This window comes from Phacochoerus africanus, chromosome X, assembly GCF_016906955.1.
Source record: "Phacochoerus africanus isolate WHEZ1 chromosome X, ROS_Pafr_v1, whole genome shotgun sequence".
Taxonomy (NCBI): domain Eukaryota; kingdom Metazoa; phylum Chordata; class Mammalia; order Artiodactyla; family Suidae; genus Phacochoerus; species Phacochoerus africanus.
Genome location: NC_062560.1, coordinates 87,015,004 through 87,159,182, shown reverse-complemented (window position 1 = coordinate 87,159,182; position 144,179 = coordinate 87,015,004). Strand labels below are relative to the sequence as shown.

The 144,179-nt window shown below is 40.5% G+C and overlaps 5 protein-coding genes across 6 annotated transcripts; 3 read left to right on the top strand and 2 right to left on the bottom strand.

Annotated features, from left to right (window-relative positions):
• Positions 1-54,194: 54,194 nt before the first annotated feature.
• Positions 54,195-60,247, bottom strand: HNRNPH2 (heterogeneous nuclear ribonucleoprotein H2). 2 transcript variants are annotated; one of them, XM_047764700.1, is made up of 2 exons: positions 60,117-60,247; positions 54,195-56,411 (listed from the first exon to the last, which is right to left on the bottom strand). In XM_047764700.1, exon 2 carries the CDS (start codon positions 56,356-56,358, stop codon positions 55,009-55,011), a length of 1,350 nt encoding a protein of 449 aa, XP_047620656.1. In that variant the 5' UTR covers positions 56,359-56,411; positions 60,117-60,247; the 3' UTR covers positions 54,195-55,008. The 2 variants fall into 2 exon arrangements, with proteins under 2 accessions (XP_047620656.1, XP_047620658.1); XM_047764702.1 differs by having other exon boundaries at positions 60,129-60,216.
• An 18-nt stretch (positions 60,248-60,265) lies between these two features.
• Positions 60,266-68,954, top strand: GLA (galactosidase alpha). The gene is made up of 7 exons (XM_047764703.1): positions 60,266-60,763; positions 63,082-63,256; positions 64,547-64,724; positions 65,568-65,659; positions 67,055-67,216; positions 67,425-67,622; positions 67,975-68,954. The coding sequence occupies exons 1-7, from the start codon at positions 60,558-60,560 to the stop codon at positions 68,263-68,265; spliced, it is 1,302 nt and encodes a 433-aa protein (XP_047620659.1). The 5' UTR covers positions 60,266-60,557; the 3' UTR covers positions 68,266-68,954.
• Positions 68,955-70,615: 1,661 nt separating this feature from the next.
• On the bottom strand, positions 70,616-73,732 carry RPL36A (ribosomal protein L36a). The gene is made up of 5 exons (XM_047765494.1): positions 73,607-73,732; positions 73,093-73,198; positions 72,703-72,770; positions 70,963-71,085; positions 70,616-70,682 (listed from the first exon to the last, which is right to left on the bottom strand). Exons 1-5 carry the CDS (start codon positions 73,715-73,717, stop codon positions 70,662-70,664), a joined length of 429 nt encoding a protein of 142 aa, XP_047621450.1. The 5' UTR covers positions 73,718-73,732; the 3' UTR covers positions 70,616-70,661.
• A 3,762-nt stretch (positions 73,733-77,494) lies between these two features.
• On the top strand, positions 77,495-110,398 carry BTK (Bruton tyrosine kinase). Its single transcript, XM_047764641.1, has 19 exons — positions 77,495-77,646; positions 87,059-87,228; positions 87,780-87,878; positions 90,285-90,353; positions 92,085-92,166; positions 99,025-99,153; positions 99,468-99,535; positions 100,616-100,803; positions 101,208-101,270; positions 101,873-101,927; positions 102,212-102,291; positions 102,472-102,599; positions 103,376-103,450; positions 104,179-104,350; positions 104,849-105,065; positions 106,082-106,146; positions 106,981-107,099; positions 107,618-107,775; positions 109,898-110,398. Exons 2-19 carry the CDS (start codon positions 87,088-87,090, stop codon positions 109,967-109,969), a joined length of 1,980 nt encoding a protein of 659 aa, XP_047620597.1. The 5' UTR covers positions 77,495-77,646; positions 87,059-87,087; the 3' UTR covers positions 109,970-110,398.
• Positions 110,399-111,090: 692 nt separating this feature from the next.
• On the top strand, positions 111,091-113,805 carry TIMM8A (translocase of inner mitochondrial membrane 8A). The gene is made up of 2 exons (XM_047764642.1): positions 111,091-111,334; positions 112,739-113,805. Exons 1-2 carry the CDS (start codon positions 111,203-111,205, stop codon positions 112,898-112,900), a joined length of 294 nt encoding a protein of 97 aa, XP_047620598.1. The 5' UTR covers positions 111,091-111,202; the 3' UTR covers positions 112,901-113,805.
• Positions 113,806-144,179: the final 30,374 nt, after the last annotated feature.

Below are 144,179 nucleotides of genomic sequence, written 5' to 3'. Positions count from 1 at the left end.
TTCGCAGCTTTCAAAACCGACTAGTAAGTATTAACATTTTAAATACAAAATTTCACTAAACAGAAACAGCAGGTTTTCAATAAATTAATTTGGGGGAAGACATTCAGTTATCCAATTTGGCGATTTTACACAAGCAATTTACAACCTTTTGAAGTTCTGGCAGAATTTATGGACGATCTTGTGTGTCAGGTGTCTGAGAACTTAAGAGATGACTCCTGATGAAGCCAGTGTCTGAAAACTAGTGACTTCCCAGATTAACCTGTTTTCCATTCAAGGAGTTTTATAGGGATTTTACAGAAGCGCATGATCAAATCATTCTCACCATACTCAGGAAAGGACCAACAGCTTCCCACTGACGGAGATGAGGCTTAGCGGGTGGAGATTTCATTCGATCATGACACTGGTGAGATAGCTTCTCCATCTGCCCTTCATGCAGTGTATGTCCCCTGAGCACCCAGGACATACAGTGTTCAGCACTTTCCAGTAGAGATAGTGGTGCGGGTGTGTGGGTGACTGAGGGTCTGTGGGCCGTACCACTGAGATCCATGTTATTTTTCTCTCACAACAAGCACAATCCATAGGATCTCAAGCAGCCGCCAGGAGAAAGAGGCCTTTTCATTCCCTGCCTTCTGTTATAATTCTGCTGCACCACCCAATCCAAGCCCCTCAGAGTAATCCCAGAACTCAGGGACAAAGTATGCAGAAGTTAGTCCCCAGACATCCAGCTGTCTCCGCTGGGGAGTCATACTCTAAATATAAACCCTTCAGGCAGCCTCTTTCTTAGAAACGTTGAAATATGACACCCCAGCAGGAAGCTCCCTGGGCGAGGGGTCCCTGTGTGGGGGAGGCCCCTGGAAGAGGGGAATCAAAAAACCCAGACCCCTACTAATGGCTTTCCAGAATCAATGGAGGTGACCAATTTATGTTCTCCACCAAAGATAAATATTTTAAAATTTATTACAAAGGCATTTAAAACTTGAGTAAAATTTAAAACAAAACTAAAAAACCAAAAAAACCTCAGGAGCATAGGAGGTCAAACAGCTAATTTGTAGTAATCTAAAAACTCTTACAAATCATTAATAAAATGATAACCTGACAAAATGTGCCAAAGACATGAATGGATTTGTTTACAAAAAAAATACCCACCATGAGTAAACATATGAGGGAAAAAAAGCTCACCTTCAAAGAAATGCAAATTGAGACAACTATGTGTTACCACGTTTCAGCTAGGAGTGTCAAAATTTAGAAATTTGGTAATGTTGACTGGTTTATGGGAAAGTGGGCACTCCCACACTGTGTGGGAGGTGGATAGTGTGATGCAAATTTTTACAGAGAGCTATTTGGCAAAATCTATTATATGATAAATATAATATCCCACAAATTCTTTGACCAAGCAGTTCTATTCCTAGGAGTTTTGCCAGCCTGATACCTACGCAATTTTTCATAAAGATACATATACTAGTATATCTATTGCAGTGCTTGCAAAGGTTAAAAAAAACTGAAGCAACATAAAAAGGTCCATCAAAAGGGGAAACATTAAATAAATTAAGTTAAATTTGTACTATATGGCTGATAAAAAGATTTAGGTCTATGTATCCTGATGGAAAGATACTTTAGGGTATTTTACTATTTGCTGTTTATTTTCTATAATGGCACACAAATTCCACAGGAATATGTTCTAGTATAAGATTCAAACGCAGAAAAGGCACTACTAATACCTCCTTAACACCACTGTCTTCATCAGAATTACCTCCCCTTTTATAAATTTTCTGTGTTAAATGCTTCTCTATACATTACATGTATACATCTTATTAAAATATATTAATGGGATCACATTTAATATCTTGTTTTGCAATTTGTTTTTCTTTCACTTAAAATTACATCTCAGAGAGCTTTACATGCCAGTACATATAAAGTTGCTTTTTATTTTTAACTGCTGCATACTATTCCACAACTTGCTTACACTATTGTTTATTTAATTCCATCCCACCCACACCCCATGTTTTGATGAGTATGAAATTATACCAACTCTGGAGCTAATAAAAAAGACTACAATAAATAACGTGGTATATACAGCTTTGCTCAAATGTGGAAGAATTGCTTTAGGACATTCTACTATAAAAAGAATTGTTCGGCTAAGGGTATGAGCTTTGATATGTCAAAAGAAAGATGTGAGATTTTTATATATTTAGTGGATATACCACCAAACTGCCCTCCAGAAAGGCTAGACAATTTACACTCCCATCAAGCACAGGACAGGACCACTTTCCCCATGTTTTCATGCACACTGTAAATTAGTAATCACTGCTAATGTGAGAGGCAAAAAAGTAAGAGATTGTCCTTTACACTCAAATTTTCCCAAGTATAAGTTTGAGCATCATTTCATATGTTTATTGTTCATTGGCTTTCTTCTTGGGGAATTAGTTGCTAATATCCTTTGAGTATTTTCGTATTCATCCAATTTTTTCTCACTGATTTGTAGTTCCTTATGCATATCCACATATTGGTTATTTTCTCTTATATAGGTTGCACATGTATTCTCCCAATCTGTTGCTGACATCTTAATTTATGGTATTTTTGGATACTCAGAATTTTGACATTTTTATGAAGTTAAATGTATTAACTTTCTCCTGTATGGCTTCTAGGTTGTGTAAAATACATATTATATTCATGTATATATTTGCTTGTATATGAATATATATTTATATATATGTATATATATTCAAACATATAGCCAAATCCCAGTATTGTTCATGTAACAGTCCATTACTCCCCAACAAATTTAAAAAACTGACTTATTGTATTTTAAATTATCATTTATATTCAGATATATGTCATGGATTGACTTTTCTGTTCCACTGATACATGTATATAGTACTGTCTCATTAGCACACTTTTAACTGGTATAATTTTGTAGCAAATTTGTTGTCTGAGAGGACAAATCCTTCATTGCTCTGCTTTTTCAAACCGTTTTGGATGTGCTTGTGCATTTCAAGTAAAGTTCCAAATTTTATTTTTTAAAAATCCTGCTGGACTTTTATTAGGATTGCATTGACTTTATAGATTAACTTGAATAATTAGAATCATAGTAATAAATAATTATTTTCATTCAGGATCATGTAGTATTTTAAAAATTTATTCATATCTTCTATTGTGCTCTTAGTAAAGTTGTATAATTTTCTTCATGTAGATTTTACATATTTCTTATTAGCTCAGATATTTCATAGTTTTTGTTAACATTGTGGATGGTGGCTTTTTGCATATGGTATTCTTTCCTCATTTTTTAGGAAAATTTCTCCATTTTTATAAAAATCATATATGCTCATTATAACAAAGAAATGCAACACAGTAAAGTACAATGAAGAAAGATAAAATATCATTCAGATTCCAACACTGTGAAATGATCATCAAACTTTCAAATAACAATCAAACTTCCTGAGATAATATGAGAAAAAGAATGTGTATATATATAGATATATAGGGCCAATTTGTTGTAGAGCAGAAATTGACACAACACTGTAAATCAACTATAATTTTTAAAAAGTAATAAATAAATAAGTAAGTAAAACTTCCTTCCTGGAACATTATATTCTTTAGATCTGGGCACTTCATTTTTTCTTAAGAATATATACATTCTTATTGAGATAATCTGACTATCTCAAGCCCTTCCTCTGTCCATAATTCAACTTTTAGCCACAATTTTCTATTTCAGTTTCTTATAATTTATTCCTTCTATGATAATGTTCTCTGGGCTTAATTAGTTCCTTAGTTTGCAGTCTTTTTTTTTTTTTCAGGCTACAGTCAAATCGGAGTACAGCTGCTGGCTTACACCACAGCCACAGCAACGCAGGATCTGAGCCACATCTGCGACCTACACCGCAGCTCATGGCAACACTGGATCCTTCACCCAGTGAGCAAGGTCAGGGATTGAACTGTGTCCTCATGGATCCTAGTCAGATTCGTTAACCACTGAGCCACTTTGGGAACTCCTGCAGTCTTCTTTTTATTTAAGTCTGCTATTTATGATTTCATCTTCGAGGTCTCGTTTTATTCAGCTATATTAAGTTGTTCTATAGGCTAAAGACTTGTTGAAAAATTTCTTCTGTGCTTTGGGTAAGTTTTCTTTTTGTTTAGGTTCTTTGTCTTTGGCATGCTATATCTTATATTGATGGCACTGCACCACTATGCTCAGATCTGGAATCTCCTGTCTCGTTTACTTGCCTGTGACTTTTTAAAGTTTATGCAATCAGGATGTGCCCCATTCCTTGTTTGGTTGCTACTGGTTACTGCCCCTCTGCCCTCGCTGATTTTTTACACTTTTTTTTTTTTCATTTTGTTAAGTGTTAGAAGAGATTCTGTGAGGTAATATCTTTTCCTTTATTCTAACAAGGAAACTTTTTCTAATCCGTTTTCTAATTTTTCCCTGCTGGTGCAAGATAAGGCTACAATTCTTAAACATTTCTCTTATATCAGGTCAACCCAATGAATCAGTGAATTTAGAATGGTTAATTCTAAAACTTAGTTGATTCTCTCTGATTTTCTAGAGAGCCAATTACATTGTCTGTAAATGATAGTTTAGTATTTTTCCTTTGTGATGTTTTACACTGCTCATTTCTTCTTTTTAGCTTATGGACAGAATAAGAACTTCAAAATAATGTTAAATAGTAAAGGTAATAATAGACATCCTTATAGTTAGACTATAATGGGAACACTTTGTATTTCATCAAGTACAATGTCTCTGCGCATCTCTGCCACAAACCCGTTGCCAAAATAAAGGAAACTTACTCTGGTCCTAGAATGCTAAGAGTTGTTATCAGAATGGATGTTTCATTTCAACAAATGATTTCATGGTACCTATTAAGATGATCATATTTTTAATATAATTTTAATATGGTATATTACAATAAAATTGTTCAAATATAGAACCACACTTGAATTCTTGGGATAAACTTCACGTGGTGATAACAATTTTTTTACACTCTTATATATTCATATTACAGGTAATGACAATTTTTTATTTTTTTAATTGTTATTTCAATTTTTAAATCCACTACTGGATTTCAATTTACCAATATTTGATTTCCCAATTTTGCCCATGTTCATTGATGAGATCAGTTTATAGTTTTCTTTTTTTGTGTGCCATCCTTTCCCAATTTTTGGTGTTGGGATTATACTTGTCTTTTAAAATGAATTGTGAAGTTTTCTAGATTCTAGAAGTAGTTTATACAACAAGAGAATTTTCTGTTCCTTGGAGGTTGGAGGAACTTTGCTAGAAAACAGTCTGAGAATTGTAATTTCCTCCCCTCCCCCTTTTGCTTGTTTTTTAGCAATGGATCTTTATCTTTTGACACTCTCCTTTGGTTATTGATCTATTCAGGTTTTCTACCTCTTTTTAAGCTAATTTTGATAATATATAATCCGTTTCACCTGAAATTTCAAACTTAGTGGTAAAAAATTTAGGATTTGCATTTTTCTATATTTTTTCCAAGTGCCTTCTATATTTGTAATTATGATTCCTAAGGGTTTGGGGGTTTTTTGTGTGTTTTTTTGTTTCATTTTGTTTTTACTTTTCTGGTTGCACCTGCAGCATTTGGAAGTTTCCAGCCAGGGATGTAATCCAAGCCACAGCTGCAGCCTTTGCCACAGCTGTGGCAAGGCTGGATTCTTAACCCACTGTGCCACAGCAAGAACTCCTTATTTTCTTTTTATTTTTCTGATCAGATTTTCAATCTTTTTTCTCAAAGAATAAGTTCAGGTTCTATCAATAAGTTGCATTGTGATTTTTGGTCTCATCTTGTTTTCAGTTATTCAAAATTTTTATCTTTATTTTTTCCTTCCATTTTCTTTAGTTTCAGTTTATTATTCCTTTTCTACATTATTGAGTTCACTTATTGTAAATCTGCCTTGTTTCCTTGTAAGTATTTGAGTCTATAAATTATCCTCTTGAAATTATGCTAACTACATCCCACAGGTGTTTCATTTCGTGTTCTCATTTTCACTCTTATCTACATAATTCGAAGTAGTTTTTTTTTTTTTTTCCGTTAACCAATAGTCATTAGAAAAGTCAGTTTTCATTTTGGATTGGGTAGGAGTTCTTTGTATTAATGTCTAATTTTATTTCACCATATCATGTCACCACCTCTTCAAAGCCTTCCTTAATTATACAATTTAAAATATCCCTGCAGCATCTGCAACATCATCCAGTTTAATTTTCATTAAAGGATTTATCTCATGTTTGTTTATGAATTATTGAACTCCTTTCTCTAGGATATATGTTCTGCCTTGTTTTAGGGACATTGTCTCTTGTTCACCAACACATTTTTAGTACCTAAAACAGGCTTGGAATTCAGTAGACAATAAATATTTGCTGAATAAATAAATTGTGGTTAATAAATGTGAACCCTGTGATTACTATTTCTATTTGTTTTAGAAATTAGTGGGATTTAACTGTTGAATGAGCATGTTCTAATAATACATAGACAAATTTTGTAAATCAAGTGCATCTGAAAAGAATGTTGTTTTCTGTTGTGTGCAAAGTGTTTCATGTTCAAGAGATTAAAGTTTGTTGATTGTGTAATCCAAATCCTCTATATACTTGCTAATCTGTAGATTAGTGAAAGAGGTATGGTAAGCCTTCCACTCTGATTGTGGATGTAGCAATTTTTCCTTATATTTATATCTTACTTTGCATTGCATGTTTTCAAGCAAAATCATTAACCATACAAAAGATTTTAAGTGCTATGTTTTCTAAGTAATATAACCATTCTTAATAATAGCCCTCTCTGTCCCTTTTAGTCCTTTCTATCTGAAAATTTATTCTGCCTTATATTGACAGTACTACATTTGCTTTCTTTTTGTTGGTTTTGGCCTGGCTTAACTTTGTATTTAACACAATACAGAGGTGAGTTTTTATTTTTGTGTTTAACACAATCTGAGAATCTCTATCTCTATTTAAGTAAGTTTAACTAATTCACGTTGTGATTATGATATATTTGGATTTATTCCTGTCACTTGTTTTTACATTTTCTACTTACAATGTGTTTTTGTAATTTTTTCCACCATGCTTTATGTTGGATCAATTTATTTTACCTATAGTAATATAGAGACTATTACATTTTATTTTTATTCCACCACCTTTGTCATCCCGACAACTCTTCCTTTTGTTAGATACTCACCAGGAAGTCTTGATTTCCACTATTTGTTCTGTCTAAAATGTCATCATTTTTAAAAATGTCATCATTTTTAGCGACTAAATTTGTAATTTCAGACACAAGGAATCATATAAGTTATCAAAATTGGCTCAAGAAGAAGTAGAAAACCTGAACAGACAAATAACCAATGAAGGTGATAGCCTGTTCCACATCACCTTCTTTAGAAGGACAATTGTATCCTTCCGTGTTTCTAGCTAAAAGTAAAAGTTTTACTTTTTAAATTTTTCCACTAAATATAAAAGCCAGTCACAAGATTTCTAGCATAAAAAATAGAAGAAATTCTTCATTACCTTGGAATAGGCAAAGATGTCTTGCACTAGATGCAAAAAGCATTAGTAATAAAAGAGAAAGAGTTTATCAAAATATAAATTCTGGGAGTTCCCGTCGTGGCGCAGTGGTTAACGAATCCGACTAGGAACCATGAGGTTGTGGGTTCGATCCCTGCCCTTGCTCAGTGGGTTAACGATTTGGCGTTGCCACGAGCTGTGGTGTAGGTTGCAGACGCGGCTCGGATCCCGTGTTGCTGTGGCTCTGGAGTAGGCCTGTGGCTACAGCTCCGATTCAACCCCTAGCCTGGGAACCTCCATATGCCGCGGGAGTGGCCCAAGAAATAGCAACAACAACAACAACAACAAAGACAAAAGACAAAAAATATATATATAAATTCTCTCTTCATCCACAGACATTATTAAGAAAATGAATAGGCAAGACGCAGACCTGGAAAAAATACATGTGCAGTTCATATATCTGACAAGGGATTTTTATCTGGCACATGTAAAGACATACAAATCAACAATTGAAAGAAGAACCCACTGTAAAACTGGGCACGAACTTGACGCTTCACAAAAGAAGATATATAATCCTCAACATCTTTAGTAATCTGGGAAGTGCAAATTGGAACCACAATGAGATATCACCACACACCCACTAGAATAGCTTAAAACCAAAAACTAACAACACCAAATGGTAAGAATGGAGAAACCACAACTCTAATATATTGCCATTATGGGTATAAAATTGTACAAGTCCTTTGAAGAACTTTTCTGTAGTTTCTTAGAAAATTTAATGTTCATTTACCATATGAACTAGCAGTTTCACTTCGGGGTATTTAATCAAGAAAAATGAAAACATATGTCCACGCAAAGACTTGCACATGAGGAGTTCCCATTGTGGCTTAGCAGTTAACAAATCTGAATAGCATCCATGAGGATGCAGGTTCGATCCCTGGCCTTGCTCAGCGGGTTAAGGATCCGGCGTTGCCATGAGTTGTGTAAATCGCAGACATGGCTCGGATCCCGCATTGCTGTGGCTGTAGTGTAGGCTGGCAGCTACAGCTCCGATTCAACCCCTAGCCTGGGAACCTCCATATGCCGTGGGTGTAGCCCTAAGAAGCAAAAAAAAAAAAAAAAAAAAAAAAAGACTTGGACATGAATGTTTATACCACCTTAACTCATAAAAGCCTAAAACAGTAAATGACAGGATTAGGGTAAACAAATTGTTGTATTTATAATACCACTCAGTAATAAAAAGTAATGAAATATTGATACATGCAAATACATGGCTACATCTCAAAAGCAGTACGCTGAATAAAGAGGCCAGGACACAAAGGGCTACTGCAGGTTTCCATTTATATGAAACCCAAGAACAAATAAAACTAATCTGTGATGACAAAAATAAGGAAGCGGTTGTCTGAAATAGAGGGGAAATAACTGGAAAGACGTACAAGGGATCTTTTTGGCATGAAGGAAATATTCTCTACCTTGTTTTTTGTAAAAGTTACATGGTTATACATAATTGTTAAAACTCTTAAAACTGAACATTTAAGATATATGTGATATATTGCATATAAATTATACCTCAATACACACCAATTCCCTCCCCAGAGAGAGTTGTTTTATTAGTTTGGATATAGCACACCAGACCTTTTTGTATGATACACATATATGTACCTACAAAAATAATGTTAGGGGGCATCATATTGTACCTATGTTTCACAACTTGATGGTTTTTACTCATCAATGTGTCTTGGAGCCCTTTTTATCTCAGTAAATGTGGATCTTTTTAACTGTTGTATTGTATTCCATAGTACAGCTATACTTTGGCTTGTTTAGCTATTCCTCTACTAATGGATACTTAGGTTTTCTTTAATTTTGAGTAATATCAAACAATACTACAAAAATTATCTTTGAAAATTTTGCCAATCAGAAAACTAAGTGGCACAGCAATGTTGTAGATTATACTTTGCTATTAAGTAGTGAGATTGTGGATATGTTCACATGTTTATTGGTCATTATAGCTGTGTGAATTGCCTTGCTCATATCTTTTTTCTATTATCCTGTTGTACTCTCTTTATCTTATTATCTTTGCAAAAGAGCTGTATTGTATGGGTAGGACTTCTTTCTCTCCTTTTCATGTTACAATTTTTTTCTCTCTGTCTGTAGTTTGTCTTGATATTGTTTATGCTGTCTTTCCATGTACTAAAGTTATTTGATGTTGATGTGATCAAATGCATCAGTCTTTTCATTTATAGATTTTTTTTTCTTGCTTTTTAGGGCTGCACCTGCGTCATATGGAAGTTCCCAGGCTAGGGGTCGAATACAGAGCTACAGCTGTCAGCCACCGCCACAGCCACAGCCACAGCAATGCAGGATCTGAGCTGCATCTGTGACCTACACCGTGGCTCATGGCAACACCAGATCCCCGACCCACTGAGCAAGACCAGGGATCGAACCCACATCCTCATGGATACTAGTCGGATACATTTCCGCTGTGCCACAATGGGAACTCCCTATAGGTTTTTTCAATTTGAAAAATTAAAAAATTATGTAGTTACTGACTACATTATGCACACTGTACATTTCATACTCATACCTCACTTATTTCAGAATGGGAAGGCTGTGGAGTTCCCGTCGTGGCGCAGTGGTTACCGAATCCAACTAGGAACCATGAGGTTGCGGGTTCGGTCCCTGCCCTTGCTCAGTGGGTTAAGGATCCGGCGTTGCCGTGAGCTGTGGTGTGGGTCGCAGATGCGGCTCGGATCCCGCGTTGCTGTGGCTCTGGCGTAGGCCGGCAGCTACAGCTCCGATTCGACCCCTAGCCTGGGAACCTCCATATGCCATGGGAGCGGCTCAAGAAAAGGCAAAAAAAAAAAAAAGAATGGGAAGGCTGTACCTCTCAGTCTCCCTGACCTATTTCTTTCCTCCCTCCACCCCTCCTTTCCTCTACAGCAATTTTGTTTTTCAGATTCTACGTGTAAGTGAAATCATACAACATTTGTCTTTCCCTCTCTGACTTAATTTCACTTAGCGTAATACCCTCTAGGTCCATTCATGTTGTCACAAATGGCAAGATTTTACTCTTTTTGTGGCTAATATTTCATGGTGTGTATGTGTGGGTGGGTGGGTGTGTGCCACATATTCTTTATCCATTCATCTATTGATGGTCGTTTATGTTGCTTTAACATCTTGGCCATTGTAAATAATGCTGCAATGAACATAAGGGTGCACATATCTTTTTGAATTAGTGTTTTTGTTTTCTTTGAATGTTCCAGATGGAACTTCTGGATCATACGGTAGTTCTATCTTTAATTTTTTAAGGAACCTCCACACTGTTTTCATAGTGACTATACCGATTTACATTTCCACCAACAGTGTAGGCAGTTTCCCTTTTTTCCACATCCTCATCAACACTTGTTATTTCTTATCTTTTTTGATAATAGCCATCCTAATGGGTGTGAGATGATCTCATTATAGTTTTGATTTACATTTTCCTAATGATTAGTGATGGTTAGCATCATTTCATGTGTTTGTTGACCATCTATATGTCTTCTTTGGGGGAAAAAAGTATATTCAGATCCTCTGACCCCCCATTTTTGTCTTTTTTTTAGGGCCCCACCCATGGCATATGGAAGTTCCCAGGCAGGCTAAGTGTTGAATGGGAGCTGTAGCTGCCAGCCTACACTGCAGACACAGCAACTCATGATCAGAGCCTCCTCTGTGACCAACACCGCAACACCAGATCCCCGACCCACTGAGCAATGCCAGAGATTCAACCTGTGTCCTATGGATACTAGTCAATTTCGTTACCACTCAGCTGTGAGGGGAACTCCCTCTGCCCATTTTTTAATCGGGTTGTGTTTTTTTTAATGTTGCGTTGTATGAGTTCTTTGTATATTTTGGATATTAGCCCCTTGTCAGACATATCAAGTATCTTCTCCCATTCAGTAGATGGCCTTTTCTTATTGTTGACAGTTTCCTTCACTCTGCAAAACCTTTTAGTTTGATTTGGTTCCTTTTTTTTATTTATTCCGTTGTTTCCCTTGCCTGAGGAGACATATCCATAAAACTATTACCAGTACCAATGTCAAAGAGCTTACTGTCTATGTTTTCTTCCACAAGTTTTATGGTCTCATATCTTACATTTAAATCTTTAATGCATTTCAATTTATTTATGTGTGTGGTGTGAATCATTTATGGATTTTTTCCTCCCCATATAAGTTTATGAAAGATATTTTCCTGTATTGTTATAATACTATTATAAGTTTTAAAAATACATTTGGAACTTAAGTTTCATAATTCTCTGATGTTATTTTTTCCAAATGGATATCCAAATTCCCAAAATCATGTATTGAAGAGTCCATCCTTTCTCCCACTGTTTTCAAGCAGAACCTTTATACATATTTTATACCTTCATATACTTGGATTTATATGAGAATACATAGGTTAAACACAGAAATCATATTGCACAAACTATTCTGTACTAGGTTTTACCGCAAATTAGTTTATAAATTTAGCACCATCAGAGTTCCCTGGTAGCCTAGCAGTTAAGGACCTGGCATTGTCACTGCTATGGAGCAAGTTCAGTCCCTGGCCCGAGAACTTTTGCATGCTGAGGGTGTGGCCAAATAAATAAATAAATTTAGCAATATCTAGTCAAGCCAATTCTTTTTAAAATAACACCTGAAGCAACAGTTTGAACTTGAATTTCTTAAATTCTCTAAAACTGTTGGACTGAGCAAAACTAAGACTGAGCATAATCAAGGCAGAATACTTTTGGGAGAAATCAGTTCCACTAAAGGAAAATAATTGCCTACTTTTCCAGAAGGAACTATATTTCAAGTAACAAAATAGCCCTGTTAATGAAGAGAAAATACTTTCTTTCAGATTTGAAGACTGTTAACTAATAAGCATATAAGAATGATAGGATTCAAAAATTGCCATTTTGTGATCCCCAATGAAATAATTGATTTAAGCAAAGGTTATCAATAGCTTCTTAAATCATCAGATGCTTATCATCAGGAGGCAAAGATAACTTTAAAAAGAGGAATTATATCATCAACAGCTTAACTCAGTTTAATTTAATTGGGTTTTTTTCCCCTAGCTTCTTAGATAGATGCTTTGATGGTTTATTTCCAGTCTCTCTTAATTTCACAGGTCTGTTTGTTCATTTGGTCAGGTTCATCAAAGTAAAATTTGCACACAGTAAAATTCACTTTTTCTAGATGTAAAGTTTTATGAGTTTTGACAAATGTGTGCAGTCATGTAACTACCACCACAGTCAAGATATAGAATATTTTCTTCACCTTAAAACGTTCTTTTGTGCCTTTTATAGTCAATCCTCTCTCCCTAACACCAGCCTATGGAAACCACTGATCTGATTTCTGCCCCTCTATTTCTTGCTTTTTTTTCAGAATGCAGTATAAATGAAATAAGCATTTTATACCTGAGTTTCTAAGGTAGTGCTTTTGAGCTTTATCTATGTTATTATTTGTATGAATAGCTCAGTCCTTTCTATTGCTTAGCATTGCACTGTATAGATATATAGCACAATATGTTTTCCATTCATCTGTTGATGAACATTTGGGTTGCTTTCAAGTTGAGTCCATACCAATGAAGCTGCTATAACTATTTTCTTGCTAGTCTTTGTTTACTCCTCCTTGGGTAAATACTTAGGAGTGAGATTGTTGGATTGTCTGTTAAAAAATTATTTTCCCAAAGTGCCTGTATTAGTTTACGTTCCCACCAGAATTATGTCAAAGTTCCAGTTGCTCCAATCCTCACCTGAATCTCACAAACATAATATTGAGTGAAAGAAAGCAGACACAAAATAGCACATAGTGGAAAGTTTTATTTAGATAAAATTCAAAAACAGGCAAAACTATGTGTTTAAGAAGTCTGAATAATGGTTACACTTAGCAGGGAGGGTGGGTTTAGTGACTAAAGGCGGATAACAGTGGGGCTTCTGGAATGCTGGTAATCTGATCTAGCATCTTGCCACACATTTAAGGTTTGTGCACTTTTCTATTATATCTCCAAAGGCTTACTTTATTTAAAAAAATAGTCAACCTCACCGGTGACCAAGATTCTGCAAATTTGAAGTTTCCAAGCGGCTCAGGGGTTAAGGATCTGACATCGTCAGTGCTGTGGATTGGGTCACTTCTGTGGTGTGGTTCAACCCCTGGCCCAATAGTTTCCATATGCCATGGGCACAGCCAAAAAACAAGGACAATAAAAAGATTCCACAAATTCAAACAAAAATGAATTATTTTATTTTCTCACAGGAATTATAATTCTCAGTATGAGTGTAGAGGTAGACAAATGCATGATATTTTGCATCATTGTCAGGAGTATAAACTTGTATAATTTTTTGAATGGCAGTATGAAAATGTGCATTAGAAAGTTTTAAAGTATCTATGCCTTTGAACTCAAGAATTTGATTTCTGGAAAACCATCCCAGGGAAATGATAAATGCACAAACATGTGTTCATGAAGATGTTCATTGCAGTGTTATTATGATGCTAAACAACTTGAATATCCAATAGATCCTAGGTTAAAGAACTCATGATACCTTCATATAACAGAGTACAGTGTAAACTTTAAAAGCTGTAACAGAACCAATTTTTTACATGGAACTATATTTATGACATACACCATTTTAGGCAAAAATAGGAAACAAGAACGTAAGTATATTATGCTTTATTTTATTCAAATACATATGTATATACACGTATATACAGATATACAGGAAAAACTCTGGATAGATACATGTATCTAAATACGTAATACAGGAGTTCCCGTTGTGGCGCAGTGGTTAACGTAGGCCGGCGGCTACAGCTCCGATTAGACCCCTAGCTTGGGAACCTCCATATGCCGCCGGAGCGGCCCAAAGAAATAGCAAAAAGACAAATAAAAAATAATAATAATAAAAAATAAATACGTAATAAAATGTTAACAATGGTGAAAGTTTCCTTTTTGTCTTTACTGATGCTCCTTGCTTTGAAATCTACAATATTTGATGTTGCCATAGCTACATCAGATTTCTTTTGTTAATATTTTCGTGGTATATCTTTTCCCAAACCTTTACTTTCTGTGGCACTATATAGAAGGCTAATCTTTACTAAACAGCAAATAGTTATTTTTTAAACCAACTCAATCTGACAAGGTTTGTCTTTTGATTGGAATATTTAGGCTGCTTAGCTATAAATTATTGGTATATTTGGGCTTAACTCTACCATCTTACTATTTGATTTCTATTCATCCTGCCTATGCTTTATTGCTTTTTCTATTTTCTCTTGCCCCCTTTTGGATTGCTTAATAATTTTTTTAGAATTCTATTTTCCTTACTACCTTGTTAATTATACTTAAAAACTATTATTGTAGTTGTCACCCTAGAGATTACAAAATACATTCTAGACATTAAGTCTAATATAAATAATTTTACAACACTGTTCGACATAAAGTGCTCCTAAATAAATATTAGATCCCTTGCCTGCATTTCCCACTCCCATCTGTGATTCCAAAGTCTGTGCTCTTCTGTCTATACATCACTACCTTGGAAATCTAGTGATGTCATTCCTACACCTCAGCTCTTTAACACAAGGAAGGGGTTTTTAATATCCTTTTCCTCATCTCATCAAGAGAAATTGATAAACTGGTACCAATATGTATGTGTCATTTCATAGCATATGTACATGGAACTGTACACTGTCAGATCTTGATCCCTAGAATTCCATCATCTAAAAGGGGAAACACTGTGGTAAAATTGGGAAGTTAGAGTCCCCACGTGGCTCAGCAGGTTAGGAACCCGACACAGTGTCCTTGAGGATGTGGATTTGATCGCTGGCCTCACTCAGTGGGTTAAGGAACACACATTGCTGCAAGCTGTGGGCATAGGGCACAGGTGCAGTTTGGATCCCATGTTGCTGTGGCTGCAGTGTAGGCTAGCAGCTGCAGCTTTGATTAGACCCTTAGCTTAGGAATTCCCACATGCCACAGGTGCAGCCCTAAAACGGAAAAAAAATGGGAAGTTATGCTTGTTAAACCAGGATAAGAACCCAGGCTGTATTCTGGAAACCTGGAAATGTTTTTACCCCATCCTGATCCATATTCATTTATAGGTCGCTTGGTATTCTTGGCTCTACCATTAGAGGTCAGCAAATCCTAGAAAGGGATGAGCTGTTCAGGGTGTGGGTCTGGGGGTGTTTATTCCAATTCTCTTTCAGTTTTAATAAATTTTCTGAATGCTCTCCAAAAAAAAAAAAGTATACTTAAACTCTAGGAAAAATCAAAGTAATATTACCCGTACCAGGCACTTAATAGTGGTAAGCACCATATCCATTCCTCTTTGTTAGCAAAATAATACAGTTCATATTCACTACCAATCTATCAGTGAGTATCTTACTTCTGTAAAGCCAGTATCTTTTCAAAAGACAAGGGTGGTTCTCACTCACTTGAGATTCAGTTTCTATTTATTTATTTATTTATTATTACTTTTTATAGTCAATTTATTATTTTAGTTTAATTTTTATATTTTTTTACAGAATAAAATACATGTATTTAAACACAATTACATTCACACAGATTATTATATCATGGATCTTAAGATACAGATTAAGTGACTCCCTCTGGGGAAGTGGAATGGAAAATATGCTGAGACAAATAGGAAATTTATTCTATACTTTATCCCATTTTGTATGGCTTTCATCTTTACTATTTAGTATTATCTGTTACATTTCAATTTTTCTTTAAATATTAGCATTATATTAAAATTGTATATATTATGCAACTAAAATTTATAAAGAAAGCCTTATGTACCATTAAATATTTTATATAGCATAATAAAAAGAATAACTTAACTGGTAAGAATAACAAAAATAATACACCCTCTGAAAATAAGTAAAATATAAAATGCATAAATTGGTTAAAAAACAGTGTAACTATATAAATATGTCCTCACAATTTGTTACATCTTATTGATTCTTCAATATAGGCAGTACACCATTCTAGGTGATGTGATAAACCAGACATTATAGACCTTACATCGTACCATGGAGAGAAATGGTTATTAATAATACAATTGTAGAACTGTATTATTTAATTTTACAGTTGCCTTATTTAATTGTAATTATCATAAATTCTTTGATGGAGAGGAAATCAGAATCAGATCTAAGAAGATTTCAGCATTCCAAGAATGATGTCAAATGACCCCCTTCATGGTGGATTATGCACTTATTTACTATGAGATATGTTTCTTCTCCAGAGATTCCTTGTTTGTGTATCAATTGTAGACTTTTGGTTGGCAGTTATTCTGAAGTTTTGATGTAAGAGTCTATATGTATATGAGATTGTTTTAAGTTGTTCTCTTAATTGCAAGTGCATCTCCAGTGTCCTGCATTTGTACCCTCCTCTTCTCATGATTTCTGATTTTGGTGGCATAATTGTGCATGGATGATTTCATATCTTTACTGTACAGATACCTTTACTGGTGAGCCTTGTCATTTGTGGAAGTTTTGTTTCCTGTTGCTGTGTTTTCTTTTCTGCCTAGAGAAGTTCCTTTAGTATTTGGTGTGAGGCTGGTTTAGTGTTGCTGAATTCACTCAACTTTTGCTTATCTGTGAAGCTTTTGATTTCTCCTTCAAATCTGAATGAGAGCCTTGCTGGGTAAAGTCATCTTGGTTGGAGGTTTCTCCTTTCATCATGTGAAGTATATCATGCCACTCCCTTCTGGCCTGCAGAGTTTCTGCTGAGAAATCTGCCGATAACCTTATTGGGGTTCCCTTGTATGTTACTTGTTTCTTTTCCCTAGCTGCTTTCAAGATGTTCTCTTTGTCTTTAATTTTGGTCAGTTGGATTAACATGTGTCTCGGGGTGTTCCTCCTTGGGTTTATTTTATATGGTACTTGTTGTGCTTCCTGGATTTGAGTGAGGGGTTCCTTTCCCATGTTAGGGAAGTTTTTGGCTATTATCTCTTGGAATATGTTTTCTGTCCCCTTCTCTCTCTCTTCTCCTTCTGACACCCCTATAATACCAATGTTGGTGCACTTAATGTTGTCCCAGAGTTCTCTGAGACGCTCTTCATTTCTTTTCAATCTTTTTTCTCTTTTCTGTTCTGCATCCATAATTTCCACTAATCTGTCCTCCACCTCGCTTATTCGTTCTTCTGCCTCCTGTATTCTGCTGTTAGCTGCCTCTAGTGAATTTTTTATTTCAGTTATTGTATTTTGCATCTCTTCTTGTTTAAGTTTTATATCTTGTATCTCTTTGGTCAGTGTTTCCTGTAAGTTATCCATCTTTGCCTCCAGTTTATGTCCAATGTCTTGCATCATCTTCAGCATCAACAATCTAAAGTCTTTTTCCTGGAGGCTAAGAATCTCCTCATCGCTTAGCTGATTTTCTGGGGTTTTTCCTTTCTCCCTCATCTGAGTTATAGTTCTCTGTCTTTTCATTTTGATAGGTTTTTGGTGTGGCAACCTTTTTGCAGATAATAGAGTTGTAGCCTCTCTTACTTCTGGTGTCTGCCCCTCTTGTGGCTGAAGTTGGTATGGGGGCTTGCTGTAGGCTTCCTAATGGGAGGGGCTGATGCCTGCCCACTGGTAGGTGGAGCTGATTCTAGTCCCTCTGGTGGGTGGAGCTCAATCTCTGGATGGGATTAGAGGCAACTGTGTGCCTGAGGGTCTTTAGGTAGCCTGTTTACTGAGGGGCAGGGCTGTGATCCCACCTGGATTGTTGTTTGCCCTGGGGCTTCTCAGTGCTGACTGAAGGGTGGGGCCAGATTTTGCCAAAGTGGCCCCCTCCAGAGAAAGGCAGCTGCTGAATAATCCTGAGAGCTTTGCTTCCAATGTCCTTCCCTCACAACAAGCCACATTCACCCCTGTTTTCCCAGGATGTCCTCTAAGAACTACAGTCAGGTTTGACCCAGATTCCCATGGAGACTTTGTTTTGCCCTGGGACCCAGTGCACGTGAAAATCCGTGTGCGCCTTTTAAGAACGGGGTCTCCATTTCCCCCAGTCCTGTGGAGCTCCTGCACACAAGCCCCACTGGCCTTCAATGCCAGATGCTCCAGGGGCTCTTTCTCCCAGTGCCAGATCCACGCACGTGAGGGTTTGATGTGGGGCTCAGACCTCTCACTCCTGTAGGTGAGTCTCTGTGAACCAGTTAGTTTTCAGTCTGTGGGGCTTCCCACCCGGGAGGCATGGGGTTGTTTATATCGTGAAATCGCCCCTCCTACCTCTTGATGCGGCCTCCTCTTTTTCTTCTGGAGTAGGGTATCTTTTTTAAGGTTTCCGATCCATTTGGGTGGAGATTGCTCAGCCTTTAGTTGTGAATTTTGTTGTTTTTAGGAGAGAAGTTGAGCTCCAGTCCTTCTATTCCACCATCTTAATCCTCTCTCTTAATTAATTATTTTTAAGGGCTGCTTCTGTCGCATATGGAAGTTCCCAGGCTAGGGGTCCAATCAGAGCTGCAGCTGCCAGCCAGCCACAGCTTTGGTGGGATCCAAGTCTCATCTGCAACCTACGCTGGGTCTGAGCTGCATCTGGAATCTACACCACAGCCCCTGGCAACAATGGATCTTTAATCCACTGAGTGAAGCCAGGGATTGAACCCACATCCTCATGGATACTAGTCGGGTTCATTACTGCTGAGTTACAATGGGAACTCCTCAGTTTCCATGTCTTTAAAAGGAGGATAACAATTCTCCCTCCAAGGGTTGGTCTAAGTAGGTAATGCCACCATGTAGGTGCAAGAGCCATAATGCCACCGTGTATGTGCAAGAGCCAAGTTCTGTGCAAATTGATCCCAACCCAGTTAAAGAGGTATGGTATGCAGTGAACACAGGAAACCTTTAGGGAGTAGACCACAGTGCAGATTGCCCAGAACACAGCACTTGGGAGACAAACTGGAAACATAGTCTGGATCCATGGGATGGAGAATGCAAGCTGGGGAAAGGAGTTTGACCTTCTCTTGGTAGATAGTGGATTGCTTCTGAGGATGTTTGTGTAATGATATCAGGGTCAGGTTGCAGGAAACTGCTATGGGCATTTGTACGTAAAGTGGCCTAGAGAGAGGCAGATGGAAGATTTGGGAAGCCATTACAGTGGTTATGACACTTGGGGACTGCTACAGGCTGGACAGGTCAGCAAACCTTGATGAAAACAGGGGTGAGGGGAAAGGAGGAAGGGGAGGGACAAGAGAGAGGTTAATAAATTGATAAATAATGCATATATGAAACTAAATATATCTCCTTTCAGTCTTTTATATTAAAAAATTAGTTCAAGCACAATTTTAAACACATAAACAATCAGTATATGTACTGCTTAATAATCGACTTTTAAAGTAACATTTTGTTTCTTCTTTAAAAAATGCTTTTTCATTGATAAAGAGAAAAATATGAAGACAAATGCCATCTAGCAAACAGAATCAGAGTTGCAATTCTGAAGGTCTCTGTACAGGGGTTTTGCAAAAGGCCAAGAGAAAGGAGGAGGGGCTTGGACTTGGCCTCAGCCAGAATTCTCCAGAATTTACCACCCACTGGCAGCAATCTTTCTGAATATAAGACCTTCAATGTTTTCAAAGCCCTAAAACTAGACAACAAACTCCTGCCTGAGTTGAAGAGAAAGCTGCCGTGTGTGTGTGTGTGTGTGTGTGTGTGTGTGTGTGTGAAATTATCTGAAGTTTGAGACATGAAAACAAATGCATACTCACAGTCAAACCAGTTGCTTTAATCTATTCTTTTTTCAACAAACTAATATATTGTAAACACATTTCAAAAACATAACATATATGTACATAATTTTTGTCAGTTGGGTTGCATATTTTTGCTCTTTAGCAATTTTTACCTTAGTAAGTTTTCATGATTACAAAATTTTTTTTTTTTCTTTTTAGGGCTGTACCCGTGGTTCCCAGGCTAGGGGTCAAATCAGTGCTACAGCTGCTGCCACAGCCACAGCCACAGCAATGCCAGATCTGAGCCACGTCTGCGACCTACACCACAGCTCACAGCAACACCATATCCTTAACCCACTGTTTGAGGCCAGGGATCGAATCCACAACCTCATAGTTCCTAGTTGGATTCGTTTCCACTGCACCACAATGGGAATGCCACAAAATTTCAAACGACAAAAATGTGTATGTGTAAACTGAAATTATCCTGCAATCTCAGCTACCTGACCCTCACTCCTTCACCCAAAGACATTCACCAAAAATGGGTGCCTATCCTTCAGGTATGTTTCTCTGTATGTAATGTATTAATGTGTAGTTACATATCATCATAAAATATACTAAAATACACATATTCCTCAAGATTATAATCATGTTATAACATGCTTCTGCAACTTGCCTGTTTCACTAATATGAAAAATTATATATTTTCCCCCTATTTAGGGCCAAACCTGCAGCATACGGAGGTTCCCAGGCTAGGAGTCAAATCAGAGCTGAAGCTGCCGGCCTATGCCACAGACACAACAGTGCAGGATCCAAGCCATGTCTGCAACCTACACCACAGCTCATATCAATGCTGGATCCTTAACCCACTGAGCAGGGCCAGGGATTGAACCCACATCCTCATAGATACTAGTTGGGTTCATTACCCCTGAACCACAACAGGAAGTCCTGATTTCTACATTTTTACTAGGATTTCATTAACTAACGTTTATTGGGCACAAATATTGGTCCTATTGACATCTTTGACCCACCTGTCTGTTGGTTAGTAAATCTGCCTAACATATCAGATATATGAACCTCACAGAGTTTGCAAATTTTTTCTCTCTACTTTTAACATAACTTTCACTTTTTTCCTGCCATAGAGTGTTTTAATTTTTTAAATGTTATTAATTAAAATTATACAGTTTTGGAGTTCCCATTGTGGTTCAGCAATAAAGAACCTGACTAGTATCCAGGAGGACACAGGTTCAATCCCTGGCCCTGCTTAGTGGGTTAAGGATCCAGCATTGCTGTGATCTCTGGTGTAGTTTGGAGACATGTCTCGGATCCTGCATTGGGCTGTGATGTAGGCTGGCAGCTGCATCTCCAATTTGACTCCTAGCCTGGGAACCTCCAAATGCCACAAGTACGGCCCTAAAAAGCAAAAACAAACAAACAAAAAAAAAGTTTTGTAAATTTAAAATTATTCAAAACAAAGTTTCTTTTAAAAATAATTAATAAATCAAACCATTAGGGTGGCTATTATTTTTTTAAAGAAGAAAATAACAAGCATTGGTGAGAATGTGGAGAAATTGGAAATTTATGTATCACTGGTGGGAATGTAAAGTGGTGTAGCTGCTGTTAAAAACAGTATGGAGGTTCCTCTAAAAATTAAATGTAGAATTACTGTATGATCTAGCAACCCTGTTGTAGGTATATATACAAAAGAGATGAAAGCATGGACTGGAAGAAATACTTGTGCACCAATGTTCATAACAGTATTATTCACACTGGCAAGACTTTCTCCTTCACCCAATTTTAGTCAGGTTCCTCTGAACATTTTCTCAACTAGGTTTCAACCCTTGGACTCATGTTCATCCTTGCATAGCCCAATTTTAGAATGATGCCAAATCAACTTAGCAAGAATTCCCACCTTTAATATCTGATCTCTGTGGCCTACCTTCAGCAAGAACCCTGGTCAGATCAATTTAACCAGAATCACACCCCCCCATCCCACCCTTGATGTTTCTGCTTCTATTTTCTATCCAATGACCCCCCCTTCCTCCTTCCCCTTGGCTATGAATTTGCATTTGCCCATATCAGAGCTAAGCTCAGTTATAATCTCAGTTCTCTTTATTCATATTACAATAGTTCCTGAATAAAAATCTGTTTTTAACACTTTAACTGCTATAAGCTCTGGTTTTCTTTAACAACAGTAACCAAAAGATGGAAGTGACCCAAATGTCCACAAATGGATGACTACCATACATTGGAATATGACTCAGCCTTAAAAAGTAATTAAATTCTGACACATGCCAAATGAAAGAAGCCAGACACACAAAACAAATACTGTATGATTCTACTTATATGAGGCTCCTGGAGTTGTCAAATTCACAGAGACAGAAAGTAAAATAGTGGTTTCCAGGGGCTGATGGAAACAGGAAATGATTGTTTAATGAGCATGGAATAAGATGAAGAGATTTCTTGGAGTTCCCGCTGTAGTTCAGTGGGTTAAGAACCCGACTGCTGTGGCCCAGATCACTGCAAAAGTGAGGGTTTGATCCCATGGGTGCAGTGGATTAAAGGATCTGGCCTTGTCCTAGGTCATGGCTGTTGCTTGGATTTCAATCCCTGGCCCAGGAACTTCCATATGTCTTGGGTGTGGCCATTAAAAAAAAAAAAAGGTAAAAAGAGTTCTGGAAGAGTTCCCGTTGTGGAGCAGCGGAAACGAATCTGACTAGGAACCATGAGGTTGCAGGTTCGATCCCTGGCCTCGCTCAGTGTGTTAGGGATCCAGTGTTGCCATGAGCTGTGGTGTAGGTTGCAGGCGTGGCTCAGATCTGGCATTGCTGTGGCTCTGGCGTAGGCCGGCAGCAACAGCTCCGATTCGACCCTTAGCCTGGGAACCTCCATATGCCATGGGTGCAGCCCTAAAAAGACAGAAAGACAAAAAAAAAAAAAAAAAAAACTCTGGAGATGGATGGTGGTGATGTTGTGCAACAATATGAATGCACTGAATATCACTGAACATACACTTTAAAAAAATTATAATGGTAAATTTTTGTGCATATTAACAAATAATACAGTCCATTGTAATAGAAATTGAGCAACATCCTGGGGAGCATCAAGTGCTAGCCCCTAGGGAGATTAGAGCACTCAGAACTTTCCTGAGGGCAGAAAATACTCCCACCATTTTCCTTTATTCCAGGTGCTTACTTGGCCCTATTAGTCTAGTTTAGCTCAAGTTCGACATTGGAGAGGAATCATTTCTGCGTGATGAGTGTGGCTAGAGGTTCAGCCTGAGCCTCAGCCCTAATGCAAACATTACCGTCTTACCTAGAACACTGAATACCTAGAATACCAGTCACTCAGTACATGGGAATAAATGAATGAATGATAGTAACTCCTGGGCTCAGTCCCTAGATGATCACCAATCTCCTCATGCAGTGGGCTGCAATTATGACCTCTGGTAAACGGAAGGAAGCAGGTTCCAAGGACCTCTGTGTGTCAGGCTTTGTTCCAGGTGTTTGAGGTACATTAGTGACCAAAACAAATGCTTGACATGGATGCAACTTATATTCTAAAGTCTTAGAATATACCTCTAAGAAGGTATATTCTAAGGCAAAGAGACAATAGATAATGAAGTACTGTATACACTGTAATGTGAAGTAATGGTAAGTGCTATGAATGTGCATGTGAACATGGGGCTTATAAAATAGAATTATTCCACCCACAGCTTGGAGAAATGGCTAATACCAATTCTGAGGTATTTAACATACAAGATAAGTCTAGAATATCTTGTCGTATCATTTAGCAAAGAAGCCGTCAAGGATTACTGGGGAGAAAAATAAAGGAATATTGAGGTCACGTCAAAAGGACACAGGAGGTAACCTGAAGAGTCTTCCACTGGCCTAAGATATAACTTGAGCTTTAAAAAATGACTATAACAGGAGTTCCCATTGTGGCTCAGCAGAAATGAATCTGACTAGTATCCATGAGGACACAGGTTTGAACCCTGGCCTTGCTAAGTGGGTTAAGGATGCAGAGTTGTTGTGAGCTGTGGTGTAGGTCTCAGATGTGGCTCAGATCCCAAGTTGCTGTGGCTCTGGCATAGGCCAGCAGCTACAGCTCTGATTAGACCCCTAGCCTGGGAACCTCCATATGCTGCAGGTGCATCCCTAAAAAGACCCCCAAAAAATGACTAGAACAGATTGAAACATGTTGAATATGTTTTTTAAACTATCAAACCAGTTCTCAGAAAAAGACATACAAATGACTCTTAAATATATCAAAAAGTATTCAACCTTACTCATAATAAGAGAAACATAAACAAATTAAAATGAGATACAATATCTCACTTAGATTGGCAAAAATTCACAGGTTTCACCACAGAGTCTTTGATGAGTGTGTGAACTGGCAATCTAATGCTTTTATGGTGGGAATAAAATGGTACCACCCCAATGGAGAGTAAATTGTCAAATCTTGCAAAATTATATAAAGCACTTTCCCTTTGCCCCAGTAATTCCACTTCTAGGAATGTATCCCAAGGATACACTGGCAAAAATACAATAAGACATATGCACTAGGTTATTCACTGTAGTTCTATATGTAATAGCAGAAGGTTAAAAAAAAAACAAATATCCATCAATAAACGATTGGTTGAATCAACTGTAATACATCCATGTAATGGAGTATTATGCTGATATAAAAAGAATGAGAAATGTATGCTCTATATGTTAATTTGGGAGTTCTCTTACAGCTCAGCAGGTTAAGGATCTGTTGTTTTCACTGCAGCAGTTTGTGTTGCTGCTGTGGTGTGGGTTGGATACCTGGTCCAGGAACTTCTACATGCCACAGGCATGGCCAAAAAAATAAAAAATACAAATATGTACTACTTTGGGGTGATCTCCTAGTATACTGTTAAGGTGAAAAAAATAAGGTGGAGAAAATTATATATACTATGCTTCTGTTTATCTAAAAAGGGAGAGAGAGGAATAAGTACATAAATGATAGAGATAGAGGATGAAAGATGGATGGATAGATAGATAGATAGATAGATAGATAGATAGATAGATAGATAGACAGACAGACAGATAGATTCCTTATATTAAATCAAAATAATGGGCAGAACCCCCGACCCATTTCTATCAGGTTTTCCCATTGCTCCCATCTTGGGCCCCAGGAGTTCAGGCTATGGGATTGGCAGCAGCAAATAACCAAGGTTTGTGAAGACCCATAGGGACCTAGGCACCCATCTTCCTCACTGATGCCATTATCAAGATTTCTAAGAAGGTCAATGCAGCTGAAGAAGCAGTAAGGAAAGAGTCCAAGAGAAGATACACAAGTTTTAGCTAAACCTGCTCCTTCAATATTTGAAAGTAAGCTAAAATGAAAAGGCAACAAGAAAGGATAAACTTGCAGGGGAAAAAGTCCAAACAAGAGGGGAAGGAGGAGCAAAAGGGAAAACCACTGGAACGGGGTGGCTACCCAAGACACTAAAGTCTTCAGGAAAGAAGAAACAAAAAAAGAGAGCATGACTTCAAATGCAGCAGGACAGTCAAGTCTGACTAGTGTACTTACACTGCCTTCTTTTTTTTTTTTTCTTTTTTACAGCCACATCTATGACATATGTAAGTTTCCAGGCTAGGGGTCGTATTGAGGTGACAGTTGCTGGCCTACACCACAGCCACAGCAACCCAGGATCCAAGCCATGTCTGTGACCTACACCACAGCTCGCAGCAACACCAGATCCCCGACCCACTGAGCGAGGCCAGGGATCAAACCCGCATTTTCATGGATACTAGTCAGATTCATTTCTGTTGCACCACAAAGTGAACTCCAAAAACAAAAGAAAAAAAATCAATGTTGTAAAAGATCAAGGTTCCAGATCTACCAGGAAGCATATGTTAACACTTCAAAAATGTGATGAGCAAAATCTAGAATGTGAGAAACTTTACAGGATAAACAAATTTTATTCAAAAAATAAACTGAAACAATAATTTAAAAATAAAAACAGACAGAGAACCAACAAACTGAGAGACTTGACATAAACAAAAATAAAGTATGGACCTTATTTGAGTCCTGTTTCAAACAAATTGTAAAAGAAAAATTAGGCATTCAGGAAAATTAGAACACTAAATGGAAATGTTATAATATTAAGGAATATTTTAAATTGTTTTATGAATAATAATGATATTGAAGTTATTTTCCTTTAAAGCCCATACTCTCTAGAGGAATTAAATACGATTGGCAGTAAATTGATAAATATTGAAGTTGGTTGATGAGAGTACAGTAATCTATTACTGTATTCTTATATATACACATGTTTGAAAAAGTACACAATAAAAAAGTAAGAAGCATATACCTATAGTGTCCCTACTATAAATTTGTGTCCCTACTAAGAGTTGAATTCATCAAGAACATAAATGCACCGTTGGTCTATTGGTAAATATGGCTCAAAAAGTGCAATAATGATGTCAGAAAAAGAAGTATAATAAAATGAACTATGAAGGTCAAGGATAGTAAGTAAAAAAAAAAAATAAGCTAAACCCTTCATCCATCCATAGCCACTCAAGATATTAAGAAGATAAAAGGGATTTCCCGTCGTGGTGCAGCGGAGAGGAATCTGACTAGGAACCATGAAGTTGCGGGTTCAATCCATTAGTTTGCAAGTTTGATCCCTGGCCTCACTCAGTGGGTTAAGGATCTGGTGTTGCCATGGAATATTCACCAATACCTCTGATTCGACCCTAGCCTAGGAACTTCCAAATGCTGCAGGTGTGGTTATAAAAAGAAAAAAAGAAAAAGAAGATAAAAGTAATACTGGAGCTTTTCAGATATTCTTGGCATTTTCAAGGTTGGAGTCTTAGCAACTACATCTGATAAGAGAATGATGACATTGAGTTAGCCCTTCTAAAAAAGCAAACTTTGATTATCTCCAGTCTCTATCTTCACCCCCAGGCTCCTACTCTGCCTTTCTTCTCTCAGTAAAAGCTGCTATCATCTCATCCAACCAGTTGTTCAAGCCAAAAACCTAGGAATCATTGACCCAATCCTGCTTCTTCATTCTCCATATCCGGTTCTTTATCAAGAGCTATTAATTTCCAAATAATTCTAAAATACTTCTACTTCCCTCCATCTCTACCACTATTATCCTAGCAAATGTCATCACAATTTCTCATCCCTACTACGGCAATATCCTCTCAACTCTGCAGACTTTACTCTTGGCCCCTCCAATCAATTCTTAGCATTGCAGCTAGCATGTTTTCAAAATATAAATCCTGTCTGAGCTCTTTTCCTTGCCTATATCCCTTCTATGTCTTCCCATGGGTCTTGCAATAAATACCAGAATCCTGAGCATAGTATGTAAGGCCATGCATAATCTGGTCCCTGCCACCTCTCTAGGCTGGTCTCCCACCTTTCACTCTCTGAAGTCCAGTCGCCCTGACCTTATGATCTTTAACTGCATCACACTCCCTCTGTGTCAAGGTCTTCATCGATATGGTTACATGTAACTGGAACTCTTCCTTACACCCTACTTCTTGACCTCATTCTTCTGGATAACTCATTTATCTTTCATATGCCAATTTAATATCTCTTTCTAGAAGTTCTCTGACTCTAACTCTTCTATTCCCAGATAAGATGTAGTGTCCTTCCTATGCATTGACAGAGTACTTCTCCCATCATAGATCTTATCACACTGCATTATAGTTATTTGTTTGATATACTTTTCTCCCATTAGACTCTAAGCTCTATAAGAGAAATAACCAGGTATAGCTCGTTCGCTATTTTATTTCCAGCATTTAGAGCATTGCATGGCACAATTTAAGTATTCAAAAAATAGTTGTTAAAATGAAACACAAGTCTCTGTTGTTTCGAGGGGCCCCTTGTTCTGAAGGTGATATAACTATTTTATTAATGAAGAGACTGGGGGTACACATTTTAAAAACATCAGAAGAGTCTAAATGCTACAATATTTTCATGTCCTGATGTTCCATCTATCCACAGACTGTGAGACATTCTATCAATAATGTCTGTGCCAAAAAGTGAGTTTATACATTATGAGTGCCTGCTGTTTAAGGTCATTTCTCCACCTGTATTCTGCATCCATTTTGATCCAGTATCTTCAGAGACTTCACTTACATCCTTAATCTCTCCCTCTGTACTAGATAGATCATTCTAATAGATCGTGGTAGCACCTAAGCCTGCTCTAGTATTGTTCATCTTTGAAAATCTCTCCCTTGATCCATATTCCTCTCCACCTACCCCTACCACTCAATTTCTCAACAGCTCTTGAGATTAAATTTTTTCTGAGGAATTATCTATTCTCATTGACTCCTCTTCCTAATCTCCCATTCATTCTTCAGTGCACTCTGAAATGGCTTCCATCTCCATCACACCACTGAAACTATGCTTGTCAAGGGCACTGAGGACCTCCATGTTGCCAAATCCAGTGGACACATCTCTGTTGTCTTCTTTCGTGATGTCCTAACAGTTGATAATTCCTTCTTTGAAAGAGTTGCCTCTCTTGGGCCCTGGGATACCATTGTCTATTAATTTTCCTCTTACCCTACTAACCATTCCTCAGTCTCCTTTGCTGGATTCTTCCATAAATTGGGGTTCCTCAGGGATCTTTTCTTGACCCTCTTCTCTTTTCTCACTCTATACCCTTTTCCTAAGAGGAATTTTCATGGTTAAAATTACAGGCTATATACTTATGACTCACAAACATATAAATCCAGCCACATTTTCTCTGCTGAGCTTCAAATTTATAAGCTTGACTGCCTATTGGACATCTCCACTTGATGTTTTTGAAGTACTTCGAATTCAAATATGTCTGATACATATTATTTCCAAATGTTCTCCACTTCAAATGTTACCAAATCATAGGCACTACCATCAAATAAGTTGCAGAAGTTAGAAAAGTGGGGTAATTCTTGATTTATTCCTCTCTCTTATCCCTAATCAGCCAGGAAATTCTATTTCTACAGCATTAATATCTTTTGACTCTCTCCAAATATCTTTTCCCCATCTCCAGAACTAGAAGCTCTAAGAATTAAAAAGATTGAGGTACTCTCATTTCTATTATAATTCAATATTTCTAAACTTATATGCATGTTAAAATTAAAATAGCTTCTGATAAAGACACCCTCCTTGACCAAACTTTAATTAGGTTTCTCTGAGACCTCTTCTTGACTAAGATTCAACCTTAGCCTACCTGTTAAGATAGTTTGGCAATAATATCCCTAACCTTGAGGTCTCCTCTTAGTAATGTTCTATCCACTGACACTCTCACTCTGCTCATAAGCTGTGTAAACATTCAACTGTCATTGCTATATTTGAAGTTGAGTTCAGTCGCTCTCCCCTATTGCAATAGGCTCTCCTCTGTTACAATAATCTTGAAAAAAGTCTCCCTTACCACTTTAACAAGAGTTATAATAATTTTTCTTTGACATTTCTTCCAAATTTACTGATTACAAACTTATTAATAATTTCTTCAGAGATAATTTTTTTTCTTTTCCTTTCCTTGGTTCTTCTACTCTACTGGTGCCCTAAGTATGTGCTTAGTCTGCCTACTTGGTAAATTTAACGTTATTCATTCCTACATTTCAATTCAGACTGTCAACACTTATTGCTCTATTTTGTACATGATGTGATAACTTCAATGCTTATTGCCAGAGCTACATGTTTCCTATGACCTGACCATTTGTATTTGCTGTTTCTTCTCCCTACCCCAATGGTGTACTAGAATTAACTTGCTTTGACTTTCAAGAGCCTATGATGCACAACTCCATGTTCAATGATATCAAGTAGTAGCTTGAGACTGCCCAGGATCAAACTATTTATGCCATGACAATCAGAAGACACTAACAAATCAGGGCTTTTAATTTTTTTACAGACTGATTGTTAAACATTAACCAGAAAACCACTGCCCTGCCTCCTTCCCACCCATCTCAAATTTGGGTTAGATAGCTTTGCTATGGGCTCTGATAATACCCTAACACACATCACTATGTACTGTAGGTTACTTGTTTGTGTCTCCCTCCAGGCTGAAATTTTCTTGAGGGTAGAGATAGTATCTCTAGAACATTATTCATTATTTGGCTCAGAAGTTTCTATATTAATAACTTTGACACATTAGTATTTGTATCTTTGACACATTATTTATCTGAATAAATGACTAGAATGCATGCTTGCTAAATATTTGCCAACCCTGGGAGAAACATTAGCAGAGACAATAGTTCCTGGTTGCCATCTTCAATGATAACTTGTTTGCCTGAAAAGCATGGAATCAAAGCAAGGGTCTGAGTTGGATGCATTCCATGGCCTGTGTCACCAAGCTGTGAATTGATGCAGACATTTCATCTCCACACAGGTATATGTCTGCCCTACAGAATGGACTATGTTAGCCATGGTCAACGGCTCCCTCTCTCTCCTCCCTATCAAGCAGCAGAAAAGGCTGTAGTGTTTGCCTTTCTGATTTGCCCTCTTATTGGCTGCCATTATTCATCAACCACCTCTTAAGGTTAACATCAAGGGACTCCAATAGTATGCAGATCCAGTAATATCTGACATAGCAGATTTCCAAATCCACTCATATACAGGACATAGAAATGGTACCATAAACAGAGGTCTGGTGTAGAGGAGAAACTATCTAAAATAGCTATGACCAGAAGTTTAAGAATTCTAACTTAGTAAACCATTCTTGATCTATGACTACAAATTCCTGGATAGCTAGAAGTACCCCTGGGGATTCCAAAAATATTTATGGAGGAATACTCCATATTCTTGCTACTCAAAGTATGATCCGAGATCAAGCAGCATCATTACCACCTGAGAGCATGTTAGAAATGCAGAATCTTAGGGCCCACCCAGACCGTACTGGATTAGAGTCTGCATTTTATTTATTTATTTATTTATTTATTTATTTATTTATTTATTTATTTATTGTCTTTTTGCTATTTCTTGGGCCGCTCCCACGGCATATGGAGGTTCCCAGGCTAGGGGTCTAATCGGAGCTTTAGCTGCCAGCCTATGCCAGAGCCACAGCAACGCAGGATCCGAGCCGAGTCTGCAACCTACACCACAGCTCACGGCAACGCCGGATCGTTAACCCACTGAGCAAGGGCAGGGACCGAACCCGCAACCTCATAGTTCCTAGTCGGATTCGTTAACCACTGCACCACGACGGGAACTCCAGAGTCTGCATTTTAAACACAATCACCAGGTGATCTGTATACATATTTAAGTTTGAGAAGCAATGATCTATAAAATGATGAATTTTCTGTAACCAATCAGTTAAGTCCTTAGAGCCATGGAGTTTAAGGTGTTAATGCTAATAGTACTTCATAATAATAAATATTATTTATGCACCATGAAAATATTTATATTCATTCTGTCACTAAAACAAAAAATAACTTTATTACTTTACCAATTAAAACCAACCTGATGCTGAAGCTTGGAGGCTCACCACCTGAAAAAGAAACACCCTAATATACACCATGGGCTTGGGAGTTAAACAAAGCCTGGATTTGGGTCCTGCTTATTTAATTCACTGGTAGAATGATCTTGAAAGAACTACTTAACTTTTCTAAACATCTATTTCTTCATCTGTAAAATGGCGATAATAACAGTACTTTCTTTTCAGAGTGGTGGTGAGAATTAAGTGAGAAAACCTATATAAAGTGTCCAGCATATGGTAGTTACTTATCAAATGTAAGTTCCCTCCCTCCCTTCTGAAAAAAAAAATCAATTCAGAATAAAAGTCCAGTCATGCCGTAGAGAGCCTTTGGAAATTTAACAGCAAAAAGGAAAATAACAGACATAGTGGGTTAAGGATCCAGAATTGTATCTGTGGAAGCACGGGTTCAATCCCCAGCCTGGTGCAGTGGGTTAGGATCCAGTATTGACACAGCTGTGGCATAGGTCACTGCTGCAGCTTGGACCCAATCGCAAGCCTGGGAACTTCCATATGTTGCAGTTAGGGCCTAAAAAGAGAAAAAGAAAAGAAAAATAAGCTCTATTTTGTACACGATATCATAAGATCATTTCTACCTGATGCAAAGAATCGATCTGAGAGACCTAAGATTAAAAGAAAAACCATCACAGTTTTTCAAATGAATTAGTGGGATTTCCTTTCAGTTTTTGGATTTTCTAGGTTATTATCAAAGATGTGTATTGTATTCATACATTTTCTCTGGGAAGCATATTTTGGCCAGTGTCTTTACCTGTTAAAAAACAAACACAAGCACAGACAGACAGGAGGAAGTAAAACTAAGTACTGGGTGGGCAGTCCAGGTTCTACCCAGCCTTTCCCAATCCAGGGCCACCATTAAAACTTTTCTTCACATTTGTTTCATCATCTGATTTCTTTCTGATATACCTGTTCACATCTCCCAACCTACTCTGTAAATACCAGGAGCAAGTTTTTCAGGATTCTGTTGTTGTTGATTCTGCTGTAAGGAAACAACACAATGATGATAGCAGCAGCTTCCACTCCCCTTAAGTGTGGGCTGGACTCACTTCCAGCTGAAAGAATATGATGTAAGTGGCAGTGTGTATCTAGGTTACAAAAGGTCTCAGAGCTTTCTGCTTGATCTCCCTCAGGTCACTCATTCTGGAAGAAGTCAATAACCATGGCATAAGGACACTCAACCAACCCCGTGAAGACATCCACATAGTTAACAACTGAGACATCTTGCAAACCCCATGAACCATCCTGTAAGTGGATCCTTTAACACCATCCACACCTTCAAATGGGAGCAATCCTGCCAACATCTTAACTGCAACCTCATGAGAGACCCAGATCCAACTTAGCCACTCCCAGAGCCCTGACCCTCAGAAATTCATGAGATAATAAACGTTTGTTGTTTTAAGCTGCTACATTTGGGGATAAATTACGCCACCACAGATAACTAATAAGAGACTAATAACCAATAATTCATTCCCCTTGAAAGGCAGACCTATATACTACTGGAAGCAATGTAAGAAGTTGCCATCCTCTATCCCATGGTTTTGTTTAACAACTCTCCCCACTGGAGACATCACATATCTGCTCTTCTTCACATATTACTCAATCAGATTTTTTTTTAACTTTCACTATTATTATTTTGTGTTTATTTATATTTACTTGTTTTTTTTTTTTAATTTTCCCATACTTTTTTTTTGTCTTTTTTGTTGCTGTTGTTGCTATTTCTTGGGCCGCTCCCACGGCATATGGAGGTTCCCAGGCCAGGGGTTGAATCGGAGCTGTAGCCACCGGCCTACGCCAGAGCCACAGCAACGCGGGATCCGAGCCACGTCTGCAACCTACACCACAGCTCACGGCAACGCCGGATCGTTAACCCAGTGAGCAAGGGCAGGGACCGAACCCGCAACCTCATGGTTCCTAGTCGGATTCGTTCACCACTGCGCCACGACGGGAACTCCATAATTTTCCCATACTTTTTAAAAATTAAAGTATAGTTGATTTACAGTCTTGTGCTAATTTCTGCTGTATGGCATAGTGACCCAGTCAAACATATATACATCTGGAGTTCCTGGAGTTCCTGTATATATATATATATATATATATATATATATATATATATATACATTCTTTTCCTCATATTATTTTCTATCAGCTTTTATGAAAGCCATGGCATTTGTTTAGAGGTAAAACTGAATAAACTAGTTGAATACACCTGAAACTATAAGAGACAAATCAAGAGTGACTTAAAATCTACTCAAAAAGAACAAAGAGACAAGAAATCAAGGTGGCTGGAGAAGTAAAAAGTGGTTTCAAAGAGAAGGTGAACAACTTTCAGTATATTCTGCAAATGGAAGAGCTACCATTATTTGTAGCAAATTTTCCTATCCAGCTCCCATACACTTCCATAAATTTGAAGATAATGTGTAACAGTTTGTGAATTGTTTGTCCTTGATCTAGTCAGCAGTGAGAGCTAGAACAGAAGGAAAGTGTGTCATCACAATTCATAAGCAATAAATCCAACTTTCAAATCGAAATAAATGTGTGTATGAGCACCTACTGTGTGCCAGGCAAGGGACTCTACATGGGGAAAGGTGGCCTTCGTCACCCCTGCTTGGTAGCCGCAGCCCTAGTACAGATTCTTTTCCTCAGGGTTGCCACCCTTCCTCTTCTCCCTCCTTGACACCCTTCCTTCACAAAATAGATAAGAGTAGGGGCAAGAAATCTGGAGATAGAGCTGGAAGGGGAAGGGCAAATTCGTGTCATTGCCACTAATGGGACTTCATAATAAACACCACTTATGTCACATGAGTATAAACTAAAGATATATTCATTTTGTCATTTAATCTAAAAACAACTCATTTCCCCCACTCTTCTCTAATTCCCAACAATCTACTTCTTTACCAAAGATAAGTCGGGTTCTCCCCCCTCCTTGAGACTTGGTTCCTTCTTCTATGAAATGAGAATAGCAATGCCCCTTCGTGGGGTTGATCTAAGGATGGAATGACCTCATGGGTATGTGAGGAGCAAACCTTGTGGAAATTTAACTTTAGCATGTTAAGGGGTGTGGAAATTGCAGGTCTCTCCTGAAACAGCAGACAATGGTGCAGTTTGCCAACAGCACATAGGGCTTGGAAGAGAGGACTGGAAATGTAGTTTAGATACATAGGGTGGGGAGTTTTGAATTCCAGCTCAGGACTTTACAAATAATATTAGAAAATCCAGCCTGAATAATGTGCTGTTGGTTGGGGCAAGGGTGAGGATACTTGGCATAAGAATATTAGGAATAAACATATTTCAAGTGACAATGACATACAGCCAACTAATCTATGACAAAGGAGGCAAGAATATACAACGGAGAAAGGACAGCTTGTTCAATAAGTGGTGCTGGGAAAACTGGACAGCCACTTGGAAAAGAATGAAATTAGAACACTCCCTAACACCATACACAAAAATAAACTCAAAATGGATTCAAGACCTAGATATAAGACCAGACACTATAAAACTCTTAGGGGAAATCATAGGCCAAGCACTCTCTGGCATAAACAACAGCAACATCTTCTCAGATCCACCTCTTAGAGTCATAACAGTAAAAACAAAAATAAACACATGGGACCTAATTAAACTTAAACATTTCTACACAGAAAAGGAAACCCAAAACAAAACGAAAAGACAACCCACAAAAGGGAAGAAAATATTTGGAAATGAAGCATCTGACAAGGGATTAATCTCCACAGTTTATAAACACCTTCTGCAGCTCCATACCAAAAAAACAAATGACCCCATCAACAAATGGGCAGAAGATCTAAACAGACAGTTCTCCAAAGAAGACATACAGATGGCCAAAAAACACATGAAAAGATGTTCAACATCACTCATGCTTAGAGAAAATGCAAATCAAAACCACAATGAGGTAGCACCTTACACCAGCCAGAATGGCCATCCTCCAAAAGTCTACAAACAATAAGTGCTGGAGAGGGTGTGGAGAAAAAGGAACCCTAGTACACTGTTGGTGGGATTGTAAATTGGTGCAACCACTGTGGAAAACAGTATGGAGATGCCTCAGAAAACTAAAAATAGAACTACCATTTGATCCAGCAATCCCACTCCTGGGCATCTATCCAGAGAAAACCATGACTCAGAAAGACACGTGTACTCCGATGTTCATTGCAGCACTATTTTCCATAGCCAAGACATGGAGACAACCTCAATGTCCATCGACAGAGGAGTGGATCAAGAAAATGTGGTACATATACACAATGGAATATGACTCAGCCTTTAAAAGGAACAAAATACCGGCATTTTTAGCAACATGGATGGACCTAGAAACTATCATGCAAAGTGAAGTCAGCCATACAATGAGACACCAACATCAAATGCTTTCACTGACATGTGGAATCTGAAAAAAGGGCAGAATGAACTTCTTTGCAGAACAGATACTGACTCACAGACTTTATGTTTTCCAAAGGAGACAGTTTGGGGGGTGGGGGGATGTGCTTGGGTTATGGGATGGAAATCCTATAAAATTGGATTGTGAAGATCATTGCACAACTATTAATAAATTCATTGAGTAATCAAAAAAGTGACAATGACATATATTATCCTTTGTCTCCTTTCACTTACTTCAAGATCTTATTTATTATGGTTAATGTGCATCATGTCTTATTTTCTAGAATCTTAATGCCTAAATTTCATCTCAAAAGAAGTTGTATACATAAACAACATTAGCATTTTACTCACAACTTTCTGACAACAATGTTATTCCAAGACCTTGGGAGATGGAGGGAGGTGGTAGCCAGGGTAAGCAGTATATCTTTCTGTTGATAGGCACTGGGACGTCTCTGAGAGTGTCTGGGTGATTAGATCACAACCAGCGTCAGGAATCCTCTTAGAAGTTAATGAGCTTCCCAGAACCCCACGAAACTGATATAATATATGCTCAGGGAGTTCCCATTGTGGTTCAGCAGTAATGAACCTGACTAACATCCATGAGGATGCGGGTTGGATCTCTGCCCTTGCTCAGTGTGTTAACACTCTGGCATTGCTGTGAGCTGTGATCTAGGTTGCAGAAGCAGCTCACATCCAGTGTTGCTGTGGCTGTGGTATAGGCTGGCAGCTACGGCCTTGATGCATCCCCTAGCCTGGGAGCTTCCATATGCTGCAGGTGCGACCCTGAAACAAACAAACAAACAGACAAACAAAAACCACACACACACAAAAAAAAACCACATGCTCAGTAAATAATGACATCTCTTCCTTCTGATACTCTATCACCACTTCTTACCCTAAACCCAAAGCTGTTCGTTCCTAACACAGATCCCTATAGCAGTCACACTTCATTTGTGGAAAATAAATGGCTAAATTTGAGGGTTAATAGTCATCCCTCACATGAGGCTTAGTGCTTGATCAGTGCTAAATAGATATTCCTTTGAATGAATGAACAATAGGTGGATAGGTAGGTGATATTTGGCCACACTACTCTTCTGCTGCCTGTTGCCTCATAGCCATACTGGCATTCTTTTAGTCCCTTTTACTCCCTAAGCTATCTCTGAACACAAAGCCTTCAGCCTTCTCTCCAATCCTCAGCTCCAAACTTATTAGTCTCTACACTTCCGTTTCCTCCCAGCTCAACAATCATGTTCTCAGAGCAACATTCCTGATTTGACTCATCAAGTCTCCCTATTTATAGGTCCTCATAGCATCACGGACCCCATATTTCCGGTACTTGTCCATACTGCAAGTGCACACTTGTAGAGATATTTGCATGCTATTTGGCTCCCCTACTAGATTATGTATTCCATGAAGACAGAGACCTTGTAGATTATTTTTTGCTCACATCTGTTTCTTTAGCACCCAGCACGGCGCCTGGCAATAAGCAGGCCTTCAAAAAGTATTTTGTGAATGAATGAGTATGCATTTTTAGTGGTCTTTTTTTTTTAAGTTGTCCTCCCAAAAGGCCAGAGTGATACATACTACCAGAAGCACTGTTTGAAAATGCCTTCTGTCAAAGAGAAATGGAGCCAGACACCAGATAAAAGCAGTAAAGACAGATTTTATTCAGTACTTCGTAATAGAGGAAAAGAGACTTCAGTATAGAACTGGGCTCAATTCTGAATATAACAGGAACAAGGAACAGAGTTAAAGAGTCAGTAAATGGAAAAATGACTAAGAGCAGACATCAAGGGGAGGGAGATTCTTGCAAAACTGACAATGGAATTCTTGCTAAAGGCAGGTCAAGGTAATCAGGTAACTAGGGTAGGGGGATGACTTCACAGGATTCTTGCTAAAACTAGGCTAGGGATGCTGAGGATGTAACCACAGGACAGGGTCCTAGGATGAGGCCTAGTTTTTGAAGGGGTCTTAAAAGAGCCAGTCTAAAATTTGGTCAGGGAGAAAATCTTTATCGATTCCTCAGGCCGTTGTATTTTTATCATTATGACCTACCTTTCCCATTAGTTTTCCCACAAAATATGTCATATTTTCACTATTTTTTACTTATTACTCCACAGGAAATTGAAATATTTATTTGAGGTAAAATTTATACTCATAAAGTTCATCCATTTTAAGTCTACAATTCAATAGTTTTTAGTCAGTTTACAGAATTGTGCAAACCATCACCATAATCTAAGCTTAGGACATTTATCTCTAAAAGAACTTTCATGCCCATTTGCAGTCATTTCCCCATTCCCACTCTATGGGCACCTTTGAAGACTCTCATATTTGCCTAAGGATAAAATGTAGAGCCCCATTAGCAAGCAAAACTCAATACTAGCACATGTGAAATAATTTCAGAACCACCAAGTAAGAACTGCACAGTCTGATTATTTGCTCAAAAAGATTTAGGAGAGGACAAATAAGTGTGAATTGAGGAATAAGATAAAGTTTCAAGGAAGAGGGAGAATATTTTAAGTGTTTGCTGAAGAGGAAAAAAATACCAAAAAAAGGAAAATAATATGAGTTGAGAAATACTCAAACAACAGAACTAAGATGTTTTCAGAACTTTTTTAAGTTCCACTATGGTGTTGTGACAGTTGGCGAGTCAACAATGGGAGCTTCTAGAAGAGAATGAAAAGGATTAATCACAAGCCATAAAAGTTGAATAACATGAAACTTAAAATAAACATATATTTAGTACCTACTGTGTCCCAGGCAAGGGGCTCTGCATAGGGAAAAACTGCTTCCCACAGCACACCAGAGGCTTTCTCCTACCAGCTCACTGGGCTGCCATGGGGTGAGGGAGCTCTGGGCACAGGAAGAACAACTCACCAGGGAACCAACCCAAGATGACCCACTGAAGGGGTGTTCAGGGAGGCTCCAAGACCTTTCCTTCCATGCCGCATAACCTAGTCTGACCTCAGGCTTCCTGCTCCTAGTGTCCAGCTGGACCAAAGGGCATGAGAGAGGCTTGGGAGAGCAAGTGCAACTCCAAGGTGATGAAATAAAAGTTCACATTTTAAGGCAAGACAAGAAAAATTTAAACATAAAAGTTTTTCTCTGCCCTTTGGTCTCCTACCACCCCTCTACTGTGCCGTCTGCTTAATACATTAACTAGACCTCCCCAATGCCAGAAATACCTGATCTGTCATAATGATAAATTTTTCTTCTTCTGATACCAGCTCTATAATTCCTTAGAAGATAACATCCCTTTCTCAATCCTGTAGGGGATCACAGTGACCCACCACTCACCCTGCACATGTAGACATTTTTGTGGAACTTTGTGTTTAATGCCACTATATCGTTTCCCTTAAAGACAGTGCAGAATGGACAGGTCATATGACCTGGGGAGATACTGGGCCATATCTAATGGAAATTCTTAAATACTTATGACCTTATTGATGTTACTAGCTATATTGCTTGTATTCTGCTTATTTCATGTAACAACTGTTTCTTGCATTACCAAATGTGTGACTGAGACTCAGATAAAATTAATGATGATTAGACCACTTGATACAATCAACCAAATATTGTTCTATATGATCAATGATTGTACTAGTGTAACTGTAGATATGTGAAGAAGCAACAAGAGGGAATCATTTCCTGGACTATAACAATCTAGTAAGACAGGTGGTCCAGAGATTTTGGCTACTGTTAACAGGGCCTAGTCCAGTAGTCCAGTAATAGCATGTTGAGTGGCCTATCAATGAAATCCTGGCCTGACTTAAGAATGAGCATTCTTAGAATGTGGGACAAAATGTTCATGAAATACTTCCCAAATTATGGTCAAAATTAAAACCAAAAGGGAGGGAATAATAATATTTTAAATGTTGTCCACTATCCAGTTCCACAAGAATTAAGTCATTAGCCACCAAAGTTGATGACCAACAGTGCTCCCTTAAAGGAATTCAGGACAGGAGGAGTTCCCGTCATGGTGCAGCAGAAACAAATCCAACTAGGAACCATGAGGTTGTGGGTTCAATCCCTGGCCTCGCTCAGGGGGTCAAGGATCCGGCGTTGCTTTGAGCTGTGGTGTAGGTCGCAGACATGGCTCCGATCTGGCATTGCTGTGGCCCTGGCATAGGCTAGGGGCTACAGCTCCAATTCGACCCCTAGCCTGGGAACCTCCATATTCTACAGGTGCGGCCCTAAGAAGACAAAATACCAAGAAAAGAAAAGAAAAGAAAAGAAAAAGAAAGAAAGAAATTCAGGACAAAGATCAGGATTAGCTGCTTTGTGCTCTAGGAAAACTGACAGAACTAGCTCTCAGTTAGATATTTCCAAGAGAAAATGTTGTGAACCCAGTTCCTTGTATCTTCCCATATGCACACATGTGCTTCCTATATATGCTTTTTAGAAAAGTACAAAAACCATTAACTAAGATGTCTGTTCCTCAAAATAGCAGAAACATTGTACCAAGATGTGCAATTGATTGCACATACCCTTTGCCAACTGAAGAATGTCAGTATCCATCTGGCCCTACAAGGACTGAGTCATTAGCCACTGCAGTCAATGACCTTTAACACACCCCAAAAGGAGTTCAGGGTAGAGATCAGAAATGAGGCACTTTGGGCTCTGGGAAAACTGACAGAACCAGTCATCACATAGTTGATATTTTCAGGAGAAAATTTTTATGAACCTCGATTCTTGCATCTTCCCCTACTTAGGAATGCACAATAACCATTTACTAAGATATCTGTTCCTCTTGACTAGCAGCAACCATTCTACCAAGATGTGTGTTTTTGGTTACATGTACCCCTTTTCCCAAAATCTCACATGTGCTAACTTCCCCTCTTACCTCTTCGAAGCAGTTGAAGGGAATATCTGAGAGGCTGTCTTCCAGGATATAGTCCATAGTAAGTCCCCAAATAAAATTAAAAATCACAGCTTTCATGTCATGCCTTGAGACCAAGAGCAGACTTCTCTCCTTAACCTGAACTCTACAAGGATCTGGAACCTTGGTACCACCAGGACCCCTTGTGCCCATCCACTTTCTCAGTGAGTCCAGATGAATTTAGGTAAGCCTCTCCTGGTTCTTGGATCTCCTGATTGTTGATTGATGACCCTGAGTTTAATTTGGCAGTATATTACAGGTACATGGGCCCCTGTTGAAAGATAGTGGGGAAACCCTGTTGAAAGGCAGTTGGTAAAAAAATTACCCCAAGTTAAAAGCTACTGAGGGAGCCTAGTTGAAAGACACTGGGATTTGCTCAGTTGAAAGACTGAGTGGTCTGGACTGGGTGATTAGGGGAAGTCTGGACTAACATCTTTCCTAAACAAGGTGCATCAGAAAGCCTCCAGGATTTCCTACTGTGGCGGCAGTGGGTTAAGAATCCAAACTTAAGCTGCAGCAACCCAGGTCTCTCCAGAAGCTCAGGTTCAATCCCTGACCCAGCACAGTGGGTTAAAGGATCCATCGGTTGCAGCTGTGTCCATAAAAAAAAGAAAAAAACAGCCAGCCCCCAACTAACATCCCAACCAGGTTAATGTACATACAAAACTTACACTTACAAGCCCTTGCTTACTTGGTAATTAAAGGAAATCTCACCCTGAAAATGGCCAAAACGGGACTCTTTTACTGAATATGCAGTTAAGTTAGAGAAAGATAGTTTGGTAAACCATCTTTTCAGAATTCTGATTATGAGGAAACAAGTCTTCCAGGAAAACTTGCTTTACTCTCTCTGTGCTTGAAATACAAATGTTCTACCAGGGCTCTCAGGAACACTTATCTAGACCATCTCTAACTCCTGAGACTGAGGGGAAAAAAGGAGAAAAGAGAACTTTTAAAATTCAAGTGAGTAAAATAACTTATTCTGTTATTCATAAACTAGTGAGTTTTTATGTATCATAATACTCAATTCATAACTAAGTTTTAAAAATAAAACTATGAAATATCTAGGTATATGTATGTCTATGTGTGTACATTATTAATATGATTTGTCTTACTTGGGGACAATATTACAGAATTTAATTTGTGAGTTCTTTTTAATTGCCTTAAAACAAATTAAAAACATATAAATTCACAGAAATACAAAAAAATTAACTCGAATGAATTTGAGGTTCATGTTATCTGGGAAATATTCAGTATTAAATTAATATCTGGTATAAAATTAGTTTAAATTGCTTTAATAATAAAGACATATCTTTAGATTTATCAAGTGTAATACTTTTATTGGGAGTTCCTGTCATGGCACAGAGAAAACGAATCCAGCTAGGAACCATGAGGTTGCAGGTTCAATCCCTGGCCTCGCTCAGTGGGTTAGGGATTTGGCATCACCCTGGGCTATGGTGTGTGTCACAGACTCGACTCAGATCCTGTGTTGCTGTGGTGTAGCAGCTGTGGTTCCAATTAGACCCCTAGCCTGGAAACCTCCATATGCTGCTGGTGTGGCCCTAAAAAGTAAAAAAAAAAAAAAAAGAAAGAAAGAAAAAGAAAATTTTTATAAATAAATTAAATGTAAATGAGATAGCTTTTAGGTAAACTCTTTAGGAATAATTTTATTTTATGAATATGAAATTAAAAATAGTCTCTCAAGATTTGCTTAACTTGCTAAATTAAGTTCACTGATGGAAGTTTATTAACTATATATGTCATTTCCAAATAAAATAAGATATTGGGACATTAATTAACATAGGCTTCCTTTTACAGAGAAACTAAAGATATTTAGGATTATTAATAAATATGTTTGGACTTCTCGTTGTGACCCAGTGGTAACGAACCCGACTAGTATCCATGAGGAACCGGGTTCCATCCCTGGCCCCACCCAGTAGGTTAAGGATCTGGTGTTGCTGTGAGCTGTGGTGTAGGTCGCAGACGCAGCTCGGATCTGGCCTTGCTGTGGCTGTGGCATAGGCCGGCAGCTACACCTCCGATTTGATCCCTGGCCTGGGAACCACTATATGCCATGGATGTGGCCCTAACAAGACCCAAAAAAATACGTTTGGTGCCACACTGAGACATTTTCTACAAGAAGACACATGTTTTTAGAAACCATAAATAATGTTTGTAGTTTGCCAACTTACAAAATGCTAATGTACTTTTTTTTTTTTGTCTTTTTTGGTATTTCTTGGGCCGCTCCTGCGGCATATGGAGATTCCCAGGCTAGGGGTCTAATCGGAGCTGCAGCCACCGGCCTACGCCAGAGCCACAGCAACGCGGGATCCCAGCCGCGTCTGCAACCTACACCACAGCTCACGGCAATGGGCAACGCCGGATCCTTAACCCACTGAGCAAGGGCAGGGACGGAACCCGCAACCTCATGGTTCCTAGTCGGATTCGTTAACCACTGCGCCACGACGGGAACTCCGAAATGCTAATGTAAAAGAGAGTTCATAATTACTTACTTCTTAGTTTTCACCAGAAAGTAAGGTTTTTGAGAGTTGGGAATTCTAATTAATGTATGTAACTAAACTACTAAACGTTAATAAGGAAAATGTTTTCATATGCAAGAAAAAAGAAGGTACAAGAAATAGAAATGCATTTTGTTAACAGAAAAAGTAAATAATTTTGTCCTAAAACTGGTTATTTCTAAATGGGAAAGAAAATAAGGTTCAAATTAATAAGGAAATAGAAAGTTGTAAAAGGTTTGTTTAAAATCTTTAGAAAGTATGTCAGTGTGGTCAGGACTAAGATTAGAATAAATTTAATTGAGTAACTATTTTTTTTTCTTTATAAGGCCAAACCTGTGGCATATGGCAGTTCCCAGGCCAGGGGTCAAATCAGAGATGCAGCTGCTGGCCTACACCAGGGCCACAGAAATGTAGGATCCAAGCTACATCTGTGGCCTATGCTGCAGCTTGTAGCAATGGTGGATGCTTAACCCACAGAGCGAGGCCAGGAATTGAACCCACAACCTCACAGACACTATGTTGTGCTGAGCCACAATGGGAAGTCCCTAATCGAGTAAATGAATTTTAATTTTGAATGTAAGAAGATGCAGAACCTTAATTTGCTTTCTCTCTCTGTTAAGAGAACAAAGTTTTCTTGAAATAACTGCTTTTCATAACAGATTGTAAATTTCCTTTGAAATAATCTGTTGTACTTTCTATATTTGTTTTTGAAATCTTTTATTGTCCCTTGGTTAGGTGAATAAATATTATTTCACAATGACCTATGATCGTATTTCACCAAATGTTTTAAAGCCTTTTTGATATTTTTGACAAAATTCCAAAAGATCAAATCCTGATTGAAGTTCTTTTGATCTCTAGCTAGGTTTGGGATGCGTCAGAGGGCCCTTGAGGCATCTCAGAAAGAGCTATTAAAATCATTAGGCTGGAGTTCCCGTCGTGGCGCAGTGGTTAACGAATCCGACTAGGAACCATGAGGTTTCGGGTTCGGTCCCTGCCCTTGCTCACTGGGTTAACGATCCGGCGTTGCCGTGAGCTGTGGTGTAGGTTGCAGACGCGGCTGGGATCCCGCGTTGCTGTGGCTCTGGCGTAGGCCGGTGGCTGCAGCTCCGATTAGACCCCTAGCCTGGGAATCTCCATATGCCGCGGGAGCAGCCCAAGAAATAGCAACAACAACAACAACAACAACAACAAAAAAGACAAAAGACAAAAAAAAATCATTAGGCTTATTTGGCATGTTAAATTACTTAAGAAGCATTATCAAATGAGTGAGAAACCTTAGGTTATATTGTATGGGTAAAAGTTATTAATATAGATATTCTATAAATTATGGAATTCCTAAAAATCTGGTATGTTTTGGTAAAATAGTATGTCATAACTCTAGTTTTCCTAAAATGTTTTATGTCACAGCAGTAAATAAGTTTCTTTGTCAGGTTCATTGTAATCAGGTTTTTTTTTTTTTCTTTTTTACTGAAGCATAGTTATTTTACAATGTGTTCGTTTCTGGTATACAGCAAAAATGATTCAAATATATATTCTTTTTAAGATTCTTTTCCTTAATAGGCCATTTCAAGGTATTTGCTATTTTTAAAAGGATATTAAATATATAGTTCCCTGTGCTGTACAGAAGGACCTCATTTATTTGTTTTCTATATAGTAGTGTGTATCTGTTAATCCCAAGCTCCTAATTTATCCCTCCCTTTCTTTTCCCCTTCAGTAACTGTAAGTTTGTTTTCTACATCTATGAGTCTATTTCTGTTTTGTAAATAAGAGCATTTATATCCTTTTTTTAGATTCCGCATATAAATTATATCATATTATATTTGCCTTTCTCTGTCTGACTTACTTAGTATGATCTTTTCTAGGTCCATCCATGTTGCTGCCAAATGGCATTATTTCATTCTTTTTGTAGCTGAGTAATGTTCATATATTACACACACATCACATCTTCTTTATCCATTCGTCTGCTGATGAACATTTAAGTTGCTTCCATGTCTTGACTATCATAAATAGTGCTGATATGAACATTGGGGTGCATATATTTTTTTGAATTAGAATTTTCATCTTTTCCAGATATACACCCAAGAGTGGGATTGCTGGACCATATGGCAACTCTATTTTTAGTTTCTTCAGGAACCTCCATACTGTTATCCATAGTGGCAGCACCAATTATCATTCCCACCAACAGTGTAGGAATGTTCCCTTTTCTCCACAACCTCTCCAGAATTTATTATTTGTAGATTTTTTTATGATGGCATTCTAGCTGGTGTGAGGTGAACTGTAGTTTCGATTTACATATCTCTAATAATTAGTGATGTTGAGCATATTTTCATGTGCCTCTTGGCCATCCGGATGTCTCCTTTGGAGAAATGTCCATTTAATAGGTCTTCTGTCCATTTTTTGATTGGGTTGTTTGCTTTTTGGATACTGAGCTGTATGGGCTGTTTGTGTATTTTAGAAATTAAGCCTTTGTTGGTATCATCATTTGCAAATATTTTCTCCCATTCTGTAAGTTGTCATTTTGATTTGTTTATGATTTCCTTTGCTGTGGAAAAGCGTATAAGTTTGATAAGGTCCCATTTGTTTATTTCTGCTTTTATCTTTTGCCTCGGGAGCCTGACCTAAGAAAACATTGCTACAATTTACGTCAGAGAATGTTTTGCTTATGTTCTCTTCTGGGAGTTTTATGGTATCTTGGCTTATATTTAAGTCTTTAAGCCAATTTGAGTTTATTTTTTGTATATAGTATGAGGAAGTGTTCTAACTTCATTGATTACAAGTGGCTGTCCAGTTTTCCCAACACTACTTGTGGGTGGACGAGATTGTCTTTTATCCATTGTATATTCTTGCCTCCTTTGTAGAAGATAATCAGGTCTTTGCGGCTTTTTAAGTCTTTGTCATTTACAGACAGTTACTGTTTTACTCTGATGCCTTTGCAAAAATGCTTCATCTTTAAGAAGATTCATAGAAAAGACTTTTTGATAAGTATGTGTTTCTGATAAATGTCAGATTATACCACTGAACTGGGTAAGAAATTAAATAATTCTAATGAAACACTGATGGCTTTCATAAAACCGTTACCAAATGATCAAGAATTAGTTACATAAGGCTGAGTGAACTCATTAATATGGTTATTATTTTTATGGGTTTTTTATGAAATATTACTGGCTTTTTTAAACTTTATTTTTCTTTCTTTATCATGGTGCACAGTGGGTTGATGTGGGATTCCAGACCATGAACCAAACCCAGGCCACAGCAGTGAAAGTGTAGAGTCCCAACCACTAGACCACCAAGGAACTCCTATTACTGGCTTTTAATCTGTGGTTTCCAGATAAAAAGAAATCTTTCTCCTTAAGCTAATTATGACTTAAAGCAATTTGGTAAATTACAATTTCGTAAGCAAAGTTGAAACATTTATCTTTTCTCTCTACCTGATCCCTCCAGAAATTGAAATTCCTTAGGTTCCCAACAGCATTACCAGGTGAATAAGCAAGGTCACCTTCTGACAGGTCAGGAATCTCAAGAGATCTTGCCAGACCTCGAGAAGAGAGAAATTCACTCAAATCTAGATACAACAGCTGGAATCTGATGGCAGACATGTGGTATGGCCTTCCTGGCCTTGAAAGACCTTTTGAAAATTGAATCGGAGATTCCTTATGGAAAGTTCCACCAAAGCCAATGTTTTTTAAAGCCTGTATGATCAATTACACATATGTAAATAATCAGGCCAAGTTTATCAAAACCAAACTTATTTTGCAAACAAATTAGTCTTAATTTAGGTATATTTGGTAGGAATAAGGTTAATTTTAGAGAGAAAAAAGTATGTTTCAATAATATACCTTGTGGATATTAAGTTCTAGTGCCAGGTTTGGCATTCACTACCTAACACTCACTTCCTAGATGGCTCCTTGTTGCAATATTATGCTGTTATAAAGTTTAGTTGAACTATAAAAAGGGCATTATAATTTTGTTTCTGAATCATGGACATGGAGAATAGACTTGTGGTTGCCAAGGGGGAGAGGGAGGGAGTGGGATGGGTAGGAAATTTGGGGTTAATAGATGCAAACGATTGCCTTTGGAATGGATAAGCAATGAGATCCTGCTGTATAGCACTGGGAACTATATCTAGGTACTTATGATCAAGCATGATAATGTGAGAAAAAAGTATGTATACATGTATGTATAACTGGGTCACCTTGCTGTACAGTAGAAAATTGACAGAACACTGAAGACCAGCTATAATGGAAAAAATAAAAATCATTATAAAAAATTAGTTTGTTTCTGAAACTTATCACAGTAATCTATCTTTGAATGAAGATCAGATGTTCCATGACCTGCAACTAGGATATTATGCACACTGGAAAAGACACAATTTAAAAGATTTTCTCCAACCTAGATGGAAGGACCCTTATCATGTAATCTTAGCTAGCTCATGCACTGTGAAACTGAAGGGGATTGACTCTTGGATTCATATTTTCCACTTATAAAGTGTCCCTGCATTGGACGGTCTATAGAGAGTACTGCTGACCTCAAAATCATCTTAAAATTATGCTCAAACAGAGGAGAAACTACACCCGCAATAGAACAAGAAGAGGATGATATCAGAAGTAGAGAGCTACAGCAACAACAACAACAACTACAACAACAAAAAAGACAAAAAGACAAAAAAAAAAAAAGGAGTTCCCGTTGTGGCGCAGTGGTTAACGAATCCGACTAGGAACCATGAGGTTGCGGGTTCGGTCCCTGCCCTTGCTCAGTGGGTTAAGGATCCGGCGTTGCCCATTGCCGTGAGCTGTGGTGTAGGTTGCAGACGCGGCTTGGATCCCGCGTTGCTGTGGCTCTGGCGTAGGCCGGCGGCTACAGCTCCGATTAGACCCCTAGCCTGGGAACCTCCATATGCCGCCGGAGCGGCCCAAGAAATAGCAACAACAACTACAACAACAAAAAAGACAAAAAGACAAAAAAAAAAGAGGTAGAAAGCTATCCCAAGGTGCTGGACCTGACTCATATAATTATTTATAGTGCTTTCTTAATTTATTGGACTCTTGCATAAATCAGTGTTTTTCTTTTATGGGCACAAATCCTATGCAGAGTTTAAAAATTTATCTTATAATTTTGTATAAAAGGTGTCATATGTACTTTTCTCTTAGTTTCTTTCACTCAGTATAATTATTTTGTGATTCTTCCATGGTTTTAAGTATCAATAGTTCATTCCTCTGGCCTGCACATTAGTATTCCATTATATAGATATAAAATAATTTGCATATCTGTTCACCCACTGATGAATATTTTGGTTTGATCTGGTTTGGGGCTGTTATAAATAAAGCTGCTAAGAGCAAAAAAAAAAAATTAATCCCAATGTTGGGTTTATGGTTAATTATCTACATCCATTATTTCTAGGTCACCTTAGAATTGGTGGATTTCTCCTCTCCAAGGCTCTAATTGGATGGCCCTTAGGAAATTTATTCTAGAGTACAGAATTTATAGGTCTCTTTGGGCCACTACTAATGTTAGCTAGATGGGACCCCCTCACTTGGCCAAACAATCATACTTGGTCTGACCATGACATAAATATGACTTTATTTTTAAAGTTACTCAAGCTCAATCAGAGCTAAATTTCAGTAAAAGAGTACAACCTTCTTTAGTTAGGGGATGGATTTATATGGCTAACACCAGGATATGGTCATCTACATTTAAAGCTCCCTAACAGTGAGAACAATTGAATCATATTAAGGATAATCAGATCAGGAGTAAGGCACTTTGTGCTCTGAGAAAACTAGCAGAAGAGAACTTCACATAGTTAGATACTTTCAGGAGAAAATTTTTATGAACCTGAATTCTTGCATGTCTCCTCCTTAGAAAAGCACGATAACAATTAACCAAGATATCCACTCCTTGTGACTAGCAGCAACCGCCTACTGAGATGTGTGCCTGGTTATACTGGCCCACCTTTGCTAAAATCACATATCTGCTGACCTCTCCCCTTACCTCTTAGGAGCACTTCCTCAGAGCTAACTGAGAAGCTGTCTCCAGAGCTACAGACCTCAAGCAAATCCCCAAATAAAACAAACTCACAGCTCTCACTTTTCATTTCTCTAAAATCTCCCCCTCAGAGTTCCTGTTGTGGCTCAGCAGGTTAAGAACGTGACATAGTGTCCATGAGCGTGCAGGTTCAATCCCTGGCCTCTCTCAGTGGGTTAAGGATCTGGCATTTCTGTGAGCTGTGGCTGTAGGTTGCAGACCCAGCTCAGATCCCGCGTTGCTGTGGCTGTGGTGTAGGCTGGCAGCTAAAGCTCCTATTTAACCCCTAGCCTGGTAACTTCCATATGCAGTAGGTACAGGAAAAAAAAAAAAAAAAAATCTCCCCCCTGCCTCTTTGGAACAGTGTTCAGAATTCTCGGAGAGACGGCCTCCCCAAGTTATAATCCTCAGGTTGGCTCAAATAAAATTTTCCATGTCTTTTTTAAATTGACCATTGATTTTTTTTTTTCCGTCTCCAAGGACTAGCCCTAACATGCCTGGAGTGGTTACCAAAGTGGTTGTCTCCCCTCTCAGAGCTGGGCTGGGAGCCCGTACTTCCTTTCCTCCCCAAGCCATCAGCTGTCAGTCACCGTGCTGACCACGCCCCCCTCCCCGAAGCTGGCGCCAGTCTCCCCCGGGCCCTGGCCAGGCCTCTTCCCCATCCGCTTGGGGAAGGAAATATACTGAATGGGGTCAGGGGGCGGTGGTCAAGGGTCTCTGGAAAGCGCCGTGGGGGAGGGCGCGGGAAGGAGATGAAAAGAACCAATTGTTATCAAATTCTCTCTCCTTCTTCCTGAGGGCCCCCCAACCTGCCCCTCTCCCCACCTCTGGGCGGGCTAGCGTTGGGGGAATGGACTGCAGTCTGGGGAGCGATGAAGAAGGAGCTGGACCCAGCGCTGGTCACCACCACCCTCCCCACTCAGGTCCCAGGGCACAGCCACCCTTAAACCAGCCACTGCAGATCTGAGCCATTTCCTTCTCTTTCCCTGCCAGATGTTATTTCCTCCCTCCTCCAGCATTCTGCTTTTTCCCCCCAAGTTGATTCTTACCCTCCCTGAGATTTCCTCATCTCTAAAGTGAGGATGGCCTTGATGGGTAATGATATGGCATGTCTCAGAAACAAGGCCAGTGCAAAGGAGTGGGGGGCAGGAAGAGGAGGGAGAGAGGAAGTGAGAAAAGGAACTCTTGGGAAAAAAGTCCTACCATGGACAGGCTCCAGGCACAAGGTAACCCCCTCACCTCCCTAATAGGGTCTTGTACCCTGCTAAACTGGCCACTCCAAGTACGTGTGTGTTTTACAGTCACAACATTGAATTTTGGTCAGTGTGAGAGCAGGTTGTGAAATGGCCCTTGTGACTGTCCCAGCCTGGTATCAGGCACTGCAAGTGAAATTTCATTCCATTAGCAGCTATATGTTTTGCAACAGCCCTCCAGGTCCAGCATGGAAAAATCTTCATTTTTGCTGACAGATTAGGAATTTTTCTTGAAGAAAAAGGACTTCGAACTGTAAATGAATTTGCAGTGCATTTTCACATCAGTTCGTGGGGAAGGGGGAGGTTGCGGGCTGCTGAGGTACAAAAGATATGACATGCTTACAGATAGGATTGTCTCTGGTTTAGTGACCTCATTTATGGTTGGGCAAATGAATAGGTAAATAAGGAAATCTATACATAAGCCAGTGGTTCTGAGCATCAGAATCACCTGTAGGGGTTGGGGGGGGGGTTAGGGGGGTTTTTTGTTTGTTGTTTTTGGGGTTTTTTTTGGGTTTTTGTTTTTTTGGGAGGGTTTTGGTCGCACCTGAGGCCAGGGATCACCTCGTCACAGTAGTGATGACACAGGATCCTTAACCCACTGAGCCACCAGGGAACTCCCTGTAGGGCTTGTTAAAACACAGATTTGGGGTCCTAACCCCAGAGTTTCCGATTCAGTCAGTCAGGGATGGGGCCTGAGAAGTTGCATTTCTAACAAGTTCCCAGGTCTGCTGAGGCTGCTGGTCCAGAGAGGCCCTCGGAGAACCACTGGCATAAACTATCGGGGGAGACTCTTTTAGGCCGATTGTTGTGGCTGCAAACTTTTGGCCTGATTCTGCCAAGTCGCCCACGGATGCAGTCTAAAATGAATCCTGACTTGGTGGTTGCAGAGTCTGGATGGGTTGCCCGTTTTACCTCCCAGCAAACACTCCTGGACAGTGCTAGATTTGAGATAGTTAGAGGTATTATATATGTGTATGAGCTTCAGTGCTGCTGTCCCCATAGGTACTGCTGTTCCTGTCCACACCTCGTTTGCTGACCACTGACCTTCTCCAGGGTCTCTCTCTTTTAACTGCTTCCCTGAACCCTTTTGAGTTTTCTTATCCAGCAAAGGAAGCAAACACCATGGATGGCAGGGCTCAGCCAAATCCTTTCCTGGGATTTGGTGCCATCTAGTGGCTAACTGGAGAATCTTTGCTCATACTTAGAGAAAGTTCTAGAAAGTTAGGCAGCCTGGAAAGCAAAAACACATATTTGTGAACGTTTTGAAAAAGTCCTCCTGAAGTCCTTAGGAGGATGGGTAAATGGCTCATTATGACATGAGTTGAAATGGATTTCTTTCTCTTGGCAGCTATGACAGAAATTAGAAGTCATTGAAGATCTCAAATCACTACCCAGTGTATCCTCAGCATGAATGGTTTTCAATAAAAAGTGCCCTTGGATACAACAGAGTCGGGTAATACCAATTTGGTATTTGCTTCCCTGCTCAGAGCATTTCACTGGGCCTCAACCTCTAAACAGCCCAAGGATAACAATCCATTCCTAGTCTAGCCAGATCTACAAAAAGAGCTACTAAAGTTCAGGAGCAGCTGGTCCTGACCTGAGGGCATCCAGGCCTGAAGATCATTGAGAGCTGTAATTTTTAATGGCCACTGTAAAATGGGCAGAAGTGTAAGGTAAACCCCAGATGTCACAGGCTCTCAAAGTCCTCATGGGAAGTACAAGGTATAATAATCATATGCAATTTGTACTTTAATAGAAAACTTAAACTACTTGTTACAAGAAAGCAGGGGAGGCAATTGGGGATCATGGAGCAAGTGCTTCTTCAAGTTGCCTTTTTAGGATTTATAAAAGGCATTTAGCCACTAGAGAACTATGATGGGTCACAAAACATGGGCATGAGACCAAGCAGCACCAGCAGATCCTCAAGCACTACCCCAAATTACTGAAATTTCAGAAACTCTAGGAGTGGGGCCCTGTAATCAATGTTTTAACAAGCCCTGTAGATGAATCCAGTGCACACGAGTTTGAGAACCACTGATTTAAAATAAACTTTAGCAGTTCCCATTGTGGCTCAGCAGAAAGGAATCTGACTAGCATCCATGGGGACAATGAGGACAAAGGTTAGATCCCTGGCCTCGCCCAGTGGGTTAAGGATCTGGCATTGCCATGAGCTGTGGTGTAGGTTGCAGACGCGGCTCGGATCCCTCGTTGCTGTGGCTCTGGCGTAGGCCGGCAGCTGTAGCTCCTATTCAACCCCTAGCCTGGGAACCTCTATATGGCACCGGTACGGCCCTAAAAAGACAAAATAAACAAGCTTTAAATGCCCCTGAAAAACCTCAAAGGGTGTTTGGAAACTATTAATGGATTCATGGAGGAGACCGAATTATTTCTATAATTACTTCTGAGGCCTATTTCTTTTTAAAAACATATAAAGTTGTCTCAGACCTAATTTATAGTTAGATAAAGAGGATTATTTATTTGCTTTTAATTCTTTGGCTTCTGGAGAATGCTGTCTTGATTAAGTACAGGGTCTCCAGAGTAGCTCAATAGTTCTGTGGGTGTGGTGACAGTAAACAGAGAAACAGAAGAATGCACTACCTCAATATTAATCTACGAAATACAAACTAAAATAATGGGATACCACTTTTCAGCCAACAAACTGGTCCAGATCAGCAGAATAATGCACACCATTGTGGAGGCTATACAGGAAAATTTCAAAAAAATACACTCGTGGTGGAAACACAAAGTAACATAACCTTTCCGGTAATATAAATCAAAAAGTCCTAAAAATGTGTGTAACTTTGACTTCACAATTTTGCTTCTAGGAATGTATCTTAGAAATAATGATATATACAATAATGTATGTATAAATGGATAAGCAATGAGGTCCTACTGTACAGCACAGAGAACTATATCCAGTCTCTTGGGGGTGAAACATGATAGAAGATAGTATGAGAAAAAGAATGTAGGGAGTTACTGTTGTGGCTCAGTGGTAATGAACCCGACTAGCATCCATGAGTACATGGGTTGGATTCCTGGCCTCGCTCAGTGGGTTAAAGGATCTGGCATTGCCGTGAGCTGTGGTGTAGGTTGCAGACTTGGCTCAATTCCTGCGTTGCTGTGGTGTAGGCCAGAAGCTACGGCTCCAATCCAACCCCTAGCCTAGGGATTTCCATGTGCCATGGGTGTGGCCCTAAAAAAAGAAAAAAAAGAAAAAGCATGTATACATATGTATAAATAGCTCACCATGCTGTACAGTAGAAATTGACACAACACTGTAAATCAATTATACTTTAATAAAAAACAAAAAAGTGACGGAAAAATAAAGTATATGTAACATAAAAAGATGCTAAGGTTTATAATAATTAAAAGATTTTTATGAATGACTAGGTCACTTCACTGTACAGCAGAAGTTGGCAGAAAATTGTAAATCAACTATACCTTAATAAAAAATTTTTAATTAAAAACAATTTCAACAGCAGAGCAGTATATGAAAGAAATGGCTCATATGATAGAACATAATAAAAATCAAGCTGTACAAGATTTTTCCAGTTTTTAAAAGGAAGATTTATTTAACAAGTTTCACTTAGTACAATACATCTAATGGAAATCACAATACAAGGAAAGATTTAAATCAAAGCCTCAGGATTTTATACAAACGACACGACCAAACTCCTAAAGTATTGGTATTACATCTTGAAATTGTCCCAGAGCTTTAAAAAAAAAAAAAGTAAAAGTGTACACTCACGTGCCTTACAGGATATTAAACCAAAAAGCTAGAATTAACAAACATGCCAAATGTTTTCACTTTAAATCGTAGACATAGCTCCTATATTTGAGTTTTACAGAAAAGCATGTTTCTCAACATGCATCCAATGTTTTCAATGTATTGTGGTATAAGAGCAACATTTAACATAAGTGAAACTGCTTTAACCTAAATACGCTTACTGCTTAGGTACACTCCTACAACGTAACTAACTTGAGGAAAGCTGAAAGTTGTTTTAACAGTTATGGTCAATACTGAACTTTGTTATTACATCCTAGATGAATGTTTCGGTGTTCAAAATTACTGAGCTTGAAGTTTTAAGACAATCTTGACTTCCACTTTACAGTAAGCATAAATCACAAGCCTGTAATGCAAAACTGTTAAACTTAGTTTTTGTTTTCTTAAAAAAAAAAGAGAAAGAAAGAAGAAAGAAAGAAAGAAGGAAGGAAACAAAGAAGAGTGATCAGAATCAATGATATTTCCCATTTAACAATCATATTGGATATGCCTGGCCATCTCTTCTGTTCTAGTCAACTCCCATAAATGCAAGGCTTTTGTTTCTGTTGCAGATGTTCAGTGCTTCTTCTCTGCCTAAGCGAGGTTTGATTGATAGTCACTGGAGTTTTCCTGCAGAACTTGGTCATATCCACTCATACTGCTCTGACCACCATAACCGCCTCCATAACCACCACTCAGCTGCTGGCTAGCAGGACCTCCGTAACTAGACTGGTTGGATATGCCCATCCCTCCCATCATTTGGCTACCGTAGGCACCACCACTTGCCCCTGCTGTAGAATTCAAAAAGAGTTCTACATAGCTGTGATCATAAGCACCCCCACTTGTGCCTGCGGTAGAATTCAAGAAGAGCTCCACGTATCTGTGTTGCATATTAGCTTTGTCTTTTGCCATAGCTGCCACGGCATCTTCATGAGTAGCAAATTCAACATCTGCCTCACCAGTAACTCGGCCATCGGGTCCGATTTCAATGTGTACTCTCATGGGGTTGAGAGGTGAGAAAAAATTGTAAATATCATTTTCAGTGGCTCTGTAAGGTAATCCCCTCATGTGGACACAGTGCCCCGTGGTGCTCTGAAAACTGGACCCACCATCTCCGTATCTATGATCAGACATTCCTGAAAAACAGTAATTGAGGTCTCTTCCAAATCTATCAGACCCAAAGCCATACCCATCATTATAGCCACCATAGTCATCATAGCCTCCATACCCTCCACCATAGGCACCCCGCCTCATCCTTTCAAACCCAGCCCCTCTGCCAATGCTATTGTATCCTCTGCCAGCCCCTGGCCTATCATAGGGCCCTGGTCGCTGCATAGCCATAAGCTTTCGAGGGGGGTCGTAGTGGGTTCGGACTTCAGCTCGGCTACTCTTGAAGATTTCAATGTACCTGTGCCCTATTCTTTCCTTGTGTTTCTTTAAGGCCTTTTCTGCTATCTCCTGTGAAGCAAACTGCACAAAGGCCTCCCCTGTGCTCCGCCCCTGAAAGTCCACCGGCAATGTCATCCCATTTGGCACAATTTCCAACCCTGAAAAGAACTGAACAATCTCTTCCTTGCTACAGCCAAATGGGAGTCCTCTAAGCCGGACGAAGCCATCATTGGCAGTGTCAGGACTATTTGGACCTGTATGCTTCAACACCCAATCCATTTCAACACTGTTGGACTTGAATACTTCAACGTATCTGTGTCCCATGGTTTCTCTGTCTTTCTTCAAAGCCAATTTCACTTCATCTTCGGATTCAAGTTCGACAAATGCTTCGCCACTTGGTCTCCCTTCTCTGGTGTAGATGAAACGAATACCTGATGTGCCATTTTGGATTTTGCAATCAGAGAAGAAACGCATCACTTCATCAGCTGAGCACGACCAGGGTAGGCCCCTGACCTTCACCACGAACCCCTCCCTGCCTTCTGTGCTCAGCATCATGGTCACTGTTGAGCTCTTGGTGGCAAGCTTGGCTCAATGTAATTTCGGTGTAGCTGAAAAAAAATTAAAAGACTATTATCATGGAAAAATGTTCACAATATGGTAAGAGAAAAAAGCAAACTATTAATAGACAACAATTACACTAATAGATTTTTTGTAAGAGATTTGTATAAACAAAAAGACTTCACTAAATTTCTAACTCGTTCACTCATTCAACAACTATTTATTCAATACCTATTACATTTTGGCTATTTCTGGGTCAAGGGATCATGGGAGCTTTCTGTTTCACAGAATGTTTTCTTTGGACATTTCTGTATGTTCTAAGCTTTCCACATTGACCATATATAAACAGAGTCAGAAAAGATATACAAAAGATGAAAAGATATCCAAAATTAATGGTGACAAACCCAGCAGAAGACGTCAACAAATCAAAGATGGCTCTGACTATGTTAAAGTGAAAAACTTCATTACATCAGATTAGAAAAGACAGTAAGATTAGAAAAGAGAGACAATATGCCTGAGAAGATACCTACAACAAATTCATTACTATCCTTATTATATTTAAAAAACTCGTACGAATTAATAAAATCAGGGAAATATTAAGGCCAAAAAGATAAATGGGAGTTCCCGTCGTGGCGCAGTGGTTAACGAATCCGACTAGGAACCATGAGGTTGCGGGTTCGGTCCCTGCCCTTGCTCACTGGGTTAACGATCCGGCGTTGCCGAGAGCTGTGGTGTAGGTTGCAGATGTGGCTCGGATCCCGCGTTGCTGTGGCTCTGGCGTAGGCCAGTGGCTACAGCTCCGATTGGACCCCTAGCCTGGGAACCTCCATATGCCGCGGGAACGGCCCAAAGAAATACCAAAAATAAAGACAAAAAAAAAGATAAATGGAAAAAAAAAACATTACGGAGAATTCACACCATCATTTGGCATTTTTCAGCTGCCAGGTCCAGTACTTGGCTCTGGCATACAAGGCTCAATCAGCCCAGAGAGGCCTTATGTTCCTACAGGGTCTGCTATACAACTTAACTAATGACGAAAAGGGCAAAGAAACATTATCCCTGCTATGACAGGGTTCTGTGTGGGGTGAAGAGGTGGTATAAGGCAGGGACTGGCTGGTTAATTCAGCTGGCGAAGAATGGTCGAATAAAAAGGACTAACTGGCTCAGGGAGCCACAAACTTTAAAACAGGAGGTAGCAAGGCAAGAGATAAGGCTGGCTATGGAGAGATCAGGTCTGGAAGGTCTCATCCGGACAAAGGCTAAGGGCCTTTTCAGGGTTTTAAACTGGGGGCTGTGGGGAGGGGAGAAAGGGGGGGTGCAAGGAGGGGAGTGAGGGGAGGAAAGTGAAAGAAGCAAAGTGAGGGGAGGAGAATGAAGTAATCAGAACCTTTCAGAAAGATCGCCATGGCAACAGTGTGGCTCTCAAACAGGAGGAGTTGGGTGACACTAGCAAGATCTGTTAGAACTCTAGTCTCTTAGAGATGCTAAGGGATTCACTTAAAGCAACAGCAGTTTAAAAATGGGGGTGGGGAGAAGAAAGATAAGACCTAGCCATTCAAAGTGTACCACAGTCCGTGGGACTTACTAAAAGATTAAATATACCGGCAGTACGGATGTGAGGATACAGGAGAGGAGTCTGGGAAATTTTCAAACCTCATCAATTATCAGAAATACAAGTTAAAACCTGAATTAATCACCATTCTTCACCCATTAACATAGTGAAAATTAAACAGGTAGGATAGGTCAACATGGATATGCAGGGTTCGCAAATACACTCCCAGAGGAGTGAAGTTGATAAGGTCTCTCCAGAAAGCAATTTGGAAGTATGTATAACATCTTTTGATACAGGAAACCCACTTCTGGTTTTGTACCCTAAGAAAATGGTCTGAAATTCAGACAAAGCTTTATGGAGCTATATGTTCTTTGAAAGGTATTTTATTAAGAAAGATAAACCATGACACACTTTAAAAATTATAAAACCACCTAATGACACAAGAAATACTCATGCTATAATCTTAAGTGACCCAAGATCATAGCTATTTTACAACCTCAACTATGAAAAAGATCTGTGTTCACATATCCTCTGACCCTGCTGGAATTCCTTACAGAAACCTGGTCAAGAGAAACTCTCACAAATGTTCACTGCTGCACTGTTGGTAATGGCAGAAAATTAGAAACCTAATCATCCATCAACAGGGGAATGGCTGAATTACACTTTACCCTTAAAGCAGAATATCATGCTGCTGTTTTTTAAAAAATCTGCCCTGACATAGGAAGAGTTCCAAAATACATTAAGTGAAGGAATATGCATAGTATGATCCTACTTATTTTAAAGTATACCCAGCCATGTATATACATATGTAAATGCAGAGAAGTTCTGGAGGCATATGAGTTGTTTTTTTGAGAAAATGAGGACTAGCGGGTAGGAAGAGTGAAGTGGATTTTTCACTTTTTACCCTGTATACTTCTACATAGTTTTAACTTTTAAATCACTGTAATTAGAATAAAAAGCAATGTTAGAAAAGTACGTGTTAATATGGCACATGTTAATAGTGGTTACTCTGGTACATTTACGGATTTTTCAAAATTTTTGTCAATTTTTTGTGCCTTCTTGATTTTCTATAGAGAGTAGTTACCTTTATTTCAGGAAAAAATAACAGAAAACTAACAAAATGTTTACTTTTCTGGGATTGGTAGAGCAAATTTTATAAAATTTTCTCATTTTGTATGTGGATGACTTATCTGACACGGTCTGGGGAACACTGGGCCTCTTAGAAAGAAAGGACAAAGTGTAATAACTGCCCTAAAACTACACTGAGGATTCAAGTCAACATTTACTAATTGCCTATTATGTGCCTGGAACACTGCATCTGCCATGATAATAGCCTTCCTACGGACCGTCTTTAGTCTGAGTGACAGATTTACGAACTGGTATTTTGCCTGCCTTATTTCTTGGATGACCCATCCCATTTAACGTCCCTATAGCACTCTAGGCTTTCACGTCCCCCACTATAGTGGCAGGGAAGTTCTACTTCATTACTGTGACTCCTGGGAAGGCCACGAGGACTCTGTTGTCTGAAGTAGGACCCAGGATTCCATTTAGGAGTGAAGAATTTGTGCACCTATGCCTGTGATATGTACAGACTTTTTATAGACCAAAATGCTGAGTTGTTATCTCTGGGTGTATTTTTTAAAAAATTTATAGTATACTGTTATTTTTCCAATGTTCAAAATTGAACATGTGAATTGTTACAAGCAGAAAAATAAGCGTTATTTAAATATTTAATTCAATTTTTAAAAATTCCTTGGGCGCCTCTGTGAGGCACGCAGCATTTGCCTAGACGTGACTCTACAGATCAAATTCGCTTGGTGCCTCCCCCTACAGACAGACAATCAGGCACTGGAGACTGGGTGCCTGAATGGATGGACCAGCACTCAGCCCTCTGGTCTCAAGATCAGGATCTTCCTAAACTAGGGACGTGGTTTTCCAATGTCTTTCAGCTTATGGTTTCTCTTAAGGGTCCTCTGAGACCCGCCCAGACAGACAGATATACAAAAACACAGACACAGTCACGAAACGTCCACCATTTCCCCACCAGGCGCAGCAAAGGCGGCTTCCCGGCACTGAGACGGGGGGAGGGGAGAGCGGGGGAGCGGAAAGCAGGGAACGAAAAAGGCGGAGGCGGCCCGCGGAACCCGCTTTGGTCTTCATCATCACCACCCCCCGGGGCCCCGGCTCCAACCCACACACCAACCTCTAACGATACCGGATAATTTTCCTCTTTCTTCCCTCAAACGGCTATAGCGAGACGGTAGACGACGACCAGAACTACTTCTGCTCACGTAAGCGACTGGTCACGTGAGGACCTACGTCATGTGAGATCTCGGTCACGTGAGCACTGCTCGGCTCTACCCCGGGATCATTAAAGTGCCGCACTTCCTTCTGGTATGACAATAGGGCGGGTCGATATTCAGAAAAAGATTGTATGGTTGGTGGCCGGGCGTCTTCTCTGACTGGTTATTGGTCCGCCTCTGGGGATAACCATCCCAGTTGCCGGAGAAACAGTTTCGTCATTGCTTAACAACTCACCGATGATTGGGTAGGCGAGCGAAGTTGGGTTCCGCGGGCCGCCTCCGCCTTTTTAGCCCTTAAGAACCTAGAAGCCCAGGTGACTCCTGGAGATCTCTGTTGCTTGATGACAGCGACGATGAAGCCGGTGAGCAGGGTCCGGCGGCTGGGCTACGTGCTGCCATTTTGCTTCCTGGCCCAGGTTCTCTGGGGCGTCCCAGGTGCCCGGGCCCTGAACAACGGCTTGGCGAGGACCCCTACCATGGGCTGGCTGCACTGGGAGCGCTTCATGTGCAATGTGGACTGTCAAGAAGATCCGGATTCCTGTATCAGGTATCAGAAATACTGGGTACATTCTTCCCTTCGCCTTTCCTTCCGGCTACCGTTGAAGGCATGGAGGGTCGCAGCGAGAAAATTCGAGCCCCAGGGAGAGCTGCCCTATTACTCCTGCTTTTTTTTTTTGTATCGCCAGCAAACTAGCCTGGATGGGAACTAGCCCTAAATTTTCTCCATGTAGCCCCCCACCCCCACCCGCCGGGGTGGGAGTCCGGCCAGAGACCTCTACCTCTCCGCCTCTCTCTGCCTAATCACCCAGTTAAGGATGTTCTCCACTTATTATCTGGTTCTGTTCAGACCCTTATTAAGAGCTACTGCTCTCTCTCTGCGGGGTACTAGCAGTGAAGACAGCTGTGGTGAGTAGGAGGGACAGAGGACTATGACACGTGCCCTTTCTTCCTCTTTTTGGGTCATGGGTTCCTTGGCTGTAAGTGGAAGCAATTTAGAGAGACCATGGAGTCTCTGAGATCACCCCTTCCTGTAGCCCTTGAGTATAACATCTGGTTGGAAGGTTGACGTCAAGGGCCTTTATCTTTCGAAGATAAAAGGTTAGACTGGATAAGACAGATATTGATCCTATCAGATCCACACAGCCTTCATCTGTAAATTGTCACAGATTCAGCTCGGATCCTGCATTACTGTAGCCGTGGCATAGGCCAGAAGCTGCAGCTCCCATTAAACCTTAGCCTGGGAACTTCCCTATGCCACAGGAGTGGCCCTAAAAAAAAAAAAAAAAAAAAAAAAGAAAGAAAGAAAAAAAGAAAAGAAAAGACCAAAAAAAGCACAGTGCAGTACCAGGCCCTGCACTTGGGCATATAGAAGAAATATTCTTAACCTGAACTCCATGGGGAAAATAAGGCAAATTTGCAAATAATAAGTATGTGTGTTTTTCTGGAGAGAGAATCTTGAACTTTGTTCAGATTTTCACAGGGATCTGTGATCTAGAAAAGGTTAATAATCCCTGACTGATAGTGTTAAAAACATAATAACATGCTTGGTGCATAGGCTCCTCTGTAAGCAGCATATGGTACATCACAGTGGCCATAAGTTATTCCTATGAATGTCTTTACAGACGAATTCAGGATGTTGATCAAAGGTGACAGAATTGGAGTTCCCGTTGTGGCTCAGCGGATTAAGAACCTTACATAGTCTCTATGAGGATGTGGATTCGACCCCTGGCCTTGCTCAGTGGGTTAAGGATTCTGTGTTGCCACAAACAACGAGGTCACAGATGCAGCTCAGATCTGGCGTTGCTGTGAGCTGTGGCCTAGGCCACCTATTTCCCCTAGCCTGGGAACTTCCATATGCCACAGATGCAGCCCTAAAAAGAAAAAAGTCCTTTGGGGTTTTTTTTCAGGGTTTTACTAAATGTACAAGGGGAAAAATTTTTTTAGCATTGAGGGTTTTTTATTCAAGAGCCAAATAATGTCTCCATTTATTCAAATAATTTGGAAACATCGTAGTTTTATTCATATGAACTTTGCACATATATTAAAATTATCTCCAGGTATTTTGGGTTTTGTTTGTCACTTTTTTGGTTGCTCTTGTGAATGGTATATTTTTCTTTGACTAGGTTATCATTGGTATCTAAGAAAGCTGTTTATTATGTCACCTTTGTAGTTTCTTACCTTACTGAACTTTCTTCTTAGTTCTAATAGCCTTTTCAATTTCGTATGGTTTGTTTTTGCTTTTGTTTTTGGCCGCAGCGTGCAGCAGCTTGATGTGGGATCTCAGTTCCCAAACCAGGGATTGAATGCGAGCTGCAGCAGTGAAAGCACTGAGTCCTAACCACTACACCACCAGGGAACTCCCAGTTTCGTGTATTTCTCAGTCCTATTTTAATTGTTTGGGGTTCTTAGCGTGGAAGTATTATGAGGAGAGAGGGAGTTCACATTGTGGCTCAGCGGTTAAGAACCTGCCATAGTGTCCATGAGGATGCTGGTTTGATCCCTGGCCTCGCTCAATGGTTTAAGGACCCAGCATTACTGCAAGCTGTGATGTAGGTCACAGATGAGGCTCTGATCTGGTGTGGCTATGGTGTAGGCTGGCAGCTGCAGCTCTGATTTGACCCCTAGACTGGGAACTTCCTTATGCCACAGAAGTGGCCCTAAAAACAAAAAAGAAAAAAAGAGGATAGAGGAATGAGAAGAAAAAGGCCCAGTCCATTTTACCTTGCTTTGGTTGCAATTACTACCACATTATTACTGGGTTGAAAAATAAATCGTAAAACTCCAAGGTACCTAACAAATAGGCATCCCCAAGCATTTATTTAACGCATTGGAATGATTTTTGGGATTTCTCTATTTCTCTTACAGCGAGAAGCTCTTCCGGCAGATAGCTGAGCTCATGGCCTCAGATGGCTGGAAGGATGCAGGTTATGAGTACCTATGCATTGATGACTGTTGGATGGCTCCCAAAAGGGATTCCCAAGGCAGACTTCAGGCAGACCCTAAACGCTTTCCTGGTGGGATCCGCCGCCTAGCCGATTATGTGAGTTTATAGATAATTCTCTTTTTCATTCGGGAGACTGGCAGCACTTCTGTACCTAAGCTTTCTCAGAAATACTTAGGAAGCAAAAGGCCTGCCATTATCTAAACTCGAATGAATTGTAAGGCTTATCGGATAGAATTTTCATTCCATTGGCAGGTCTGTGTTTTGCAGTAGTTCCTGAGGCCCATCTTGGAGCAGTTCTCCTTTTGCTGAAACCCATGAATTCTCTAGGAGGAAGAAGAAACTTGGTTCTTGACATGTGTGCATATATTCCCATATAAGCTTTGAGCAGCTATTACAGTTGGACTATAAAGTAGAATTTTAGAAGATAGAAGGAATATATTCTGAAGATGATTAAAGAGTAATGGAGGGAGTTCCCATTGTGGTGCAGCATGAGGACCAGGGTTTGATCCTTGGCCTCTCTCAGTGGGTTAAGGATCCAGCATTGTCGTGAGCTGTGGTGTAGGTCGCAGATGTGGCTTGGATCCTGTGTTGCCGTGGCTGTGGTGTAGGCCGGCAGCTATAGCTCCGATTCTTGACCCCTAGCCTGGGAATTTCCATATGTTTTGGGTGTGGCCCTAAAAAGCCAAAAAAAAAAAAAGAGTAATGTAGCTGGACATTTGTTAAAGTCAGTGAAGAGTGAAGACAGATACTGAGTAAAATTCAGTACTATTGCAATAGGGAACAAAGCCAAGTTCAGTGCCAAATACACTAAAAGGGGTTCTTTAGCCAGTGATCAGATTGTGAGGGTCATTGGATGGAAAATTACCAAGAGGAAGGGGATTCTTGCTAAAGGCAGGCCAGGGACTTAGACATCAAGAGTGGGGCATGAGGAATTTGATCAGATATCAAGGGTGGGGGATGACTTAGCAGTATTCTTGCTAAAATTGGCCATAGAAGGCCAAGGTAGAGGCCAACTTGAGAGGAGGGTTCAGAGGGGCCTAAGGTTTGGTCAAGGAGAGAGTCTTTGTCCAAATAAAACTCTCACTGCCCTGAAAAGGTAACTTTTAAGATCCCATCAGAGGAAGATTAGATCTACTGACAGCTTTCCCTTCAGTTCTGTGCTGTAGTTACGTGCATTGTTGGAAATCGGCAGAGTTGGAGACTTTGCTCTTTATCTGCCAACATACTCATCTGGATAATTTGGGGGGCTTGTGGGGGAAAATACAGCCCCCCCCCCCCCGAGTACCTAGTGAAGAATACTGGTTCTCTGCCTCCTGCCTGGAGTGTTTTTCTCTTTCTACTACATGGTTGCCCTTCTACTGAGGTGACTCTTTTTTCTCCTTTCAGGTCCACAGCAAAGGACTGAAGCTAGGGATTTATGCAGATGTTGGAAATAAAACCTGCGCTGGCTTCCCTGGCAGTTTTGGTTACTATGACATTGATGCCAAGACCTTTGCTGAGTGGGGAGTTGATCTGCTCAAATTCGATGGTTGTTACTGTGACAGTATAAAACATTTGGCAGACGGTACGTTTCCTTCGCAATATTCAGCCGTGAGCAGAGGGCAGAACTTTGAGGCCAAGGGAGCTGAGCATCCAAAGAACTGATCCTTGCATTTGAAATACCAGTCACATTACTGGAAATAATTGCCCTCAATGAGCCAGAGCTCCTATCTCTTCTCTTTCAGTTTGTCCACGCATTTCTTCGTTCATGCATGTAAAACCTACATGTGCCTAACCACAGCTAATACTGTGCACTTTTCATTCAGAAGGGCTCTGAGTTAACTACAGAGAGCAGTTGTAACTCTCCGTACATCACTTGGGGAAGCATCCAGAATGTCAAACAGTCACAGAGAAAGGAGCCTGTTCATCCCTGGCTTTCCTCAGTATATGTACCATCCTGTCCTATCTCCTCAGAACCATCCCAGCAGTCTGGGTGGTACTACACACAGTATAAGCACAGGTCAGTCACCTGTCTCTGATGCTGGTTTAAAATATAAACATGGCCCTTCTAGGCAGCCTCTATTTTTTGCTTTTTCTCTTTAGTGCCACACCTGCAGCATATGGACATTCCCAGGCTAGGGGTCTAATTGGAGCTGCAGCTGCGGGCCTACTCCACAGCCAGCTGGCTTACACAATGCAGGATCTGCAGGATCCGAGTTGCGTCTGCAACCTACACCACACCTTGCAGCAACCCCGGATCCTTAACCCGCTAAGCAAGGCCAGGAATGGAACCTGCATCCTCACAGACACTCTGTTGCGTTCTCAATCCTTTGAGCCACAACAGGAACTCCCCTCTTAAAAATATACATACAGCCCCAGCTGGAAATTCCCTTCTTTCCCTTATTTTACACATTGTTTTCTCATACAGGTTATAAGCAAATGTCCTTGGCCCTGAACAGGACTGGCAGAAGCATTGTGTACTCCTGTGAGTGGCCCCTTTATATGCAGCCCTTTTTTAAGGTGAGTGAGTGAGCCCAGAATCCAATGGAGCCTTGCTGCTAGATTTTCAAAAGTCAAGAACAAAGGAGACAAAGGTCCTCTGTCAAAAGTCCAACCTTACCCAACAGTCTCATCCTACCATCTCTCCCAGGACACACCCACATCTCACCATCACCACTGCTGTCTTTGGAGACTCAGCTACCATCAACTGAGAAGCCAGTCATCTTTGATTCTTCCTTTTGTCTGACAGTTTACATCCTATCCACCAGCAATTCTCTCAGCACTATCTACCAAGTATATCCTAAATCAGCCCACTTTATCCTTTATCATGTTAACCTATTCAATTTCCTTCTGAGAACTTAGCACTATATGGCTTGTTGATTTGCCTATTGTCTGCCTCCTCCATTAGAATGTAAGCTCCAGGAGGGCAGGGACCTTGTCTGACTTTATCACTGTATCCCTACCTTATGGTAAGTATTGAACAATTATTTGTAGAATGGATCCCTGTTATTTCCTTCTGATCGCTGCAAAAATTCTCTCACCTCTTTCTCAACATAAACCTCACATCTCCCACCTGCCCATTTATTCATTCCTTCAGCAAATGATATGCCTAGGATTCAAACTGCCTGATCATAATGCTTGCCGAGTCCTGCGTAATTTGCAGCTTTTACTTATTAAGATCATTTTAGTTATTTTTTTTTATTGAAGTATAGTTGATTTGCAATATTAGGTGGTCTTTTCATTTATTTCTGATTATAAAAGTAGTACATGTTCACTTTGGAAAAGTTTGAAAATACAATGAAGTGTGAAGAAAATTAAAATCTTATGTATCTTTTCTCAATACAGTAGTCCCCCATCCACAGTTTCACTTTCCACAGTCCGAAAATATTAAATGGAAAATCCCAGAAATGTTTAAAGTTTCCAATAAGTTTTAAATTGCGCACTGTTCTGAGTAGCACAATAAAATCTCACAGCACCCCACTCCATCCTGTCTGGGACATGAGTCATCCTTTTATCCAGCATATACACACTGTGTACACTACCCCACTTGTTAGCACCTGTATAGGAAAAACAGTGTATATAGAGTTCTGTACTATCTGCAGTTTCAGGCATCTACTGGGAGTCTTGGAATATATATCCCCCGCTGATAAGAGGGGACTAATGTACTTAGTTGCCATTTGGTAAATTTCCAGCAAAAAAACAGTGTTAAAGCCATTTTAAGTGGGGTTTTAAGTTATATAGTGTACTTCTGAAGCAAACTTCTTACAATGAAATTCCATTATAATAAAGATTTAGCTCTCCTCCTGGAGACTTTTACTCTGTAAAGAGGCTACAACTGTTTTTATTAAACATGACTGTTTTCATCTCACAGGAATGTTAGTAGAAAATAAACAAGAGTTATGTCTGTTTTCACAGCCCAATTACACAGAAATCCGAGAGTACTGCAATCACTGGAGAAATTTTGCTGACATTTATGATTCCTGGCAAAGTATAAAGAATATTTTGGACTGGACATCTTCTAACCAGGAGAAAATTATTCCTGTTGCAGGACCAGGGGGTTGGAATGATCCAGATATGGTAAGAACCTGAATTGACCTGTTCAAGCCCCCACAGTGAACATATTTTCCTACTTGGCATCCAAGATAAATCAGTTCCCTGGAGCAGACTTTATGTGAGAGCGCTCAATAGCAGAGTGCCTGGGAATGTGACTTCTCTCTGTGCCCTAGCAATTTTAAGGATGTTTTGTCTTATCTCACTTGAATTCTAACTTCATTCTTTGCCCCAGCTGGTGATTGGCAACTTTGGCCTCAGCTGGAATCAGCAGGTAACTCAGATGGCCCTCTGGGCTATCATGGCTGCTCCATTACTCATGTCCAATGACCTCCGACACATCAGCCCCGAAGCCAAAGCTCTTCTTCAGGATAAAGATGTAATAGCCATCAACCAAGACCCCCTGGGCAAGCAGGGGCACCGGCTCAGAAAGGTATGTAGTAGATAACATTCTGTGGGAGAAAGGAGGAATTGGCCAGGAAGATAGTCTCCTGCCTTCTAGTTTATAATTCATCCAAATGTTTATTTGGGGTGTTTAAGATGGCTTAATACCCAAGTACCGAGTTGGTCTTGGGTCTGAATCTTTTACATTAGAGATATGCACTGATCTTTTGAGAATGTATTTTTTAATCTCAATATCATAATCAGTAATGAGGCTCCTCTTGGCTAATTTTTCCTAGAAGTGCTCAGTAGTTCTGATTATAAGACTTAATGCTACAACTTAACAAGGCAGCTTATTTTTAGTTACCAAATGATCACACCTATTTTCTTGGCTTACTTTTTAGGACAACAACTTTGAAGTGTGGGAAAGGCCTCTCTTGAACTTAGCCTGGGCTGTGGCTATGGTAAACCTGCAGGAGATTGGTGGCCCTCGTGCTTATACCATCTCTCTTACTTCCCTGGGTCAAGGACTAGCCTGTAATCCTGACTGTCTGATCACACAACTCCTCCCTGTGAAGAGGAGGCTTGGGTTTTATGAATGGACTTCAAGTTTAAAAACTCAAATAAATCCCACAGGCACTGTTTTGCTTCGGCTAGAAAGAGCAAGCTCGACTGCATCAAAAAGCTTCCTTTAAAATGTATTGTTTTGGAGTTCCCGTTGTGGTACACCAGGATCAACAGTGTCTTTGCAGTGCTAGGACGCAGGTTGGATCCCTGGCCTGGCACAGTGGGTTAAAAGGATCCAGCAATGTTGTGGTGTAGGTCACAACCGCAGATCGGATCTAATCCATGGCCCAGGAACTCCATGTCACGGGGCAGCCAAAAAAGGAAAAAAAAAAGTCTTATTCTTCTGTCCACCTTCAGCTGTTATTTCCTTGAGTAAATTTTTTCACACTTGCGTTTTTTTGATAATTACTTTTAAAACTATCTGAAGAGAATGTTTTGGGGAAAAGCTTTTGAACCTAATGTAAACTGCTGAGAAATAATAGCTTAATAATGTAAGTAAAATGTTAATTTATAGACATACCTCATATCATTGCATTTCGCAAATACTACGGTTTTTGCTTTGTTTACAAATTGAACGTTTGTGTCAATCCTGTGTCCATCAGAAGTCTGTCGGCCCTGTTTTTCCAACAGCATCTGCTCACTTAATGTCTGTGTCACATGGTAGTAATTTCAGCAATATGTCAAACTTTTTCATTATTATTTATCATGGTGATTGTGATCTTTGATGTTACTATTACAAAAAAAATTATGACTCAAAAAATGAAGACTTAGAGAATGGTTAGCATTTTTTAGCAATAAAGTATTTTTAAATTGTGTACATTGCTTTTTTAGACATAATGCTATTGTAATAGATTACAGTGTAGTATAAACAAGTTTTATATGCATTGGGAAACCAAAAAATTTGGTGACTACCTTTATGTTGGTGGCGTGGAGCCAATCCCACAATATTGCTGAGGTATGCCTGCATTGTAACTGTGTGCCAGTCACTATTCTAGATGCTTATTAAGGTGTAGTGATTCATTTTTATTCTTGCAACCCTGATGCAGGTACTTACTGTACCTTGCAGCCAGGATTTAAACCTAGTCTTTTAACCCTTACACTGCCACTTGCTGAGGTACCTGGATGGCACTAACTACAGTCTTAGCCAAAAGGGAAAAAGAAAACTACTTACTCAGTTGAAGGGCAAAAAAATACCCCAGCAGGAATAACCTTCATGAATAGGTTAGAGGCAATCCAACAGACCCCATTACTGAATTTTTATGGAAGGATCTTGTCAAGAAACATCCTGGTGACTACCTAGGTTTCCAAATCCCAGTTGCTTGCAATCTAGATCCAACAAATGCAAATGGCTTACTTTCACCAAGTTTATGCTTTACAACTTGAAATACCAAACCCCTGGCCAGAAGACACCCTTCTGCTTTAAGATCAATTGCCTTCTCTCTCAAGGTCCCATGATGAGGCAATGAACTTCAAACCGGGATATGGAGGAATGAGTCATTTTTGAGGGAATTTCCAGATATTCCAATTCCTTTTCCTCAGATTGGTTTACCTGCCTTGCCTCAGGCCAGCTCCTTCCTCACCTCCCTTTTTATCCCACATTAAAAAGGGTATTCCTTTCACCCATGCATGACAATACCAAAGCTAAGAGGGCACAAAAGGCCCACTCAAAACACAAAGTGCATGTTGTAACAATTCCTTTGCCTGTCAGGTGACTTACCAGTTACTTTCCATAAAACCTGAAGGCTGTTAAAACTGGAATAGAATTGGTAAATTCACATCTTATTCATCCACAGAAACTAACTTGGAAGAAAACTGTTCCATCTCTGAGGTACGCTTCTTCCAGTAGTTTATCTGCTTCAAGTTTGCTGCACAAGAATATGCTTCATATGCTCCTATTGTATGCTTAAGAGTAACAAACCGGATGTAAATTTTTCAACTGTTAGGCATTTTACAGAATGGATAGGTATCCCTATAGATTCCATTGGGGAGTTTAACTCACTAGAAATTCTACCCTTTGAGTTATTTTCAACATAATTTCTCCATAAAATTTATGAATATATAAAAGTTTAGGGGGTATGAAAATATGTCTAGGGACATACATAGCATGCTGTGCCTAGAGACCGGGTTGAAATCCCTCACTCGGTGACTTTAGCAGTAAACACGTGAGACAAATTATTTCACTCCTGGTGAACCTCATATTCACCATGGATGTAACTGTTACTAACCTTATCCTATTAGCCCTGAGTTTCAGGTCTCTACATATGTCCCATAATAACCAAAAACCGTTTTTAACAGCAAAAGGAATCCCATGAAGCCCCAAGTGATTAAGTCCCAAATTACACCATCGCAGCATCTAAGTTCAACCAGATTCAACCACTAATGAGTAAAGTATCCAGAACCATCAAGCTCAAATTTCCCAAGGATACTTTTATTGATGGTAGTTTATTTCCCTTCCAAAAAAGCAACTGAAACAAAAAGTAAACAATCTCAAAATTTTATTGTCTTCATAATAAAAGTATGAAGCTCAGAACTGGATCACTTGGCCCTGTAACAGATCAGAAAAAATAAAAGGGTGAATTTTCGTATTTTGTAGGAATCATGTCTATTCCTAAAAGGGATCACCAAAGCCAGTTGTTCATTTTCCCCTTCCTACAGTCAGGCCAAAACCAATACCAAAATACTTTCGGCCACAGATCTAGTTTAGTTATTTTGAGAGACTGCCCGGATCTTGATTGCCACAAAGATGAGGAGGCGGAAATGTTCACCACTCAACATAATAAAGCCATACAGGAAAGAATGCACCTTCCACCCATAATTGTATATACCTTTCTCTTTTTATCTCCTCCCAGCTCAAAATGCTTGCATCTCTTAATAGCCAGCATTCTCTTAGATCTGCAGTTGGGCTCAACGCATTCCAGCCTCAGCACAATCTTCTTTGTAGTTTTAGCCTGGAGAAAAGTCAAAGTCAAAGCCTTCATAAGCCACTGCAGATTTTAATCTCTTTCCTCAAAAATAACTATGCTGGGTCAAGAACTAAGCTTTCCAAGTGATTAGGAGTTGTGACAATTTGTCTTTAGCTATAGGAAGAAAACATATGTGAAAATCAGTGATTTAAGAAAGAATTTAATAGCAAAGGTGGTAGAATATCTAATTGACATCAAGTTCTCCATTCACATCAAAAATCCTAGAGTGCTTATCAAACAGGCACTCATCACACCACCTTGATCACCTTTCAGCAGCTACTCAAGATCTATTCTCTGGAGTTCCCATCATGGCGCAGTGGACATGAATCCAACTAGGAACCATGAGGTTGCGGGTTTGATCCCTGGCCTCGCTCAGTGGGTTAAACGCTCAGTGGGTTAAGGATCCGGCGTTGCCGTTAGCTGTGGTGTAGATCACAAATGTGGCTTGGATCTGATGTTGCTGTGGCTCTGGCGTGGGCCAGCACTCCAATTAGACCTCTAGCCTGGGAACCTCCACAGGCCTCGGGTGTGGCCCTAAAAAGACCAAAAAAAAAAAAAAAATCTATTCTCTGGAGCCTACCAACAATGAATTATATCCAGATTTTATATGTATTCAACTGTATTATTTAACTCAAAGTGCACTCCCCACACTCAACTTTTAAAGCCTGCTCCTGTAATCAGAATTCTATTGCTGTTAGTTTGCAGTTCTCAAAAGAGCAAAAATAAAGGTACATTGTCTCCATCTCCTAAACAAGTTACTCAAATGTGAAAAGGTATTCAAGTATTCTTTTTACCACCTTGAGGTCAAACCATTTATTGCACCTAAGAATACTAAAATCTTTCCTGAATACTTTCTGGAAAGAAGCTGAATGAGGAGCTAAGTGCCAAAAGAAATGCTGTTTGTGGGAAGGCTATGTATGCTCCAAGCACTGTGTACTTTAAGGGATAGATAAATAACCTGAACAGAAACTTAGCAATTCAAGCTAAAAACAACAGGAAATTTAGGAAGCCAGTGGAAGACCTAAAAGGCTATTTTAAAAATTATTTTTATTAAAGTATAGTTGATTTAGTGTTGTCAATTTATGTGTAGAGCATAGTGACCCAGTCATATGTATGCATTCTTTTTCTCCTACTGTCTTCCATCATATTCTATCCCAAGAGATTGGATAGTAGCAGATTGACTGCAGGCTTCTGAACTGATAAGCAATATAAAACAATCCTTACTACAAGCATGAGCTGAGGATTCACTAGGACACAAGTAGAGAACAAAGGAAAGGATTTACTTGTGTAAACTTTATTTAAAATTTAATTAAAAGTTTAATTAAACATCAGTCCTTAGGAAGGTAGGGCACATTCCTTAATGTTTGTCTCTTCAAAAAGAGAACAAAAAACAAGATAATGAGCCGGTATAGTATGTAGTCAGACTAGACTGTGTTCCCAGCTCCATCCACTGACTGCTAGATATATGTCACTGCAGGTAATGGTGATAACTACACTAAAACTGAAAACCCATACCTGTACACAAGGTGTGAGGGCTAAAAGTAAATGCAAAGTTTCCATCACAGTAAATGGGAAGCATGTCAAACAGTAATTACTACCAACCTTTTTTCGGAAAATTGGTTTAGTCTGCCCACCATAGCCACTCTGCTTCCTGTCATAACGCCGCTTTCCTGGGGGAATGAAAGTTATTTGTCAGGATACAGCAAACATAATAAATCACGGAAAAGTATTCTCACAGGTTTTATCTTACACTTTCCAGCAGAGTGATCAATGCCCAAGTGGGAAAAGGAGGGGGAACTGGACTTGTGTCTTTGGGTAAATGCATCATTAAAACCAAATCCGGGAGTACCCCTGTGGCACAGTGAGTTAGGGATCCGCTGTTGTCACTGCAGTGCCTCGGGTTGGATCCCTGGCCCAGGATCTTCCACAGGCCCTGCTGCAGGTGTGGCAAAAAAAAAAAGAAAGAAACAAATCACGTTCAGATCGTCTTACCCTGGGCATACAGTGAATCCTTGCCCTTCTTGTATTGTGTCACTTTGTGGGGTTGGTGCTTGCCACACTTCTTACAGAAAGTCCGGCGGGTTTTAGGAACGTTCACCTAAGAAATAAACCGTTCAGGACGTGCAGTTCGGACAACTGGCACAACGCCCTACCCGACCCAGCCGAAGCTAAGGCATTCCATGAGAACTCGACTCAAACTCCTCGCTAACACACAACACCAACTAGAAGGTGGTCAGCCCCATGTGCTCCAAGTACAGCGGCCTCCGCGGAGCCCCAGAGTGAAAAAAGACCATTCATTCTACCACTGGCTAAGTCTACCTCTTTGATCCCATCACTTCAATTCCTGGCCCCGAAGCCCGGTCCCTATGGGCTCGATCCCGGGAACATTGGGTTTCTTTGGTATATCAAGTCCGCGCACGAGGCTGGACGTATTCTGGGATGGCATCATCCAAGGGGAGTGAAAGATTAAACTGGATAGTACCCGGTCCCAAACCCAAGGTCCTACCATGCTTGCGAGAGCGCTTTCGGCACGGAAAGAAAGAGGTAAGGTCGGAAACGGAAGTATATAGGAGGTTTCTGGTCGCGCTTCCTCATGGGAGTCGGTGGGAGCAACCATAGAGTCTAAGGCTCTGTGAGCAGCGCCCTCTGGCGGCTGAGAGGACTCGATTCGGAGCCTTTGAGCGCCAGCTTAAGCATGGGCTCTGCCTGAAGCTGATCCAGCCTCTTCTACTTCCTTCCGCCCGCACAGCTTTACAAGTTTTTCTCGCTACAGCTCTTTTGACGGATACTGTTGCGTGGCAGCGTTAAGTTAAAGAAGCAGTTCTCTTTCCAGATCCTCTGGCCTCCCTGTCCCTATCCCTGGGGGGAACCAGGACTAGTCAAGAGGAGGAGCCCCCCACCTACCTGTCCCATTTATTGTTTCACCTTAAGGACACTGGGAACATCTTTCACAGTGAACTTCTGGTTCACAAAAGGCTTAGAGGGAGCCAATGCGCTAGTTTATCTATCACAAGGCCAGTTGTTCCATTCAACAGATATTTATTGAATGCCTATCCTGTGTCGGGCACTATTCTAGGGAGGGACAGAGTACTTAGATAACAAAGTTCATAAATGTATAATTACAGAGACTTTGTAAGAAACAATGTTCGGCATTAAACAGCCCCCTTTTGTTGAGGGAGCAAGTTGGCTGCCCCGGGTTCTGCAAAGTGAGGGTGAAATTGTTCAGCTCCAAGAACAATTACCAGGCAAAAAGATAGAAAGTGTCCAGCAGCTCTTCCCTTCCTCAAATACCTGGCAGAAGGCTCAGTGCTAGGTTTCCAGAGAGTCCAGCAGAGAAAGACTTCAGCGTACTGAACATATTAAATGAGTCATCCTATAAAATTCTCTCAGTAATTCTAGGATGTAGGTGATGCTATTAGTCCCATTTCACAGATGAGGAAGTTGGGGCCATAGGATTTTTAATTATTTGCCCAATACTGATAGAATTTAGTGGAGCCAGGATATAAACACAGGTGATCTGACTCCAGAACTTGGGTTCCTTTATCATTATATAATATGGCTGTTGTGACCTAGTAATTATAATAGCTAATAATTATTGAACACTTATTATAAGTCAGGCATTTTCCTAACTGCCTTACATACTACCTATTTTAATCCTAAAAACACAGGCGGCATTTACCAGAATTAATATTTAACAGGCAAGAAAACTCTGACACATGAGGCATTAAATTCACTTACCCAAAGTCACAGCAGTAGTTATTTTGCAGAGCTGGAATTTGATCTCAGATAGTCTAACACTGCAGCCTTGCACTTAACCACAACATCACACAGGAAAAGCAGGAGCGCATGCAGGCTAAAGGATGATGACAAGGTGCCAGTGGACTAGGGGCTAAGGAACCATGAAAGCCTGGGGTCTCCTGCTTGCATAGTCCTCCAGGAACACCCATGAGTTCACAGCTGACTCTCTGATCATCTCCATTTTGTCGAACAGTCTCTGGGAATGAGATAATGAAAACGTTACCACTGACTGCTACACTTCCTAAAAAGTTTTTTTGCCCAAGATCCAGCCTGTAGGCTCACAGCATTTCCTTCTCTCCAGCCCCTTACACAGTTTCACTGGACTTTGAGGAGTTTCTAGAGATTTTTGATGTTAGTATCATAGAAACATGATGACATGGTCCCTCTTAGTAATCAATGTTAGTTCTTTCTTTCTTCTTTTTTTTTTTTTTTTTGGCTTTTTAGGGCCTCACCCGCTGCATATGGAAGTTCCCAGGCCAGGGGTCAAATAGAGCTACAGCTGCCAGCCTACACCCAGCCACAGCAACACCCGATCCCGAGCCATGTCTGCAACCTACACCACAACTCATGGCAATGCTGGATCCTTAACCCACTAAGTAGGGCCAGGGATCGAACCCACATCCTCATGGATACTAGTTAGGTTCATTTCCACTGAGCCACAATGAGAACTCCGTTAATTCTTTCTATCAGACCCCATGTGGTACAGCTTTGGTTTAGATTCCCTTCACTAACCCTGGACTGTTTTGGACATGCTCCTGCTCGTTGATTTCCCCTAAGATGAGGAACTCAGAATTGAACACAGAACTCTAGAAATGGCCTGGTCTCAAAGTACGTGGCCTGTTCACTTTCCTATGTCTACATATTGGCACTATTTGGGTGCAGTCCCTCTGTCACTTGGACAAGCCTGACAGGGGAGTGTGCATGGGCAGAGGGTAAAGAAGTGCCTGGTTTTATTTTCCCCACTCCCTTGTCCTGCTCTCCCTTGTTTTGACCCTCTTGTCAACACCCAGTCTCCTCCCCAAGAAGGACCTTGAGAAGGGACAGGGCATGTGACAACAAGTAGCAGCTGACTGAAGAAAGGGGGAGGGAAGGTGAGTGTCTGTGACCAACTCTCAGGCAGGCAGCTATTCAGAGGTGACTAGTCAATAAAATAGAAAGATTAAGTGACACTTGCTGCCCTTTTATCTTATGCGGATGTGAGGATTAACTATTTTACTATCCTACAAATATTTTTTTTCTTTTTTAGCCGCACTCATGGCTTATGAAAGTTCCTGAGCCAGGGATCAAATCCGAGCTGCAGCTGCAACCTACGCCACAGCTTCAGCAAAGCCAGATCTTTAAACCACTGTGCCACAGCAGGAACTCCTACAAATATCATTTTTAAAAGTCCTTGTCCAAAAAAAAAAAAAATTTAAAGGAATTCCTGTCATGGCACAGCAGAAACAAATCCAACTAGGAAACATGACATTGAGAGTTCGATCCCTAGCCTCACTCAGTGGGTTAAGGATCGGGCATTGCCAGTGGTGTAGGTCGTGAGCTGTGGTGTAGGTTGTAGACACAGCTCAGATCTGGCATTGCTGTGGCTCTGGTGCAGGCTGGCAGCTACAGCTCCAATTCGACCCCTAGCCTGGGACCTTCCATATGCCACGGGTGTGGCCCTAAAAGGATAAAAAGACAAAAAAAAAAAAGTCCTGATCCCTTAAAAATTCTGACCAACTTCTTTTAGTGGGGTTTATGGTCTGTTTCTACATTAGGATACAGTGCCTGGGGCAAGTAAAGATGGCAGTGCCTGATGTGTCCAAGACAGGCAAGCAGTTCAATCACCAGGGCCTCTGGTCTGGCCAGTACTGTCTGTGTTTCCTAGGAGCATCCTGCAGGAGAAGACTGCTGCTAGAACATAGGCTAGGAGTTGGCTGAGAAAACATTCAGGAAATTAAGAGTTAATCCTTGAGGCCGCTTCTAAAAATCAACATCCACAGAAAATGGGAAGGGCACAAGTCAGTGTGTGGGCTTACATTCAGACATTTTTATCTGCAGAAAAAAAAAAAAACATGCTTTCTTAGAAAATGACTCAGCAGGGGGAAGTCTTGTCTCTACCTCTGTCAGGATCTGTACTTTGGGGTCCCTTCATGAGCACTCTTCATCCTTCACTCTCAAGTTTATCTGTGTGGCGTTGTGTTTCTGCCTTAGAAAACATGAGGAACTGAAGACGCCCTTTCTCGCCAGCCCCTCTGTTTTGTCTCCACAGCTCTGCATTTCTCCTCTTTTCTGGAAGTCTCCACTCTCTGTGTTGACCATTCCCACAGTCCTTTAGCTATGTTGGCCCTTTCCCTCGGGGGAGGTTGGCCTGAGGACTTGCCTGTTCGTCCCAGCCCAGTCTAGAGTCTCTGGGCCCCCGGTAATGTTGAGAAGGGCTCTTTCAGAGCAGACTCAAGATAGTAGTGTCAGAGGTCCCAAGCAAATGAAGGGCGGGGACAGCTGGGGGTTGGGGGGTGAATAGGGACAGCAGCAGGGAACCAGATACCATGCTGCTGAGAAGAAGAAAAAAAAAGACATTGGTTTAAGTCAGGAAACAAAAAAAGGGAACTGAGTGGCTGTGAAAGGGTGGGGTTTGCTCAGACTGTCCTTCCTCTCTGGACTGTAAGAATATGTCTCCAGGGCCAGTGTCTTCTGACATCGAGTCCCACCTTCAAAGTCCTGGCATCTCAATGCATCCAGGAAGCTACCTGCATTAAAGTCAGGACTGAGGTGGGTCTGGGGCATGGCAAGGGAGGGGCAGCAGCAACAACGACCTTGCGTGGAACCCTTGAAGGCCAGAGGGAAGGCATGGCTGGTGCGGTAGAGTCTGCTGGCAGAGGGGGCTGACGGAGGGTGGCAGTGTCATCAGCCCAAGGCCCTGGGTGTCCCTTCCGATGATCCAAAGGGGCTGTAAGGGTCCTTTCTGAGGTGGTTGAGTAGGAGGGGACAAGAAGAGAAAAAAGCGACATGAGGTGACCATCTGGACAGGGAGCCAATGTCTGAAAGAGGCACCTCTGCAAAACTTGGCAGCAAAAGTGCTATTTATTGCCAGGGGCAAAATAAGCCAGGGTAAAAAAGAAGCCTTCAGGTCATATGTTGCCAGAAGACGCCAAATGAATACGCTGTGTTCATGAGACTCTTAGGAAGAAGAAAGTTGACGAGGTAGATTATCTGAGAAAGTGGTCCAAGCTCACAGGCCACAACAGGCCTTTGACCTTTGTAAGCTAAGGAAAGGCACAGGCTAAACCAGGGTGGAAAGCCACCTGCCTCAGGCAGCATCGGGCCAGTGTTGCTGGGATCAGGGCTGCCTTGGTGGAAGGACTGTGTGTGCCAACCTCGTGGTAATAGCGGGTACGAGAAGGGGCCAGAAGAAAACAGCTTCAGCCTCAGCCCAGGCAGTGCGGCTAGCCCCTGAGGTGGCGGGGAAGCTTTTTCCTATTACCGTTGCCTGCCATGTGCACGGCTCTCCTTCCTCTAGTCATCATTTTCTCCTCTCCTTTCCTCTCCTCTCCATCCTCCTCCCTCTTCTCCTTCTCCTTTCTCTACTTTATCCCCTCCTTTATTTTGTTCACTACCACCCCTGGAACAGAGTCAGCGCTTAATAAATAATGGTGGAATTGCATTGGATTCTTCTTGCCCCTTTCTTCCCTTGCTGTTTTTGCTTTTCCCTTTCTCCCTACTTGCCTAGTGCCTTCCCCCATAGGATTGCTGTGAGCAGTAATTGTGTTCATCTACCTAAAGCAGTTAAAAGTGCCCAGCAATTGTCAGGTTTCCTATCTCAGTGTTTGTGATTATTTTTATTCTGCTTGAGACCTGCCAGTGTCGGCAGAGGGCTTGCCTAGAATAGTGTGGCATTTAGAATAAGAGGGACTGGAGTTCCCACTGTAGTGCAGTAGGTTAAGAATCTGACTGCAGTGGCTCGGGTAACTGTGGAGGCTCAGGTTTGATCCCAGGCTCAGTGCAGTGGCAATGGGTTAAAGGATCCGGAGTTGGAGTTCCCATCGTGGTGCAGTGGAAATGAATCCAACTAGGAACCATGAGGTTGCAGGTTCAATCCCTGGTCTTGCTCAGCAGGTTAAGGATCCGGCATTGCTGTGAACTGTGGTGTAGGTTGCAGACTTGGCTGGGATCTGGCGTTGTGGTGAAGGCCGGCAGCTGTAGCTCCAATTAGACCCCTAGCCTGGGAACCTTCATATGCTACAGGTGTGGCCCTAAAAAGCAAAAAAAAAACCAAATGAACAAAAATAAAAAAAAAATCCAAATGAACAAAAAAAAAAAAAAATTAAGGTTCCAGAGTTGCCACAGCTGAGCCATAGAACCATGGGTCGTAGCTACAGCTCAGATTCAACCCCTGGTCCAGGGAACTTCCATAAGCCATGGGTGCAGCGCTGACCAAGACATCTTTGGATGTACTGCTGGACCTCCAAATGGAAACCTGGTCCAATTTCCTGGCCACCCAGCTCTCCAGGTGCAAATTCTCTTATTCATGCTATTTGGTCTGTTATTCATGCTGCTTCTAGAAGCAGTGTTCCATTCAGTTCAGGGGCTATCTTCTGTATTGTTAGTTGGGTGCTAGTTCTGCTCCTTGCCTCATTTTGCATGCCAAGCCCCTGACCAAGGGTGCTATTGCCTCTTGAAGCCTCAGTTTCTTAATAAAACAATGTCACCTACCAAATAAGTCACAAAATGCAAAGACCCTACATAATATAAAGCATGCTGCTGAAAAAGGATCCTTTAGCGTTAGCCCTCTCTGGTCTCTTCTGACCCCTTTTATTATTCAGACTATTTATCCTCTTGCCTTAAAATTCAAATTCCTGTGGCTTATGGCTAGTGATGTGTTTGTTTAGAATTCTTTGTAAACTCCTTATGGTGAGAACTAGTGCAACTTTCCATCCTCTTCTAGGGTCTTGGCACAATTTTAAATTATCATCAGTATGATTTACTATTTCCATTCGAGCAAATTTCCTACAGAGAGTTTCCTTTCAGTGGCCTAGACCCATAGCAGGAAGTGACTTGGGTATAAGGGGAAGATTTGGTTTTTGAAAACCAGTTGGGGTGTTCTCCAAAGTCATCAGATACCTGCTGCCTTTCACCCATGGATGCCACACCGATGTCTGATTGCTAGCTCCTAGGAATAAGGGGGAGCTAGAATTTTCAGCGAGGCTGTGCTCATTAAGAAGCTAGAGATAGACCTTGACCTAATTCACTCCAAAGCTGCTAGGTTATGCAAATGAAGCCATCCGGGAGGGGGAGAGAGATCTCCTCTGAGGACCCTGAAACAAATGGGCCACGTGTGACTTTCAGTTTCTCTGGAGGTTCATGTGCACTGACTGAGGGTGTTGGGAGAGCATTCGAAACACAAAAGCCTTCATCCCAGGCTTTCCACCTCATTCTCTGAGAGCCACCACCATTATTGCCCTTAGGGTTAACATGGCTTAGCTGAACTTCCAGGAGAAACTCTTCTCACAGGCTTGCCTCCCAGAAATGAAAATGAACTATTAGCTCATCCCTACATATTTGTCTGCAATAGAAACAGAGCAAAAAGAAAACTGATTAGAAATAGAAGAGAAAATGTGTAAGGAAAACAGGCTCTCTCAAATTGCTATTTGGCATAGATATTGGTTACAGCATTTCTGGAAACGATTTTGTCAACATGTTTCAAAATGCAAAATGTACATACTTTTGACCTGGTAAACGATGCTTACATAGAGATCCTATTATCATGGGGAAATTTTTAGGAATAATGTTAAATGAGACCTTTAGATATTTCTGGGAAAAGGTGTGTTGGATGATGGATGGATGGATGGATGGATGGATGGATGGATGGATAGATAGATAGATAGATAGATAGATAGATAGATAGATAGATAGATACTTAGATAATGTCAAGAAAAATAAGCAAACTACAAATAGTATGTGCAATATGATCTCAAATATGCTAAGAAAAATGCAGAGAAAAAGAATGGAAAGAAATATGCCTAAATGTTAATGCCTCTGGATAATGAGATTATAAGTGATGTTTTCTTTTTACTATCCCTGTACTTAAAGCATTTTCTATAATGATCATGTGTTATTCTGATATCAAGGGGGAAAAAAGAAAATGTTCAGACCAGGAAAAACAAAAACTCAATTGAAAAAGAAGGCCAAAGAATTCCCTTGTGGTGCAGAGTGTTACTGCTGTGGCAAGGGATTGATCTCTGACTCAAGAACTTTTTTTTCATCTTTTTGGGGCTGCACCCACGGCATGTGGAAATTCCCAGGCTAGGGCTCAAATTGGAGCTGTAGCCTCCAGTCTACACCACATCTACTGCAACATCGGATCCAAGCTGGGTCTGTAACCTATACCGCAGCTCACGGCAGCACCGGATCCTTAACCCACTGAGCAAGGACAGGGATTGAACCTGAGTCCTCATGGATACTAGTTGGGTTTATCACTGCTAAGCCACAATGGGAACTCACCTGGCTCAGGAACTTCCACCTACCACAGGCACTGCCAAAAAGAAAAATTAAGAAAGCCAAAGGGGCACACAAGTCCCCAGTGAAAGACAGACACTCCATCAGTCACCCTCAGGGCAGAGGGGCACTGCTCAAAGTATTACAACCAACCTGATGCTGAGTCCAAACAGGCAGATTAGCTAACTGGCTCTCCTATCATTATTGCTTGGCCAGAATCTATTTCCTCTGGCACAGGGCTGAAGAGATGATGAATCACAGAGAACCAGAAGTTTCCAAAAACCACAGAAGAAAATTATAAAATGTTAACAACATGAAATGCTGAAGAAGAACAAGAGCGGGGAGAACACTTAGCAATGACTACAGCAAACGAGAACTTCCCTGGTTAGCCAGCAGCCATAAAACTGATTTTGGCTGGAAGCCTTCACCACAAATTTGGTCACCTGTAGTGCTGACCCTGAAGCTTATGGTCAAATAATTAGGTTTCACTGGGGCCTGAACCAAGCTTCTTGGGAACTTAACTAGAGTAATTACAGCTCTTGGTTGCTATGGTTACGATATTTTAAAGACTTTTCTTCTGGTTCCAAGACAGGGGAACTCTCAGTCAAAATGTCACTCAAAATCTGAGATTCTTAGGACTGAGAAGAGATTATGAGTAGGCCAAATTTATCCTATTAGTTTTACTCTACTCTAGTTAGAGACCATTGATAATTCTACCCGATTTCATAGTAAAGCCTCAGGAAGATAGGACTAAAATGGGAACAAGGGGTAACACGAAGTCCATAGTCCAATACATAAGCCAGACCTGGATTTGCTGCTTTGTCTAAGTAACTGAGAATTCATTCTGAGAATGGAAAACTATGATCACATGTATAAGAATGTTCATGGTAGTACTACTTATAATTGAAAACAACCTAAATATCCATCAGTATGAAAATGGATAAATTGTGATGTAGTCATCATATAGAATACTTGATGCATATAAAAGTGAATTAAAATGTATGGATAAGGAGTTCCTATTGTGGTACAGCAGAAATGAACCCAACTAGTATCCATGAGGTTGCAGGTTTGATCCCTGGCCTCGCTCAGTGGGTTAAGGATCTGGCATTGCCGTGAGCTGTGGTGTAGGCCTGCAGCTGTAGCTCCAATTCCACTTCTAGCCTTGGAACTTACATATGCCTTGGGTGTGGCCCTAAAAAAATAAAAGCACTCCCCCAATAAAATGTACTGACTACTGTTACCAAGATAAATCAATTGTAAAACATCACACTGAGGAGTTCCCGTCGTGGCGCAGTGGTGAACGAATCCGACTAGGAACCACGAGGTTGCGGGTTCGGTCCCTGCCCTTGCTCAGTGGGTTAACGATCCGGCGTTGCCATGAGCTGTGGTGTAGGTTGCAGACGCGGCTTGGATCCCTCGTTGCTGTGGCTCTGGCGTAGGCCAGAGGCTACAGCTCCGATTCGATCCCTAGCCTGGGAACCTCCATATGCCGCGGAAGCAGCCCTAGAAATGGCAAAAAGACAAAAAAAAAAAAATCACACTGAGAAGAAAAAGAAATTTCCTGAAGACTATGTACCACTTATATTAAAACACAAAACATGCAAACCGATACTATACATCTCTTTTGGATACTTACATATGTAGTAGTAATATAAAACACAACACTCCAGATATGGGTCATCTTTATGGAGGGAGGGGGAATAAGATTGTGGGGGAGTACACAAAAGAGTTTTGACCGTATTTTATTTCTATAGAAACACACTGAAGGGAGTTGCTGCTGTGGTGCAGTGGGTTAAGAATCCAACTACAGTGGCTCAGATCACTGCGGAGGCACAGGTTCGATCCCCAGCTGGGTTCAGTCGGTTAAAGGATCCAGCATTGCTGTAGGTCATAGTTGCTACTGGGATTTCAATCCCTGGTCTGGGAACTTCCCTATGCTGTGCATGTGGCCATTAAAAAACCCCTAAAACTGGAAACAATATGGCACAATGTTAGGATTCTATAGAGCTAAGCGGTGAATACATGAGTGTAATCTTATTCTCTGTACTTTCTGCCTGTTTGCAATATTTCATAATATAAAAGAAAGTACATTCAAGGAAAGTTTTATATTCACAGTAGACAATGACAACCCTAAAACAGAGTTGATGTTCTACCTAAACCCTGTGTTTTTACCCCATTAACAATGAAAAATCTTGAAGGAAATATAGCCGATGACTCTAGAATACCCCAATTAAACAAGATCTTGTAGAGGCTTTAAACGAAAATGTAAGAAAACCGGTCGGAAGAGTCCTCATGTGGGAGAAAGTACAGTTGTCCATTAACAGGGACAAGATCAATCTTTCTAGCCTAGAGGAATATTACAGAGGAAAGTGCCCTCGAATCCTGAATTCTCACAGGGCTGTGGAGTCACGAATAGATGAAGCTGGGCAAGTCAGATAACCTTCAGAAATATCACTTTCCTCATCTGTTTGTTGTGAGGAAGGAATAAATGAAAGAATGTGTGTAAAATGCCTGATAGATGGGCTGCGCCGAGAGAAACAGGAGTTCCCTTCCATACCTCTGAGGATAAAAGAGAATGGCCAGAATCTTCTTCCTGGGCAATTAAGTAATGCTTTAAAGGAGAAATAAACAGGAAATGCTGTTTATTGGATATTCTGGCCAAGTAGTTACTTGAACTATGACTAGCTATTTCTAACTAGCATCTCCCAGACCCTCCCCAATCATAAACAGGCTGTGTGTCCTTTTCTGATTTTTGCTCTGATGTAGTTCCTAAGTGTTTTATCTTAGCAATGAACAAAGATAGAAACCAAAGTTTGTTTAGTTTTTACCAGTTCTGCAAGTGCTACTAATATTAATTCTTTGGTATAGCGCAGTTTTTAAAATGGCCGAACTCAGTAATAAGCATTCCCTTTTGGAATTCTAAAACTCCATAGGGAGCTGGGAAGCTGCAAAAGTGCCTGTGTGAAAAATCCTTGCATTTGTGTTTAATAAAGAGAATATTATAACATTGGAACTCTATTTTAAATGAAGAGCTCTGTGTGTGTCTTTCTGTTCTTTCTCCTCCCCTTTCTTTCTCTATATGAAGTATGTGTGTGTATGTCTGTGTGTGCGTGTGTGCAATATTCGTGTCACTTCCGTTTCCACCCCCACCACTTGAGTGAGGTGCAGGGTCAGCCCTCCCTGTGCATCTTTTGTGGTCAGATTGACTCTGTGGGCTGCTGAAATTGTTAGAAAAAAAAATTTGGACCTTCCATAATAAGTACCCAAAGAAGCTGCAACTACCCTCTAAAGCAGAGTGTCCATTACACACCAACTTTCACGAAGACATAAAGGCAGATGCCTCTGCTTTCACTTTAGTGGTGGATGAACCAGTGGCAACTAAGGAAAAACTAATACACTTTCAGGCTGTGTGTGTCTGGAATGGATCACAAGGAATACGGGGAAAGCAACCCAAAAAGGGGCAACCACGCCATGGAAGTCCCGGAAGTCCTCCAAATCAATGATCTAGAGGTAGAGGCCATTTCGCCCCTAGCTCAGAGGGGCGATGGCTAGTGAGAGGCTTACTTACTTCCTCATACTTAGACCAGCAATAAACCCTACCCCAACACAGACACTTGAAAGAGAGGAAGGCTTCCTCTTGTACAAACTGGATTTGTTCTAAAAAGAAAAAAACAGAGGCAGCTTCTAGGAGGACTTGTCTTATAGGGAATAAAGAGCAGAGGTCAAGCTTGAAGCAGATGCTGGGTCTGAGCAGAGATTGTATCCTCCAAGAAATTGCAGCAAAACTTAAGGTAAAATGATGGGTGTGCTTTACTTAGCTAAAAGAAGCACAACTGGATGTGGTTTATTGGGATTCTTCCGATTCAATTTACTGTTACTCAATTTCTTTAGGGTATTATTTTGTCTTCTGTAAGTTGAGTCTCTGATTGTGAATAGGTGCTTAATTGGAATTCACCACGGGAACAAATGTGATATTAGTACAGGGATCTCCCTAAGTTGGCAGTTCCTGAGACTAAATGATCATGACTTGGTTACCACTACTTCTGAGTACATGGAAATCTTAATGTTAAAAGAAATCTCTTTGGAATTTGAGCTGAATCTCAATGCTACTGAGAATTCTCGTTGGTAGGAAACTCCTATCAGTTTGCCACTCCACTCCCATGAGAGACCATTTAACCCGGGGTGTCAGAGGAGAGCACTGTGGGGCAGGGTGTGGGAAAAGTTTTGCTTCTTTGCAATTTTTCTCAAAATATCATTGGAGAAACATTGAACTAATCAACCACCAGAAAAGAGTGGCATCCACATGGGGGTAAGTAGCAAAAAAGATCATTCTGAACATTCCTGGTGTTCCTTTAACCTTTTTTTATTTCCCCAGCATGATAATAGAACCTTCTACACCACAGGAAAGAGCAAAATAATGGTGTGGATAGCCTCAGGCTTTGATAAAACCATTCCTTTGCTTTCCTGGTGTGAGCAATAACCTATGCTTGACAAGTAGAAAAAAATACTGACTTTATTTATTCTTCTTCCATGATGCCACCCAAAGCACAAGGAGTTAGTTAAAAAAAAAATTATCCCCTTCAGGGAAAAAACCCACCTCCAACAAAACTTGAGGGGGAGGATCTGGTAAATTTTTTTTCAGTATTTTTTAGTGTTCCGTTGTGTGTGTGTGTGTGTGTGTGTGTGTGTGTGTCAGTATTTATATTTTCACCTTATCTGGTCAATGAAATTTAGGGATTAATAATACAAGACCGTGTATTTAAGTGAATAACTGATATGAATGTGTTTTGTGTGAATAAAAAAAAAACAACTGGTGACTTTTTGTAACTGTCTTGGTCTTTCTGTATTTCAGTTACCTAAGCTGAATCTTTCTGAAGTAGTGTAAGGTTTAGAGAGGCTAAACAAGTTAGTTTCCGTAATGATCAGAGATGGTATCTAGGAGAGTAAGACAAGTTGCATCGATTTTGCCTGATGCTGTGTCCATAAGAACTAATCTAAGCCAAAAGGAAGGGAAAAGCCAAAAGACTGAAACAACCACCTGTCAAAAAAATTGTTTTTCACTTTTAGAACAAAGCTCTCCTTTGTAGTTCAGCCAGAGGGTGATGGGCAAAATCAGTTGTGTGGCAGTTAATATATGTCCACAACTGCAGGTGCAGCCCCCCTATCCTGATTAGACCTCTTGGTTACAGACCCCAGCAGGACAATGTGTGAAAAATTACACTCACTGTCTAGGAAACCGGGAACTGAAAGTCCAATATCTGCCTCAGTGGAGTTCTGGCACCTGCATTATCTCTTCTGGGGATATCAGGGTCAACAGATGCACATAGACTTTTGCTGTTCACAGATTCTGCACGTATCATAAAAGGGTGGTTAGTGTTGAACAGCCTCCAGACAATACCAAGCACATGGATACATATCATTTGATATCCAGAGGATCCCATTGCCTTATACAAGAACCCAGCTTATGTGAATTCCTGAGGTAGAACTAATCCCTCCAATCCAATGTGCCTCCATTATACCAGGAAACTGGCAGATGTGGAGGCTGTGGGAGGAGGACCTCATGGTTAGAAACTTCTTTGTTAGCTTTGAACTTTTCTGTTCCATTTGAAACTAGGTGGCTAGGCTGAGGGGAAATGAGGAGGGATGAGGATCAATGTGCTGGGTCCTCAAGAACTTTCATTACCAACAGCATACAGTGAGCTCCAGAAAGAAGAAGCTATGGCTGCGGTGATACTGGAGAGCATCTTTCTGAAACGATCTCAGCAGAAAAAGAAAACATCACCTTTGAACTTCAAGAAGCGCCTCTTTCTCTTGACCGTGCAAAAACTTTCCTACTATGAGTATGACTTTGAACGTGGGGTAAGGTTCTCTGCTGTGAAACCTGAGTTTTAAGGACTTGGTCTTAGATCTACCTTGAGGAGGAGGTAGATCCTGTTTGGTTGGAGGAGAGAGGTGGAAGCGACTTAAATACACTTCAAACTCAGCAAAATATTTCCTAGCCCGGAAGTAATTATGGTCATACTGGAGCAAAAATTCAAAGGTGCTAAGAAGCCATGGGGGAAAGTCTCACCATGGATTCTTGCAATTGATGTGCACTCATTAAATGATTGTTGAGAATGAAATCCAAGACTTGGAAATTGCTTCCTTATTTTTTGTTATAAAGGCAAGTGCAAAGTAAATACAAATCATCCACTCTTCTCTAGTATTTGCCCCCCATCTGGTAGTCAAAAATAGTTAGATTAATAGATCTGGAAGTTATTTGGATTTTGTTTGTTTCAAAACGACAGGTCCTGATGTAGATTGTGGGTGTCACCTCAACTATGTTGAATGATTAGATAATGAAATCTAATCATCTGGTTGCTTAATTGCTCTTAATGTTTCTCCATTTTCTTCCTCATTCTCTTTCTCAGAGAAGAGGCAGTAAGAAGGGTTCAATAGATGTTGAGAAGATCACCTGCGTTGAAACAGTGGTTCCTGAGAAAAATCCTCCCCCTGAAAGACAGATTCCGGTGAGAACAGAACATTGTCAGAACTGAGGCTGGGCGCCACACCCTGGGGGTCGGGGGGGTGGGGGCAGTGTGCAGTTAAGAAACTTGGGGCACTTCAGTTTTCTGTAAATAAACTGGGGATGCTGTGCATTGTGAGACACAGTAAGACTCTCGACATCTTTTCCCCAGACACAGAACAACTCACTTAACCTGGAAACCTTGTAACACCAATTTTAAGACAATATCATATGAAGCTTTCAAACTCATCAGAGATGATTAGTTTTACTCCCTCAGGCACCAGGATCAGATTTACAGGCTTGAGTTAATCTGAAAGCCAGAACCCTGGGACTCTGAGTCATGATATTCTTTAATAGCTCACTGTTTCTTCTCTTATTTCCCAGAGCCTCTTCAGGACATAACAGCTACTGACTTCCTAGGTGATTTTTTGAAATATCATTTTTCCCTGATGACAAGAGTAATGTATATTTATTATAGAAACTCTGGAAAATACAAAAAGAGCACAAAAAAGAAGATAAAAATAATGCATAGACCCATTATTCAGCTAAAAAAATTAACATGCTGCTGTATGGACTTACAGATGTTTTTCTCCATTAATTACACATATGCTCACACTAATATATATGTTATGTATTTAAAACATAGAGTGACACTACACATCTTGCTTTGCCACCTACATTTTCAATTTAACAGTATATGAAAACTCTTCCCCATGACACTAGATACTCTTTAGTAATATGATTTTAATGACTTATAGTATTCTCTATTATGGATACATTGTAGTTTGTTTAACCAATCTCCTATTACTGCATATTTAAGTTGTTTCCAATCATTTGATACCATAAATCACATTGAGAGGAATATCCTTGCATACATCTCTATCTACTTCTGCCATTCTTTCCCATATGATAACTTCCTAGGAGTAATATTTTGTTGTTTTTCTTATGAAACCTGTAAGCTTTGGTTATTTTTATATTTTTACTCCATTTTATTTTGTAGAAGTAGAATTTGAATATTATACACTCTTACAAGCTGTGTATGAGAGTATCTATTCCCCTATATGTGTTCCAGTACCAGATATTTTTTTTTTGTCTTTTGTCTTTTGTTGTTGTTGTTGTTGTTGTTGTTGCTGCTGCTATTTCTTGGGCCGCTCCCGCGGCATATGGAGGTTCCCAGGCTAGGGGTCGAATCGGAGCTGTAGCCACTGGCCTACGCCAGAGCCACAGCAACGCGGGATCCGAGCCGCGTCTGCAACCTACACCACAGCTCACGGCAACGCCGGATCGTTAACCCACTGAGCAAGGGCAGGGACCGAACCCGAAACCTCATGGTTCCTAGTCGGATTCGTTAACCACTGCGCCACCACGGGAACTCCCAGATATTTTTATTTGTTAATGTGAAAGCCAAGAAAAATATTTCATTGTTGACTTATTTTGCAATTTTTTAGTTACTCGTTAGGTTGAACAATTTTATATCTACAACTCATTTATAATTTTCCATTTGTGAATTGCCTGTTAATTTTTGGCCCATATTTTTTCCATTGAAATGTTCCCCTTAGTCTTGTACATTTTAGGAGATCTAGATACATTAACTTTAACTATATGTGAAAATATTTTCCAGTTTTTCATTTATCTTTGAATTTTTTATGTGTTTTTTTTTTTTTTTTCCTTTCTACAGCCACACCTGTGGCATGTATAAGTTCCTGGGCTAGGTGTTGAATCAGAGGTGCAACTGCTGACCTACACCACAGCCATATCAATGCTGGATCCTTAACCCATTGAGCGAGGCCAGGGATTGAACCCTAATCCTCACCAAGACTATGTTGGGGTCTTAACAAGCTGAGCGACAATGGGAACCCTTATTTTTTTAAAAACTAGGTTTTTTTTAAACTGGGTTTTAAAGTCTGTGTCATCAAATTAGCTCATACTAAATGTTAGAACTTAATGGTTCTAACATTTAGTATTATATTAGAGAGGGCTTGCCTCTCACAAAATTATATAAATAATCACTTGTCTTTTTTTCCTGTTATTCATAGTTTTACTTTTTTAATATAAAGCTCTTGAATCCATCCAGAATTTAATTTGGTGTATGTTGTGAAATAGCAGCCTTAACAACCCCCTCACCTCTGACAATATTAGTGGTTAAATGTCCCAGAACCATTTATTGACTAACCTCCCTCTCTTTAGTAATTTGAGATGCCTGAGTTTGTTTTTTGTCTTTGTTTTTGTTTTTGGTTTTTTGAGTGAGTATGTGCTGGATCCTATGGATATGTGTCCCTACTGGGATATAGAAAGAAATCACTAAGGATTAGCATTTTCTGTTTAGTAGAGCCTTCTGGAACCATTGCAAAGGACTTCCAGAAAAGAACATAGCATCAACCAATAACTATGATTTCTTCTATCATTGCAGAGAAGGGGTGAAGAGTCCAGTGAAATGGAGCAGATTTCAATTATTGAAAGGTTCCCTTACCCCTTCCAGGTGAGGTATTTTCTCTCACTAGCTCACAAAGGGAGCTGTAATGTAATCATTAGGGATGGCATGGGCTGAGAGTTGTGCTTTTCTATTTTTCAATCAAACATAGTTTCTTTTAGTCTCTACACCTCAATGTACTAATTCTCAACGGCACTAATTCTGTTATGGTGTGTCTTGTCTATGGTAACTGCATTGAGAAAGATGCTCTGTTTGTTGTGTGAGCATTTCAACTTCCTTCTGGTTCTGCCTATCTGTCTAATGGTGGTCATGTGGGTTGAAAAGACAGAAAAGAGGAGGTAAGGAGCAGTATTAGGAAGTTAAGTGTGAGGAAGGCTTATTAGACTCACATGTAAACTTAAATTGTATTCTAATCTGGAATAATTGAAGAGCCACATAGACATATGTTTGTTAGATGCAATGTGAGCCATAAAAAAGAGCAAGAGCTTCAGATTCATCTTTGATTTGGCTTGCTTCTGTCCTGAGAACTCTGTAGGCCACGTGTCATGAAAACGGCAGCCTCTGCAGCAGTGAAAGCCAGAAAAGGAAGTGGAAAGTCTCAGGGGAGTGGGCTTTCTGTCATGGATTTATGAGCACATTAAGACTAACGAACAAAAAGAAAAATGTAAAAGGATCTTGTTCATGTCCCTGACTGTGACAAAGTTTATAAAACCTGTTAAGGAGGGATGTCTTAGACATAGTCTTAACTACCATTGTTTTTCAACAAGTTTATATAGTTTGACCATGCTAGTAGATAATGCTAAATAGCATATAATTCAAAACTAATTTAAATTTGACTTTATTTATTTCTTTAATGGCTGCACTCGAGGCATGGAAATTCTCAGGCCAGGGATCGAATCCCAGCCACAGCCGCAACCTACATTGCAGTGCCGGATCCTTTAACCTACTGCGCCAGGCTAGGGATCAAACCTGTGCCTCCACAGCAACCTGAACCACTGCTGTCGGATTCCCAACCCACTGCACCACTTTTTATTTTTGTTTTTGTTTTTTACATTTGACTTCAGAATCCACTATGTGGTGTCTATTAAGTCTGTGAGGGTTGGAACCACACCTTGTATGGTTTGCACTTCTCCAAAACATTTAGCACAATGCCTTGCACATGCGTGGTGTTCAAAAAAAATAGTGACTTATTTGATGATAATGCTTAATATGTACTTCACTCTTTTTGAAGTAGGTTGTGGCTTCAAATTTAGTTTATTTTGGCTAATATTGGCAAGGGGAGGCCACTAGGCACTGGAGGGAACATTAGCCATGAGTTAAAATTTTGCTCCATATTGACCAAGTGTATAATCCGTATGTACTAATCAAGACTTGTTACAAAAACCATTACATCAATTATCTTATATACAAACCCAAAGTTTAGTAAGATACTAAAATATCCTTTGTTGGATAAATGCAAATCCTGTCTCCAGCAGGGACTGAAGATTATGAACTAAGTTAACACATAAATTGAAATTCAAGTCAAGAGGACTTAGGAGTAATCACAAAGCTAAAGAGTTTCTAAGTCCTATACCCTTGGATATGAATTGTTCAGGAATTTTTCAGATGGTGGACATGACCCCAGCCCCACTGCTCACTGAAGATCCTCCTTTTTCATCTGTTTGTTTGTTTCCCACTATCATTATACAAAGTTGCACCTTAAGATAAGTGCCTTCAATTTACTTCTTTCTTTTTTTTTAACGACTCCTACTTCTGAAGTCTGTGTGTCCATTACCCCAGGTTGTATATGATGAAGGGCCTCTCTACGTCTTCTCCCCAACTGAAGAACTGAGAAAGCGTTGGATTCACCAGCTCAAAAGTGGTGAGAATTATTTGGAAAATAAACTAGTTTTCAAAGAAAGGAAGGGAGGAAGGAAAGAGAATTTGAGGGAGGAAGAGAGAATTTGAAAGAGAGAGGTAGAAAGAGGGAGAGAGGTGAAAGAAAAGAGAAAGAAAGAAAAGAAGGAAGAAAAGGGGGTCAAAGAGGGAAGGAGAGAGGGAAGGAGGGAGGGAGAAATGGAGAGAGGAAAGAAGAATGGATGGAAGGAGGAAGATGAAAGGAAAAAAGAACGAGGGGAAGGGACTGAGGCAGAGAGAGGAGGGAGGAGAGAGAGAATGACAGGGGGGGGGAGGAATACTGCATTTTCAATATTACTGTTACAATTAAGTTTACTATTCCCGCATATGAATAAAAGATCACGTGCTAGACTAAGAGTTTCAACCCAGTTCTACTACTGTCTATGTAGTGCAATTCTATAGTTGTAGGCTCCTCCATTTCCCTGTTTATAGAAAAAGTCCCATTCTTTACACCAATTACAAGGGTGGTTTGGTGTAGCATGCAATGGTTATTTCAGTATTTTAAACCCTAGGTATGAAATATCTAGTTCCAAAAAATTAAATAAATGATTATGAGAGTGTTTGGGGTCAGAGTAAAGAACCTCAATCCAAGTCCTCTTCTACCACTAATAAGCTGGGTGACCGCTGGTAAGTAAGCGAACAAGCTTTTTTGAGGCTCAGGTTCTTCTGCTGAAAGAGAAGTAATAATGATGCCTACCATACCTACCTCCAGGGTTGTCCTGAGTATCAAATGAGGTAATGTATGTGAAAGCACATAGAAAATGGGAAAGCACTATATATCTCTTCATTGTGGATAAATATTTTCCAAGAAACTGTTTCTTGTTCCTTGCTTTGTGAGGACCTCAACTTGAACATAGTTCAGCATAGACCATAGAGTGTGCTCGGATAACATTGACTGTAAATGCTTGTAGCACAGGATGCATGCACACATATTTGTGTGTATATATAGCCACATGTCAAGTGACTGAGAGATTAACTGGTTGACTTGACATCAGGAAAGGCTGCCTAGAGAAACAGGAAGGATGGCAGACTGATAACGGCATGGTTGGGTTATTGCATGACAGCCCTTTGTCTTAATAAACATTTAGATTCTGATATTTGGTAGCTGACTACACCAGCTTTGTTCATTCCCTTGAATGCAAGTCTGATTGGCCAACATAAAAATCATCAAATCTTTCAAACTGAAAGAGAAGAGGAGAAAGGAAGAGTAGGTTCGTTTACTGAGTTCTTGTTATGTGCCGGATATCAAGCTAGATACCTTATATTTATGATCTCACTTAACCCTCACAGCAACCTTGGGCTAAAAACACTAACACTTAATGAGCGCTAACTCTGTACCAGCCTCTGGGCCAGGTGCTTCAAACGTACTAGCTTATTTAATCCTCACAATAAGCTTATGAAGTATGTCTTATTCCCCTAGTTACAGATGAGGGAACTGAGGCTATGGGGTTAAGTAAGTTGCTCAAGCGCACACAGTGACTGAGTGGTGGAGCCTGTGTTCTTATCACATCCCTAGGTCTGTTTGACTCCAAAGCCTAAGCTCATTGCATACTTTTCTGGTGCTTGGTTCTCAAGCCCAGAAATTGCACCTGTAGCTGGCTGCAATATATTTTAGAGTAAAGCCATGTAGAGATTATAAAAGAAAAGCTGCTTTCCCAAGCCAGTGACAGAACAGGATTCAATTCCAGAAGTCTGCCTATAAAACTCCATATTCTCCACCACTGTACTGGGACTGAATGGGTCAAGCTGGAGCACAGCATTATGGAAAGTACATTCCCATCATTCTAGCTCTAGTTAGTGAAATGCATGCCAAGGGTTTCCAGATAGCCTAGTTTTTCAGGAAAGCCAGCCACCCAGTTAGTGAGTGGCAGGGTCAGGCTTTGAACTCAGGCTCTAAATCAAGGTGCTACCTCCAAGGCAGAGAAATATACCCAGAGGCTGAGCTGGAGCTCCAGAGGGCATATATATTCTTACTTTGGTTTTTCCCACAGTGCCTTATACAGTGCCTTGCACACAGAAAGGGATCGACAAATAGGTGTGTTAATTGATTTTTCTGTGAGAGTAAACAACCACCACCAACTTGGGATCCACATTGATGGACAGCTAGGATTTAGCTTGGAAATAGGGGAAGATGGGATATAACTAGTTGAGGGAGAAACAAAAGGGAGCAATGTGGCATGTATAAGTTAGTAACTCCTTTAACACTTCAAACACTAATTTCAAAACCAATTGTAGGTTAGCCCAACAAATATTAAATGCCCACTATATTCAAGGTATAAGTAATGACTGAGGATAAGAATATCCAGCTTGTATGGAGTTCCCGTCGTGGCGCAGTGGTTGACGAATCCGACTAGGAACCATGAGGTTGCGGGTTCGGTCCCTGCCCTTGCTCAGTGGGTTAAGGATCCGGCGTTGCCGTGAGCTGTGGTGTAGGTTGCAGACGCGGCTCGGATCCCATGTTGCTGTGGCTCTGGCGGTGGCTACAGCTCCGATTCAACCCCTAGCCTGGGAACCTCCATATGCCGCGGGAGCGGCCCAAGAAATAGCAACAACAACAACAACAACAACAACAACAACAAAAAGACAAAAGACAAAAAAAAAAAAAAGAATATCCAGCATTGTAAATGCAGTTTATTGACTCTATTAACCTGGCTATGTTGATTATGCCTTGCTATTTAAGTTTACTGAGTAAAAATTACAACAGTTAAAAAAAAAATAAGGCCAAAACAAACAGAAACTGCCAATTCCACCACTTAACAGTTGGTTCATCAGTGTGGGAAAGGTACAATTTTGCCTTCTCTTCCCTTGTACTTTACCAAAGGAATTCCACCCCGCCTCAGTTATTCCAGACCTGAGTGTATGTCTTGTTGAACCTGCTTGGGCTGACAAGCCCAAAAGTAGGCGCCTTGCAACAAATACCACACTTGCTGGGAGATTTAGGTGTAAGTCCTAATGATCCCAGAACAGCCCCATGTTCTGGCAATGCCAACAGTGAGATATTCTAGAAGCAGTAAAATTCCACTCTAGTGACAAATTATCCCACTCCAGGGTAAAATGCACCCACTGGAAATCACTAACGAGAGAAGGAGACCACATGGAACACTGGCTACTTCTGCAGTAGTATTCGGCTGTGATGGGGCATGAGGGAGCCTTCCAAGGTGCTGGATCCAAGTGGTAGTTAAACAGCTGCAGACAAGTGTGGCTAGCTGGATACCTTATGTTGCACATTTTATTAAATGCAAGTTATACTTCAATTTTAAAAGTAGGGCCTCAGGTACCTCATATTGAACTGCCATCTTTTTTCAGTGACACATTCCATGCCAAGGTTGTATCACTGAGGACTTAGCCATGGGCTCTCTCCTTCCATTTCCTTGACTGTGACAGTGGGCCATTTAATGTTAGAGCACCACAGATATTTTTCTGCATTCACTCTGGAATCTTTATTTGGTGAAGCTCAATAGAGCCAATCCTAACTGGAACTTCAAAAATAAGCAAATGATCTGACATCACCAAAATGAGTGAGTGAACTTGGTGAAACTCTAATGACATATATGGGGAGGAATAATTCATTCACACCCCAAACAGCGTTTTAGTCATTATCCTGATAAATATGAATATGAGAGAGCAGCCCATCAAGTGCTCGGAATGTGCAACAACCATTAGCGCTTCCCAGACAGGGCTGGACCTATGCATTGGTGAAGTAAGCAGTCTTCTAGCCCTCCCACCTGGACTCTGTCATAGTCAACTCGAGCTACCACATGTCATAGGCCAGATGGCTTAAATAACAAACATTTATTTTATTTATTTTTGTCCTTTTAGGGTCGCCCCCACGGCATATGGAGGTTTCCAGGCTAGGGGTCGAATCAGAGCTGTAGCTGCTGGCCTACGCCAAAGCATGGCAACACCAGATCCGAGCCACATCTGCGACATATACCACAGCTCATGGCAACGCCGGATCCTTAACCCACTGAGGGAAGCTAGGATCCAACCTGCATCCTCATGGATACTAGTCGGGCATGTTACTGCTGAGCCACAACAGGAACTCCAACAAACATTTATTTCTCACAGTTCTGGAAGCTAAGGAGTCCAAGATCAAGGTGTTGGCCAACTTGGTTCCTGGTGAGAACTCTCTACCTTGCTTGCAGACTGGTCACTTTCTCACTGTGTTCTCACATGGCAGAGAGAAAGAATCTCTTTCCAGTCTGTTATTTTTCTTCTGGGCCACACCCTCAGTATATGGAGGTTCCCAGGTTAGGGGTCAAATCAGAGGTGGAGCCACAGGCCTACACCACAGCCACAGCAACACAGGATCCGAGCTGCATCTGCGACCCACACCATAGCTCATGGCAATGCTGAATCCTTAACCCAATGAGGCAGGCCAGGGATCAAACCTGCATCCTCATGGACTAGTCAGATTCATTTCTGCAAAGCCATGATGGGAACTCTTTCCAGTCTCTTCTTATAAGGGCACTAATCCCATCACGAGGGCTTTACTCTCTTGACCTAAGTCCTTTCTAAGAACTCCCTAAGTTCCCACCTCCTAACATCATCACACTGGGGCAGGGGTGGTGGGGAGCTTCATCATATGAATTTTGGGGGACACAAACATTCAGTCTGTAACACTCTGCTTGGGCAATTTTCTCCTAAGTAGCTGGAAACACTAGCTCTGAATTAACCAGTAAAAGAAGGGGTTCATCTTCGAAGGACCTCTTAAGAAGTAGACATTACTTGGAAATGCAGGGTGAGTTCTAAATGAGCATGCTAGAGGTGGGGAGGGCAGGTAGCCCTATAGCCTCTCATGAGCATATTAGCATAGCTTAGTTTATCAGAGCAGCTAGCTGTTAATTAAGAATTTTTGACATGGGAGTTCCCATCATGGCACAGTGGAAACGAATCTGACTAGGAACCATGAGGTTGCAGGTTCTATCCTCGGCCTTGCTCAGTGGGTGAAGGATCCGGCATTGCCGTGAGCTGTGGCATAGGTCACAGAGGTGGCTCGGATCTGGCATTGCTATGGCTCTGGCATAGGCCAGCGGCTACAGCTCCGATTAGATCCCTAGCCTGGGAACCTCCATATGCTGCGGGTGTGGCCCTGAAAAGAAAAAAGACCAAAAAAAAAATTTTTTTTTTTGACATGTCGGCTGGTGCCCAGGCCTGCACCCAAGGACTTTCAAATCCCTGGATGAAGGGTAGTAGCATGGGAGGAAGGGCAGAGGGTGGGAGCAATCAGTCCTGGCTGGGAGGATTATCTGGAACATTGTTCAGAACTGCCAGTACCTGGAAATAATGTTAAGTCAGACAGACTTTTGGTTGGTTTTATTATCGGTTAAAAGTTCTCTACAGATGATATAGCTAGCCTGTTAAACAGTGCAATGGTGAAGGGGTATGCTGAAAAAGTGAGGGATGAAAGTGGGCAGAGGAGACTAGTTAGAAATCTTTGTATCTATGTTTAGAAAAGCATCAAGATAGCTTTTTTTTTTTTTGCTTTTTAGGGCCACACCTGCAGCATATGGAGGTTCCCAGGCTAGAGGTCAAATCAGAGCTGTAGCTGCCAGCCTACACCATGGACACAGCAACACAGGATCTGAGCTGCATCTGCAACCTACACCACAGCCACGCACAGCAACACTGGATCCTTAAACCGCTGAGCAAGGCCAGGGATTGAACCCGAGTCCTCATGGACACTAGTAGGGTTTGTCACCACTAAGAACTCCATTTTTTAGAAAGATAGCACTTTTTTAAAAAAGACAGCACTTTTTGTTCATTTGCCTGTAAAATGCACCTGGCCGTCAGTAGCTTTTAGGCTTCCCCTAAAGTCTTAAGTAACTGGAGTGTGACTAGCAAGCTCTTAAGACTTAAGCTGGTCTCTACAGAGGAAGGTTTTGTTTTGTTTTTATCTTTTAGAAAAAGTTATCCAAGGCTTCTATTTAGCATTCAATGCTGAAATATATGTATCCTCAAACATACATATTCTTAGACCTGCCTAGGTCTTTGCCTCCACACTAGCTATTGTCAATTATTTCAGTTGTCTTTGCTTCTCTGTTATCTGGCAAAGTAATCCCAGGATGACTTGTCTAATTGATTTCAGGTTAAAATGCTTGCAATGCCACAGTATTAAAAACTGTAACACTCATTCCTCCTGTCTGTAAACCATCTCTTCTCTATCCTGGGAGATCTTTGGGGCCTCAAAAATCAGTGAGGGAAATGGAACTGCTGTGTTTGTCACCCATTATGGGCTCAACCCACCTAAGTGGGCCTAGGAAGGCTGAACCATGTTTATTCTCGAGGTAGAATCACCTATATTTGATCCTGAGCTCTGCTCTGTTGACTCACCTATGAATACAGAAAGTGTGAGGCAGGAGTTCTCACACAGACAAATATCTCAAAAAGGTGACTTAAGGAGCTGGGCCATTGGCATATGGAGAGCTGAAGTGAGAGTCTGGCATGGGCACACCGTTTCTCTTATCTGTAAAAGACCACTGCAGTGGACACCTGCCTTACAGGAAGATTGTAATGGCTACTGGGAAAACACAGATAACATATTTTGGTTCTGGGGATGTGGAGGCATCAGATAGGTTTATCATGTTGGTCACTGGTTGAGAGATAATCATCATAACAGACTGACCACTGAAGAGAATGACACAGGAACTCTCCGGGGCCAAGCATGTGAGCCAACTGGTCCTGGGTCTGCTTCCGTTCAGGGTGGCTGAGGAAGGGGCAGGTTGTTTGAAGTTACCACTGAATTCAATGAGGAAAACATGTCTATGGTGGATTCTCCCATATGCAAGACGTGATCTCTCTCTCTTTCTCTCTCCTGCTACAGTAATCCGGTACAACAGTGATCTGGTACAGAAATACCACCCTTGCTTCTGGATTGATGGGCAGTATCTCTGCTGCTCTCAGACAGCCAAAAATGCTATGGGCTGCCAAATTTTGGAGAACAGAAATGGAAGTAAGAGATCTGATCATTGTAATTTCTCCCTCTTCTGACTCTATCCACTTTCCCGGGGGCTCTCAAACCCAGGTTTGTACATTTTGGCCAGCGCACAAAGGAGCCTGGGAGAGGGGATTTTAGTGGGGGCCAAAACCCAGCTGATGCTCTGCTCTCCCAGCTTGGTGACCTGGAACTGGGTGATAGCCATCCAGACTTTTCCCAACTTACCTAAAGGCACCGTGTATAAGAAAGAACACAGTTCCTGACCAAAGCTGTCCCTAAGACCTTTCCGAAGATGCACTCTGTATCATCACTGGCTTCTTACTTTGCAGGCTTAAAACCTGGGAGTTCACACCGAAAGACGAAAAAGCCTCTTCCTCCCACACCTGAGGAGGACCAGGTATACAGGGAAATTGAGTGCTGCTACTGCTTAAATAGAAATTGACAGTCACACCCTGGAAACTGACCAGAGTCTTAGAATTATCCCTAGGATCTGGTAGTGGAAATTGGTGTTCTTGCTGAGATTTGTCCTTCTAATTAGGACTTCCTCTTTGTGGAAAACTAGAGGGGTATTAGGAAGCTCTTGGCAACCATTTAACCCAATAACCTGTTTGAAACAAAACAAAGCCTGATTTTTTTCAGTGAAAAATAATTTCAAACATAGAGTTGAAAAACTTTAACCATGAATACTCCATATACCAATATCTTGATTTTACCACTAACAGATTACTTTAAGACTTGATTTTAGGGGGTTCCTGTTTGAGGTCTATAAAGCCCTTTCTCATATATTGTAAGCAAGGAAGGCAGGAATTATTATGTTCATCCTACAAACAAACAAACAAAAAAGAGAGAAGATTCAGATCTACTTAATAGATTCATATACTGGTTTAGGGCCAGGAAGGTTTCCCGATCAGGGCTGTACATTTTTTTGTCCAGGGAGCTTGAAAAATACTGATGCCTGGGTCCGATCCTCAGAGATTTTGACACAATCGGTGTCTGCAACTGCTTGGATATAGGGACTGTTAACTGCCCCCTAGATGGTCCTGATACACATTCCAGGCTGAGAGCCCCTGCACGGGTGTTTAAAAATGGTCATTGAATGAATGCTGAATATACCTTTTTTAGGGCTGCACCTGTGGCATATGGAGGTTCCAAGGCTAGGGTCTAATCGGAGCTACAGCTGCCAGCCTATGCCTCAGCCACAGCAACATCATATAAGAGCCATGTCTGCAACCTACACCACAGCTCATGGCAACGGCGGATCCTTAACCCACTGGGTAAGGCCAGGGATCGAACCCAAAACCTCATGGTTCCTAGTCAGATTCGTTTCCATTGCACCATGATGGGAACTCCTGAATATACTTTTTTATTTTGCCTACTATAGGTTAGAATGGTGTCCCTAAGTAAGAGTTGGGGGAAAACAGGAGAGTGCTTAATATCTAGCCAACCACCCCCCTACTTTTTTATCCTAATAACACAGATCTTAAAAAAGCCACTGCCCCCTGAGCCAACAGCAGCACCGGTCTCGACAAGTGAGCTGAAAAAGGTTGTAGCCCTTTATGATTACATGCCAATGAATGCAAATGATCTACAGCTGCGGAAGGGCGATGAGTATTTTATCCTGGAGGAGAGCAACTTACCCTGGTGGCGAGCCCGGGACAAAAATGGGTGAGTCCACGCCTGCCCTTCCTGAGCCTTTCGTCCGCCCACTGTACACACATGCATGATCCCCTCTCTGATATCTTGATCACAAATTATTCTTCCCACGCCAAAGTGAATATATTCCCCCTCTAAGTACTTCCCAGAGTGCAGCTCTACACGGGGCCACCTCTCTAAGCCTATAGAGTCTGGCCCACATGATGTGGTGAACAGGTAATCAACACCACATGTGCAGAGGCTACGCACTTCACTGGCCTGGCTGTGCATCAGTGACATGGTTTATATACCAGTGACGGTTTATATACCTCCATTTGAGATTGGTTCTGAGCCGAGGGATACAGGGCATCCCAAGCTGTCTTTCTCCTAGGATGAGGAATGATGGATGATGACCTGCCATATTGTCTCCTCTACAGGCAGGAAGGCTACATCCCTAGTAACTATGTAACAGAAGCAGAAGACTCCATAGAAATGTATGAGTGAGTATGCTTTTGTTCCCAGCAGCATGATCTTCCCACAGGAACCATTTATAGTATAAACTTTGTTGTACTTTCAACAAAATTTTTATGTCAGTATACATATTAAAATCAGTGTCAACTGGGTCAAATAAGGCCACCAGCTCAAGTTAGGGCCGACATCTTACCTTCACCCTAAACAACCTGTTGATGAAAGCCAGAGAGTCACCACATCCCCCTCGTCCCCAAATCCAGAAGAATCACACTCAAAAGTGTTGACAACCTGATGGGAAACATTTGAAAGGGTGAACATGTCGGATTTCTGCGGTTTCCTTTCTCCCTAACCATGGAAGTGGGCTGTCCTTGAAGGGTCTGTCCCTGATCCCCTCCTTGCCCCTGCAAACTTCTGCCGCCAGCCTTTGCCCTCTACTCTCCATGTCCATGAATCTTCAGTGCCAAGCAGGCTTTGGGAAAGGGATGTAGTGTGCTATGCGCAGATAGGCACTCAGTTAATAGGGGCTGAGTGAATTGACTGACTCACTGGGATGGATGAGCTGCAGGGCACTCTAACCTCTGAGCTGCTTACACAATGGCCTAGGAGCCACCCAAGCACTCTCTCTTTGCAGGTGGTATTCCAAACACATGACTCGGAGTCAAGCTGAGCAACTGCTAAAGCAAGAGGTGAGTGTGCAACCACGAGCAAATGGCATTCTCCTTGCACGACAAGTGAGGATCCTGAATTGAGGGCTTGCTGCTGTCTGCCACCTCCAGGCAAGGCAGTGTCAAGGCTGTCATTTTATGGGGTCCCAAATATACTTTTCAGTGTCAGAAGCAATGAGGCTGCAGCTCAAACATGGAACTTGGCAGTGAAATCAGGGCTTCTATTTTCTCTCGGGTCTGGGCAGGTGGATGCAGGGGTGAATGCCACTTCCTCCTGATGGTCAGCTTCTTTTTCATTGTTTCAGGGCAAAGAAGGAGGCTTCATTGTCAGAGACTCCAGCAAAGCTGGAAAATATACTGTGTCTGTGTTTGCCAAAGCCACAGGGTGAGTCTTACTGTTTCAAGGCCCTGGGGACAAAGGACAGGGGGTGCCCACCCAACAGCTCCCTATTGGAGTGCTCCCCCCACTCCCTCAGTCCCTTAAACTCAAAACTCATTTCACTTCACTTCTTGGGTCCTTTGGACCCTTGTCCCCAAGTTGCTGACTCAGCATCCACTTCTTCAGGGAACCTCAAGGGGTGATACGTCATTATGTTGTGTGTTCCACACCTCAGAGCCAGTATTATCTGGCTGAGAAGCACCTTTTCAGCACCATCCCTGAGCTCATTAACTACCACCAGCATAATTCTGCAGGTAAGTACCAGGGCAGCCCAGAGAAGAAGGCTATGACAAGCACCAGGAGAAGTAATTCAGGACAAGGTGGTGAGGGGAAGAATAAGCCTCACAGGGTAGTGGGAATTAGCTGTGAAAATAAGCCCCTGTGATGCTGGAAGAGGTGGTCAAAGGCAGACCTTCCACCCAGGAGGGACTGACTTCTTATTTGGTGACTGATGCTCAGAGCAAAGGAAAGAGAAGAGATGGCAATATTCATTGAGTTCCTGGTGTGTGCTCAACAATTTCCTCATTGCTAGAGGACACAGGAAAATTTTTAGTCAAGGTCCTTGCCCTCAAAAAACATACAGGCTTGAACACATCAGAAGAGAGTTTCTAAACAGTGTAGACATTCTAAAAATTGGGAGATTGGTGAGAGCATGAATACACAGGAAAAGCTTCATCAAGAAGGCTCACTGCTGCCCACCACGTTCAGGTGAGGCAGTGTCAAGGCTGTCATTTTATGTCCTATTTTTCAATATCAAAAGCAGAAGTAGGATGTGAACTAAGCCTGGGCTGGGAGGTAGGGGTGAATTTAGTTGGGGAGTATATTGCAGTTAGTATTCTCTTTTTCTGTTCCTGAAAAACATTTGTGAGAGGAGAAACTTGCAGAAAAATTTGGGTTCATGGAGAGCTTCTGGGATTTAAGATGTACTAGAAGGATGAACACTGACAGTGTGAGGCTTTAAGGGAGGGTGTGTGAGGTATCTCACCCCCTGCCTGGCGCCAGCAGCATGACCCTCTTTGTTATGTTTCAGGACTCATATCTAGGCTCAAATATCCAGTGTCTCAACAAAACAAGAATGCGCCGTCCACTGCAGGCCTGGGCTACGGTAACTGCTTATTTCTCTAGAGTAGGGTGGACCAGCCAGTTGCAAGGACTACGTCTGGAAGACCCCATCAGATCTTGCCTCTCCAGCACACTGTCCTGTCTCTGTTGCCACCAGGAAGGTTTAAAACAGAGTCAAACAAAAGTCAGCAGATGATTTTCTCCCTCTGGTGGCTCCTACTGGGACTGCAAAAACATAGATTCCTAAAAGGATTTTTTATTTTAATTGTGGGGAAAAAATCAGAAAGGGATCTTAAGAGGTTGTCTAGTTGATCTTCTTTCTTTATGGCTGACTTATACCTCAAATTTCCAGATTCATCCAATCAGTAATCTCCTGTCCTTGAGCAAAGATGGATTGGTACCCCCCCCCAAGAATTTCCCTTTTACAGCTTGTCTACTTTTTTTTTTTGCTTGTTAGGGCCGCTCCCGTGGCATATGGAGGTTCCCAGGCTAGGGATCCAATTGGAGCTGCAATTGTTGGCCTACACCACAGCCACAGCAATGCAGGATCCGAGCCATCACCACAGCTCATGGCAACTCCAGATCCTTAACCCACTTAGCGAGGCCAGGGATTGAACCTGCAACCTCACGGTTCCTAGTCAGATTTGTTAACCACTGAGCCACTATGGGAACTCCTGCTTGTCTATTTTTACCCCCAGTAGGGATTCTTATGTAGGAATTATACATGCATGACTCCCAAAGAATCACATCAAGGCTTTGTTGTTGTTACAGGATCATGGGAAATTGATCCAAAAGACCTGACCTTCTTGAAGGAGCTGGGGACTGGACAATTTGGAGTAGTGAAGTATGGGAAATGGAGGGGCCAGTATGATGTGGCCATCAAGATGATCAAAGAAGGCTCCATGTCTGAGGATGAGTTCATTGAAGAAGCCAAAGTCATGATGTGAGTTACAATCTAAACTCAACTCTCAATCCAGTCTAGGAATCCACTGTAGTTTAAGGTGATGTACAGTAAAAGAGATTTGGGACCAGGGCCTGAGGTCAACATGTGATTTGTGGGAGTCCTAACTGCTAAGGTACTCATTTCTCTGCCTTGGATTTTGGTGGAGAAGAGTACTGATCATGGGTGGGTACCATCTTAGTAGCACCCGGGGGTAAACATAGAAAATGAGACTTTGAAAAGGAAGACTGATTCTGATGTAGCCTTAGTGCTCATTCAGCCCTGGGCTTGTTTCTTGTTCTACTGATGGGCTCCAAATCCCAGCTCACCATCACATATTAGGCACTTCTGGAGTTTAGGGTGGGAAAGAAGAAAGTCAACTTGTTACTATGGTCCCTTATCTGATACTCTATTCCCAGGCCAACTCCTTTCCTCCCAAGCCCCCTTCTGAATAGTATGCAGAGCCAGAAAGGGGGGACTAATTCATTTTCTCTCCTGTAGGAATCTTTCCCACGAGAAGCTGGTGCAGCTGTACGGTGTCTGCACCAAACAGCGCCCCATCTTCATCATCACTGAGTACATGGCCAATGGCTGCCTCCTGAACTACCTGAGGGAGATGCGCCACCGCTTCCAGACTCAGCAGCTGCTGGAGATGTGCAAGGATGTCTGTGAAGCTATGGAATACCTGGAGTCAAAGCAGTTCCTCCACCGAGACCTGGTAGGACCTCAGAAGGATTAGCCTGGGTCCAAGGGCTGGTGGGGGGGTGGAAGTAGAAAAGGAAGACAAGTGGATGAAGAGGTTGTTGGAACCATCATTTCAGTTCTAGAAAACACTCAAAGTTTGCTGAGCCTCTCCCTCAGAGGTCAGCCAGTCAATAATCTCCAGGCTCAACATTACCAGTTCTGCTACCATGGGAGTTAGAGCACCCACTCCCAGCCCCCTACCATGACAAAGAAATGCTGGGGTCCTTCAGGGGCAAAAGGGCAGCCCTGCTTCCCAACAGGACTGCTCTTAGCACAGAAGCATCATTGGGTTCCACCAGAGTCACAAACTGGGGGCCCATTGGTACATTTGGTGGGGTTTTTTATGTTATATATTAATGAGCAAACACTTAAAAAGAAATATTTCAGTTAGAGAACTGAATTTTCAGTTTCTCTTGAAAATCGAGACCGTCTGGTAACACCAGGCCCACATTCTCACAGGCTATGCTAACAGTCAGCTGGAGCTGAGCAGGGGCCTCTTTTTGACCAGCTCTGAGCTCTTCACTCTCCTGCCATCTCCACCCCGCCCCCCTTCACTCTATCACTTCCCCTGCCTGCCTTCTGGAGCCGTCTGCGTTTTGGCCCCTGTTCATTTCAGCCAGGCCAAGGCTCAAACGGCCCTGTGCCACTGGCAGAAATGTAGAAAACAAAACACACCTGCCTTCCATTCTCTTAATTCGGCATTTCAGCACAGGAAGCGATGTTATGGACTTGCCAATGTGAGTGAAATCAATTCTGCAAGTCCTCAGTGCTTTACTTCTGCCTACAAAGCAAGTTGCTCTCCATGGGGTGAAAGTGAATCACAATTTCTCAGTGGCATCAGCAGGCTCCTGTTAGGTGGGAAGGTGTCTCTAGGTGAAGGAGATGAGGCTTCCCTGGCTTCCCTGGCTTCCCTCCCCTGCTGGCCAGAAGCTCTGTGCCTTTAACCTGCATGCCAGGGACAGAGTCTCACTGGAATTTGTTGCACCACAGGCGGCTCGAAACTGTTTGGTGAATGACCAAGGAGTTGTTAAAGTATCAGACTTTGGCCTATCCAGGTGAGCATGCCTTTTTAATCCTCTCCCTTGTCGCCCTTAATGCTAATCTTTTCCACCATTTTTCTATACCCGTTTCTTTCTCTGAATGATTTGTCATTTCTTTCACCCTTGTTATTTTATGGTTATCTCCCCCTCTTCTCCTTTCTCCCTTCCTCTTTCGTGTGTGTGTGTGTGTGTGTGTGTGTGTGTGTGTTTAGGGTCGCACCCGCGGCATATGGAGGTTCCCAGACTAGGGGTTGAATCGGAGCTGTAGCCACCAGCCTACACCACAGCCACAGCTATGCCAGAACTGAGCTACATCTGCAACTACACCACAGCTCATGGCAACACCAGATCCTTAACCCACTGAGCAAGGCCAGGGATTGAACCTACATCCTCATGGATCCTAGTCAGATTTGTTTCCACTGAGCCACAAGGGGAATCCAACCCCTTCCTCTTTTTTTTTTAAAGCTAATTTCCCCAACACTTTATCTTGATCTGTTAATTCTGTCGACTTTACTCCATCTCTCCTTTCATAATCGGTCTAATTCCCACTGACCTCTGCAGAATAGAAGGAAGGGAAGGAGAAGAAAAGAGAAAGGAAAGAGGGATAGAGAAGAGGAGGGGAGTATCTATTAGATCTTATTTCCACTTCATGCTTGCTGTAATCATATTGTCAACCAGGAAAGCTAAATCGTATATGAAAACAAGAATATATTAGAAATAACATTTGTAGAAGACACTGGTTGGCCTGTAGGAGTGTATTTGTGCAATTCTTGTGACTATGCCATGAAAATTTAAGCAACCATCAAACTCTCCAAATCCTAACAGTAACAAGTCCTGAATCCTTTGCAGGTATGTTCTGGATGATGAATACACAAGCTCAGTAGGCTCCAAATTTCCAGTCCGGTGGTCTCCACCAGAAGTCCTCATGTATAGCAAGTTCAGCAGCAAATCTGACATTTGGGCTTTTGGTGAGTGGATAAGATCATATGGACTACAGAGCTCAAAGGAAAAGGAAAGCAGTGGGGGAATTCACACTTTGCAACTTGCACAGAAAAACTTATTTGTTCTTGCTTTCATTTTATTCATTTTAGGGAGTCAGGCACCACAGGGGTTTCTGGGGATTAAAAACAGTAAATTAGACGTGATCCCTGCCTTCTTAGAACTTACAATATATTGAGGGAAATAAACAGTATTCATTCATTCAGTATTCCACAGCTTCTGAATACTGATTATGTACTAGGGACTCTGCCAGACCCTATAACTGCAAAGACAAATACGATGTTGTCTCTCTCCCAGAAGAGCCAACAGTCCAGGGCAACTCTGATTACTGTCCAGTATAGTCAGTGATATAGCTGAAGTCTGAACAAACTGAAAAAAAGCACAGAGGAGGGAATCGGCTGAATGTAAGGTCTGACGTTGTTCTTGGAAGACTAGGATCCCTACTACCGCAAAACAACTTAATACATTTTTTTTTTCCATTTTCTAGGGGTGTTGATGTGGGAAATTTACTCCCTGGGGAAGATGCCATATGAGAGATTTACCAACAGCGAAACAGCTGAACACATTGCCCAAGGCCTACGTCTCTACAGGCCTCATCTAGCTTCAGAGAGGGTCTATACCATCATGTACAGCTGTTGGCATGAGGTAAGAATTTTCTTGAGACCTCTTAAATTATTTTCCTGGAACCTACTCTGCCATTTAGCTGGCCAGGCACCCAGGCCCCACTCCCCCTGGTACATAGCAGATGGGCACAGACCAATAGCTGTACCCATTCTCAGGCCCTGGCCTGCATCCCAGTCCTTTCATGGCCAGGAGTTTTTCTAGCCCCACTCCAATCATCACTGGAGTATCATTAGCAGACCCCAATACCAACTCAGCTTTAGGGAGTGGGGGTATGGGGGGCTATGTTACTGGGGGGCTATGTTACCTGGCCTAGGTAGGCAGCCAAAGGCACTCAAATGAGTGTATGGACATGAAAAAAAGAAAAGTCATTAAAATTTATGTTCATTCTTTGAGGATCATTGGCCCTTCTTCTACTCTACTAACTGAAACTTTTCTGGCTGTGGTCCTAAATGAGATCATTTTTTTTTAAACCCCAAGGCCTGAAAAGGAACTAAAATAGGTAGTGCTCGTGGCTTTTTTTTAAAATGCAGTGCATTACGGGATATGTGGGTAGATGTGGTATTTTGAAAATAAAGAGCCTGTCCCACTATTATTAGAATGCTTTACTCTTCTAACCTTGGGTTCTTCCAGGGGTGCCTTCTCCACTTTCCAGATCCTTGGCAACCTTAATTTGGCAACCTAATTCTCTAGTAGGAAATGAGTGCTCAGCTCTCAGTTCTGCCCCACAAGAAACAGGGGAAGACAGACAGTGTCTAACAAGCACATCTGTGAATCTGGGGCCGTCTCTGTGGGGTGAAAGCATCTGGATCCTTTCCCTTTGACAAATGACTGAGGTCACAAAGAAAAAGTGGAGAAAGGGAGAACCCTGAGGAGCCATTTCTCTGTCCTGTGCTGAACAGGATTAAGGGTGATTGGCTATGCTTCCTCCCAACCAGGACATCCTCACTATGCTAGTTAAGTATTTAAGAAAGCCACTTTCTCCATGGTAATAGTAGTCATGAAACTGGATTCACATCAGAATCCCTGGGAACTCTTAAAAATACAGACAACTAGGCCTTATCTCCAAAGATTCTGATTGGGTATGTCTGGAGGGAAACTCAGGTATGTTTTTTTAAATTTGCCAGGAAATTCTGATACTCAGGTAGGTTTAAGAACCACTGATTCAGGAGTTCCCACTGTGGCGCAGTGGTTAATGAATCCGACTGGGAACCATGAGGTTGCGGGTTCGATCCCTGGCCTTGCTCAGTGGGTTGAGGATCCGGCGTTGCCATGGGCTGTGGTGTAGGTTGCAGACACGGCTCAGATCCTGCATGGCTGTGGCTCTGGTGCTAGGTTCCCTAGCCTGGGAACCTCCATATGCCCTGGGAGCGGCCCAAGAAATGGCAAAAAGACAAAAAAAAAAAAAAAAAAACCCCACTGATTCAAAGGAAGAGGAAACTGAAGACTTTTTCATTCTGATGGATTAAGACCTTTCTTGCATGAATATGCCCTGAATGACTAAATGCCTCAGGGACTTATGGGCCATGGCTGTGACAAAGGACCTTAGCCTGGAGGCTAGATGGTGGTAATAGGAGGTCCCAGGTGCTTAAGATCCCTGCCCAGTAATGCAGCCTGTGGTCTTGAAATGTTAATTCCTTTGCTAGCCTTGGCTACAGGGTGATAGAAACAAGTTTGAAACCAAACTACAAATTATCACAGTTTATAGGATTTCAGTTCTGTCAACCACTTAAACTTTGCTGGTAGCCATTTTTCACTTGAGTTTCCAAAATAAAAATGCATTGGTGTACATTATGTGATGAATTTGCCCTTAGTTTTAATCAATGTTTGTCAGCGAAATTCTCAAATTGTCCTAACCGCATTAATAACCTGAGTTACCAAAGATTTAAAGTGCACAAGGCCTTTATCGAGCACTTCTATTTCTTTTCCTTTTTTGGGGGGAGGGGTTAATCCACAGGGTATGCAACTGGGCATATAGTACAGTAGAAAATTGACAGAACACTGTAAACCAGCTATAATGAAAGAAATAAATTAATTAAAAAAATAAAAATAAACTTCATTAACATTTGCTATTTACTCATTGCACTTCCCTTGAATTCTGGGTTCTAGCTCACTATAATACTCTATTTTTTTTCTTCGGTTTTAGAAAGCAGATGAACGTCCCACTTTCAAAATTCTTCTGAGCAACATTCTAGATGTCATGGATGAAGAATCCTGAGCTCACCAATAAGTTTCTTGGTTCCACTCCTCGCCTTCGCAAGCCCCAATTTCACTTTCTCTGAGGAAATCCCAGGCTTACAGGCCCTGGAGCCTTTGCACCCTCGCTGAATACACAAAGGCCCCTCTCTACATCTAGGAATGCCTCTCTATCTTTTTCCTGGGATAGTACCTTCTGAGGCCAAGGAATTATTGTGCCTGGTATTTTCCCCCAGAGAGGACATTTCCTAAGAGTATTAAGACAGACTGAATTGGGGATAGAAACGTTTTGGGGGGAGGGAGGGATGTAAATAGCCTCACAAGGGGTCCAACCGCTCTCTAGGTAGGCAATAGAACTTGAGGGGAGGGAGGTAGAATTTGGCAGGAATAAAACAGTGTCATAAAAATGGGAGGGGAGGGTGTTTTGATAAAATAAAATTACTGGAAAGCATGAAAGTTTCTTGCTATTTTGATTAATCATGCAGCGCCCCTGAAGCGCCCTATCTCAGTGTTCCAGGAAACTGCTGTGTGGCCTTAGTTTGTCATATTCCTACTTTGAGAACTCGACGGGATCCTCCGCATTTAACCCCTCTGGCTCTAGAAAAATTCTGCTTCTGAATCAGAGACAGTGATCACAAACTAAAAAAGCACACAGTAGGCATGCGGTATTATCGGAACGAATCTGACAGTTGGGGACAAGCTGCGCCAGAGCCTCTTCCCCCTGCGTCAGGACGGCTGAACTCCATCAAAGAACTAGGTAGAGCCAGGGGGTCCAGGACGACTAAATGATGGACCAAGCAGTCCCAGCCTAGCACCAGAGCTGCAGCTGGGAAAGCGCGGACCAATTTGGAAGCGGTCAGGGGCGGGGCTGTTGGGCCCGCCGGGAACGGGCTACGTGGTCTGAAGTAACTTCCCTTTTTTACCTTATTTTTTTCTTTGCTTTTTGAAATAACGTCTCGACAGCGCCACAGCGCTGGGCCGCCAGTCCTGAGACTTCTAGGCGCAGGTAGGGCGCCGCCACCGGGTCGCAGGGGCGGGAGCAAGAGGAGCCGGCGACTGGGACGAATGTCCGGAGAGGAGAAGGGGGCTCCGGGGAGGGGCGTAGGCGGTCCTTGGTGCTGGGCCGCGCGCCGGCGCCGTGTGCTCACGGGGCGGTCCCGGAGGCGGCGGGTTGTGGTTCCGGTTCCGCCACGGAGACACGTGAAGGTCGGTGAGTTGGTGCGGAGTTCGTCTCGGCACGCGTGGCCGCGCTGGGATGGATTCCTCCTCGTCTTCCTCCGCGGCGGGTTTGGGCTCAGTGGACCCGCAGCTGCAGCATTTCATCGAGGTGGAGACTCAGAAGCAGCGCTTCCAGCAGCTGGTGCACCAGATGACGGAACTTTGTTGGGTGAGAAGCCTGGGGCTGGGACCTATCCAGTGTACCTACTTCACCCCTGTCCTTGCCCGGCGCGACTCACCACAACGTCTGGGATTCGGGGAAGGGAAAGGACCTGGCAGCATCCCCTCGGTTTCCTTAGGTTCCTCAGGCCGAGCCTGAAAGGAGAAAGGGTTACTTCACTTCTCAGGGAACTGTCACACCGGACCTCGGCTTTGTTAGTGCAGAGGACTGGAGATTGATTGTAGCAGTCTTAAGCAGTTGTCCCAACCAGCGCTTTAGGAACCTAAGGTTGAACCTTCCTAGGGCTGGTCTCTAAGACTGATGAGAACCTCCAGTACTGGGATTTTATTTCTGGCACCCTCATTGCCAAAGAGTTAATGAATCTCCTGTCCCTGCACTTGTAGAGTTTACCTTGATTATTCATTTGCTCCAACCGTCCCTCGTGAGAAGTGAATAGCTCTAGCCCACCAACTATAAAAATGGCGTAATCTCTACCAAGATACACACTTTTTTGCCTTCTAGTTGGATTGTTGTGCAATACCAAGCCGTTTCAGGTCTGAAGGTTGAGGAATTGAGTATGCGTTGTGAGGGAACTTTGGCAAAAGGGTAGAAGGCACTTATTTGCAGCTTGGGATCAAAGTGTTCTCTGGATGCCAAGGACAGAGTAACTGCCCTGCCTTGACATACAAAATTCACAGAATAAAGAGACAAAGATCATTTTCTGTACAAGTGGAGAGTCTGAGAGGCTTGTGTACACAACTGAGAATAATGAACAAAATTCATTTGAACCATAAACTTACGGTAAAGCTGAAATCTGACCCTTAACAAATGCTTACTTAACTCCCGCCTGCCTTGAGCCAGAGTGCTTTGATTATTTTAAAACATCTGATACATTTACATTTGGGCCAGGAGGGGGTGTAGTTGAGGACTCAAGAACCTGTGGCTTAAGCAGACAGTGTTACAAATCTCGGGTCATACATTTTCTTTTTGTCTTTGGTAGATTTTAGGGTGTCTTGCTGCAAAGATTTATCCTTTAACCCTTTTATTCTGCAGTTAAGTTAAAGGCATTTAATGCAAACAGCATTGCAGAGTTCTAACCAAATTCGGATGAATTTCCCTTGTATCTTGCTTTGTAATATCTCAGCTCCACCTTTTTCTGGCCCTATGACTTGGGACAAAGTATCTCTGTGCCACAGCTTCCCTCTTTGTAAAATGAAGACTAATAATAGTATCTATTGGGTGGTTGTTGTAAAAATTGTAAGTCTGTAGAAAATTGCCACAAAGTAAGCTGTCAAATGGAAACTATTAACATATAGATACTGTTAGTGAAGTTTTTCCTCTAAGCAACATGAAGCTCACTCCCTCTCCAACACCCCCAGTTCCCTTTGTGATACTGTATCTTGTTCTGAGCAGGAAAAGTGCATGGACAAGCCTGGGCCAAAGTTGGACAGTCGGGCTGAGGCCTGTTTTGTGAACTGCGTTGAGCGCTTCATTGATACAAGCCAGTTCATCTTGAATCGACTGGAACAGACCCAGAAATCCAAGCCAGTCTTCTCAGAAAGCCTTTCTGACTGATCTCAGCATTACCTCTTTGGAAAAAGGAAGGTAGTTCAAGAAATGAAGAGCGGTTGATGGGATGGTTGAAGAAAAGGCTATGGGGGGATTGGCTCCCACCTTGTCACCCTTGGGACATCCTGTCTTCTGAGAAAGAACAAAGACCAATTTTTGTGTGTGTGGGGTTTGAGGGTCAAATGTGTTTGGGATTGTGTTTTTTAATGCTAATCTTGTGAAAACAATTGACAGATGAATGGAAAACTCTACTAGATGCATATTACTGTGTGAGGGACGATGCTTTTCTCATAGCCCAATTAATTCACTGCTTCCTATAATTTTGATAGTGGAACTGCTCTATGATTTGACAGTGGGACCACATAGGTAAAGATCTGTTATTTGTGTGGATTCATTGAAGATTTCTGGGGAGATTGATACATATTTTTGTATCTCTCAGAAAGGGCAGCAGTGGGGAAAGAGTAATTTGGTACTTAACTATAGGCCTCCTTATCTAGTGTTGGACTATCAGTGCTGGGGAAAAAAATGTATGGAATACAGTACATTTCAGCTTTTTAGATTATCTCCCTCTCTTATACTGTGATTCACTTAAGTATCTCTATAAAGTACAGTCTCAAGCTAGTATAGGTAGCCTGAGAGTCTAGAGGCCTTTAAGGTTAAAGGAATGTAGCCAGTGAACATACTTGTCATACTAAACTGCCGCAAGGAAGAAGTTAACTTACCCTGTATATCAGGGTTGAAAAAAATTCAAAGATGTGCCTAAATGAAAAAAAAAAATTACGTTATAAAAATTTAGGCCAGTCAAAAACTAATACAGTTTCAGGTAGAGGTGCATGCGTAATGTAAATGAGTATAGTTTCCATTTACTGCATTCTTTTAATCACTGAAATAAAAGCTTCTACAAGATTGAAGTCTGTGATTGAGAAGGCTTTCTATTCTGGTTGTCTCCTACATCCTGGAGAGACTTGACGTGGGCTAGTTCCAAGGCTGAAATGTAGTCAGCCTGGGAAGCCCATCCTGTGCAAGTTATGGCACAGTATTCCAGGGACCCCACCCCTACCCCTGACCTTTTTGTGAGAAAAGAGAACCTTGAGAGGAGATGGGGAGGAAAGGAATTCAGTGCTGATAGTCAATTCCCTGAGTGTAGTAGAAGAGATGATAGTGACTGGATTCCCTCTTCGGATGCTAGTTGACCGGAAGTGTAGACCTAAAATGGAACTACTTGTTGGCAGCCTCTAGTGCAAATCCATGAAGGTTGGGAGATACACATCTCTAGAAGCTTCAAGTCCCTGTTTAACTTCTGATCATATAGGCACTATTAGGAAATTTTTAAAACTCCAGATGAAAACACAATTCAACAAACATTTAAGTACTTACTCTGCCAGACAGTATTTTTGGTGCCAGGATTTCAGCAGTGTGCAGGAACAGTCCCTGCCTGTGTGGAGCTTATGCTTTAGAGAGGGGCCCCAGGTGACAAACACATCAATATGTCAGTATAATGAGTGTCATGGAGAAGCAGCGGAGTAAGGGTATTTGTGGGGCATTGTTATTTTAGATAAAGATGGTTGGAGAAGGCCTTCTAGGGGAGGTGGCATTTCGGTAGCGACTTGAAGGAATAAAGTAACCAAGCCATGTAGGTATCTGAGAGAACATTTAAGGTAGGGGTGATGATAGATCCAAAGGCCCCAAGGTGGAACCACATGCTGTGATGCCAGTGCAGAAGAGTCAAAGGTCACTATGGCTGGAGTAAAATGAGAAAGAATAGTAAGAAAATACAGTCAGAGACAGATAATGGTTGGGCATTATGGGCCATTGTGAGGACTTAGCTTTTACCAAGCAAGATGGGGAACCATTTGAGGATTTTTAACAGGCAGTGATGTGATGTAACTTAAGATTTAGGAGTGCCTGGCTGCTGTTTGGGTAATATGGACTGGTAAGGAAGTAGTAGCAACAGCAGCAGAATAGTGAAAATAACTTTGAGGTCTAGGAGAAATCAGGCTTTTAGGGTGGGTATCTGGCATATACCTTATATCTATATGCCCCTGTTGATTTTTTTTCCCTATAAAATTTAGGTATTCATGCAAAACCTCAAGTCGTGAAGGAAGGATCCTCTAATCTTTTCCTTATTCTTCATTCTTTTTATTATATACTACTATATTTTTACTATATTTTCTTTTCTTATTCATTACCTGTTAAAGTATCCTCATTACATTTAGACACAAGCTTATATGTCTGTTTTACAAAGTATCACTTGCTCCACTAATATACAAAAATGAGAAAGAGGGTCTGTCAGATACATGCAGTATGCTTGAGCACCAAGTATGTGTTCAACGCTAGCTACTAGATACAAGGGGAAAGAAAAGGTAGACCATTTGCCCACATTCTCTAGGAGGTTAAATACCAGAGCAACAATTTGAACTTGCTTGTTTTATCAGTCTCAGAAATTTATTCTCAGAACCTTGATAGAAAGGGTACTGTCAGGAGTTCCCATTGTGGCTCAGCAGATAACAAACCTGACTAGTATCCACGAAGATACAGGTTCGATCCCTGGCCTGACTCAATGGGTTAAGGATCTGGCGTTGCTGTGAGCTGTGGTGTAGGTCAAAGACAAATCTCAGATCCTGTGTTGGTGTAGCTCTGGCGTAGGTCTGCAGCTACAGCTCTGATTGGACCCCTAACCCAGGAACCTCCAAATGCTGTGAGTGTGGCCCTAAAAAGCAAAGAAAGAAATGAAGCCTAAACCATAAGATAGAAAAGCCAAGTGGCTCCAGAGGCCTACTTACTATTGTCTCCTCCCCCTCCCCCCTGGTCCTCCCTGCCTTCCCCTGCCAACCCCAACACCCCTGCCACCCCTTTGCCTAAGGCATTGTCTCAGGACCTCTAGGGTTTATGCAGGTGTACTGTGAAAACTGGATCCAGACTAAGGCCCCTGCCCATGAATCCATGAATGAATATTAGATAAAAAGTACAAGGAAATTGAGCAAGAACTTGATATTTATTTATGCTAACAGGAGTTTAAGAAACATAAGTCAATAAACCCCCACGTAAAATAGCCTTTACACAGAAAGCAATCAGTGGTCCTTTTTTAACCAATTTTCCCTTGTATCAATACCTTAGTACAAAATTTGGGGCCAGGAAGGTTTTAACGCAAAGTCCTCCCAATAGTACTTCTTTTAAGACTCCTCATACTCTCAGCATCATTTTTGTTGGCATCATCTGGACTCAAAAGAGGTTAATGGAGAAAAAATTCTGGTAACCTTTTTCATTCCATGGAGAAGTAAGGTATTGTTTAGATTTATTGATCTTAAGTCAGAGGGCAATAGGACCAAAAGGGACATCTCAAAAGGTATAGAGGAACAAGGGCCAAGAACTATGGAAAGGAAATCACAGGAGGTACTACTAAAGTTGTTGAGGGCCATATGCTACCATTTCTTGACAAGAATGGCAGAGAAGGTGATGACAGCCGTAGAGAAAGGCAATACTACATGGGAGTGATTGCATAGGTACTTAAAATATCCAAGGCCCTGTTCTGATAGTTTATTTGAATGTTTACACAAAAGACAAATTAAGACTGTCCAGTCCAGTGCTGGTTCTGTCCTTGGCTGCCCTAAAACAACTGCTTCAAGGCAATATCCAAACTTGACACCTGTCACAGAAAGTGAGCCAGCAGAAGAGCAGGTGAGAATATACATCAGCAGGTTACTCCAGCCACCCTGAGGTCCCACTATGAAAACAGGCAAATGGAACTGATCACTATATGTATACAGGGGAAAAAATGAATCCCACAATAAAAGAATTGAATTACTATTGTTAGCACTTATACAAGAAATGCTAAAGCAATTTGACAATTAATTCATTACATTCATAACACCTTAATAAGTAGGCAGCATTTGAGCAGTTAGCCATTTAATGTGTGAATTAAAATTTGTTTTGTGTACCTAAAGCTGTATCTTGCAAAAATCACCCTCAAAAAGGCAAAGCTTATGCAATATAATTATGACAGTTTTTGCTACACAGAAATAACATAGAAGAGACAATTAGGATATGGCAAACCAGGATCCAGATGTACTGATGAGGAACTCCAAATGAGCAAAAGGGCCAACAGAATTTTGAGATGCATCTGTAATGTAATGGTAATAGCTATGCTTTATTGAGGATATGCATGCTATTTGCCACACATTGTACCTAAGTATTTTATATCATCATCTTTTTACAAATGACAATTCTGTGGGAGAGAAACTATTATCATACTCACTTTGCAGATGGAGAAGCTGAAGCTTGGGGAAATTAAGGTTACACAGCTAATAAGTTGTAGGGGTGGGATTTGAACCCAAGCAGTTTGACTCCAGAGCTCAACTGCCTCCTGATGTAATCGCACCAGTGTCAAGGACTGAAAAGGATAAGACTAGAAGTAGAGACCTGATGGATTTTTAACTTAGAAATGTAATTCTGAGGTAGATAGGATAGGTTTTGATGACTAAATAAGAGGAGCAAAAGGGAAAAGGATGACCCACCATTCAAGATTAGGCCATTTATAACCTGTATCTGTATTACACGTTTGTTCTTGAAATATGTGAGAGGAAATATATTACCTTCTCCTTTCTAAGAAGTATGTCAGGCACCTTTTACTTTGTAGCAGAGCTCACCAAAAAAGTTGAGAATCATTAATCTGATCAATTTTTTCATATTAAAAATGACCCATTAGAGTTCCTGCTGTGGTGCAGTGGTTAATGTTTTGGCTTGTCTCTGGAGGTGCAGGTTCGATCCTAGGTCCAGCGCAGTGGGTTGAGGAAATGGCATTGCTGCATCTGTGGCGTAGACCACCGTTCTGGCTCAGATTCCCATCCCTGACCTGGGAACTCCATATGCCATGGGAGAGGCCAAAAAAGAAAGAAAAAAATGACCCATTCATAATACGAGTGTGTGTGTGTGTCTGTGTGTATACATGGTATATGTGAAATGTAGCCTTCTCCTCACCCTCACTATAGCCCTTTTCAAAAAAAATCCTTTTCAAGAACCTGGCATGAAATCTGATGTTCTATTAAATGTGCCAAGATTAGGGTAAAAATAAAGGCAACAGACCTCAGGTAACTGGTAGGTTGACATTTTCTTTTTTGGTCAAACAAAAAATACCTAAAGATGATGAAATAGGGCAGAAAGTACATTTACATTCTTCTATGAAAGAAAGGAGGATGACTTTTCAAATAAGAATTTTTTTTTTTTTTTTTTTTTTTTTTTTTTAGGGCTGCACCCGTGGCTTATGGAAGTTCCCAGGCTAGGGGTCTAATCGGAGCTGTAGCCGCTGACCTACACCACAGCCACAGCAATGCAGGATCCAAGCTGCATCTGCAACCTACACCACAGCTCACAGCAACGACGGATTCCTTAGCCCACTGAGTGAGGCCAGAGATCAAACCTGCATCCTCATGGGTACTAGTTGGATTCATTTCTGCTGTGCCACAACAGGAACTCCCTCTAAATAAGAATTTTTAATTGAGATATAGTTGATTTACAATATTAGTTTTAGGTGTACAGCATAGTGATTCAGTATTATTACAGATTATACTCTTAAGTTTTTACAAGATAATGGCTATATAATTCCCCTGTGCTGTACAAAATATCCTCATTACTTATCTATTTTATGCATAGTAGTTTGTATCTAAGACAATGCTGCCTGCCATCCTAAGATTATTTTCCTTTAAAAATAATCTTTGGTGTCAATTTCCAGTAATATGGTGGCCAAAATGACCTGAAAGTTCTCCCACATTACAAAACACTTGGAAATGCAGAATAAAATATAACATTCTTTTAAATGTATAGCTGAGTTTGCAAGTAAGTAAAGGAAATCACTAAGGGCCAAAACACAAAGGGGAAAAATGAAAACCAGAGCATTTAGTGGGAGTTGAAATTTTAGCTGCTCCGATGGTGGGGTGCAGGTGGCTTGGTTATCTCACCAAGTAAGGTGCTTAGGTTCTGATGCCCAGGTAGAGGCAGAAGACAGAGCCTTGGGCATAAGTAAGGCAGGGAGTTGGAGCTGAGCCACCTGTAGAAAGTTGGAACTTTGAAAGGACTACATTTTCAATAAGGGTGAACTAGACAACAGTCCATTCACTAGCATCAGGAGACAACTTGGGATCTGGGAAGGTAGAAAAAAAGGTCTTCCTATGAGGTTTTGTAACCTTAAGTCATCTTTCACACGGGCTTGAGATTCAAAATGTATATACTTCCTGCAAAGTCTAGGAATCTTCCAGGTCTAAAAATTAGCACAGGAGTTCTCGTCGTGGAACAGCGGAAGTGAATCTGGCTAGGAACCATGAGGTTGTGTGTTCGGTCCCTGGCCTCGCTCAGTGGGTTAAGGATCTGGCGTTGCCGTGAGCTGTGGTATAGTCAGAGGTGGCTCAGATCTGGCATTGCTGTGGCTGTGACTGTGGCCAGCAGGTGTAGCTCCGATTAGACCCCTAGCCTGGGAACCACCATATGCTGCGTGTGCGGCCCTAAAAAAAAAAAAAAAATTAGCACAAAGTGGGTCCCAAGCTGTTGATATCCCTCAAACTACCTGGCAGAAACAACACAAAACATCTCTAGAGGGACAAATCCCCCAGATCCTCACAGGTAAGGCTGCATATACAATAAAAAGTTACAAAAACACATGAAGAAACACCCAGCATAAGCCAATGTCTCAAGATACTACAGCAGGATTAGACCCCAAATCTTCAGATAATAGAATCATCTAATACACACTATAAAATAACTGTTTAAAATGATTAAAGACAATTGAAAACATGAAAAAGAATAAGACTATTTTTTTTAAAGACCAAATAGGGGTTTTTTTTTGTCTTTTTTTTAATGGCCGCACCCACAGCATATGGAAGTTCCCGTGCCAGGGATTAAATCCAAGCCACAGCTTTGACATATGCTACACCTGTGATAACAATGCCAGATCTTTAACCCTCAGCACCAGGCCGGGGACTGAACCTGCACCATGGTAGGAAATCCGAGACCAAATAGTTTTGAAAGAGAATTCTAGAAATTTTAAAAAGTTTTAATATTTAAACCTTAATGGGTAGAGGAGTTCCCTCATGGCACAGCGGGTAAAAGATCCGATGTTGTCACTGCAGCAGCTTGGGTTCCTACTGTGACATGGTTTGATCCTTGGCCCAGGAACTTCCACATGCTGTGGGTATGGCCAAAAAAAAAAAAAAAAAAAAAAAACCCTAAACTTAATGGATAGATTAAACCATAGCCATAGATTGAGCACAGCTAAAGAGAAAAAATGATAAAGTGGAACACAGATGCTCAAAATACGGCAGAGAGAGAAAGAATTAAAAATATTGAGAGGTAAAGAGACAGGACAAATGGAAAAAAATAATATTCAAAGAAATAATGGCTCAGAGTGTTCCGGAACTGATGAATTAAAGATGTGATTTCTCAGATTCCTGAGCAGGAAAAATACAAGCTAAATTCACATCTAGACTATTTTGGTGAATCTTCAGATCTTCAAAACAAATGATCATAAATTGCTAATACTCAACATTTTCTATGTACCAGGATTGTTCTCACTTTACTCAACACTTTACTCAAAAGACAGTCATTTTAATATATTGGCATATTTTCTTCCAGTCTTTTATCCAAGTATGTTTATGCATATATACAAAAATTTCAAAGAAAACTCAGGATAATGGCACACATATAATTTTGCGTTCTATTTCTTTTACACAACATTTTTCCAAAAGTTTTTCCCATGTCATTAAGCAACAGCAGCAACAAAGGCATAAGTAACAGCTAACAGTGTTGTGGTTATGAACCTTGGTTTTTGAAGTCAAACTTTCTGTGTTTGAATCTCAGCTCACAACTTACTAGCTGTGTGATCTTGGTTAAGTGAATTGTCCTTTTTCATTTTCTCATCTGTAAGAACCTCCAGCCCAGGGTTATTGTGAATTATACTATTTACTAAGCTATCTGCCAGGCACTATGCTAAACACATTAATAATATCATTTAATCCTCACAAAATCCCTGTGGGTTAAAACTGTTATTGCCCCTATTTTACAGATGAGAAAAGACTGTTAAAGTGATTTGCCAAAACATATAGCCAGTGATGGTGCTTCAACTTGAATTCAGATGTCTCCAAAACCAATACTCTTGATTGTCATGCTACACTCTTCTTCGATGAGTTTGAATGGCTTCATAGTATGCAGAAATCATAAAGTTCATCACAATATTCCCCAAATGTTGAACATTTAGATCTTTTACTCTTTCTTTCTTTCTTTTCTTTCTTTCTTTCTTTCTTTCTTTCTTTCTTTCTTTCTTTCTTTCTTTCTTTCTTTCTTTCTTTCTTTCTTTCTTTCTTTCTTTCTTCTCTCTCTCTCTCTCTCTCTCTCTCTCTCTCTCTCTCTCTCTCTCTCTCTCTGTCTCTCTCTCTCTCTCTCTCTCTCTCTCTCTGTCTCTCTCTCTCTGTCTTTCTTTTTGCTTTTTATGCACCTGCAGCATATGAAGTTTCCCAGGCTAGGGGTCCAATCAGAGCTATAGCTGCTGGCCTACGCCACAGCCACAGCAACTTGGGATCTGAGCTGCGTCTGTGACCCACACCACAGCTCATGGCAATGCTGGATCCTTAACCCCACTGAGCAAGGCCAGGGATCAAACCTTCGTCCTCATGGTTGCTAGTCAGATTCGTCAACCACTGAGCCACTATGGGAACTCCCTTTTCTACTTATTTCTTATTAAAATAACCCATCTTTGGAGTTCCCGTCGTGGCTCAGTGGAAACGAATCCGACTAGGAATGATGAGGTTGCAGGTTCGATCCCTGGCCTCGCTCAGTGGGTTAAGGATCTGGCATTGCTGTGAACTGTGGTGTAGGTTGTAGATGCAGCTTGGATCTGGCATTGCCATGACTGTGGTGTAGGCCGGTAACAACAGCTCTGATTCGACCCCTAGCCTGGGAACCTCCATATGCCGCGGGTGCAGCCCTAAAAAGACAAAAGACAATAAATAAATTAATTAATTAATAAAATAACCCATCTTTGCCTGTAAAACATTATATGTACTTCAGATACACCTTTTAGGGTAGTCAGTCTGAAGTGGACTTAAACTAAGTAAAAAAATATGAACATTTTAAGGCTCTTAATATAAGTTGGCAAACTGCTTTCCAGCAGAAAGGCCGAAACTATTTACATATCCATTGGTAATTAATGAGAATAGAATTGAATATATTTTCATATATTGACGACCTATTCATATGCTTTACCCATGTTTCTTCAGAGATGTTCATTTTTCTAATTTGTTTTTATGCTATAGGGTTACATATTGTATAATATATATGTGTTATATGTATATATATTTATATGTTACATATAATACAGATATATAATGTTATATAACATTTTATAGCAATAAAATGTGGATAGTAGCCATTTTTGTCATATAAATTCTTAATAAACTTTAAATTTTTTTGGCCATGCCTATGGCATGTGGAAGTTCCTGGGCCAGGGATTGAACCTCCACCACAGCAGCAACGAGAACCATAGCAGTGACAACACTGGATCCTTAACCCCCTGAGCCACCAGGGAACTCTAGGACTATTTCGGTTTTAGCACCAAAAGTACCATATCCTGGGCAACCCCCTCACTGGATAGAGTGGTTAGTCACCCTATCCACTGCCTATTCTTGTGCCATTGCCATACTGTCATTTACTATTGCTTTATATCTTAATATCTAATAGAGTAAGTACCCCTATTGTTCTCTCCAAAAACATCACCACTTCTGCTTCTACATGAAACTCAGAATCTTTTACCAAATTCCAAAATAAAAATTCTAGTGGGATTGCTTTATAATTACAAATCATTTGAGAACAGACATTTTTGCAGTATTGCAAAATTCATGCAATATGGAATGCCTCTGTCATGTCTTCTTTCATGTTTCTCATAAAAGATTCAAAATTCTTTTCACATAGGCTCTTACATACATTTTATTCCTAGGCAATCTAAACTTTTACACTGCTATATTAAATGGGATCTTTTTCCCTCCATTATATTTTCTAAATAATTAAAAATATTTTTACCTATATCTACACAATTTAACCTGAATGCATAAATGTGAATATATACAAGCTTTATTTATTAACCACAGCCTTTTTTTCTTTGTTTTTCACTTGGTTACCCCAACTCTTCTCCACTTCTACCCCTGCCACACATGTTAGTAACCTAATATGTATCTTTCTATTTTCCCCATACTGAAAGAAATCTATACGGTTAGATAAGATAGATGATAGGTAGATATGTTTTTGGTCATTGATTTTTTTTTTAATGGGATCATATTATATACATCAATAGTTATTTCCATATTGTTTACCACAGCTATAATACTAAATATTTCTATCATCGATGTGTAAGAATACCTGTATGGGGGCAAGCATTCATTCTCGTGTGCTTCTTTACTCTCACACTGCTACCACACAATACCTCTGACATCAGATGTGTGGTTTTTCCACACATCATGCAATTCCCTGACACCAGCTAGGTGTCCAACTATTCAATTCAATCCTAATGCTATCTACTTAGTGTCAGATCCCCCAAATTAAGAGTTCACTCCCGTAAGATTGCCTCTACTTCAGACACCCATTGAAAGTCCCAGGTTGTCACTTGTATTTCTAACCGGCCAGCTAAAAATCAGGATTCCTGAGAATTCCCTGGCGGCCTAATGGTTAAGGAATCAGCATTGTCATTGCTGTGGCTTCTATCCTTGGCCCAGAACTTCTGCATGCCATGGGTGTGGCCAAAAAAAAATTGGAGTGCCCATGACCCCCTCCTTGAGTTTGGTTTAATAATTTGCTAGAATGGCTCACAGAACTCAGGGAAACAGTTGTACTGGAATTGTTATTTTAAAACTGTAAGATATTTATTGTAGAATAAATAAGTAATTAATGTTATTAGCAACTGAGATTTCAGCATGAGAAAAGAGATACAAATATAAAATCAAAGAAATTGAGAGAATTTCCATTGTGGCTCAGCGGAAACAAATCTGTAGCATCCTTGAGGATGCAGGTTCGATCCTTGGCCTTGCTCAGTGGGTTAAGGTTCTGGCATTGCCATGAGCTGTGGTGTAGGTTGGAGACGTGGCTCAGATCTGGTGTTGCCATGGCTGTGGCATAGGCCAGAGTCTACAGATCCAATTTAGCATAGGCCAGAGTCTACAGATCCAATTTGACCCTAGCCTTGGGAACCTCCATATGCTGTGGTTGTGGCCCTAAAAAAAAAAGACAAAAAAACTAAGAAGTTGAGAACAAATTCTATAATTTTAATTTTGAACTGAAAATATCAGAATGAACTGATTTAGTTTTTCTAAAAATATACTTTTAATGTTTATTTAGTTGAAAGTCTCTCTTCTTTTGTATAGCTTCTGGATATGCAATCTTTGTTAGCAAGATTTCTTCTGCCCCTATACTGTATGCACAGTCTACCATACTTTCCATGTTTACTGTTTTACTTTTTATTAAACTACCTGGAATTTTTTTTTTCAAAATTGTATAAGAATCCATTTTTATTCTTTTAAATGGATAGCCAATTGTGCCGGTATCAATTATTAAATGATATATCTTTTTCCAACTGAACTGAACTATTGCCTTGGTCATACATTAACTTTTCACATATCCCAGTATCTCATTTTGGACTTGTTATTCTGTTTCACTGATCTGTTTGTCTAATCTTATATTAATATTATGTTGATTTGATCACACTGGCTTAATAGCATTTCCTAATACCTAGCAAGACCAATTCTCCTTCAGTGTTCATATTTTTCAGACTTTTCTTGACTACTCATTTTATCCAACTCCCCCTAAAATATCTTGGGGTTCTTTTTAGAATTTCATTACATCTACATATTAATTCTGGGAGAATTGATATTTTCCCATTGTCTCCTCATTCGAGAATGCTGTATGTACCTTTTTATTAGCTCATGAGATTGTCTTACATTTATAAAATATTTATGATGAGATTTTATAGGTTTCTTCATATAGGTCCTGTGTCTTTCTGGCTAAATATATTCCAAAATATTTTACATGTTCTTGGAAAAGTTTTTTTTTTCAGCTTTACTGTGGTATGTATACTTGACAAATAAAAATTGTATATATTTAAGGTGTACAACGTGATGTTTTGATGTACCCATACTTTGTGAAATTATTACCACAATCAAACTAATTAACATATCCATCACTTCACATAGTTATGATTTTTTTGTGATGAGAACACTTAAGATTAACTCTCTTAAAATTTTTCAAGTATATAATACAGTATTACAAACTATAGTCAACATGCTGGACATTAGATCCCCAGAACGTATTCATCCTACATAAATGAAACTTTGCAGCTTTTGACAAACATCTTCCCATTCCCCCCATCTACCTAGGCTCTGGAAACCACCATTCTACTCTCTGCTTTTATGAGTTCAAATTTTTTAGATTCCACGCATAAGTAAAATCACGCAGTATTTGTATTTCTTTGTCTGACTTATGAATTCTTTTTTCTGCTATTGCAAATGTAATATTTTTCTCATTTCCATTTCTAGATGTGTATAGCTATAATACAGAAGATTGTTTATTGTTGTCTATCTTAAATCCAAACTCTTTAGCTAATTATAGATTTTTTGTTACTAAAGTCTCTTGAGTTTTCCATATATTAGCCAAACAAGATAGATCATTTAATCTCATCTTTTGCACTGTGTATACAGATTTTCTTATCTTACTTCATTCCCTAGAACACCATTGTCCAGTAGAATTTTCTGTGATGATAGAAATGTTATATAGCTATTGATCACTTTGAATGTGACTACTAGACACATATGGCTATTGATCACTTTGAATGTGACTACTAAGAACAAGGAACTACATTTTATTTATTTATTTATTTATTTATTTTGCTTTTTGGGGCTGCCCCCACAGCATATGGAGGTTCTCAAGCTAGGGGTCGAATCGGAGCTATAGCCACTGGCCTACACCACAGTCACAGCAATGTCAGATCCAAGCCACGTCTGCAACCTACACCACAGCTCACGGCAACGCCGGATCCTTAACCCACTAAGTGAGGCCAGGGATTGAGCCTGCATCCTCATGGATGCTAGTCATATTCGTTTCCGCTGAGCCACGATGGAAACTTCAACATTTTAAATCTCATATAATTTTAACAGCCACATGTAACTTGTAGCTACCATATTGAATAGCACAGGGCTAGATTATCTAAAATAATGTTAAATAATAACAATAGTGGGTTTATCTATATAGTCCCTGCTTTTAATCAAAAGTTTTAGTTTTTGCTACTTGAAATACTCTTTGCTGTTTGGTTTTTGGTAAACAGGCTACTATATATAGGGGTTTTTCTATTTCCATTTTACTTAGAGTTTTATTAGGAATTCCCGCTGAATTTTATCAAATTAATTTTTTTTTGGCTTTGCCCACAGCATGTGGAACTTCCCGGGCCAGGGATTGGACACAAGCCACAGTAGTAACCTGAGCCACAGCAGTGACAACACCGAGTCCCTAACCGCTAAGCCACCAGGGAACTCCTCACGTTACTTTCCACTATTTATGTGATCATGGGCTTTTCTCCTTTAATTTGGTGATATAATAGATTATGACAATAGATTTTTTTAAGTCTAACCACCCTCATTCCTGGAATAAACCATGTTTGGTGATTGCCTAACTTGTTATTAAACGTCTTTAAAATAAAAAAATTCAAAGTGATTTTTTTAAACTAGAAATTATGTTCTAGTTTCTTCATCAGTACCTAGATCTTTCCATTTCTCTGCTGTGACAAGCTAGGACTCTGCCCCCCTTGTTGGGCATAGATCACCATTTCTATATAGCTCAGACCACTTAGGTTGCAGCCCATCTTCACATGCATATTCAATTACTCATATGAAATGTAAGAAGATAAAACTGAACTAGGAGAAAACATAAAAGGTAAATAAGCCTAAAATTCCTTCTCTAGACTTAGGCTAGGCAATTCCTGGAAAAATGGTAGAAAGTAAACGGGATTATTACAAGTCCTTATACTCCACAGATTTTTTTTTTTTTTTTTAGTGTGTCAAATAGAAATTTAAAAAATGGCTGATGGGTTTAATTCTACTGGGCTGTTCCCGGCCAAAATAACAGGCAGCAAGGGGCCTGTTAGATAAATTAAAGAAAAATTATTGCTGAGGTAACAACTTAAGCAAAGTTACAGTTGCTGGGGGCAGTTCCCGTTGTGGCTCAGCAGGTTAAGAACCTGACTAGTATCCATGAGAATGCAGGTTCGATCCCTGACCCCGCTCAGTGGGTTAAGTATTTGGCGTTGCCGCGAGCCACAGCATAGGTCACAGATATGGCTTGGATCTGGTGTTGCTGTGGCGTAGGCTGGCAACTGCAGCTTCAAGTTGACTCCTAGCCTGGGGACCTCCATGTGCCACGGGTGCGGCCCTAAAAAAAAAAAAAAAACAAACAAACAAAAAAAAAACCTCACAGTTGGTGAGTTTTATATATAGGCAAATATTCATTGAAATATATAGTATTTTCTAAACACTCTACAAATTAAAAGTTCTCCCAAATAAAGTGATAAATGAGGAGTTCCCATCATGGCAAAGTGGAAATGAATCCAACTAGGAACTATGTGGTTTCAGGTTCAATCCCTGGCCTCACTCAGTGGGTTTAAGGATCCAGCATTGCTGTGAGCTGTGGCATAGGCTGGCAGCTGTAGCTCTGATTAGACCCCTAACCTGGGAACCTCCATATGCTGCAAGTGCAGCCCTAAAAAGAAAAAAAAAAAAAGTGATAAATGAAATAAAAGACCATCTTCCACGGAAGTAAAATACTATCAGTTAGAACTAATTTGGGAGTATAAGAATCAAAAATGAGAAAGGCAGAGTAAAAATTATGATACTAACAGAAGTCCCAGATAAAAAATTCTGCCTATCTGACTGATACCCTCAGTGCATCCAAGGGTTGCTAGGGCAAAGGCACAGGCTACAAAATTGGCAGTGTCTCCAATTCCCAATTCAAAGGAGTTCACAAAGTTCATGGTTACATGAGGGAACATGATTATGTATAAACAAAACTTGGCATATCTGTTGTACTTTTTACATATACTATACTTAATATTAAGTCCAGTCTACATAAAGAATCAAAAGCTCTTATACATCCACTTGTGCTGTATAAATTCTGAACTTCTACCAAATTCCAGTTTAGCACTACCCTTTTTCCAGATTAAATAAATCCCACAGAAGCTATAAAACAGGACTTTGGGTCAAATTGGAGCTACAGCTGCTGGCCTACATCACAGCTCACAGCAATGCCGTGTACTTAACCCACTGAGTGAGGCCAGAGATTGAACCTGCATCCTCATGGATATTAGTCAGATTCACTTCTGCTGAGCCACAACAGGAACTCCTAACAGGACAGTTCTTAACTGATGCCCTAGTAAATTTTATCATTATTCCAGTAATCCAAGGTTGATAGTTTTTTTTAAGATCCTAGTTTCTAATAGGTTATGACCCACTAATCAAAGTAGCAGTAAATGTGCACAAATGACTGGTAAATAAGGAAAAAGTGCATCATGTTTCCAGAGAAATGAGCAGCAGATCAGCATTTAATTTATATTTTACAGTGATTAAGAAAGCTCTATTTCTGCTAGAACAGAAAACCAAAAAGGCAGGATTCTATTGAAAGGTTCACAGACAGCCTCAATTTTTAGAGTCTGATATTGACTTTATCCTTGTCTCTTTCTCTTATTTGTTCCCAGAATGCCTCCCCATGTGGATGATTTTCCTAGCAAAGCTGCTTCTCTGTAGTTCAGGCCTTGAGAAGTGAGACTCAACTGTATAAACTCTAGGCCAAGGCAACAGGAGCTGAAGTTAAATTTGCTTTTGCTTAGCCACACAGAAATGGATCTGAATGTAGGGCAGAGACAGAAATACACTCGAGATAATTTTTTTATTATATAAAAGTAAGTAAATATGTATCTATGCTTATGTAACTATGTGTATATGAGTCTGCATGTGATTATGGGAGGAAACGAGGTTTTACTGCAAATATCTGGGAAAAAGAGCAACCCTGAATGCTTCTTGGCTTATTCTAAACTGGACTGAGATCCATGGAAAAAACAAATTTTTTTTTATCTGAGCACTGGGTTAAATATAATTCCAATAGGTTGTAAATTGAAAAGTGCTTACTGAATATTAGTCCAACCCACCAGAACCATTCCTTCAGTTATGTGTGGCCACCATGACCTAAATAAAGGCAGAAAAAATATTACTATATCAATTCTAAAGCACTGTAATTTAATAATATACTATGGCTATTTATATTTTTCTTCAGGTGAAAAGATAATTGAAAAATGTAATTGTTCTTTATACACTTTACAAAGAAGCTTGGATTTTTTCCTTATTACATTCATCAAATTTCTTGCATTCCATTTGTAAAACGAGATATTTACCTGGGTTTGAAAAACAACTAATAAGTGGGCAAAAACTGTCAATTTTTGAAGAATTCTGGAATCTAATTTTTAAAGAAATATAATAAGCAGGGGAAAGCTTAATGAAGGAAAAAGTGGCCATGCTGCAGTAAAAGAGTGCTATCATATTTTTAAGCACCTGCCTACCAACTCCTCAGTCCCCAGGTTAGTGGCAGCCATGAAGATGACATCCTGCACTCTTGGCACAGGTTGATATTGTCAGAGTAAGCAATATAGACCTTGTTCCCAAAGATTGTGATTGTCTGTTTCAATCTGACTAGTGGCACCCTCAAGGACTTGTATAAGGGGCTGCCTTTATTTCACCAGAATTGGAGCATTCTCAGGGTTTCCTGGGTGCCTTTTTTTTTTTTTTTTTTTGACCACACCATGGCATATAGAAGTTCCTGGGTCAGGGATCGAATCTGAGGTGCATCTGCAACCTATGCCACAGCTGCAGCAACACCGGATCCTTCACCCACTGTGCAACAGCAGGAAATCTTTTCCTGGGTGGCTTTGGCCAAAAACATTTAAATGCAAAAATACTGTCTAGAGCAGCCCAGGAAAAGAGATAACAGTAGGGACAAGCAATAGACAGGCTGAAAAGCCCAGGAAACAAGAAGTTGGGAAAGGAAACCTTCCAATAGCACTCGTGTATACCAGAGAACAGAGAAAGCCACAGGTATGCAAGAGCTAGACACATGTTCAGAAAAGGCCTGAGAAGATCTAAGCTTTCACCTCTGGCTGATCTTCAGGATTTGTGTAAATAGGAACTGAAGGCTAAGACAAGAGTTGTAAATGGACTGGCTAGGCATTTACAGAGTCGCCCAACACAGAGCCAATCTGCAAACACTGGGAGAGTACTTTTTTCTTTCTTTTTTTCCTTTCTGTATTTCTTTTCTTGGTGCCAGGCATTTAAGAAAATTATGTGAAAATACTAGTTGACCACTAAGCTAACAGAATACAGATCTAACTGTCATATTACACAATATAATAGTCCTCCCTTATCTGTGGGGGATATGCCCAGTGGGTCAGCGAAACTGCAGGTAGTACCAAATTTTATATATTTATATATATATACTGTGTTTTTTTCCTATACATACATATTTATGATAAAACTCAATTTTCAAATCAGGCACAGTGAGAGATTAACAAAAACTAATAATAAAATTGAACAGTTATAACTGTATAATGTAATAAAATGTTATGTGAATGTAGTCTCTATCAAAATATTATATTGTACACCTTCAATGCTTTTTCCATCTTTTTTTTTTTTTTTTGGCTACAGCATTGCTGCATGCAGCAACTTGATGTAGGATCTCAATTCCCAGAACAGGGATTGAAACCGGGCTGCAGTGCTGAAAGTGCCAAGACCTAATCACTAGACCACCAGGGAACTCCATCTTTTCTATCCTAACTAAACATGTATCATGCACTGAGGCCATAAGTTTTATAGTTTGAGGTGCGACAGCAAAGCTAATGTGAATTTCTTTTTCCTTCTTCATGATTTCAGATAGAAAATTTGTTCCTACTATAAATATTAGCAACCTCAGCAAACAATTTTTTTCTTTCCTTATTAAGAACTTTCACCTTTTCACTTAAAAGAAGCACTTTACAGCTTCTCTATGGCATATGTGAATTTACAGCATCACTACTGTTATATTTTGGGACCATAATTAAGTAAAATAATGGTTACTTAGACACAAGCACTGTAATACCATGACAGTTGATCTGATAACCAAGATGGCTACTAAGTGACTAACAGGCAGGATATGTGGGACAGAGGGATAATTCATATCATAAGTGAGACAGAGTGGGACAGTGAAATTTCATCATGCTACTCAGAATAATACACAATTTAAAACTTATTAATTGTATATTTCTGGAATTTTCGATTTAATATTTTCAGGCCATGGTTGACTGTGGGTAACTAAAACCATGGAAGGTAAAACTGAGTTTAAGGGGAGACTACTGTAGAGACTTTACAAAGAATAGTTTAGAAAAGTCATTAAATTAAACAAAGAGGCACAATAGGAAGCAAAAACACACCCTGGGGAAGGGGAAGAGTCATATTTCGGAAGTTGCCATATATAATATTCAAATTATCCAGTTTTCAACAAAAATTTCAAGGCATATAAAGAAAGAAGGAAGAATGGTCCATTAACAGGAAAAAAAATTAATAGAAACCATCCCTAAAGAAGCCAAGATACTGGATTTACTAGACTAATATTTTTAAATCAAGGGTCCTAAATATACACAAAGAGCTAAAGGAGATCAAGAGCAAATAACTAAAGGAAATAGTAAAACAAATGTCACACTAAGCAAGAAATATTAATACAGATATATAAATTATAAAAAGGAACCAAAAAGAAATTCTGGAGTTGAAAAGTACAATAACTGAAATTTAAAAATTCACTAGAGGACAGAGTTTTGAGCAAGATTTGAGCAAGGAGAAGAAAGCACCAATGAAATTGAAGATAGATTGATCCAGATTATCCAGTCTGAGGAGCAGGAAGGAAAAATTAATAGAGCCTAAGAGACTGATGAGACACTATCAATCATACTAACATATGCATAATGGTATTCCTGTAGGGAGGGAAGGGAAAGAAAGGGAAATAAAAATATTTGAAGAAATAATAACTGACAACTTCCCAAATTTGATGAAAGATATGAATGTGTGTGTGTGTGTGTGTGTGTGTTTGTGTGTGTGTGTGTGTGTGTGTGTGCTAACAACCGGAAAGGAGGATAAATTCAAAAGATCCACAGAGGCCCATTACAGTCAAAAGCCAAAGCCAAACAGATAATTTTGAAATAATAAAGAAGTGGCTCATGATGTACATGGAAGCCTCAATAAGATTAACAGCCTCTTTCTCTTCAGAAGCCATGGAGGCTAGAAGACAATGGGGTAACATTCGAAGTACCAAAAGAAAAATACTGCCAAGCAAGAATTCTATATGTCGTCAAATTATCCTTCAAAAACAAAATAGAAATTAAGATAATCCCAGAGGGATAAACAAACACTGAGGGAGTTTGTTGCTAGTAGACCTGCTATACAAGAAATGCTAAAAGAAATCCTTCAGGCTGAAATGAAAGGATGCACTGTTACTCAAAGCCATATGAAGAAATAACACAAAGAGAGCTACAGAGGTAAATTTACAGGCCAGTATTATTGCATAGTTAGCTTGTAACTTGTCTTTTTTTCCTACAGTATTTAAAAGACAAATACCTAAAAAATACTTATAAATCTATGTTATTGGACACATGATGTATAAAGATGTAATTTGTGACATTAATAACAGAAAGAGTGAGGGACAAGACTATACAGTAGAAGAATTTTTGTATACCATCGAAGTTAAATTGATATCAATTCAAATTAGATTGTTATAAACTTAGGATGTTAAATGTCTTCCCCATGGTAACTGCTAAGAAAATATCTATAGACTGTACACAAAAGGAAATGAATAGGGAACCTAAACATTGAGAAGGGAACCTAAATGTGTCACTACAAAAAATTAACTAAACACAAAGGGAAATGAGGGACAGAAAAGCTATAAGACATGTAGGAAACAAATAGCAAAATGACAAAAAAACACTTTATTTTTCCTGGTGAGTAAGGGGTTTGAGCTCCACATAAAGCACCCCAACCTTTAGGTTCTGCACAGGAGATACAAGACCCCCAAACACCTGGCTTTGAAAATCAATGGGTAATATATCCAGGAAAACTGTAGAACTACAGGAAATAGAAACCCACTCTTGAAGGGCTCATGTGCAGCCATAATCATGCCATAACAGGAGAGTGTAAGCAGCCCACATAGGGGCACTCCTTGAGTGCCTGGCTCTGGTGGCCAGGTGGGAGTGCACTTCTGAGCCCCACAGATATCTGTATAAAACCATTCCTTCAAAACTGAGAGAGGTAGCTGATTTACCAAATACACAGAAAAAAAAAAAAAACCCACAGAGAATTAGGCAAAGTAAGGAACCAGAGGTTGTTCCAATCAAAAGAACATGACAAAGCCTCAGGAAAAGCACTAAACAAAATGAAGATAAGCAATCCACCTAATAAAGAGTTCAAAGTAATAGACATAAAGATGCTCAACACACACACACACACACACACACACACACACACACACACACACACACACAAAAGAGAACCCATCGTGGTGCAGTGGTTAACAAATCTGACTAGGAACCATGAGGTTGCGGGTTCGATCCCTGCCCTTGCTCAATGGGTTAACGATCCGGCATTGCTGTGAGCTGTGGTGTAGGTTGCAGATGCGGCTCAGATCCTGCGTTGCTGTGGCTCTGGCATAGGCTGGCAGCTACAGCTCGGATTAGACCCCCTAGCCTGGGAACCTCCATATGCCATGAGCGCAGCTCAAGAAATGGCAAAAAAACCCAACAACAACAAAAAAAGATGCTCAACATGCTTGAGAAAAGAATGGATAAACACAGAGTTAATAACGAAGTAACAACAAAGAAATAGAAAATGTTAAAAAATTACCAATAGAACTACCATATGATCCAGCTATTCCACTTTTTAGTATTTTCCAAAGACCACAATAACACTAATGTGAAGAGATATGTGCACCCCTCTTCACTGCAGAATTATTTACAATAGCCAAGATATGGAAACAACTTAAATGTCCATCAATGGATGAATGGATAAAGAAAATGTTGTATATACATACAATGGAATACTACTCAGCCATAAAAAGACTGAAATCCTGCCATTTGACAACATGGATGGACCTTGAGGGTATTATGCTAAGTGAAATAAGTCAGATAGAGAAAGACAAATACCACGTGATTTCACCCATATGTGGAATCTAAAAACAAAATAAAACAAACCAAATAAAACAAACTCACAGATACAGAGAACAGATTAGTGGTTATAAGAGGGGAAGGGGATTAGAGGGTGGGTGAAGAGGATCAACCATAGTGATGAATGGTAACTAGATTTGTGGCATTGAACACTCTGTAGTGTATACAGTTGTTACACTGCAATGTTGTACACCTGAAATTTATACAATAGAAATCTTAAAATAAAATCTAAGGATGCTTACAAAAGTGTTAACATGGGCAAGCATGCAAAAATAAAACCAAAAAAGATTGAGGACCACAAGAAAATTTTAGAGCAGAGATAGAGAATAGAAAAACAATAGAGAGAATCAATGACACTGCAAGATATTTCACTGAAAATATCAACAAAATTGAGAAATCTTTAGCTAGACCAAGACAAAAAGAAAAAAAATCAGTGAGTCCAGAAAAGAGACCAAAAACATTACAGCTAATTTTACATAAATAAAAGGGATTATAGGAGAATGCTTTTGACAACAGTACATCAGCAAATTAGGCAATTAAGATGAAATGAAGAAATTCCTAGAAACCCATGACTATCAAAACTGAATCATGATGGGAGAGGATTAAGATGGTGGAATAGAAGGACTGGAGCTCAACTTCTCTCCTAAAAACAACAAAATTCACAACTAAAAGCTGAGCAGTCTCCACCCAAATGGACTAGAAACCTTAAAAAAGATACCCTACTCCAGAAGAAAAAGAGGAGGCCACATCAAGACGTAGGAGGGGCGATTTCACGTTATAAAAAACTCCATACCTGCTGGGTGGGAAGCTCCACAGACTGAAAACTAACTGGTTCACAGAGACTCACCTACAGGAGTGAGAGGTCTGAGCCCCACATCAAACCCTCACATGCTGGGATCTGGCACTGGGAGAAAGAGCCCCTGGAGCATCTGGCATTGAAGGCCAGTGGGGCTTGTGTGCAGGAGCTCCACAGGACTGGGGGAAATGGAGACCCCATTCTTAAAAGGCGCACATGGACTTTCATATGCAGTGGGTCCCAGGGCAGAGTGAGGTCTCCATAGGCATCTGGGTCAAACCCAACTGCAGTTCTTGGAGGACATCCTGGGAAAACAGGGGTGAATGTGGCTTGTTGTGAGGGAGGGACATTGGAGGCAAAGCTCTCAGGATTATTCAGCAGCTGCCTTTCTCTGGAGGTGACCATTTTGGGACAATCTGGCCCCACCCATCAGTCAGTGCTGAGAAGCCCCAGGGCAAACAACAATCCAGGTGGGATCACAGCCCTGCCCCTCAGTAAACAGGCTACCTAAAGACCCCTCAGGCACACAACTGCCTCTAATCCCATCCAGAGACTGAGCCCCACCCACCAGAGGGATTAGAATCAGCTCCACTTACCAGTGGGCAGGCACCAGCCCCTCCCATCAGGAAGCCTACAGCAAGCCCCCATACCGACCCCGTCCACACGGGGGCACACACCAGAAGTAAGGGAGGCTACAACTCTAGTATCTGTAAATAGGTCACCACACCAAAAACCTATAAACATGAAAAGACACAGAACTATAACTCAGATGAGGGAGAAAGGAAAAACTCCAGAAAATCAGCTAAGCAAGGAGGAGATTCTCAGCCTCCAGGAAAAAGACTTTAGACTGTTGATGCTGAAGATGATGCAAGACATTGGACATAAACTGGAGGCAAAGATGGATAACTTACAGGAAACACTGACCAAAGAGATACAAGATATAAAACTTAAACAAGAAGAGATGCAAAATACAATAACTGAAATAAAAAACTCACTAGAAGCAGCCAACAGCAGAATACAGGAGGCAGAAGAACGAATAAGCGAGGTGGAGGACAGATTAGTGGAAATTATGGATGCAGAACAGAAAAGAGAAAAAAGATTGAAAAGAAATGAAGAGAGTCTCAGAGAACTCTGGGACAACATTAAATGCACCACCATCGGTATTACAGGGGTGCCAGAAGGAGAAGAGAGAGACAAGGGGACAGAAAACATATTCCAAGAGATAATAGCCAAAAACTTCCCTAACATGGGAAAGGAACCCCTCACTCAAATCCAGGAAGCACAACAAGTACCATATAAAATAAACCCAAGGGGGAATACACTGAGACACATGTTAATCCAACTGACCAGAATTAAAGACAAAGAGAACATCTTGAAAGCAGCTAGGGAAAAGAAACAAGAAACACACAAGGGAACCCGGGTAAGGTTATTGGCAGATCTTTCAGCAGAAACTCTGCAGGCCAGAAGGGAGTGGCATGATATACTTCACGTGATGAAAGGAAAAAACCTCCAACCAAAATGACTTTACCCAGCAAGGCTCTCATTCAGATTTGAAGGAGAAACAAAACCTTCACAGATAAACAAAAGTTGAGTGAATTCAGCAACACTAAACCAGCCTCACAACAAATACTAAAGGAACTTCTCTAGGCAGAAAAGAAAACACAGCAACAGGAAACAAAACTTCCACAAATGACAAGGCTCACCAGTAAAGGTATATATACAGTAAAGACACAAAATCATCCATGCACAATTATGCCACCAAAATCAGAAATCATGAGAAGAGGAGGGTACAAATGCAGGACACTGGAGATGAACTTGCAATTAAGAGAACAACTTAAAACAATCTCATATACATATAGACTCTTACATCAAAACTTCAGAATAACTGCAAACCAAAAGTCTACAATTGATACACAAACAAGGAATCTCTGGAGAAGAAACATATCTCATAGTAAATAAGTGCATAATCCACCATGAAGGGGGTCATTTGACATCATTCTTGGAATGCTGAAGTCTTCTTAGATCTGATTCTGATTTCCTCTCCATCAAAGAATTTATGATAATTATAATTAAATAATGCCACTGCACAATTAAATAATACAGTTCTACAATTGTATTATTAATAACCATTTCTCTCCATGGTACAATGTAAGGTCTATAATGTCTGGTTTATCACATCACCTAGAATGGTGTAATGCCTATATTGAAGAATCAATAAGATGTAACAAATTGTGAGGACATATTTATATAGTTACACTGTTTTTTAACCAATTTATGCATTTTATATTTTACTTATTTTCAGAGGGTGTATTATTTCTGTTATTCTTACCAGTTAAGTTATTCTTTGTATTATGCTATATAAAATATTTAATGGTATATAAGGCTTTCTTCTTTATAAATTTTAGTTGCACAATATACACAATTTTAATATAATGCTAATATTTAAAGAAAAATTGAAATGCAATAGATAATACTAAATAGTAAAGATGAAAGCCATACAAAATGGGATAAAGTATAGAATAAATTTCCTATTTGTCTCAGCATATTTTCCATTCCACTTCTCCAGAGGGAGACAATCTGTTTAAGATCCGTGATATAATAATCTGTGTGAATGTAATTGTGTTTAAATATATGTATTTTATTTTGTAAAAAAAAGTAAAAATAAAATTAAAATAAGAGAAGTAAAAAAAAATAGGGAAGGATTCCCCTGGTGGCTTAGCAGATTAAGGATCCAGCATTATCACTGCTGTGGCTTTGGGTTCAGTCCCTGGCCTGGGAACTTTCTTATACCACAGGTGCGGCCCCCCCCCAAAAAAAGGAGAAATCTTCATGATGTTGGTTTTGGCAACAATATCTTGGATATAACATCAGAGGTACAGGGCACAAAGGAAAAACAGATAAATTGTATGCCATCAAAATCAATCAAAAGTTTTATGCATCAAAGGATACAATGATGATTATGAAATAATCCACAGAATGGGAGAAAATATTTTTGAAACATATATATATATATATAAGTGGTTAGTTTCCAGAATATACGAGGAATTCCTACAACTCAATGACAGCAAAAAATAAAAACCAATCAACTCAATTTTTAAAATGGGCAGGAGTTCCTGTCGTGGCGCAGTGGTTAACGAATCCGACTAGGAACCATGAGGTTGCGGGTTCGGTCCCTGCCCTTGCTCAGTGGGTTAACGATCCGGCGTTGCCGTGAGCTGTGGTGTAGGTTGCAGACGTGGCTCGGATCCCGCGTTGCTGTGGCTCTGGCGTAGGCCAGTGGCTACAGCTCCGATTCGACCCCTAGCCTGGGAACCTCCATATGCCGCAGCAGTGGCCCAAGAAATAGCAACAACAACAACAACAACAACAACAACAAAAAGACAAAAAAGACAAAAAAATAAATAAAAAAAAATAAAATGGGCAAAGGACTTGAATGATCATTTCACCAAAGAAGATATACAAATAGTCAATTATCACATGAAAAAATGCTCAACATCACTAGAGGAATCAAACATCATTAGGAAAATGTAAATCAAAACCACAATGATAATCATGGTTATATAAGTGTTCTGTGCAAGCTACTTTGGCCAGAGTGTTATTTCAGGGAATGGATGTGATTGATCTTCTGTGATATTCTAGAGATTTGTTCAAAAATGCATATAATAAAAATGAATAGGAGTGCTAAAAAACCCCACAATGAGATATCACTATATACTCATTAGGATAGCTTGTTTTTTTAAATGGAAAATAACAAGTGTTGGTGAGTATATGAAGATGTGGAGAAACTGGAACTCTGTGCATAGTTAGTGGGATATGAAATGGAGCAGCCCCTATAAAAAACAGCTTGGTGGTTCCTCAGAATTTTAGACACAGATTTACCATGTGATCCAGCAATTCAACTTCCAGGTATACACCTCCAAACAATTGCAAGCAGGAGCTAAAACAGATACCTGAACAGCAATGCTCATAGCAGCACTATTCACAGTAGCCAAAAGGTGGTAACATCCCACATGTCCATCGATAGACAAATGTATAAACAAAATGTGGTATATCCATACAAGGAAATATTATTCAGCCTTTAAAAGGTATGAAACTCTGATACATGCTACAACATGTACCTTGAGAATATTATGCTGAGTGAAAGAAGCCAGACACAGAAGGAAAAATACTGTATGATTTAACTTATATGAGATATCTGGAATAGGCAAATTCATAGAGACAGAAAGTAGAAATAAGTTACCAGGGACTGGGGGGAATGGGGAATAACTGCACAACTAATTGTTTAGGGGAAGTCTGAATATGTAGATATAGACACAGAGTCAAATGGAACTGAGCTTAAATTAAGTATTGGCTCTGCCATTTACTAGATGTGTAACTTGAGTCAAGATAATTAACCTTTTAAAAATCTCTATTCACTCATCTGAAAAAAAGAAAAAAAAAAAACAAGATCAGAGTCACACTGAGAGAATGCATGCAAAACTTAGTCAAGAGCTTAGCACCTATTAAGCGTCCCAGTGAATGTTAGCCATTATTAACCTTAGAACAGTTCCTGGCACATAACTCAAATTCCTGTTGAAGGAATATATTCAAGTGAGTATTTGCTATAATGATTATATAATTAATTATATGAAGCCATAGTTGGAGGAGAGGGAGGAGCGCTTTTGAAGGGATGGGGGTCCAGAAGAACTTTTCAGAAAAACAGCAACATTACAGAACAATATCCAGAAGGGTATTCATATTCTATTTGACAAATATGACAGTATGTATATGACAGGATTTTTTACCTGTACATCACTGCTACTTCTTGAATCAGCTCTCCTACCAAGAAAAACCATAATTCATGCCTTTTCCTTTTTTTTTTTTTTTCACTTTTCATTCTATTCTTACTTAAGAAAGGACTGGAAACCTGGCAATAAAGAGAAAATTACACATGTATGCCTGCATCTTAATTTTTTGCCTCTTTTCATGAAAGTACTACCATATTAAGTATTTTATAAATATTTCAAATCAAGTCTGGCATATTAGATTCTCAGTTAACATGTGTTGGTTGACGGAATTTATAAGTGAGCAGTTGCTTACTATGCTCCCCTCCTTCATCCATAGCAATACTCCCTGTGACACTTCTGTCAGAGCATAGCTTTATTTTCCTAATATTTATATCTGATTCTCTTTGAAAACAGTTTTGAAGCAGTTTTTAGTGCTACATACCACACAGTATAAAAATAACTAGGGATTGGGAGAGAATGTGGTTATCTAAGACAAGAGAAAGAGCAATACACGCCAGTAGGGTTCACAATTGTTAGAGGTGGGTTGCAAAAATCGGTTCTGAGGTTCTCAGCAGCCATTGCAAAGAAAGTTAATTACATACGATTCAAAACACACAATTTACTCAGCTATATCAGTTACTGAATATAGAATTTTTCCTTTTATTTTTAAAGAATTATTTTTTATGTAATAAGTGCCATCAAGCATATTCTACTATAAATGAAAAACGAGGTTCATTGGTCTATTTTGTATTAGGATCCTCAGTGTTGCCCACCACATAATGCTAATGTAAAGATCAGTGGATGAATTCTCAGAGGAACAAAAAATGGTTCTGTCTAGGTCTGAAGCTCTGGTAATATAGCTTTACTGAGTGAAAAAAAAAAATCGCTTATCCAGAAGAAATGATTGTACAATAATTCTTCTACTAAAAATATTTATTCTTTTCCATGACGTTTAAGTAAGCATAAGGCGACGAAGATATCACGGCTATAATCTCTAACAGGCACCCCGGAACGTCTCTAATATTACCCCTGCGTCTTTAAGGAGGATACCTTTGACATCATTTTTAGGAAAGTTCTAGAATTGTTTAGGTCACATGACTAAACTGGAAGCCATTTTAGGACCTCAACGAGATAGAGTATGGACTGCCCTGACAAACAACAGCCCCCCAGTTCCTCAGAAAATGATTTAGTGTCATCGACTTCAACATCCGAAGTAACAAGCCTCCAAGATTTCCAAGCTCCTGTTGACCCCCGAGCTGGAACTGCTGGCGACCTCAGCGCCCCAACAGCCCGCGATCAAAGCACCCAAACTCCTGCCGATTGTGGCGCCCAAACTGATGGCGCCCAAACAGATGGCGCCACCGGCACCCAGGCTGCTGACAAAACCCTTCTGGAAAACTTACCCGAAGAGAAAGGTAAGTGGTTTTAAGATTTTTTTTCCTCAAAAGCTAAGAATCTTTGAGAGAACGGAGTTGCAAGAAGTTTATTTGAACTTCAACACCCATCCCCATTTAGAGAAATAGAGTAACTTGTATCTCTGTCCAAAAGATGTAAAATAGTGTCTGTTGAGAAGGGAGCGGCTAATTCTGTTAGAATAGTTTGGGTGCGGATTCTAGTTATTTAATGGATTTGTGCGGCAGTGTATTTGTCACCAGGCGAGATCGCCTCGCCAAGGAACAAATTGGTCCAAGCTAACGGATTTGCAGAGTGCCCAATTAGGCCACCCCTTTTATAGATATCACTGTGTACTGGTAAAACTCCCACAGCCGCCCTGAAGGTCGCCCCTGTGTAAAGGGCATTTGTTCTAAAGCCTTGCTGCCCAAGGTCCCTGAGCAGTCGCACCCCCGCGGTGATCAACACCCTTCTAGCCTCCCGGACTGACCTGGCACGCGGCAAGCTGGCCTCTGGCCGGCGGGGACGCGGGGCGTGGCGAGGTGGGGAGGGGTGGCGCGAGAAGCTCCTACCTGTTGCCACTCTCGGCCAGCCTCCTTATCCCTTGGAGACGCTGTCCCGGCGCTAGTCAGCGGAGGAGCAGGTGAGTCTGGGGATCTGGCGATTGGAGGGCTCCTGGCCCCGGGTCAGCGTCAAAGGGCAGCTCCCTGAGCTTCCCTCCCCAGCCCGCCTGAGGTGTCGCGAAGGCTTGGGGTTCCTTGGCCCCAAGAGAGGTTTTCTAGGGAAATGGGATCAAGGCCTGAGACTGCACTCTTCTCTTGGGAACTTAGTGCCCCAGGGATAAGGATGGAGCGGTCACTGCCTTCCGAAGTGCAGCCAGCGGCTATGAACTTGAGAAAGTACCAATTTAGGCTTGTGCTGACTTGCTCTGCTGGGAGCATGCGTCAGGTGCCCTCCATTTAGCTGTAATTCTAATTCCAGTTATAATTCTGGTGAAGTGAGGGAGCTGGGGGTGGGTGGCTGGTGGAGAGCGGTCCTTTTAATTTAATTAGGTATCAAAGATTGCTTGCTAGAAAAAAGTGGATGCCTTTTCTTAAAATGAATATGATACAACCAGTTCATAGTATGAATGCAGGTAACACATCTAAAAAATCACTAAAACTCATTTCAAGAAGGGGTGTCCACCTTCTCTGAAATAGTTTCAGTTCATATATTCTTTCATAAGAGGAGTTGCCAGAAAGGCATTGAAATGAACAAAATGCCCTAGTCTTAGTTCTGCTGGGAAATATAAAAGTTACTACTGATCTGATAAAATTTTGCTTAGCAGCTAGTTCTTCAAATCTGTATTTCTGCTCCCAGCCTTAAGTGTTTGTTACTCTTTTGTTAGACAGTGTACCCAATCCCAGGATTTTTTATTTAATTTACTTTATTTTAATTAACTTTTCCCCTTACCTTTACATTTAGTTTTTGTACCTCTCTCCCTCTCTCTCTCTCTCTCTCTCTCTCTCTCTCTCTCTCTCTCTCTCTCTCTCTCTCTCTCTCTCTCTGTGTAACTGTATGAAGCAGGAAAAGGAGAAATGACTATCACAAATAGTCAATATCTGGGTTTTTTCCTCCCTTTCTTTCTATTTTTCTCCCCTCCCCTCATCCTGGATGCCTGATTTTTCACTCCTGATTTCTCTTGTGCTTTCTATGGCTTTCTGGTAGTTTCCGAAATCAGCCTGAAGAACTGAAATCAAAACTGGTGAATGATTTAACTGTAATAGGGTCTCAAACTCACTTGTATGTAGTTTTATTTGTTTGTTTTTCCTTTTTCTCTATTTTAACTGATAATTCTAAATATGCTTTCCCCCCTTTTTTCTTTTATTAAAGTATAGCTGATGTACAATATTATATGTTAACAGCTGTACGATATAGTGATTTTGCAATTTTTAAAGGTTATACTCCATTTATTGTTATTATAAAATATTGGCTATATTCCCTGTGTTGTACAATATATCTTCGTAGCTTGTTTTATACCTAATATTTTGTACCTCTTAATCCTCTACCCTTAAATTTCCCCTTCCCTCTTCCCTCTCCTCACTAATAACCATTAGTTTGTTCTCTCTGTGAGAACAGATACATTCACTTGCATGTGGTTTTTAAAAAAGGTTTTCAGTGCTTTTAAATGAGATTTGAATTCAAAACTCAGAACTCAGTGGCTTACAGGGTATTAGGAGCTGTACATTAGTTGGAGCTTTTCATCTCACTTAAAGTATAAGATTTTATAACTTGTTGTCTAGCATAGTGTACTTAGAACATAAGAATATTTTGTCAGTCTTCATGTGATTACATTGCTTTCATTCCATCTTTGAGAAAAAAATTCCTCAGAAGTAGCATGGGCCCTTAAACCCCAAATGCAAGCCAATACAGATATATCCCAAATAGACGGAAAATAAGATGAAAAGTAAGATTAACTTGGAGGTTATTCACTTTACAGAAGGTTTATATATAATATATAAGGGATCCATCTTAGGATTCCTTCAAATAGCTTTTAGGGGTATTTCAAATAAGTGGTGGTTGTGAGGATTAAATGAAATAATAGACCTGATGCACTTAATGTAGGGACCGGTACATGAAGTGCATGCAGTAAATGTTAGTAATGAGTACATCGAATTGGATTTTACTTTTTTTTTTTTCATGTCATCCCTTCAGAAATGTGTCTACTCCATGAAATTAGATGTACTCATATAGATAGACTGGCTGTAAGATCGGGACTCCTAACTTTTCCCCGAGGTAGCTCAGAGCTGTTGATGCTGGCTCTGGAGTCATTAAAAAGCTGGCTGCTTTCTGCTGGACTGTTTATAATTCCTACCACGAAGGTGAATGAAGTGTTGAAAATTAAGCTCTGTTTCCTTCAAATCATAATAGCGCATTTCTGGCAGTTATTTTCAGGTTGACTTCGGCCTTTGGTTGACATTCTTCTCTGCAAAGGTATGTAGTTTGCTTTGGTAGTCCCCAGTGAATTGATGAATTAGTCCTTTACTTGAGTCTGAG

Bases quoted from the DNA above. Each gene is read 5' to 3' on its own strand.
- HNRNPH2 (XM_047764700.1), bottom strand. From the start codon at position 56,358: ATGATGCTGAGCACAGAAGGCAGGGAGGGGTTCGTGGTGAAGGTCAGG.
- BTK (XM_047764641.1), top strand. From the start codon at position 87,088: ATGGCTGCGGTGATACTGGAGAGCATCTTTCTGAAACGATCTCAGCAG. The intron at 90,354-92,084 runs GTGAGGTATTTT...CCATTACCCCAG, and splicing joins GGTTCCCTTACCCCTTCCAG to GTTGTATATGATGAAGGGCC. The intron at 102,600-103,375 runs GTAAGTACCAGG...GTTATGTTTCAG, and splicing joins CCACCAGCATAATTCTGCAG to GACTCATATCTAGGCTCAAA.
- GLA (XM_047764703.1), top strand. From the start codon at position 60,558: ATGACAGCGACGATGAAGCCGGTGAGCAGGGTCCGGCGGCTGGGCTAC. The intron at 65,660-67,054 runs GTGAGTGAGTGA...CTGTTTTCACAG, and splicing joins ATATGCAGCCCTTTTTTAAG to CCCAATTACACAGAAATCCG. The intron at 67,217-67,424 runs GTAAGAACCTGA...TCTTTGCCCCAG, and splicing joins GTTGGAATGATCCAGATATG to CTGGTGATTGGCAACTTTGG.
- TIMM8A (XM_047764642.1), top strand. From the start codon at position 111,203: ATGGATTCCTCCTCGTCTTCCTCCGCGGCGGGTTTGGGCTCAGTGGAC. The intron at 111,335-112,738 runs GTGAGAAGCCTG...TGTTCTGAGCAG, and splicing joins AGATGACGGAACTTTGTTGG to GAAAAGTGCATGGACAAGCC.
- RPL36A (XM_047765494.1), bottom strand. From the start codon at position 73,717: ATGGTTGCTCCCACCGACTCCCATGAGGAAGCGCGACCAGAAACCTCC. The intron at 73,199-73,606 runs GTAGGACCTTGG...TTTATTTCTTAG, and splicing joins AAAGCGCTCTCGCAAGCATG to GTGAACGTTCCTAAAACCCG. The intron at 70,683-70,962 runs GTATATACAATT...GATCTGTTACAG, and splicing joins GAGGAGATAAAAAGAGAAAG to GGCCAAGTGATCCAGTTCTG.